The 143,598-nt window shown below is 43.2% G+C and overlaps 3 protein-coding genes and 1 long non-coding RNA gene across 9 annotated transcripts in view; 1 reads left to right on the forward strand and 3 right to left on the reverse strand.

The window, feature by feature from the left end:
• Positions 1–2,519, forward strand: part of LOC102012565 — a 56,315-nt gene extending 53,796 nt beyond the window's left edge. Inside the window, exon 4 of the long non-coding RNA XR_264382.2 lies at positions 971–2,519. This is a non-coding gene — a long non-coding RNA (uncharacterized LOC102012565). The remainder of the gene's footprint in view (positions 1–970) is intronic.
• A 34,211-nt stretch (positions 2,520–36,730) lies between these two features.
• Pyroxd2 (pyridine nucleotide-disulphide oxidoreductase domain 2) lies at positions 36,731–59,708 on the reverse strand. 3 transcript variants are annotated; one of them, XM_005407662.2, is made up of 16 exons: positions 59,393–59,708; positions 55,264–55,283; positions 52,482–52,575; positions 52,340–52,413; positions 48,581–48,736; positions 46,563–46,716; positions 45,940–46,001; positions 45,750–45,847; positions 45,323–45,464; positions 44,808–44,942; positions 43,488–43,560; positions 43,095–43,251; positions 41,444–41,598; positions 40,642–40,748; positions 38,427–38,547; positions 36,731–37,223 (listed from the first exon to the last, which is right to left on the reverse strand). In XM_005407662.2, exons 1-16 carry the CDS (start codon positions 59,517–59,519, stop codon positions 37,192–37,194), a joined length of 1,707 nt encoding a protein of 568 aa, XP_005407719.1. In that variant the 5' UTR covers positions 59,520–59,708; the 3' UTR covers positions 36,731–37,191. The 3 variants fall into 3 exon arrangements, with proteins under 3 accessions (XP_005407719.1, XP_005407718.1, XP_005407720.1); XM_005407661.2 differs by lacking the exon at positions 36,731–37,223 and adding an exon at positions 37,485–37,776 and having other exon boundaries at positions 59,393–59,706; XM_005407663.2 differs by lacking the exon at positions 36,731–37,223 and having other exon boundaries at positions 38,525–38,612.
• An 824-nt stretch (positions 59,709–60,532) lies between these two features.
• Positions 60,533–85,324, reverse strand: Hps1 (Hermansky-Pudlak syndrome 1). 4 transcript variants are annotated; one of them, XM_013506203.1, is made up of 21 exons: positions 85,242–85,286; positions 84,583–84,934; positions 83,569–83,675; positions 81,337–81,453; positions 76,184–76,366; positions 75,821–75,963; positions 74,716–74,824; positions 72,495–72,655; positions 71,988–72,093; positions 71,266–71,367; positions 71,050–71,119; positions 69,042–69,085; positions 67,630–67,797; positions 67,356–67,535; positions 66,211–66,266; positions 65,639–65,773; positions 65,485–65,550; positions 64,701–64,845; positions 62,299–62,412; positions 61,760–61,842; positions 60,533–61,302 (listed from the first exon to the last, which is right to left on the reverse strand). In XM_013506203.1, exons 4-21 carry the CDS (start codon positions 81,451–81,453, stop codon positions 61,140–61,142), a joined length of 2,145 nt encoding a protein of 714 aa, XP_013361657.1. In that variant the 5' UTR covers positions 83,569–83,675; positions 84,583–84,934; positions 85,242–85,286; the 3' UTR covers positions 60,533–61,139. The 4 variants fall into 4 exon arrangements, 3 of the variants coding, with proteins under 3 accessions (XP_013361657.1, XP_013361658.1, XP_013361656.1); XM_013506204.1 differs by lacking the exon at positions 84,583–84,934 and having other exon boundaries at positions 76,184–76,321; positions 85,242–85,324; XM_013506202.1 differs by lacking the exon at positions 84,583–84,934 and having other exon boundaries at positions 85,242–85,324.
• A 9,457-nt stretch (positions 85,325–94,781) lies between these two features.
• The window catches only part of Hpse2 (heparanase 2 (inactive)), a 763,300-nt gene continuing 714,483 nt past the window's right edge, over positions 94,782–143,598 (reverse strand). Inside the window, exons 10-12 of the mRNA XM_005407665.2 lie at positions 120,093–120,238; positions 112,985–113,131; positions 94,782–98,042 (exon numbers count right to left, since the gene is read on the reverse strand). Of these exons, the coding sequence (XP_005407722.1) occupies positions 97,877–98,042; positions 112,985–113,131; positions 120,093–120,238 (459 nt within the window). The 3' untranslated portion in view covers positions 94,782–97,876. The remainder of the gene's footprint in view (positions 98,043–112,984; positions 113,132–120,092; positions 120,239–143,598) is intronic.

Consider the following 143,598-nt stretch of genomic DNA (forward strand, 5'->3'; position numbering starts at 1 on the left):
TCCTGCATCCTGACCTCAAACAAGCCCTCATTCTCCAGGATAACAGAAGGAAAAGCTTCCAAGTCTGCAAGCTGCTGTCAACTAGGAATTCAGGCATCCTTGCTTCATGCTGAGAGGAGACACTTAAACTTATCACTGGCTGGGCTGAGTTTAGTGGAGAGGGAAGTAGGAAATGTGATTAACATGTAACTGTAAAATGTTGCAGCCATAAAACGAAAGAAGAAAAGTTATGAGTAAGTAATGGCTGCATGATGGCCCTATCAAGCCACTTCCAAAAGCCCCATCTCACTGAACAGCAGTCATCTTGCTCCACCACCTCAAAGCATTTCAAAATGAGGGACGTTCTGCTAGGAGGCTGACTGATTGCCTCAGAGATCCTGACCACAGTCAACTTGCCAGAGTCTCAAACTTTATGCAGTTGACTTTAAAAACAGGATAAGTCCTGCAGGGAGAAGGATGGGATTTGCTGAACCCCTCAACAGCAGGGTTGTGATCAGGTGTGATGTGTTACAATTAATTTATATCCAAGGTAAACAAATCATGCTGTGAAGAAAAGAGAGAAAAGGAAAACATATTGGAGATTATTCCTAAAATACACATGGTCATCCTACCTGTATTCTGAACTGATTTTGTGATGGGAAGAAACTGTTAAAGAACAAAGAACATAACCAACCGGAGAGCTGCGGTCACCTGCTTGCCTTGTAGGGAACTCACACCAGGGAAGGGACTCACTGAGTGACAACTCACTAAGGATTTGGTGTTTCAGAAAACAGAGTTTCACTGTGGTTATTCTAACTAAGGATGGATGCTTACAGCCTGGGACTGATGGAATGAAACTCTTTAAATCTGTACCATAAATCCATAAATCTGTCAATGATGAGTTAAAACAAGTTCCATTTTTCACTGTTTAGGAGAATCATTCTTTGGCTCCAGCATGCTGGAATTTCTCACATTCATGGTTCTTTTTCAGGCTGGGCTGACTACATTAGAAGGCATGAAACACAGCATCCAGTTTTGGTATCTTGGAGGTGAATTCTGATGCAAGTGGAAAGTTCTTCTGCAGAATGGAATAGTTGAGTGGAGGAACTGAGAGAGACTTCGCAAGAGGCTGTTCTGACAAGCTTCATTGCTGAAGTGTGGAGAAGAGACCAAGACTTGCAGGAGCAACACGGAGCCATAGCCACTTCCTGCAATGCTTTCCAGGTGCTTCTGTGCCCTCCTCAGAGATTTTGTGACAGTGCCATTCCAAAATTACTGTTGCATGGCTTCCATGCTACTCCTTCTGTGTAGGTCTCTGGCTCTCACATCTCCCTGGACATTCTCTTTTCTATATGGACTGGTCTTGTCTTATCTGGTTCTCTGTCAAATTTATTCTCTTGGTTAGGGTTGATACTCCTGTCTTCTCCTTAAATTATATTGTTCTTCTGTTATCTGCCTCAGAACACTTTCTACACTAAAGGTTTGTTAATAGGAACCAAAAGAGCCTCCAAGTTCATTGGTGAAGTTGGATAAGACATATGTGTAAGAATGATGTTCTCTTGAATATTTTCAGCTTAGCTCAATGTCAACAGATCTAGATAAAGGAGCCTCCTGACCCATATCCTGGATCAGTGCAGACGACTTGACTATGTGCTGGGGACACCAAGACTCCAGCTTGAGTTCTCTGTTATTTACTAATTGTGAGACATGGGTAAAAAATGTGACCATCTTGAGCTTCTTCTGATGTGTGAAATGAAGGTGTTTCTAGACCTTATTTGGTAGGGTATTGTGTTGGCTAGGGTTCTCTAAAAGAACAGAAGCAATAGAAAAAAAAATATAACAGCTTTTCAGTCTAAGGAGCTGCAAGTCATAGGACAAGACAGATCAAGAATGCAGCAGTGGTCTGAACCCTGAGCCTGGGGTGCTTCCTGGAGAGTGGCTGGTGTTAGTCTGCCCTGAAAGGTTGAAAAACTAGAGTCTGATATCCACAGGTGATGACATACTCATTCAACCAGAATGGACCTTTTCAAATGCCAGCTGACTTCCCACCTTATTTCCCTCTCATTTCATCCAGGCTACAAGCCTATTGCTTAGTGCTACCCACAATCACGGGGTTCTTCTTTTTCATGCCAATGATCTCTAGAAACATGACACAGACATACTCAGAAGCATGCTTTACCAGGCTTTTCTTAGTCCAGTCAAGTTGACATATTATAATTAACAGTCACTGGTGATACAGGAAGTAAACAAGATATGCTTAACATACACCCAGAACGCTGTTAGAACCCAATAAAAAGAGCACTACATTCTTGGTAGCAATGAGATAGCTCTGTGTCCCATTTGCTGTGATGGTTACATGGATCTACATCAGCAGAAACGGCATACAAATACACACACACAATGACCCAGTGCCAATTTCCTTGTTCTGACTTTGTACTATAGTTGTACTGAAAACCTTTGGGTGAGAGGTGCAGGGGACATCTTTGTCTTATCTTTGCAACTTCTTATCAAACTTTAATTATTTCAAGATTAAAAAAAAAAACAGACCATAAAAGTAAAGCAAAGCTGAAAAAAGGTTAATATTGGTAGGAGATTTAATTTCCTTCTCTGCTGCTGATTCTAGAGCTCTTTTGCAGACCCTGCTGCCCTGTCACTATGGCCCTTGTCCTCAGGTGCTGTCCTACCTCTCATACTCACAGTGCCAGACTCCATCCTAGCAGGGCTCGAGACCACCATATTCTGCCCTGCATATAGCATCCTAGGTAGCTCTTCTACCACTGCCTTCCTTCCAACACGCACTGTGTGTCCCAACTTCTTAGGCAAGATCCTGGCAAGAGGACAGGCTGTCTGGGAAGAGCCTCAGACCAGGGGTTAGTCATGTGTGAGCAGGGCTCCTCAGGTCCATGAGCCTCACCTTGGAAGATGGCCCAGGAGCCTGGCTACTGCTGGTGGCTACAGGCTAAGGATTGTGGGAATAGCTGAGCTGATGAGTACAAACACCTATGAAAGTCCTGTCTTAAAAGATGTGGAGCTTCCAGCCATGGAATTTTGTTCTAGTAAGAATTCCTGTCCAAACCAAGAAGGAGGGCTTCAATTTTGGAGAGTTTAAAACTGACAAGTTCCGGAGGCTCAGTGCTAAGAATCAGGATGAGACTGTGGGGAGTATAGGAAATCAAGAGAAGTGTCCAAGGTGAGGACAGAGTAGGAGGCTGGAGGGCAGGCAGGGCGAGATGTTCATGGTACAAGCTTAACGACAACTGGTGCGATGGATCTGATACAAAGTCTTTAAACTGCTCAGAAAGGAAAAGGTATCTTCTGTATGTGACAGTTTGCAAAAAGCAGAGTCTCTGCCGCAGGTAGAGAAGACATCTTCAGATTTTGGTAAAGTGAGAAGCGGGAGAAGAGACGTTAAGCCATCAGCCAGAGGAGACCCTGGCTGGCAAAGGGAACCTTGGCTGTGGAAGTGTATGGTTTTGTCTTCTCTTGTTATCTTCCATAATGAAGAGAAGACCTGCAGCCCAGAAACTTGGGCTAATGGAGGGCAGATACCATCCTTCTTTTTCAGGAGTGGCCAAAACTGATGATCAAAACTCTTTCCTTTCAATTTTGCTGAGCTTGTGGAGAAACAGGCCCTCTCACACACAGGGGTGTGGATACATGAGACACTTACTGGAAATTTGGTTTGCCAAATCCATACATGGCTACAATGAGGTCTTCTCATGGGGACAGTATGTCTTACATATATACCGTCTTTTTTTGGTGACAGCTGATGGAATGAAAGAGGTAGTACCTCTATAATGCAGGCATCTGCCTTGTGCTTCCTACAATGCCTCTCACCAGTGGGGAACTTGGGGAGTCTTGGAACTTCAGTTTTCCACCTGAGAAATAGAGGTGATAATAACAACTCCTCCTTGCTGTGGTTGCTGCAATGGAGAAGAGGCTTTGAGAATTGTATTTCCTTCTCAAATCTTTCTTAAGACAGCCATTGGGTAGGTGAAGAGGCAGAGGTTTTGGAGTGTGAGGGCATTTACCTGAGAAAATGAAGGGTTAAATAGGCCAGACATCTACATCCCATAATGCTCAGGATGCCCAGAATTACTGTGTAGAAGTTGAAGACGCAGTGAAGGAAATCACTGTGAAAGTACCCACAGGATGAGCTCTGGACATCATGGGTTCAGGAGACTCAGTGGTTACCATAGAAGTCTGCAAGCGGCAAAGAGGAAAAAACTGGAAATGGTCAAGCAAGGATAAAAAAGATTAAAGATGGAATGAAAGAATGAGTCACAAGAATGAAATTCTGCAAATGAGGAAAGGAAGAGAGGAAACAAATCCAGGTCTTCCTGCAAGTCCATCATTCACCAGGGAAGGAGAGGATGTTATACAGAACTAGGGAGACAAACAGGGAAGTCAAAACCAAATCACTAGGTGGAAAAGAAAAGCCAGGAAGAACACTTTCCTAATCTGTCATCAGACGCAGCTGTGTCTAAGACTACACCGTGATTTGGTGGTCCTCTCTGAAATGCTACAGGTGGAAGGGGAAAGGGGGCATTTTAGAAGCAAAAACATTGTCCAGTTTCACAGAATCCCTGGAGGGAGGGTACCACTTCCAGAAAGATTTTCTGCTAGCTGTTGGTCATGGCCCAGAGAGGAAGAAAGCTGGAAAAAGAGCAAATCCTGGCCAAGCAACAGTGGTAAGTGAGACTCCATACTACGCCTCTGCCTACCAAATATAGTTCCCCCATGTGTAATATATTACATCTGCAGTAATTTTTGTTTTGTGCCAGGTCAGGTGTAGGAGTTGCTAGTAGTGAGACCTGATGGAACAATTGAAGGCACGAGTATATTGCCTGAAGCCAGCTCCAGCCTCGTCTCCATGAGGAAGTGGCACAGGTGAGACACGGCAGTTGTACCAGGCTCTGGGCTTCTCAGCAAGTCAGACAAGGACTACTACTTGCCAACCATATCTTTTTTGGACAAGGGACTTGTCTACTCCAAGTGTACTTAGTGGGTCTCAGTGCTGTCGGTTAGAAGTGGGCACAGCACTGCCTCCTTCAGAGGATGGCAATGAAGGTCACCCGAGAGCAGCAAAGTGCCCAGAGTCAGACTCAGGGTTCCTCCCACACGAGTCTTCCTGTGCGTGAGAGGTGAGGAAGGTGCCTGAATGCGCAACCAAAACTAGTTTGCAGCTGCCCACGCTGTCCCTGCTGTTGTCGCATAGATATCAAAACAAGCCCAAAAAAACTGCTTTATTCCCCTTTTTGCTTCTCTTATCAAGCACCAAGGGTGACTTTTAAAAAATAGGAAAAGCCAAGTCCTATAAAGAGGTGATCAAGTGCCAAGCAAATGCTGAGGTGGGTGAGTATGGCGCTTAGCAGCCCCTTCAGGCCCTGTCATGACCATGCCTGTTCCTGATCCAGCCTGCACTCTCTCCTCTGGGACTTGATGGCTTCTTTCTCATTTGAGCCATTCTGTCTGCCCTTGATTTAATAGTCACCCATCTTTCTTGGCTGGAGCTTTCTCTTTCTGAGCTCTTCTCAGCTGGATTTTGTAGTCTCAAGACCTTGGATCTCAGGCAATCTCCTGGATGCCTAAAGTCTGCTATCTCCTTCTGGCCTTGAAGGGTGGGTTAATTCACTCTGAGGGCTGAGTGAGGTTTCACTTGGAAAATATGTTTGCACAGAAGCTATGAGGCCTGTGGGTGTGTATGTGTGTGTGTGCGTGTGCGCACACACGCACGCACAGTTAAGCTCACACGTTCAGTGTGATTGCCAGTTGCCCAAGAAGACATCCCCACCTGCACCCACAGAAACATTCTCAGGGGCTGCCAGGGAGAAAATGAAATACCAGATGTGGGAGTCAAGGGGCCCCCATTTTGGCAACTTCCAGTTTTTAGCTGAGGTTGGACAAAGTCCCTGTGGGCTAAAGCTGTGCACGCCACTGACCTGGCAGAGACTTCACCTCCGCCCTTGCCGCCCCAGAGTGCGGACTTCCTCTGACAAATGACCTGGCTATGCTGAGCAGAGCGTTTTGCTCCTCTGTGCTGACATTTTGGTAATACTGGTATTTGAGTTGTGGGATCCCATTAGTTCTCCCCTGACCCTGGGGCTTTATATTTTCCATTAAATTCATTTTAACCAACATTTATTGACTGTGTATAAAGTTCTGGGCTCAGCATAGAGAACAGAAAATTCACCTCACAAGCTTGTAGGGTTAGAGGAGCAAACCTGTGAGCAGGGCTTTTCGTGCATGTGGGATGCTCCAGGCTAGAGAGTGAGAGCATACTGGAGGGCATGGCGGGGTGGAGAGGACCTGGTCCTCAGGGTGGAGGCCCGCACTGTGACATGCTGCTGGCTGGGGAGAACTATAGGAAGGAGGTGAGGTTAGATGTGGCCTTAGAAAAGGCCTTCAGACCAAGGGACTCTCATGAGCAGAAGCATGAGGAGCAAGTGTGGAGACGGACAATGGAGAAAGGCTGGGGAGGTAGTTGGCAAAGGGCATTAGCTCATAACTGAACCTGAAAGCCAGAGATCTGAAGGGTGCCATGGGTCTGTCGTCACACCAATTATGTGCAAACAGCTGACTATGCATGAGTTTTTTTCTGAGACATGGTCTCGCCATGATATCCAGGCTGGTCTTCAGCTCATGGGATCAAGCACTCTTCCTGCCTCAGCCTTTTGGGTAGTCAGCACTACAGGAGTGTGCCACTATGCCCATGTTTGGTGCATGAATTTCTAGAGGACAGAATCCATGTATTTCATTTACTGTAACACATGTGACATAGAACCATCACTGGTGATTTAGGCAACAGGTGATCATAAAAACATTTCTTCATTTAAAAAATATTTATTATATTTTTCAACCATACCAAAAATAGAAATTATACATGACTAGTAGCCTCAGTGGCACACCTTTAACAATGATCATCAAGACCTGTCTTTTTGTGCCTCAGCTTGTTTATCCCTTTCTGCTACCTGTGGATTAATTTGATGGTAACCTCAGATGCCATATAATTTCAATTGGAAATATTCTGTAGGCTTTTTAATAAGCAAAGGACTTTTTTAAAAAAAGCAGAATGAAGGGGCTGGGGATTTAGCTCAGCGGCAAAAGTGCCTGCCTGGCAAGCACAAGGTCATGAGTTCTGTTCCCGGTACCGGAGAAAAACCAAAAAAAAAAAAAAAAAAAAAGCAGAATGATACCATTAAGTCATCTAAAATGTTTATCCATGTTTCTTTAGGATCACCAAATATCCAATTAAGTGTTTACATCCTCTAACTTTTTTGCTGAAGAAAACTGGTCATTTGCCCTATAGAGTCTGGATTGTGGGATGCCTATGCAGGGTGTCATTTAATGTGTGCCCGTGTGTGTTTTCTATAAATTGGGAATTTGGGCTATCAGTGTCCTTAGATTCAGGTTTGAGTGCTTTTCTTTCAAGACAATCTTAGGAGGCTCCTAGTGTTTGATAGTCTCCCTTTATTGCCATCAGAGCGGTTGGGAGCTGGGAAGAGGAGTCTATAATGTCTGTCCTAGGGTGTCTGAGTAGAGACAGGGAGACTTGGAGGCAGGAAGGCCAGGAAGCTGTCCTGCTCTGGTCCAAGCCTTCCAGCCTCCTCAGCGAGCTGAGTCAAAGGAACAAAGGGTGGCCGTGTGCTTGCATCTGTAGAAGGCCTACCGGAGCTGCAGGCATCGCCCTGACACTAGAGCTTGTTCTTGTGAACTGGAGGAACTTTACAGCCATGTGAGGACCGTGGAGTGGCTAAGTACCGAGAAATAAAATGGACACTCTAATGAATCTATTTGCTTTTCCTATGTCAGCCCAAAGCTTTTCTAGGTGAATTGGGTTTCCAATATTTTGCCTCTCCCTAGAAAAATAACACCTGGGGGTCAGGAAGGGTGGAAATGATTACAGCACAAAGACAGTCCTGCCCAGTGTGATTTTGTTTGTGTGTTTTAAAGTAGAAAAGCAGTAGTTATTCTTTTTAATGGTAGATGCTTAAACAGGAAAACAGCCCCAGATTGCAAAATTTCACCCTCTTTAAAAGGTACAAGGAACTCAGTATTTGAAAATGGTTTTAACTTTCTTTGAAGACAAAATATATTCCCCTCATTTCTTTGCCCATCAGCTAGCCTCTGAGTCTCCATGAAATTAATGGGTGGGGAATTAGCTCTTACTGGAGTAGGTATGCATAAAAGCATCTAGTAATGTAATTTTTGGATGTGTAAGTAGGTTTATTTTCTGATCGTCTTGAGTCATAAAATTAACCATTATTTTTAGAAAGCATTTTGATCCCAAGATGTAATAAAATCATATTTGATTCTGTGAAACATTTAAAAGTGCTTTTAAAGGAAAATATTATATTTTTGATGACTATGAAGAAGCCTAGCTGTTCAAAATAAACTGTAAGATGCAAATAAAAGTATACTTGCCTTAGGGATGCTGTAGCGGCAAGAGCGTAATGACATGCACAGACCCTGCTGGGCCGTTTTGCCATAATAGCGTCTACAGTGACTCTGGGTACGTGTTTCTGAGTATTGGGAGGAAGCTGATTTTAGGAATAACCAAAGTGGTATGGCATGGACCATATAAAGAAAGGGAGGCCAAGTCCTCATGTGCACGGCCCAGAGATGACTGGACAGAGGCTGGAAAAAGGTAGTCCAGGGGCTGATGAACCAAGGTTTTGAACTTTACTACCACTTCCTGGCTGAGTGACTTTGACTGGGCTGAGGGAGGCTTTGCTTAATGTTATAGTTTATATCTGGCTGTTGCCTAAAACTTTACATGCTCCTAGGTGGGGCTTTTGAAAGGTGACAGAATCATGGGGGCATGATGGCTAAATGTGATGTTAGGAATAGGCCTGGGTAGAGTGGTGGGGCTCTGGGAGATCTACAGCATCTCCTTCTCCACTTCCTTCCTCCACATTCTCTGCTTCTTGCCTATGATGACGTGGGCAGCGTTCCTCCACTGAGGCCCTTTTGCCATGCTGTTTCTCTGTTTAAGCCTGTCAAACATGGACTGAAACCTCTGGATTGTGATCCAAACCTCTCCTTTAAGTCTTGGGTGTTAGGCATTTTGTCTCAGTGATGAGGACACTGACTAAATACAGTACATCCCTAGTTCTTCTGGGATAGCAGACATCAAGGAGAATTGGGAAGCTGTCCCTCAGGTAACATGGTTGTGTGCTTTCCTGAGGGGATTGAAAGTATGGAAAGCATGAGATGAGCATATTCCAAAGCGAGACAATATGTCACCCAGGATGGGCACAAGCACCTAGTTTCTAAAGACTCTAGGCCACAAGTGTGACGATTCATTTAGGGACAAATGTTATGGAGACAATCTAAGGAAAAAGTGGTCCCTTCTCTGACCACTTTGGGTAGCAGAAAACAAAGCTTTTATTGAGAAAGCAGATCCCTGGCTTATTTCGAAGAGAAATAGCAACTTTCATCTGATGATTGCAATACCAGAACTTTGAAGTAAACTCAGACATTGGGAGGCTTGAAGAATGCACAAGAGTCACAAAAGCACATCACTGGAGTCTTGGAGATGGTGGTCATACCCATGTGGGAAGCCACTGATAAAAAATAAATCTATCTAGAACAGTGGTCCTCAACTTTTTTGGCACAAGGGACCAGTTTCATGGGAGACAATTTTTCCACAGACCAAGGTGGGGGGAGGATGATTTGAGTGCATTATATTTACTGTGCACTCCATTTCTATTATTATCACATTACCATAGATAATAAAATAATTATACAATTCACCATAATGCAGAACCAGTGGGAGCCCTGAGCTTGCTTTCCTGGAACTAGACATTCTAGGGGTGATGGGAGACAGTGACGCCTGAAGTTGCTTATGTCCCGTCTACTCTGTTATCTTCACAAAACTAGGATGCTGGAACTGGAAGCAGGCTTTTCAATGCCTTTGTGACAAGCTCAAACTACTCTGGCTTGGCTCGGATCCAGAATGTGTGGCGCTTTCAAGTTGTCCCAAACATACTTTTAAGATCACCGTTATGTATGATCTCAAGTAGTTGAGCCACCTGGCACAGACAGTTGATTCACCTGGATTATTCATAGCCCATTTCACAGTTTGGGGGCCTTTGTGGTTGGGAAGTGATGTTCACACTCTTTTGAAAGCTGAGACAGGTGATCATGCACAAGCTGGAAGAAAGGAGTTCCTGACTCCAACTCCTTCAAGTCTCTGCTAATGTTTGAAATGTGTCAACAATCCAAATTTTCACTTGTCACTCCCATAAATCCAGTTTGCTTTGAATGCATCCACTGTATCTGCCATTCTCCCATAAAGAGACAGTTTGAGTCTGTTGAGCAAGTTGAATATGTCACACATGTAAGTTTTGTGACCCATTAAATGTCACTGAAATGTACTGCCAGTGATGACTCTTTTTCTAAAAGCAAGTTCTAAAGCAGTTCTTGTAACTCAAAATCTCTGGCCAATGGTCTACCTTTAGGAAGCCATCTCACTTCCATGCATAAGAGAAGATAAGATGTGTGTGCCCTGAGTCTGTCTCCTTACAGAACTGCACGAATAGACATAAACTAAAGGCATGTGCTTTAATGCAGTTGATAATTTTAATTATCTCCTGTAAAATGTTAGGTTCAGATGACATGTTTTTTTGGTTAGCCAGCATTTCTCTGCGGATGACCCAGTGCATGGACTCACATCCCGCAGTGACTTTTTTGACTCAAGTAGTGAAGCCAAAGCCATCCAATCACGGTAGCTGTTCAATTCAGCTGATCATGGTAGCTGACCACTTCAGCTTTCCTAATATGTAATCGTTCAAAAACTTAGAGTTCTTCAGCTGTGGTGTAAGTTGGCAAAAAAGAGCACAAAACAAATACTCATGCACATCCTCCAGAAAAATATATTACATGAAAACAAACATTGTTGGCTTCTCTACATCAGTAGACTCACCAACCTGAACTCCATGGTGACTTGTTAATCCTAACAATTGTGCCTAAATAGCTTCTGCTATTTCATCAGTTTATCTAGTTATGGTGTTAGCCAAAAGAGGAGCACATGCCACTTTTTGAACTGCAGCCTTTCCTAAAAGTTATGACAAATGTCCTTAGCAGTAGGCAAGAGCAACTCTTCCCCCAGAGGGCTTCTTAGCTTCCACAGCATGGCTAGCTGCTAAGAACTATGCTGTCAGTTCAGGCACAATGATGAAGTGGTGCCTTCAGTAACTGCTTCTGTTCTCTGTGTTCACGTCTTTGTTTAGAAACACTTCAAAGCCTTGTATTTCAATGCAAGGGGCTTATTCTCCATGTGGCAAAACCATTTTGAAGAGTTCCTGGCTTCTTTGGATAGCTGGAAACCACACATGATACAAAGTGGGCTTGGCGAATATAAATCACTTGTTGCAATGAATCCATGATTTAAGTGGGACCCTTGGAGTTCCTTTTCAATGCAGATTTCTTTTTATTTGCAGTGTTAGAGTCTTCTGCTCTCTTATCACTGGGTCTTTTCCCCTTTTCAAGGAGGCACTCCACTGACATTTTGATTTTTACTCATTTTGGCCAGGGTTAGGTGTGTGCTCACCAAAACTGTGACTGAGACAAATACACAGTACAGGGAAAAGGCACGGATAGAAGCGGTAAATAAAACAATGCACAGACTAAAATAAGCATTCTACCAAATGCAATTACACAGTCAAAGTACATCAATTCCTTTACCATAGGGCCTGCTACCAGGAGCAGCTCAATTGTCACTTGCCACTCACTAATAGGGTTTTGATGCGAGTTTGCAAGCAATTGATTTATTATGGTCTCTGTGCAGTCAAACCCCTTAAGCTAATGTTAATCTGTATTTGCAGCTGCTCCCCAGTGCCTCAGCTCTACTGCCTCAGCTCCATCACAGCCTCAGCTCTACCTCAGATTCCAGGCAGTAGATTCTCATAAGGAGCGTGCAACCTAGATCCTGCACACGGACAAGTCACAGGAGGGTTTGCCTTTATGAGCATGTAATGCCAATGCTTGTCTGACAGGAGGCACAGCTTAGGTGGTAATGTGAGCAATGGGGGGCAGCTGCAAATACAGATGGAGCTTCACTCACCCACTGCTCACCTCCTGCTGTTCAGCCCAGTTCCTAACACGCCACAGACCAGACCTGTGGCCCGGGAAATGAGGACCTTTGATCTAGAACACCGGCCTTCACCATCATCTTTTACCCTCATGCCAACACTTCAATGTAGCCAATTGCTATTCCCTTTTTACAGATGAGAATACAATAACACCAGTATACCTAAAATATGGTATTGCTAATGTGTAGCAGAGTAGGTCTTCCAAGTTTGGGGTTGTTGCCACGACAGGACACTGAAAATAATAGACTCATGTAAGAAACAAGTCCTTCAGATAGTGATTAGATGTCAAAGGCTCCGGAGTAAAATGGTCCCTTTAGATACAGCTGATGCCAGGCATTGTGCTCAACCCATTATTTCTCTTACTTCACCTAATAAATTGTGTGTATATGCATGTCTATATAAAATATATCATACACTAAAGAAGATATAGGAAATCCAAACAAATCATAATAAAATTGATACCTATGTATCCACCAGCCCACTTAAAACAACACAGAATATTCCCCACAACTTAGCCTCTCTTGTAAGCTCTCTATAGAATTCTCCTTTCTCCAGCCAAAGATAGATCTGCATTCTGTGTTAATCATTTCCTTACTTTTCTTTCTATCTATTGTTTTCTAAGTTATCAATTGGTTTGTTTGCATATAGTGGCCAATGTGTTTGTAATTATGAGGATTTAAGACCAGACTAAATAAATTTCTGTATTCTGGGTGAGACCCTGGGTTCATGGCTATTTCTAACATAAATGTCATTAGTCATGGAATATTGAAGATCAAAAAGACTTTATCATTTAGGCTAGAGATGATAAATAGGTGGCAGATGTTAGTCACTAGTCATGATATGCATAAGTACCCATGATATGCATAAGATTCCCTGTTCCTTACCATTGGAAATAAAGAGAGCAAGGAGGGAAGGAGGGAGCCATGTGTTCTATGGGACCAGTGTCCCAGATGCTGATGACTCAGCAATAGGAGCATCCGAAGATGACCTCATTTTCCTTCCTCTTTTCTACTGCTGGGCTTTTCTCTCTGAGAACTCACAGTCCATCATCACTGTTTCCACACTTTCAGATACAAGTTTCTAATAATTCTGCAATACTTCGGTTCATGGTACAACTCTGGATGGGCCACACTAGGGGTCCAGAAAGCTTGTTGACTTCTAGTTCAGTGCTCCTCTAGTTCAGCCCGGTAATCCTTCTCTCCACACTCAGCCCAGGGCAGGAGATGGACACACAGCAGGGCAGGCTCGTTTAGCCCCAAACACACCAGCTGACTTGCACTGATGTAGCCAGAGTGTCCAACTTCACCTCCACTCACCTTCAGCCTGGTCACAAACTCAGTGCCCTCTTTATCCCCAAATGAAAGAGGGCAGTTGTCTTGCCTAGGGCTGGGACCAGCATGTTTACCCTTCTTCGTAAAGCGTGTTTCTGGGCCTGCTCTCTTTTCCTCACAAGGTGCCTGGAACAATACTCCCTCACAGAGCTGGCAGGGCCAGAGATCCTGCCCTACTTCCGTCTTCTTCCCGCAGAATAAACAGCTTTACCCTTGGGTTTATTTATGAATTCCTTCCTCATTCTTACTTATCTTAGAAGATATTTTTAATTGATTTGACATCCCATGATCTATTGATCAAAGTGCCATTAAAAATGTCCTGGGTGCATAGAATTTGCTGCTAACTTGCTGGTAAGTCAAGGCCTAGCCCCAGATATTGCTGGTGTGCTGGTCACTGGTGAGAGGAGGGGGATGAAGTGGAGGAACGGAGAAGCAGGTTGTGGGAGGGGTGGAGGTGGTGCAGGAGAGACACAAAGGGACTGCTTTAGGAGGGAAGGAGGGTAGAAGAAGACTGAAGAGGAGAGAGGAGTTTCAGGACAGGAGGCTAGAGGTCAAAGCAACCTGGAGGGAGATGGCAAGGGAGTAGAAATGAAAAGAAGGAAAATGTCTACTATGTGTTAGGTCCTAGGCCAGAGCCTTTGTACATTTTCTCATGTTAACCTTACAACAAACACAGCATCATTGTCTACAGTTCTTGGAGAGAAGTCTGAGTTTTTAAAAAAGTCAATTGGTTTGTCTCATATTACTCAGCTACAGAATAGCAGAGACCAGATTATAACAGCATTTTGGCTTCAATCCAGGGTTCTCTCCTTTCGACTTTTCTGATTCCTGTTAAAAGGATGCTAGAAAAAAAGAGAACAAAAGAAATAGAAGAAGATGATGATCAACTGTTCTCTGGTTGCAAGCAGCAGGAGGGGATTCTGGCTGGCTTAGAGGGGACAGGGTTTTATTAAAGGGCACCAGGTGGCTTTTGGAATGCAGTGGAACAGGATTTTGAAAGGCTAACAACCAGAAGTATTCTGGAGTCAGGGCAGGAGGAGCCAATTAACAGCTTCTCTGGGGGGCTTGCTGGCATAATGTGCTCCAACATTCCCCCCACTCTGTGTGAGAGTCAAAGTCCTAGGAAAGTAGCTAGCTGGCTGCACTGGGGTCATAGGTGTGCTTTAAGCCAGGGGATATAAAAGCACTGAGACAATGCAGAGGAGAGAGCTCTGATTCTCCAAATGCTGTTATAAATGCAGGGGAACTGAGTGCTAAGTGCCCACCTAAAAAGTGACTACTACACCAGAACTTTTTAGGTACTGTCTCCAAGGGCCTAGGACAAGATTCTGATCACCCCAGACTGCACTGGGGCTGGGACAGGTTGAGGATGCCATTGGGAGTGCCACCATTATTACCACCATCTACATCTGGCCATGATGGGCAAGATCCCCATATACTCCAAGCCAGAACTGGGAAGGAGCATCTCCCCTCTTGGGAATCAGTCTTCATCCAGTACTTATGTGATTAGGTTACATCAGCAGCTTACAGTACCTCCTGTGGACACATTGCCTTAGGAAGACCACTAATCGTGCAGTGGCCTTTACAAACAAATGGCTTGAGTTGAAATCTAGCACCACTACCAGCTATGGGACTCTAAGGAAATACCCATCATCTCCTTTCTGAGCCTCAGTTTGTTCTGCTGTAAAAGTAGGAGAGGGGGATAATGAGGTGTACTTTGGCTCATCTCAGTCTTATGTGTGTACACTGGGACTGAAACAGACACGAGGCATTGCAATTTTCACTGTCATCAAGAAAGGCCAAAAAAAAAAAAAAAAAAAAAAAGGCCCAGCTGCTCAGGGCAAGTGGAAGGAGTAGGGCAGGAAGGCAGGTACAACCTTCAGTAGTAACCAGAGTAGAGGTTGGAAGGGTGGAGGGTGGAAGTGGGGAGTGAAATCATTTGAACTTTGAGGGTTTTTTTATTCCACTTAGAGCCTTGGGGAGAAATGAAACTCCTGAGCACCCTTCCCTGGGCACACACCCCAAAGCCAAGCAACCTCAGGACAGAACTAGAAACTCCAACCAGTAATTTAGTCACTTCTAAGCTGTTCTCTTTACTGAGAACCCAACTTGCTCAGCCCTTCCTGGCAATTAGGCTTCCTGAGGCCAAGTGCTCACAAATCGGGGTGTCTCTGGGCTTCCCTGCTTCCCTTCAGTGGGGCAGTAGCGCACAGAGTAGAAGCTGACAAAGTGCTCCCCATCCATCGTCCCCTTGCAGCTCTTGTCTGTCCCTCCTGCAGCTGTGTGGCAAGGTGAGCGCTTCAGGCATCACCCTCTTATAAATCTCACTCCTAGGCCCTACTTCAGGCCATCTGCACACACTACAAAATATGTGTCGCCCAATATCCTCATGTTCAAATTCACCCAAATCCTCTAGAATTTCACTATTTGCACTATTTCTGTCCTTGGAGTGTAAAACAGAAAAATCCAGCCTCTCATCTCTTTATTCTAAATATTTAATACAGGGCCCCTGGACCTGGGCTGTAATAGTATGGGCTTGGTCTTACATTGGTCCTTTTATGAATTTTACATGGTCCTCATCGTCTTTACCCTTCAGGGATTGCTCCAGACTTTCTTAAGGTCCTGGCCTTACTTGTATCTTCACTGCTTAATTACTTTCTGGAGCCTTCCTGAGGTTCTGAGTTCTGTTTTCTGTTCTGCTACGTCCCTGGCGCTGAGTGCAGGTTCTCAGTAGATGTTGTGCAGAGAATCAGTGGGTGCGTGACAAGCTCTCTGCTGCTGTGACCGCCAGCGCCCTCAGTCCCCAGTAGGCATTGCTAAACATTCTGGAGAGGCTTCTACTGACCCTTCCCCTCACTTTGTGAACAGGTTTCTTGTTTTTTCAAGTTCCTTGGGGGAACTTCCAGTACAGATTTATAATTATAATGATAACCAGAAAGTTTTATTTTTGCCATGGGACTTCTAAGAACAATAACAGACTTGTCTGAGACTCTCTGGACTACCATATAAAGTAAGAGTTACATGTAGTTTACTGTAAACTTAAGCATGATTGTATGTTCTGAACTACAGATACACAGTGGGATTCTGATAATAATTTCTAATCACTCCTCCCAAAGATGAGTGAAAATCCTCAGCCAGTGTGGTTAAGGAAGGGCCTCTGTTGCTACCTGGGTTCTTTTTCATTATCTATGTGTTGCTGGTCCTCACATTCCACTTTCCAGGCTATTCCTGCCCCACCTGGGTCATTTCATGGATGTTCAGTTCCTAATGTCAGGGTTCCTCTGTTAGAAGCAGCAGGGATTTCTCCAGTTCTGTTTGCAATCATACACACTTCAGATTTTAAACTAAAAAGATGAAACTGGAGCCGTTTGGGCCAAGGTTCACTGATAACAGTTAGAAGAGATAGTAAAGATTAAGGAATCTAGGGAGAGCAAATAGTTCTCTATCTCAGGTCCCAGTGCCAATCAGTGCTGTGTCTGAACTTGGCCAAAAAGAATGCTGAGATCACCTGGTGATGTTGTCCACAAGTGAAGAATGGGAAGTTGGTGGCATATTCCACAGATAAGTCCTCCTTACAAAAGGCAGAATGTCCTACCAGGCGAGGGAAGGCAGGATTCAAGCTGCAAATAGTGCTGATATTTTAGGAAAATTGAAAGCTAATAGCAGAATTAGTATTTCTTTTACTCAATACCTACTGATATTCAAATCACTTTCAAACCAATGAGGCTGGTAAAAAATGCAAAAAATAATCAGGCACAGGAAGGAAGGAAAAGCAAGTCAGGTATAAGGGGTGGAAATCATTGGAGTATGTTATAGGCATGTACACATGCATCAAAAAGAAACTCATTATTCTGTATAACAAATACATACCACCCCCTCCACACACACACACACACGGAAAGAAAAATAGGAATAAGAATGCCTGGCCCTGATTGAAGCAAAATAGGTTTAAATCCATACATTGGTGAAATCCAAACAGCCAACTGTGACTCCAGCTGATTTCCATCCTGTGAGGGTCAGCAGCAGTGACGGGAACACAGAGGTGATAAGCCAGCTCCCTCCCCTCCCGTGGACCAGGTGCGTGCATTTTATGGACCAGACGTGTACAGAGAGTCTGGGCTCCAGAGAGTTTTGTGCAAACTCCCTCTCTCTCTCAAATTCCCCAGAAGGGAAGTTGCTGTTCCATGAGGACAAATCAAACTGGATCCCAACACACAAAATGTTGGAGATGTTTAGAAAATCATAATTTAAAGAAAAATTATAACTTAAAGAAAAGGACACAGTGGTAAGACACAAAGGCATTCATGCACTTATACCACAGACAGTTACAAAATAAACCAATTGGATAAAAACGATTGCATGTTGTAACTTGTCTGGCCCCTGAATTTTGATACTAGAAGTACGACATAAATTTCTAGTCTAAAAATTCCAAAACCAAAATGTCCAGTTATAAGGACTGTTTAAGTAAATGAAGGCTAATACACCTGATGGATTGTTGTGTACCTATTAAATATCATGGTTAGTATGAATATAAGGGTTTGGACTATAAGAGATGTTTGTTATGAAGGTATGTGAAACCACAGTATTATAAATACAGGATGATCAAAGCTGGGGGACATCCGTTGCTTGGGGGGTTGAGGCAGGAGGATTGAAAGTTCAAGGTCAACCTGGGCAGTTTAGTGAGATGCTGTCTCAAAATAAAAAAACAATCAAAAGGGCTGGAGATGTAGTTTAGTGTGAAGACCCTGTGTTCAATCTCCAGTAATATAGACAGACAGACACCACATACACACACACATATGGAAAAAAAGGTTTCACTGGAAAAAGCCATCTTCAATTATCTTTGCTATCTTGCTTGCTGGAGTAAGAAAGGGGGGCTATTATGCGTTAAATGCAGTTATGTTGCTCTCTCATGGGGTTTTTATTTATCTATCAGGCATTAAAATATTAACAACATTTGTGCTCAAAAGCTGTAACCCAGGGTGAACATTTTCTGTTGTTAGTTTTTATTACATTAGTCTTCATTTATTGTAGCAATATTAGAAAAGAGATAAAAGTAACATAAAATAATGTTCATAATTCTGCTCTAGATAGAAAATGTTCAGGTGTTTTCTTTCCATACATTTTAATATGCAGGTAGACTTTCAGTGCATTTATTTTCTAAAATTGCAATCATATTCTGTATCTGAAGAATACTCAGAATCATCCCCTTGTACCAGTTGGTGCCTTTTTCTTCGGGGGCAAGTTCACAAGCACCAGATTGGAGATCAGTCTGTAACCCAACCAATTCTCTATGTTATCTGTAAGATGTTAGAGGTAAAGGCAGAGTAGTGAATGTGATGTGATCGAAAAATATGGTGAATATTAAAAACTTTTTTAAAGATTATAATAGTAAAAGGCACGTTGCCATTAATCCCCTTCAAAGTGTTCTCCCCTGCTTTTAATACCTTATCCTATTGTTCTTGCCACTTTCTGAAGCAGTTTGACAAATCCTGCCTGCCTCAATGTTCTGAATCAATTTACCTCTCATTGTCATTTTGACTTTGGAGAAGGGCCAGAGGCCACAGATGCCATACCCAGTGACTACGGATTAGGACCCACTGTCATGATTTTACAAGCCTGCCTTTCCATTGGATGGCACTCAGCAGCAGCATTCACTGTATTTTTCATCACTCCTCCTAAAGACACTCACAAAAGAGGATTTTCAGAACTGCTTCAGAAAGTGGCAAGAATGGTGAGATAAGTGTGTTCAGAGTGAAAGGAAGTATTTTAAGGGGAATTAATGGCAATATGTCTTTTTCTTCAGTGCATGAAGTATTTTTTTAAAACCCCTAAAAATAATAACTCCATTCAGTGTAGTGCTTCCTCTTGTGGGTATCTCCCCCAGAGCATTAAAAGACTCTGTATTTCAGTGGTACACGCCTCTTCCTGTTTACACCAGCAATATTCATCTTTTCTGTTGCGCAGCAGCAGTGAGCCCTGATTTCTCAGCAAACATATACCAAGAGTAAACAGCAGGTACCCTTCAGTGTACTCTATTTAATAAATTATGTGTGATATTTCATATTTTGTTATGAATTGGGCCCTATGTTAGATTTTTTTTCCTAAGAACAGGACAATATGAGCATGATAAGCCTGGTTTTTTTTTTCCCATCAGATTTTATTGGTACATTTTAGGTATACATAATGATCACATTCATTACAGAGAATTTGTACCTGTACATGATATAACTTATTTCCTTATTTCCCATTCCCCTACCAGCCCTTCAACCTCCCCTCCCTATTTGCAAAAGATTTGTTGCCATGTTTTCCATCTTTTCTCACTTTTTACTTTTCCTTTCTTTCCTTCCCTCCTCCACCTCCCCATTTGAACATTTTCTTCCTATTTCACAATACCTCTTTTGCTCCTTATTTATACTTTCAGTGTCTCATGCCAGAGAAAAAAAGTGATATTTACACATGTGTGACTGATTTATTTCACTTAGGTATATGGTCTCAAGGTGCATCCATTTACCCAGAAGTGTCTCAAGCATATCCTTATGACAGAGTAGTACTCCATTGTATAAAAAAGCCACATGTTCTTTGTCCATTCATCAGTTGATGGGTATTTGCCCTTTTTCCATGATTTGGCTATTACCAACTGTGCTGCTGTAAATATGGATGGACATATATCACTGTGGTATGATGCTTTTAATTCTTTCAGGAAGACACCAGGAAGAGGAATAGCTGGGTCAAATGGAACCTCTAGTCCTAGTTTTTTGAGGAATCTCCACGGATTTCCACAGTGATTGTACCAGTCTACACTCCCACCAACAATGAAGAAAGATTCCTCTTTCTCCACAGCCCCACCAGCACTTGTTATTGGTTGATTTCTTGATAATAGCCATTTTTTCTGAAGTGAGATGGAATCTCAGTGTTGTTTTAATTTGCATCTCTCGAATGACCAGTGATGTTGAACATTTTTTCATATATTTATTTGCCATTTCTATTTCTTCATCTGAAGAGAGTGTATTCATCTCAGATGTCCATTTTTTGATTAGGTCTTTAAGTTTGGGGGGGTCTGGTTGTTTTAGTTCCTTATATATTCTAGATATTAGTCCTTTGAGGAACTGTTGGTAAAATTTTTCCCCACATTGTGGGTTGTCTCTTCACTCCATTGGTGGCTTCTCTCACTCTACAAAAGCTTTTTAATAAGATGAAGTCCCAGTTGTTGATTCTTTGTGATAGTTCCTGTGCAATCAGGACTTTGCCTGCACCAGTGTCTTAGAGTTCTACCTATTTTATCTTCCAGAAGATTTAATGTTTCTGTTTTAGTACTTAGATCTTTGATCCATTTTGACTTCAGTTTAGTGCATGGTGAAAGATATGTGTCTAATTTTAATCTTTAGCATGTGAAAAGCCAGTTTTTCCAGCACCATTTATTAATAAGGCTATCTTTCTTCCAGTGAATGTGTTTGGCATCTTTATCAAAGATAAGGTAGTTAAGTGTGTCTGGAGTTGTTTCTGCATCTTCTGATCTGTTCCATGAATCCTTAGGTCTGTTTTTTGTTTTGTTTTGTTTTGTTTTGCCAGTGCCATGGTGTTTTGGTCACAGTAGCTCCGTAGTATAATTTCAAGTCTGGGATTGTGATGCCTCCTGTCTTGCCTTTGGTGCCCAGAATTGCCTTCGCTATTCTACGTCTTTTCTGGTTTCAAATGAATTTTAGGATTGTTTTCTCCAATTCTGTGAGATATGCTGTTGGAATTTTGATTGAAATTGCATTGAATTTGTATAACAATTTTGGAAGTATGGCCATTTTCATTATATTAGTTCTTTGTGCCCAAGAGTAAGGCATATCTTTTCATTTTCTGATATCCTCTTCAATTGCCTTTTCAAAAACTATAGTTTTCAATGTAGAGGTCTTTTACTTCCTTTGTTAGATTAATTTCTAAGTATTTCATTTGTTTGGATGCTATTGTGAAAGGTGTTATTTCCCTGATTTCTATCTCAGTGAGTTTGTCATTGGTGAACAGGAAGGCTATTGATTTTTGAGTGTTGACTTTGTATCCAGCTAAGCTACTGAAATTTGTTATTAAATCTAGAAGTGTTTTTGTGGATTTTGGGGGGTCTTCTATGTACAGTATCATGTCATCTGCAAATAAGGATAATTTAACTTCTTCTTTTCCTGTCTTTATTCCTTGTATTTCTTTCTCTTGTCTACTTGCTCTGGCTAATGTTTATGGAACTATACTGAATAAGAGTGGTGACAAAGTAGGTACATCCTTGTCTTGTTCCTGATTTTAGAGAGAAAGCTTTCAGTTTTTGTTCATTCAGTGGGATGTTGCCGGTTGATTTGTCACAGATGACTTTTATCAGATTGTGATAAAGACCATCTTTTCCAGTTTTCTGTAGATTTTTTTAAAAATCATGAATGGATGTTGGACTTTTCCAAAGCTTTTTTTCTGCACCTATTGAGATGATCATATGATTTTTGTTCTTGGTTCTATTAACATGGCATATTACATTTATTGATTTGCCTATGTTGAACCATCACTACATTCCTGGGATGACTTCTACTTGGTCATGGTGCATAATCTTGATGATTTGTTGCATTCTCTTTGCTAGTATCTTACTGAAGATTTTTGCATCTATGTTCATTAGGGAGATTGGGCTGTAGTTCTCTTTTTCAGTTAGGTCCTTCTCTGCTTTTGGTATCAGGGTAATGCTTTCTTCCAGGAATGAATCTGGGAGTATTGTTTCCTTTCCAATTTCCCTGAAGAATTTGAGAAGTAGTGATATTAGCTGTTTGCTAAATTTTTTTTTTTTGTAAAATTCAGCAATGAATCCACCAGGGCTTGGGCTTTTCTTTGTTGGTAGGTTTTTAATTACATCTTTGATTTCATTGACTGATATTGGTTTATTTGGGATTTTTATATCATCTTCATTCAGCTTTGGTAATTCATATGTATCTACAAATCTGTCCATTTCTTCTGCATTTTCCATCTTATTAGAATACAAGTTCTCAAAGTAGGTATAGATTTCTTCTGAATTTCTGCAGGATCCATTGTTAATTTCACCCTTTTCATTCATAATTGAGTGGATTTGAGTCTCTCCTTTTTTGACTAATTTGGCTAAGGGTTTGTCTATTTTGTTTAGTCTTTCAAAGAACCAATTCTTGTATTCATTGATTCTTAGACTCCATTGCATTCATTTATGCTTTGATCTTTATAACTTTCTTCCTCAGACTAGCTTTGGACTTGACTTGCTCTTCTTTTTCTAGAAGTTTGTGGTTCTACGTTAAGTTGTTTACTTGAGCTCACTCTGTTTTATTGATATGGGTATTCACTGCTATAAATTTCCCTCATGGGACTGCTTTCATTGTGTCCCATAAGTTCTGGTAGCTTGTATTGGTATTATTGTTTAATTGTAGAAACAGTCTAATTTCTTCTTTAATTTCATCTGTGACCCATTGGTTGTTCAGGTTGTTCATGTTATTTAATTTCCATGTGTTTATGAAGTTCCATGATGTCTTTTGCCACTGATTTTCAATTTTATTGCACTGTGGTCTGATAATATGCAGGGGTAATTTCAACTTCTTTGCGTTTACTTAGCTATGTTCTATGAGCTAGTATGTGGTCTATTTTGGAGATCATCCATGTGCAGCTGAGAAGAACGTGTATTCTGATGTGGGGTGGAACATTCTGTAGACATCTATTAAGTCCATTTGCTCAAAAGTTTGGTTCAGTTGTAATAATTCATTGCTGGTTTTTTTCTCTAGTTGATCTATTTGTGACAATGGCTCCCTTTTCCAGCATCCCTAGGCTCCCTTGCACCCTGGTACACAGGTACCAGCACATGACATCTGCTCCAGGCCTGAGCTGGGAGCTCTCTCAGGGGAAAGATGTCCCTCCAAGCTGCCTGATGTTGCTGCAGCAGGGAAAGGGGGGATATGGTAAAGAGAAGCAGTGAGGACCTGTGCCTTCCCAAGCAGCTGCAAAGAAAAGCATGAGAAGGATGTCCAGCTTCAGGGGGATTTGGGTGACTTAGAGCCACAAAGAGGCTCCATAATCATTTTCTGGCCCATGGTAACTGTTGTGATTTGTGTCTGGGTGTCCCCCCAAAGCCTCATGCAGTCATGGGTTGGGCTTCTACAGTTTATGATTGATGCATGGTCCAATGCTGGGATTATGGGTGTGAGTGGTATACCAACCTGGAGGCAGGTAGATTGCATACAATATAAGGGAGGGAAAGAGGCTTGCTCTTCCTGCTGCTGCTCCTCCCTTTTCCTCTTGTTGCTTTTGCTGTTTGCTGCTGCCATAAACTATTGCCCCTGCCACATGCCACTCTGCCTTGGAGCCAGTCGAGTGTGGACTGAAACTTCCACAAACTGTGAGCCCTTCTCATCAGTGGAGATCTCTTCAGTTCCAAGTTTGCAATCCACAGCTTTACCTGGAGCTTTCTTTCTGGCCAAACTCACAATGTTTTAAATCATCCTGCTTTGCTCTTTGCTCTTGATTTGCAACATAAATCTGGCTAAAAGCCCCCAACAATAGTCATGCCACTGCCAACATTCAATTACCTTAAAATTTCTTTTGTCAGATTAATTGGTCTATCAACCTTAATCTCAGTCTCAGGCAAAGTCTCTGGACATAGGCAAAATGCAAACAAACTTTCTGCCAAGCCATAACATATATCCTGTGGAATCCAACACCCAACGCAATCTTTCTTCCCAGTAGAAACCTCTTGAATCTGGCCTTTACTGGCAGGATTTCTATCAGCCTTCTGGTCTTCCGAGCTTTGACCAGAATCTCCCATACAGAACAGTTGAAGGCATTCCAGCTCTACTCTTTCAGGCGACATCTCTGAAGCTTTCCAAACTCTTCCCACAAGCCATTTACAAAGGCTCTTGAACCACATGGTCAAGTATAGTCACAGCAATGACCCTACTCCCGGTACCAAATTCTTCTTGGTTACTTTTCCCTCATTGCTGAGACAAAATACCCAATGCCCAAAATTAAGGAAGGAAAAGTTTATTTAGCTCACAGTTTGTGGAGGTTTCAGTCCATACTCGACTGGCTCCAAGGCAGAGTGGCCTGTGGCAGGGGCAACAGTTCATGGTGGCGGCAAACAGCAAAAGCAACAAGGGCAAAAGAGAGGAGGAGCAGCAGGAAGAGCAAGCCTCTTTCCCTCCCTTATATTGTATGCAATCTACCTACCTCTGGGTTGATATACCATTTATACCCATAATCCCAGCACTGGACCATGGATCAATCATAAACTCTAGAAGCCCACCCCATGACTGCATGAGGCTTTGGAGGGACATCCAGACACAAACCATAACAGTAACTAAGTGCCAAAACTGGTTGACTTAAAACAACAGACATTTACTCTCTCATAGTTCTGAAGGCCAGAAGTCCAAAAATCAAGGTATCAGCATGGCCATGCTCCCTTGAAGCCTGTAGAGAAAGACATTTCTTGCCTCTTTCAACTTTTGGTAACTCTGGGTGTCCTTGGTTGGTGGCAGTGTAGCTTCCATCTTTGCTTCTATAAGGTGGCCCTACCTTGAAATCCTCCTTGTGTTTCCTATAAGTGGTTCACACACACCTCCCATGGACTCTCCTTGTTAGGTACAATTAAGTTCTTCTTGCCAGCAAACCACAAAAATTTGGTATTCACAAACTAAAATTAGTGTTCTCAGAGTTTACTGAGGACTCAAATTTGCTATTGTACACTATATATGGGTTGGGTTTTTTTCTTTTCAGTTGGCTTTTTAGCAGTTGTTTTGAGCTGCTGTGGTTTTTGGTTGCTGTTACTCATATTTTTTATTTATAAATTACTATTGGTTTTATGCCCTCATTTTCTGTTTAGTTTGTGCTCACTTTGGCAGCACATATACTAAAATTTTCTGTTTAGTTTGATGAGAGTTTTTGGTTTCCCCTGGAGTGGAAAATAATATTTACTTCAAGACAGATTTTTGCTATAAAATTGTCCAATATTTAGATATAATATGTAAATGAATAACAGTTCAAAAATTAATCTCACAGGCCCCTGTTGCTAAAGGAGATACATACACAATCCCTTTATGGTTTGTTTGTATGGTAGGGTGACCATTGGTCTCAGCTTTCCCAGGATTGAAGAATTTGTCATGATGCAGAACTTTGGGGCAAACTCTCATATTTTGTCACCTTATTTGCCTGTGGATGTGAACTATTTTAATAACTTTCATTTTACAATGAGAGTTAGCATAATAAAATGAGTGGACTATTTTTGAGATCAGAGGGAATTCATCCATAGTATAAAATTGAGTGTATAATGATAGGGTCTTCCCTTTTAACATAACTAGGAAATGAGTCATGCAAATTGCAGGTTCAACAGGCTTATGGACCATCTCATTCTTTTCCTCTGGAAGTCTCACTTCCTTCTCCTGAGCCCCACCCTCCCAACACCAAATTCAGGAGAGAAGTGGAATGCAGGGATGTTGCTATTCTTTGACCTACTTAACTGGGTATATTAAAAAAATGTTTAGAAGCTCCTGGTTAAAGGATTTGGAGTGCTTCTGAGTGGAAAATTACTGGTAGCTAACACTGTCTAACTGCCTGACAAAGCTCAAGCATTTAGAGGATCCCTGAGTGAATGGGACCTTGGCAGAAAAATAAACTGGTAAGAAAGAAAAATCTAGGCATGATAGCTAAGACTAAGTAGAAACATAGTAACATAGTAATCACCAAGTCACAGGAACATCTGCTTCCCAGGAAGTCGTAGAGTAAATAACAGACAGTATTATGAAGAAATCCAAACTCAAATTGGGAAGGAGGCCAAGGAACTGCCTTATACAGAGAAAAAGACAACTTAGGTGTTTTCTGGAGAAGATTTTAACCTCTGTAGTACTTGGCCAATGAGAAACTGTGAGAAGAGGTCCAGGTGCTCGGGGATAAATTGCTTGCTGTGACCGCTCTGAGTGGGCCTGGTCAGCAAACACCCAGCCTTGCAAGACTGATTTAAAAACTTCACACTTGTGGATCTTTTTGCCTCTGAAGTTTATTCTTTGGATCTGGACAAGTTAATGAGGTTCTCACACTCCCTCCCCACCTCTATGCTGGAAGCCCACAGCTGCAGTTCCACTGCAATGTAGCTCACAAGTCTAGAAAGTACAGATGAAAGGGAATTAAAATTTAAGTAAAGGCCTGCAAAGAATGTCCATGGACAACCAGACATACCTGGCAAGCCTTCTTCCTTTGTGTAACTCCTGTCTTTATTATATTGGTGTAACTGATGGTCTTGCAATATAACTTGAGACTTATGATGGCCTTGCAATGTAATTTGAACTGTTTAAATTCCCTTGGCAATCCATGATGTTACTTGACCCTCCAATCATAGTGCACCAAATCTGCTGCTGCACCTCCCACTTGTGCTCCCCTTAAAAGCCCTGAAACCCCACTGGATGGGGCTCTGACTCTTTGGGAATGGTCCCAGTCAGGCCTACTGGTGTAATAAAATTGCTGTCTCCTAGACCTCCTCAGTGCCATGTCTTCCTGTGTTTGGTCTATTTTGCCATAAGAGAAAGAGTAGGAATCAGCCCTGTGACTGATCCATCAAAGTCCAAGCTGAGAAGTACCTCAAGGACAGGCCCTTCTCTCAGCCCTGGGGAAACCTCAAGTCCATCCTTCTTGGGAGATATCCACTATGGATGCTCTTCTCTGGCCCCACTGTTTTACAGGACAGAAAGAGTAAAGAGAGCTGCTGGTTATTTACTCGTGTGTTGTCAGCATGTCAGAATTCAGAGTAGGGGCTTTACGCTTTCACTTAATGTAACTTAGTCCTCACAAAAATGCTATAGAGCACTGTTGTGGGCCAGGAGCTTGAGTTAAAATTCAAGCCTAGCCATCCTCACCTGGCTCACCTCAACCCCACCTCACTGGGCTTGGGACCTTTGTGGTCCCAAGGAACCTAGAACTCCACTCACTTGAGCACACACTACTTTCAAACTGTGAAAGGGGCACAGCCTTTAAAAGCTCAAACAAATAAGCAAGGGACTGACTGTTTAAAATCATCATGAATTCAGCCTAGAATGGAAGCTCCTGGAAGGTCTGTCCTTAGAATTCATTACCCAAAGTTTGCCCCAAATTCTAGAATCTCAAGCCCACTGTTCAGACCACTCCTAGAGCAGAGCATGCTGGCCACTGTGAGCTGGTGGAGCCATCACAGGAGGCAGCTGCCCCTTCACATGCCTTCTCTTTCTCCTAAATTGCAGCGTCTGCTCTAACATGAAAATGTCTTCTTTCCAGAGGAGTTGTCCTTAGCAGTAGGTAGATGACCTTGCTGCGACCTGATTTCTGCTCAGCTGCAGGTTTTTTTGGTCCCTTGGCAGGGGACAGACACAGCATTGTACACAGGGTTAGCACTGGGACTGCTATTTATTTAACTGCTGATCCCACTTATGTGGGATTAATTTACTCCATGATTACAACTCACCATGTTTCCTGCCTTGACGTGCTTCTATAATTCACACCTGACTGCTCCATTATGCACCCACTTCCTGGGCTCAGGGGCAGCAGTTGGAAGCCGAGTCTCAGGGTGACTCACACTAGGAGCCCACTCTACACAGAAGAGTTTTTCTCATTATAGTCTGAGAAGGGCTATTATAAAATCAGTGCTGGTTTTCCCTTCCAAACAGCCAGTTCCCCTTTACGCCCTCCTTTTCCAAGGAAGTGTGCATACTATTATTAAACTTTCCAACGCCACATCTGGCTCCCAGTTTCTGCAGTATGTACAAGAGTCTTTGGCTTCTGTAGCAGAAACATGGCCCTTGGTTCCCATCTGCCCTCAGCCTTGACAAAACCTGGCCATGCGGTCCTATAGGGGTGTGTGGCAGAGATGTCAGCTGCTCTAGGAGGTATTGCTTACAAGGTAGTCAAACTTTTCTGACAGAACTCAGGGTTGCTGACTACAGATCCCCAGATAAGGGCTCTAGGCCAGCGTCTCTCACCTGTCTTTTGGCAGAGGTGAACGAGAGACCATTTGCATTGTGTCTGCTAGTGTCAGGGCTTGTTTTCAGAGGTGAGGACAAGCCACACTTGGCTTCCTGGTGACGCCTCTACATTGAGCTCCTGGCCTGGAAGAGGGTGGGGTATGACAGACTGAAGGCCTGATGCTGGCCTCCTGGTAATAAGTTCTCATTCTTAACTTGCTCCTGCCTCTGGAGAGCTCATGTTGGTTCTGGGGTTTGCCCCTTGGCCTCTGCCGGGATTGTGAATGGGACCTATTAAACCAGTGGACATCTTCTGTGTGGGCGTAATCCTTAATGTCTGCTTCAGCAAACTCCCCACTGGCTGTGGAAACTTCATTCTTCAGTGAAGCTTCTACAGCCAGGAGGCAAGTTCTTAGGACTGTGACCCTCCTACCTGGATTGGTTCTCATCATCGCTCTTCACAAATCCTTTCCCATCCTTCTTCACCTGACAGTGTGTGCCTGAGCTCTCTGCCCATTCCCACCTCCCTGCCTTCGCCACGCAGTCCTCTCCCTGGCAGAGCTCCCATGCTCTCCTCAGCCTTTGCATTCATCAACCCTCACTCCCTGTGCTCCCTCCACATCCCTCCTCTCTGTTGTAAGAAACACTTCCTGGCCCTGTGGTTCCTGGGCAGCTGTCTCCATCCAGTCCCATGAGTGTGCTGGTACAGATTTCCATAACACTGGGGCTATGCACAGTCCTTACCTGAGAGTTCTTTGTTGTGCCTATGGGACTGAAAAATGCTCTGAAACCCAGGCTACTGCTTCACATTCATGGATAGCACCACACAGAAGGTGATCAACAACCACGGGACTTGATGACCACATAACCAGTTGTCTTCTGGTTGAATCCAGAGTGTAGCTTCTTGGTTAGAACATGACTTTTGATGTCAGACTTTTGGTTATAGTTAAAATCTCAATTATGTTAACAACTAGCTCTGTGACCAAAGGAAAACTATTTAACCTCACTGGGCTTGCTTCCTCATCTGTAAAACACCAACTGACTGTGGAGAGACCACGGATGTAAGTGGAGTAATGCATGAGGCATATTTGGTTGGTGCAGGGCTTGGCGTGGATAGGGACTCAAGAAACACAGCTATTGTTAGTACCTGATTCTTTTTGGGCTGCTACCTCTTCTGCAGTGAGCACCAGTCAATAGCCAATTAACAGAGACACTGGTTTTAGAGGAGGAATCCATGAGAGGCTGTTGAAGTGTTTTGGAAATCCACCATGGAAAGAAGTCAGAGTGAGCCTCAACTCATTTCTCCCAGGTTCTCAGCAGCAGCAGGCAGATTTGTCAGCTGGCTCTCCACACAGTGCAGAGCTCTCCCAAGTGGGAAACCAACACTTGTCTCCTGACCTTGAATGTAACAAACAGCCCCTGAGGAAGGTAGTTCCAATTACAGTCAGAGTTGGAAGAGCTCTTTCAGGGCAGATTGATTTATTGACCAGAATTACAGCACAACAGCCCACACAGACTTCTGCCCTTGGCAGACAGCTCTGCTTACTTACTTCTCTCTCGCTCTGGCGTATTGATCTGTGTGGGTGAGTTGGTGTTGTATATGGTAGAAGTGTGTGTGTGTGTGTGTTGAGGTCCTAGGTCAGAAACTCCAGCTTAGAGACCCTTACGTGGATAGATGTTCAGTGTTGTCAACAAATCTTGCTCTTTTTCTCTTTGTATCAGATAGCTTTAATTTCACTCTCGTGCTTTAGGCAGGCTGAGAATGTTCCAAAATGCCTCTGATTCTATCTCGTCCTTATGTTCCTGATACTTATATTTGCAAGAAAACTAGTCCTTATGGTGTGCTTCATGCCAGGCAAAATATGGCCACCCCCACTGGGCACAAAAAGTAACCAAGGCCTGAAAGAGTGAGGGAACTTGTCCAACATCAAATGGTGGTTAAACTGTGATCCACACCCAGATAGCCCTCAGTGAAGGTTCATGCCAGGCTTTGCCCTCCTGGGAGACAGACGGCCAGAGCAAAGTCCAGACCACAGGGTCACTGGAAACATAAATGCTTTGGAATGCAGGGGCACAATTTCAATTCACAGGATCAGAATAGTGTTTACTCACCATGTCCATCTCGCTGGTATTAGTTATTTACTGCTGTGTAACACATCACTACAAACTTAACACCTTGACACAACATCCATATATTATGCGTGTTATGTCATGGCTCCTCTAGGTCAAGAATCCAGACACAGATTAGTTCAACCCTGCACTTACTCTTGTAAACCTGCAACCAAGGAGTTGGCTACATTCTTGTTCAGAAGCTTGACTGGGGTTGCTTCTACATTTCTGTTCACACGGTGTTGACAGCACCCAGTTTTCCGAGGGTGCAGCACTGCATGCTTTAGTCATTTGAAGGCTGCTGCAGTTACATGTCACTTGGGGTTCCCCAGTGTGGAACAGAGAGCCAGGGAGAGAGTCATACAGGGCGGTGCCATCATCTCATACATAATTGTTTATATCCTGTCATCTTTGTCACTGTTAGAAGCAAGTCAAAGGTCTCACTCCCACTCAAAGGAATTTACTCAAAAGCCAGGACGCTAGCAAGTGGACTCAGGGATGGAAGGCACGAAGGCACTGCTCACCAGGTGCTGTGTCTTTCTCTTCTTTTTTTACTCATCACCTTCATTTCTCCCTCCTAGTCTAGACTCAGACACAAAGCTTCGCTAGTGCATGAGAACTGTACAATAATGATGCTGACAAGTAACATCATTATATTCCAGGCACCAACTTCTTGTTAATTTTCATATAATATCAGTAAAGAGAGCAACATCTAAGGGTAGAGCTCAGTTTTTGAGAAACTGAACATAGGAGTGTAACCATCATACAGATGGAAATGAGAGCACTACCTGGGCACCAAAGCTCTCCTCAGCCTCCCTTCAAGGCTTTGATACTCTCAGAGGTGAACTTCTGCAAGGGTAGACTACTTTAGCAGTCTACTGTTCGGTCCACTTTATAAATAGAGCTGTGCAGCATGAAGCATTTTGTTTGAATGCAGTACTGCTGCCATGGTCCTAGGGTGTCCATCCCCACTGCCCAACAACGAACGCACCGCAGAGTAGTTCATCTATTACACCATTGATGAGCTTTGAGTAATTTTCAGTTTGGAGGTGACACTGCTGATGTGAGCAGACTAGGACAGGTTGAGGAGGCTTCATCAGAAAACCTGAAATCCAAAGTGCTCTGAAATCCAAAACTTCTTGAGCACTTAAAATGTTTCTTATTTCATAGTTTAGATTTTTTAGATTAAGTATGCTCAATCACTAAGGCCTATACTTATATCTCTAAATCCAAAGTACTATGAAATCTGAAACATTCTGTACTGTCATTTCCCAATGCACAACCTGTGTGTGTCCTTTGGTGAGCACAGTAAGCCTTTCTGTTGGCTGGTTCATACAGTCATTGGGTCTACATATTTTGGTAAGTTACATTTAACCTATAACCTCTTTAAGGAAGGTGCCACCATCTCCTTTACACTCAACAGCACTTGCACCATCTACATTCCTCTGTAGGTCCTGACAGATTGAATAGGAGGACAAGCCAAGAGGTTCAGGAACAAAGTAGAGTCCTGGGTCGAATACGTTATTACTATTACGGACTCTTCTATGACCTTTTTAAAAGGAAGCATTGTTTTATAAGATTTCTGCATGCTAAGCAAATGTCCTTTTTTCAGTATCATTTAATTCATCTTCCCATTCTCTTATTAATCAAACATACATCTAACCAGCTGCACACCTGCTGAGCCAACAAATTCTATTATAGAGCTGATAAAACTCCAATAAAGCCAAAGGAAGTCCAGGTGTGGGCTGACCTTAGTAGCCTCCTTCCAAGAATGAGGATTTCTGTTGGGCTGTTGAAACACTGAGACCATGCCAGCCTTCCCCTTTATGATGTTATGAGAACTTTAGGTATTAAGGCCCTCACACCTCCATGGAGGTTTCTAAAACCCGTAACCATAGCTGAAATCCTGATTTATGAGCAACAGATACATGAAGGCACAAGTAATTCCCAAATCATCTGGAACAGGCTGCCTAGGTAGTAATTTTAAAGTTTCAAAGCTATACCTATTTACTTTGCATTTCTTTTTAAGCTGTGTTATATGAGGATAGTAAAGGCTGTTTTCTATACTGCTACCAAGTTGCCTGGAAGACTTCAGGCTACTCCTGACACTGTTTCTGCTCCTTTCTATCTCTGTCTTTTTTTTTTCTCTGACTCTGTCTCTCTTTTTTTTTAGTGTCTCTGTACATGTATTATATATATTATGTATAACATATATATATATATATATATATATAGAGAGAGAGAGAGAGAGAGAGAGATGAGATGTCTATCTCTATTTCTACAATCTATCAATTAACAAAGTGGGGATTCCACTGCATCTCAGGTTTTATTAGCATTTTCCTATATGACTAAAAAAGCACTTTCAAAAGTGTAAATATTAAGTCACTGCTTGGTACTCCATCCATGCAGTTATCATAATTAATTAAGCTAATTTTCCATTTTGGGATATTTAGGCTTTTCCAATATTTTGGCATTACAAATAACATTGCATAAATAGGCCTGTACCTAAATCATTGGCGACAACACTGATACAGTCCTTAGGCAAATTGGTGAGATGTGGAATAAACAAACAAAACACATGGATATTGGCTTTTGACTCCATTATGAAGTACAAATTTATGCCACTGATAACAGAACATACGAGAGTCTTTTTTGTCTGTGCTGGTAATTTTCTATTACACATAAAGTTTTTAAATTGTATAGGTAAAATGTGATCATTTGGTGTTAGTTACATTTAGTTGATTCCTGGTGAGATTCAATATTTTTTGGTTTCTCTCTTTTTCTCTCTTTCTCTTCTCTTCTTCCTTTCTCTCTCTCCCTGCTACATTAGCATTCCTTCCTGTAACTTCAAGTGTTTCCCTCCACCTCCACCAAATGCCCTCCTGTGCTTTGATTGTCTCCACCCCTGCATTCCAGCCTTTACTTGGGGATGACGTCAGTGTCCCACAGAATTCAGTGGTTGACAACTCCTCTGCAAAACTGCAAGGGCCACAACTGAACAGCCACCTCTGTCATTTTTCCAACTAGAGTGGCAGAATCCCTCCCAGAGCTGTAAACCTCAGGTGTCACTGAGCCTCTGGTCTCCGTCTCCTGGGGCCGTCAGCACAGGAGTGCTGGCTGCAGGACCTAATGACTTAGCCAGGTGAGCTTCCTGCCATGTCAGCTTCTCACAGGATCTTGCCTCAGAGGAAGTGTTCCCTCCAGCTTTGGGGAAACTGGCAACTGTAAATCAGGTAAAGATGTGGCTCTGACTTATTTATCCTTGTAAGAGTTTTATGTGCTGGAATCAGCAAGGGACCCATTTGCCTGATTCATGACTAATTTGTGGAGTCATCACTTAAAGTCAAGACTAACCCATCCTGCTCAGTGGGCTGGCATGAACAGAGGTTGTGAGGCTGAGGCACCCCATAGTGGGAGGCCTGGTTTTGCCTCTCCCGCTGGACTGACCGTTACCTTTCGGAGAGTTTAGACACATGATGGGGAATCACAGAACAGTGGGAAACTCTTCCTCCTGGTACTGTAACAGCTCTTTCCCTCCCCCAGTCGCCTCCTGGTTTGTCTTTTGTAGGAAGGAATGTTTGCCTGGACCACAGCTGCACCCTTGTGATCCCAGACATGGAAGGAAGGCATTGAAGGAGGAGTTTTGACTGCTTCTAATTAGCAATCAAGGACAAGGCTGAATTCAATAATGTTCATAATAAATTATGGTTCCTCCTTACAAGAGAATATTAGGTAGCTATTAAAAGTAATGTTTTCAAAGAATTTTTATGACACTGAAAAGTGCTTACGACATGAAGTGAGATGAAAGAAGGGCAGATATAAAACCTACACATAGAACACAGAATATGATCTTTTTTTTTTTTTTTTTTTGGTTTTTCTCCAGTACCAGGAACTGAACTCACAACCTTGCGCTTGCCAGGCAGGCGCTTTTGCCGCTGAGCTAAATCCCCAGCCCCACACAGAATATGATCTTGATGGGGGAAAGATTAGTTGAAAATACTGTCAAATGATTATCTCTGCAGGTGAGATTATGTGTACACTTCATGTTTCTTTTTTATATTTTAAAAATTTCTTATGTTAATTCTTTGGGACTCTTATTTACCACAAAAACAGTCACAATATTTTATTTTATTTTATTTTATTTTTTTTTTTATTTTAAGGATAAAAGGAGGGAAACATTAACAGACATACAACATTTTACAACATATCACAAGCACAATACAGACAATACAGAGTTCCAAACAAAGTGGTAGGGAATTAACAATGGTGGTTGTATTACATATTGATATCTTCAAAGTGGCTTCTCATGAAAACAGATATAGACATGCAATACTGGTCAACCAAAGACTCATTGACAGTTTCTTTCAGCATAGAAACAGCAGATAGAAGAACAACCATGTTATCTATCCTGTATATACATACATACAAAATTTCTCCTTCTTTCCCTTCTCTTTTCCCACATCCCAGAAGCCCTTTACTCTTCGGTGGTTTCCTATCATTTCACAGTGTCTATCATACCTCCGAGTTTAACTTAACTCTTTCAAGTTTTACACTAGTGACACAATGCGGTGCTTGCACATGTATGTTTGATTTATTTCACTTATGAGTATGGTCTCTAGTTGTGACCATTTAAATATAAAGGCCTCGAGTTTATCTTTCTTTACAGCTGAGTAATATTCCATTATATAAAAGTACCATAATTTTCTTATCCAATCCTCGGTGGATGGACATTTGGGTTGCTTCCACATTTTAGCAATTACAAATTGTGCTGCTATGAACATAGGTGCACATATATCACTGTGATATGATGTTTTTAGATCTTCTGGGAAAATACCCAGCAGGGGGATAGCTGGGTTGAATGGGACCTCTAAACCTAGTTTTCGGAGGAATCTCCAAACTGATTTCCACAGTGGTTTCACCAGTCTGCATTCCCACCAGCAGTGGAGAAGGGTTCCTATTTCTCCACAGCCTCGCCAGCATTTGTTATTGGTTGATTTCTTAATGCTAGCCATTCTTACTGGGGTAAGGTGGAATCTTAGTGTTGTTTTAATTTGCATTTCTCGAATGACTAATGATGTTGAACATTTTCTCATATATTTATTTGCCGTTTGTATCTCCTTGTCTGAGAAATGTGTGTTCATCTCAGCTGCCCATTTTTGGATTGGGTCTTTGAATTTGGAGGGGCTGAAATTTTTTAATTCTTTATATGTTCTAGATAGAAGCCCTTTGTCTGAGGGACAATCAGCTAAAATTTTTTCCAAGTTTGTTGGTTTTCTTTTGACTCTGCTGGTGATTTCTTTAGATGTGCAGAAACTTTTCAGTAGGATGAGATCCCAGTTGTTGATTCTTTCAAGTGTTTCACGTGCAATTTGGTTTTTATTCATGAACTCTCTGCCTACCCCTATGTCTTCGAGGTTTTTACCTACTTTCTCTTCCAATAGATTTAGTGTTTCTGGTTTAATATTGAGATCTGTGAACCATTTTGACTTCAGTTTGGTGCATGGTGATAGGCTTGGGTCTATTTTCAGTTTTTGGCAGGTATTGAGCCAATTTTTCCAGCACCATTTATTAAAGAGGCTATCATTCTTCCAGTGAGTTTGATTGGCCCCTTTATCAAAGATTAGGTGGTTGAGTGTGTTTTTGGTTGCAGTCACAATATTTTAAAGACCTAGTCTAATGTGATCCATCCCAGCCCTCTGGGGGTTTTCCCAAGTTCTTCTCCATTACTTCTGTTCTCTCGTGTGTTAGGCAGTGTCAGGGGCAGTGTGAACAAGGCAACTGCCCTGCCACAATATTAAGCCACATCTTACTAAAGATTTAGTCAGCTTTGGACCTCAGGACCCATTTCCTTCCCTACCCTTCCTTTTCTTTTTTCTTTTCCTTCCTCCCACTTTCCCCCTCTTTCTTCCTCCCTCCATTCCTTTCTTCCTTTGTTTCCAAGCAATTTTTTCACTTTGGTTCTGGGAAGTCTTTTGAGAAAAGTAAATCTTAACGAACAAGCAGTCCTGACCAAAACCAAATTCTCAATAAGCTCAAGAGGTCAGCGGCAACCAAGCCAAATAGTAGGGAGGGCCCTAGTTCGGAAAAAGCTCAGTGGACCCAAAGAGCGTGGTACAGTCCTGATCACTGTGCTTCTGGTGGGCTAGTTTCAACTCTGGGTGGGAAAGACTGCCATCTGCACAATGCAAAAATGACAAAACACCCTTCACCAATGACACCATTAGCAGCAGTGCCTCCACTGTGTACTGAATGTTTCCAGATGCTGGAATAAAATATGATCTATTGTTTTATTTGATTTTTAAAACCAGTCTTCCGCCGTGAGAAACCCAGGCTTATCAACATTAAGTAAGAAGGTAGATGTCTCTTCACCTGTGTGAATTTGCTGGGGAAAAGGACGCTTTCCTGGAAAGCTTCCACCTCGGCTACAGATGGGAATGCTCTGGATGGCAGCCTTGGCTGCTGAAGTTGGAAAGGCCAGGAGAGCTGCATTACAAAGGGAACATCCTTTGTGCACTTTTCTGACCAAGAATGGCAACCCGACTCACTTGGGAATGCCATAGGTTTATACCAAAGGATTCAGCAATGCAGCATGTTTACCTCATAGGAAGTAGGAGGTTGAATGCCCTGGAGGCGTCAATGCTGGGTTCCTGCACAGCCTTAGCTGAAGCCAGCGGGTGGCTACCCTCGATCGCTGTTTGGAAGACCAGAGGTTTTGATGGCTTGAGATGTTCAGGTCATGCTCCGTGGATGACTGTGAGTTCCTGGGGATGTGGGTCCATTTTTATGGTGACAGGAATGTGGCAGCAGCTGACTGGGCTTCAGCTAAGATATCCTCCAATCAACTAGTAGTGAGCCCAGCCAATGTGACCAAATGCAATGTTTCAAGCCTGTTCGTTGGAACAGTGAATGTCCCAAACAAGCTCATCCTACCTACTATGACGTAGTCCTACAAATACATCACACAAACACATGCATGCGCGCACATACACACACACGTGTACACATGTGAAGGGTAAACTATATGTCTAAAACACAGTTTTTAATAAAACACATCAAGTTCATTCACAGGGGGACAGGGCACAGGGGACTGCTAAGTGTAACTTGCACATTCTTCTACAACAGCAGCTGACTTGCGTAGACTTGGCTGCCAGGAGCAGCGGCCTTTGGAGCACAGCTTCCTAGACAGCTGAGCCAAGTGCTGGCAGCAGTAGGCTGTTCCTCCTGGCCTGGGGTTGAGTCAGCGTCACATGCGCTTAAGGTCCCTAAAGGCCACATGGGCTGCATTTCGTCCAGCAGCTCCCATGACGCCTCCTCCTGCAACCATAGCTTTGCTCAGAAACCCACCAGGGAGAGGACGGGGGCAGGGGACAGAGAGGCAGCAACAACTGGGACAGCTACCCAGAGACCCTGGGCTCCTTCCAAGGTCCGGCACCACAGCGGGGAGGGTTTGGGCCGTGGCTGAGGCCACGTGTTATGCAGGGAGACAATGGTGAAATGCAAGTGCAAGAATGAGGTCTGGGAAAGACGGGGGTGCACAGTCTACTCTGGGAGGCTCAGCCCCACACAGCTCAGATAAAGTACCAAGAAACAGCAGCAGCCTCTGTAGACTAGGGAGCCTTGGCTTCTGCATAGGAAAGAACTTTAAAAACCTAACTTTACTAATTTTTCTGTTCTCAAATATGGGTGAGGGATTTAGGCATGTGGGTCTCCCACAACCCAAAACTGGAACTGGAGACAACCCCCACACCTGGGGGGTGCGGTCAAGTGAGGGCTGTGGCTGACTGGCCAGCCACTGTGGGGCACTTAGCTGCACCAAGGGCTCTGGACAGCAGGTGGCTTGTTGGGGCAGGAGGCCCGAGCTGCTTCTCCCCCCTCATCGCACGTCCCCCTCTTCTGTCTGCAAGCTTCTCCCTCCCACGAGCCCTCGCAGTCCACACAGGGCAGTGGAGCTGTGGGTCACTTACCGGGATGGGCCCCACTGCCGCACAGGTACAGGCCCCAGAGAGGGGAGCGGTACCCAGAGTGCAGTGGCGCCGGGCGGGCGAAGTAGAGCTGGTCCAGGCACATTGCACAGTGGAATATGTTCTGTGGAGACAGGGCCGTGCTTGTGAACACCGGAGTGCTGCAGTCTTTTACTACCCTGGCTGGGTCTTTTTAAAAAAGAATTTAATTTTATTAGTACAGGTTTACAGTTCCCGCAGTTTAAAATCGTCTTGGGAGTGGTTACATGTACATATGATAGCTTGTTTCCTTTTTTTTTTTTTTAAATCCTTTTCCCCCTTTCCTCTCCCTCCCTCCTCTCTCTTTCAATTTCCCGTCCCATTTTTCATTCTTGTTGATATTATTAATCTTAGCTCATGCTATGGCATATGATATTTATATTAATTGAAGTCATTAGGTTCCTGTATATGGCATATCTTTATTCTACTTATTTCCCCTTCCCCAGTACAAGGGGTCTATCTCCTCTTCCCTATTATACTTCCCTACCACATCACTTCCCTATTGCAAGAGGACTAGTTCTCTGTTACAACAAGTCTATCTCCTTGTTCCCTTCTGTTCATCCTTTATTCTTCTCTTGGTGCTTTGCCTCACTCAAATGAGAGATACCATATGGTTTTTAAGTTTGTGTGTCTGGTTTATTTCACTCAACATACATTTTCCAGATGCATACAAATGTCTCAAATCTCTCACTCTTTATAGCAGAATAGTACTCCATTATAGATAAATACCACATTTTCTTTATCCAATCATCTGTTGATGGGTATACAGGCTCTTTCCAGGATTTAGCACTTACAAGTTGTGCTGCTATAAACATTGGTGTGCATGTATCACTGCAATGTCATGTTTTAAGCTTTTGGGGGAAGACATAAAGCAAGGGGATCACTGGGTCACGTGGAGTTGCTAATTTCAGTTTTCTAAAAATCTCCGTACTGATTGTACTAGTCTCCATAATGGTTGTACTAGTTTACATTCCCACCAACAGTGAAAGAGGGTTCCTTACTCACCAGAGCCTTGCCAGCGTTTGTTATTGTTTGATTTCTTAATAATTACCGTTCTTTCTAGAGTAAGATGAAATCTTAGCATTGCTTTAATTTGCATTTCTCTAATGGCCAGAGGTGTTGAGCATTTCTTCATACATTTGTTACAATTTGTATTTCTTCCTCTGTGAAGTGTTGGTCCATTTCACTTACTCATTTCTTGACTGGATCTTTAACTTTAGGTGTTAATTTTTTTAGTTCTTTGTATATTCTAGGTATTAAGGATCTGTCTGAGGAATAGCTAGCAAAATTTTTTTCCCATTCTGTAGGTTCTGCCTTTACTCTGCTCATTCTTTTGCTGTACGGAAGCCTTTCAGTCTGATATAATCCCATTTGCTATTCTTGCTGTTATTTCTTAAGTAATTAAAGTTCTGTTTAGAAAATCCTTTCGTATACCTATGTCTTCAAGTGTTTTACCTAGTTTATCTTCTAGTGGTTTTAATGTTTAGATCTTTGATCCATTTTTATTTTAATTTAGTATATGATGAGAGATAAGGGTCTAGTTTCAATCTTCCGCTCACAGATAACCAGTTTTCCCAGGACCATTTGTTGAATAGGCCATCCTTCCTCCAACATATGCTTTTGTCAAAGATCAAATATCTGAATGTGTCTGGGGAAATTTCTGTACCCTAATTCTGTTCCACTGATCCACATATCTGTGTTTGTTCTAGTACCATGCCAATTTTTATCACCATTGCTTTGTAATATAGCCTGAAGCCAGGTATACTATAGCTCTCTGCTCTGCTCTTATCGCCCGAAACTGCCTGTGCTATTCTGGGTCTCTTTTGGGTCCATATGAGTTACTTCTGGTCATAACAGCAGCCACAGATTTAATCTTACAACTGAACGGCAGTGCAAGGACCTGGCTGCTCAAGGAGGGCGCCTTTGAGGAAGGCCACGGGGGAGGGGCTGCATGGGTGTTGAGGCCGAGGGGCCGCGGTGCTAGGGGTCATTCATGTGGGCCCTTCATGTCTACGTCCCCACTCCCCCTGTTCCTTAGCTCTGGTCACCACTCTGTCACCTCCACCATGGTCTCTGCCACCATTCTTCCTTCCCAGTGAGGGCCAGGTGGAGCTGAGAGGGCAGAGCCAGGAAGTGGACTGAGAGGGAGAGTGATTCGAGACCTCAGGCTCATACTCACCCCTCCAGGAAGCCCAAAGACTCTCTCCAAATCTGGGGGGGTGAGGATGTCTCTGCCCACCACAGAGCCCTTGAAGCCAGGGGCGTAGGCCTCGATGCAGTCAAATACTGTGGGTCCAACAGCAGGGGACAAGATGGTATTGGGGAAAAAGAGGAGGTGGTGTTACGCTTGTACAATGAGGTAAATTTACTAAAATTCATTAAACTATATGCTTAAAAGAGTTTTTAAAGGCACATTATACCTCAGTAAGTAAAAACAAACAAAAACAATCCACAGGCAAAAACAGGTCATCACAAAGACAAGAGGTCTTAGGCTAGTCCAGGCCCCACTTTTTCCCATCTCCTTACCACAAGCCTAAACACAAAGGTGTTTGTGTTTGGAAAATGCAAAATAGTTTTCATCTCATTCCTTTGCTTTGCTTGAGCTACTTCTTTTTGCTTGGAATGCCCTTCACTTTCTAGCTAACTCCTATTCATCCTTTAAAACCCAGATCAAATATCCCTTCCTTTGAAAGCTTTCCTTCTCTCTCTGGCTCTTTGGCTCCTTCCTTTGGTTCAGTAAAATATGCAGTACTGCACTGACCAGTTTGTTGGTGTCCCTGACCAGACTGTGAGCAACTTGAGAGCAACTTGTTCTTTTGGCTTTCTTAGCCCAGTGCTTGACCCCAGTAGAAATTCATCCTAGTGATAGGAGGTTCCCGCCTGTTCTCCTCTCCCCTTGGGACAGCACATGTAGGTATTCACCCTGAAGGAGGCAACCAGGAGGGGAGGTTCCCCACGGGTCACATGGCAGTTCCCTTTACCGTTGTCTGCGTAAGCGTTTCTCTCCTGCTCGTCCCAGATCTTGCCTCCCGCCAGCGTGTAGGGCGTGTACTGGGTGAAGAGGGAGATTACGTGGCAGCCGGGAGGAGCCAGTGTGGGGTCCAGCGAGGACGGGATACAGAGCTCAATCATAGGCCTGCAGTGGGGAGGGAGAAGGGTTGGCCTGAGGAGAGGGGCTGGGGAGCCACTTGGAGGTGACTCAAGACACAGTAACGTCTCTGGGGCAACACCAGCGCTGGGCAACTTGTCACTGTGAGGCCACGGTGGTTATTTTTCACTCCCCCCTAGTTCCTGTCCGATAGCAAATCTTGTCAGCTTTACTTTCAAACTACACCCAGTATCTGGCTACTTCTCATCGCTTCCACTGCCCGCTCACCCTCTGGTCCAAGCCACTGTCCTCTTTCTGCCTTGGATTTTGCAGCAGTGACCAACTGCAACAGGTGCCCTTCCTTTTCAGCAGCCAGGCTGGTCTTCCTAAAGGATGGGTCCAGCTCTTCAAACCCTTCCTGGAGTAGAAGTCAGGAGCAGGCAACAAGACCTGATGGGATCGAGCAGCTCTGGTTCTTCCTCTCCACTCCGTCTTCATCCCTCTGCCTTCAACATAGCCACCCAATCCCACCCCCGAGCATTTGCACCTGACCTTCCTTCTCTCTGGATGTTCTTCCCCCAACCATCAGGACTGTGTTCTCTCTTCTTTCAGTTCTCTGCCCAAATGTCACATTATCAGAGAGGCCTCTCCTGGCCTCCTAACCAGCAAACCCTCCCCTTCTTGCCTCGTTTTCTCCATCGTGCTTATCACTGATACACACTTGTGGATCATCTCATCTTCTCTCAACGGAAGGTCAGCAACTGAGCCTTTGCCTGTTGCCTTTGCGTGGCACAGAGCAGGGGCCTCCAAACATTTACAGTGTGATGAAACACTCCGCATTGCATCCTTCTCTAGGACCAAATGCTCCTTACCATAGGATACATAATAGCTTTTTTTTTTGTTTTGTTTTATTTTTGGTACCAGGAATTGAATTCAGGACCTTGTGCTTTCCAGGCAGGCACTTGTGCCACTGAGCTACATCCCCAAAATAGCTGTGCCTGGCAGGTCATTCGCTTTTTTCTTTTGTGCCTCTGACCTACACCCAGTACAGAGCTTGGTATGTGTAGGTTTTCTATCTGCTGGCTGATGGACAGGATGGAAAGGTGTGGGGCTCATAGTGTCCCTGTCTGCCTAGAAGGACAGACATAGCTGTGGTAAGATGCAGGTATACTTTTAGAAGCTTTGCACGAAGGCAGCTTATGGCATAATGAAGGGTGCCAACTGGGGCTCAGCGTGTGCCTCATCAGGCCTCTGAATCAGAGAGCCTCATTTTCTCTCCGAGAAAGCATCTTCTTCCCAACACCAGCACTGTCCTCAGTAGGGCTTGCTCTTCTGCTGCTTGTAACAGTCCCTGACATGTCCTGCTCCCTGGTCCACAGATTTTTCACCCGGGATACACTTCCTGTATAATATGAGGCAGATCCTAAGTCACCATAAAGGTTTAATTCCAAGCTGAAGAGTCCCTGCTGGGTCTAGATGGCCACTGCCCACCCTGGCCCATGTCAGAACATCCAGGGGATGTGCTATACATCCAGCACACCTACCTGTGGGAAGGCAGGCCACCCTTGGCATCTTCAAAGGCCTGATGGAGGAGGAGGGTGTTTTCACAGTTCAAGTGGATGGAGCACTGGTGATGAGGAAGTGGCTGGCCTCGGGGAGAATTTGGGGCTGCCAGGAAGTTGGGCAGCTTGTCCACAGCCACTGAAGGACCAAAGAGGTACGTCAGGTCCCTGGCTGTGCAGGGCTTCACTCTACAGTCACCACCCTGCTCACCCACAGGTGCACTGGAAGCCTGAAAGTGTGAAGTGTTTCACCTTCAAACTGGGGGTAGGCTGGAGCTCAGGGGATGGAGATGGCGTGGTTGGGTTTTCCCCTACATGAAGATGTCCCACTCAGAGAGTGCCAAAAGACTCCGTTCTGCCATCAGGTGTTCTTACCATTGATCTTGGTAACAGGAGACTGAGTATCCAGCTGGGCGATTCTCTCTATGAATGCCTCTGGAAGCCACTCCTGCAGGGAGAAGTCTCTGTGAAAGGCCAAGCATGGCCAAGGCGCCAAGGGAACCTACTTTCTTCCTTTGCTCAGGGGAGTCCCTCAAATTCTGTCTCTGGAAATCTTCATCATCCACCAAGCCACCTCCTCTGTGAAGCCATCCCAGGGCCTCCCACTCAGCCGGACCTGTTCATTCTCTGAGCTCTGTCAGTAGCCTTGCTGTAAAGTAGCTCCCACCTTGCTGATTTTCTCTTCTATTCTGTAAGCTCTGGAACTCTTGATATCTAATTGCTTTAACTTCACAAGATGCATTGCACTGATGATTGTTAAGTTGTGTTAGTGGAAGCACTCAGAAAGAGTGGTGCTACCCCAAACAGTCCCCAGAATGACGGGTAATTCTGTGCTCACACACACACACACCATCTTCTGGGGACAGAGAAGGTGTGGACAACTACAATAATCATCCCAAACTCTCAGCCCTCTGTATGTGAATGTCCCTTGCTCATGTAACTTTGTGTGCATTCCTACTCTGACTTTGGGTTTAGCTGTGAAACTTGCTTTGACCAATGTTAGAACATAAGATGCAAACAGAGAAAACAATATGCTTTTTGCAATCCGTGATTGAGCTTGCTGGCTTCTCTGCCAGGCCCTGAGAACACACCTGGACTACTGTGCTAGCAGGCTGAGAGATACACGGAGAAGAGTCAAATCACCTTGGTCCTTCTTAAACTGTCCTGAACTAGCCACAGGCAGCCGATTCGGAGGCATATGAAGTACAGCAGAGCTCGTCGGCAGCCCCACAGCTGACTGCGTGGACATGAGCAAGCCTAAGCCCAGATCACTGTAATTCAGCCAAGATCTACTGAATTCTCCATGTCTGCCAGCTACTATTTCTTCTTCTCTGCCCAGAAGCTTTGCATTTGGTTGTTTTGCAACATCAATATGGTGACAGATCTTTGACACAGATGGTGGAACTAAAGTGGGTGAGAGAATAGAAATCAAGATAGTAGGAAAGTTGTAAAAGTAACTGTAGACAGCAGACCAGACATGGGTTCTAGTGCTGGCTCAGCAAGTCACTGCCAGCTGCACGGCCTGGGTCACCTCCCCTCTCTGGATCTTCCTCCTTACCTATGCGGCTTCTCTCATTTGTTACCTGCCCATTACCTGCTCACTTCCCCAGAGAAGGAGACAACACTCTTTGCTCTCATCCTCATGCAGTCCCCCATCCTCTGCTAGCAGACATCTCACCTCAGTTCTTGGCTCACCTGTGGTGTCAACTTCAGGAAGGTGACCTGAGGCGGCGCACTGGACAACACCACTTTGCTCCTCACCTCCAGGCCGTCCTGCAGTACGACTCCTTGCACGCGGCCTTCGCGGTTCACTTGCACCTTGGCCACTGTCTGAAGCACACCAGCAAGAGGCCTCAGAAGCCCCAGGAAGGAAGACTCAGGCTGAATCTGGTCAGATTCCCACTGTTCTCTGGACACTCATGTTTCCTCCTCCCACTCTAGCCCTCCAAACTTGGTAGCTTCTAGGGGAAGCCATGACACTCCCTACCAGGGAGCCTCAGCCCAAATGTGGCTAAGTGACTGGTGACTTCAGAGGAGCTGCTCAGAAAAACTGGGACCTCCCTGACCATTGCTCTGCTGCTACAGGATGCACTACCCTACAATCCCTGCCTGGACTTTAAGCCACACCATTTCCATCAGGAAACAAGGGCCCTTCCCAACTCAACTGCTCTGTGGCCTTGTCAATAACCAGGGGAGGGAGAGGCACTCACCTTTTCAGTGAAAATACTTGCTCCATGTACAGTGGCTGAACTTGCAATGGCATCAGAGAGGGCACCCATGCCACCCTGGACATAGGCCCAGGCGCCCTGCCTTCCCTCCAGGCCCCCCATCACATGATGCAGCAGCACATATCTAAGCACAGAGCATAAAACCAGGTGCTGGAGATGAGATTCCATCTCCCAAGGTTTAGGTCCAAATATTGCTTTCTGTTGTGTACCTTCAGCCTCTTTCTGCTCCCACCCAGCCCTTTTCATGATCCTTGAAATGAGCTCAAGGCCTTTGCCTTTTCATTCCCCATGCAAATGTGTTCCAGTGCAGTGTCCGGCTCACAGAGTGAGCTCAGTAAATGCCAGTCACTGCTGCTCCTCCCTTGTTCTCTCCGGGGAAATTGCTCCGCTCCTACTGGCCCTCACTCACCCACTCCCCGGAGTGTGGGGACTTGTCATGGCTCCAATCACAGCATCTGTTGCCAGAGTGGCTTTCAGAGGCTCAGACTCGAACCACTGGTCCAGCACCTGGACAGCAAAGTTGCAAGAAGGCCTCAGGGACCTGGCTGGCAGGAGAGGTGCCCAGCCACAGGTCAGGCCTGAGGCTGGGAAGCACTGACCTTGGTAATGGGAGCTGTGAGGACCTGGTAGTACTGGGGAAGCTGGGCCCCAAGGATGCGGCCTAGAACACAAAACAGCAATTGAGACAGGCTGTGAGGAAACACTGTGATCTGGGCCTATAGGATAAGAGAACTGCAGTACGGGAGGCAGGACAGCACGGTGGGTGCAGGCCACACCGTCCATCTTTGCAGATGTATGGCTTTGGACCTCTTAATGTCTCTGAACTTGTTTCTTTACCTGTAAAATGGGAGTTGTATTTCACAAGGACTACTTTGAGGACTAAATGACACATGTAAACATTTGCAAGCTGATTGCATTTATCTGTTAGTATGATTTTGGGAAAAGTTTTCACTTGTACCTTATCCCCTTATTTTAAACTCTGTAAGGTGCATTCCCTGGGCAGAGTCCTTTTCTGTGACATTGATGTAACCTTTGTCCTGGCTTGGTTTCATCCACACCAGCCTGGGAGCTCAATGCAGGCTCCAGGTGGACTCAGTGGCCATAGTCTACTAAGTGCTCATGAGTGGCAGCTGCTTGGAGGTTCAGGTTTATCTCCAGGCATTAAGAAAACAGGCCCCTCCCCCACCCATGAAAGCCACTACTCACATCCCGATGGACTCACCTGCCTTTAGCAGAGGCTTGAGGGTGGACAGTGCCTTCAGTCTCTGCAGCAGGGAGTCATGCTGGAAGGCCGCCATGTCCACAGGGGCTGCGTCCAGCAGAGGGTCAATGGCCAGTACCAAGCGGCTCATGAACTCCTCGTATCTGGGAAAGGCCTGGAACAGAGCTCTAGATCAAGGCTCCACTGTCCAAAATCCCACATGGACATATCTCCGTGTCCTGCCCTCCATGCCACTCCCGTAGGGCCACCGCACCCTACAGCGGAGCCCTGGTGGTTCCTAAGGCTTCATCTTCTGTGTAGCTTGGCCTGGTCCTGCTGAGTCCTCCTACCTCCAAGTCTGTGTGGACATCAGCACCAGGAAGAGGGCACGGGGGAGGCCACAGTGACCTGGGCGATATGAAAGTGACCAGGGAAAAGCATCTGTGTAGGCCAAAGCAGCCACAGAAAACTGGCAAGAGTCTTGGCTCACAGAGTGAGCTCAGTAAAACTGCCACAGCTTTGGGTGCTGTGGTGAGAACATTAGAAGTCCTTCCCTTTGTCCTTCTGTCTTGCCATATGTGACTGCTAGAAGTTGGTCTCTTCCTCAAACCCCAGGGTGCAAATGTTCTTTTCTCATCTATCAGTCTGATGCATCACCTCACACACGGCAACAGAAGTCTGCATCCCCTCATCCTATGAATTCTCACAACAAAACCCATTTCCTTCAGCTGGTTCTCAATGCCCACCCTCCCTCTGCTAGACCAGTGATGGGGCAGAAACAGGTGCCCATGCCTTTGAAGACCCTCCTGACTCTCCCTCCCACTCTCCAGTGGGCTGGGCTATACTCATGAATGCAGCCATGGAATTATAGTAAGTCACATAAAGGAAAGTCTGTGTTGAAGAACACTTCAGAAGTCTTGGAAAGAATGAAATTAAATAGTCGTCTCTAGAGCAAGCCTTTAAAATGACAACTTGCAAAGGCAAAGCCAGAAATGGGGCTCCTTATATTCCGTAATAGGAAATGAGCCCCGGCATCCTACGAATAGGCAGGGCCAGAGCCAGTGCTATGCTGACTCCTGCCTAAGGCATTTGAGATAGGCAGGGTTTGAAAGAGCGTGAAGCCCTGGTCCCCAGGCCAGTGCACAGGACAGTCACATGAAAAGCACTTGGAAAAAGCAAAGTTCCCCGGGTGACTGTCCTCATCAGCTAGGTTTAGAAACCTCTGGATGAAGAGATATGCATCGTATGTCTGTGGATCTCTAGGTTTCACCAAGTATTTGGTTAAGACAACACAAAGCAATGTACACGGATTGTACTAACCTATGGTCTTATAAAAATGTCTCCACTGAGATCTGATTTAATGCTATAGCTTCAGCTTGTATTCAGCCATTCAAAGAACCTTTCCCTACCCCTAGAACCCATCCTACCAGGCCCATTATATTATGTAGTGACTCATCTGGACAAAGTTACCCAACCAATTCCTAGACTGCAACCCAAGAAAACAGCATACACTATTCTTTCTTTCACAGATCTGCACACCATCAATGCACACTTTATTGTCCTGGGTGTCAGGGGATTGATGCCAAATTGAATGAATATTTTCTTAAGTTCCCGATCCAGTTCATTTTATTCTTAACTGTCTCTCATCTGCCCTTCATCTTCCTTTGTGGCTTTCATGTGGAGAAGCATTTGGGATTCTGTCTGAAAGCAGCAGGCATCTAAGGCACACACAGTAAACGTACATACCAGTGGATTCCCTTTCGAAATTCAGCATGCGGAGGCCATCTGGACAGTGGCCTCGCACGGAACACGCACAGGTTTTAGGGCCTTAACCACTGTCCTCCATCTCTTCTCTTCACAGGGCCTGAGATCTAAAGTTAGTTCAGACTGGAGCCTTCCAGGGAAGAAAGGATGCCCTGTCCAAGCCCGCATGGCCTTTGGACACTGTTCTAGGACAAGTCCAATCAGTTCCTCCCTTTCAAGAGCCTCATCCAGGCTGGTGAGGGAGGAGGAGCTTAGTCTCTGGTTACTTTTCCTACCTGGGCATCTTTCTGTGAGAACTGGGCGATCTGTTTCTGGTTTTCTGCCATGTCTTTGCCCAGCAGAAGGGATCTGGGCACTTTGCTCCCAGTACCCTCTTCCAGCATGGGGGTGAAGGAATGGGGATTTCGAAGATGAAGCCTCAGCCCATGTTTCTGCAGAACACAAAAAGTACAGGCAACATTTTATGGACTTATAGTGTCTGCTGTTGACCTTCCTCCAGCTGTGTTTGAGTGACCACTTGTGTAGCTGTATGCAGGTTCCTAAGGTGTGGGGTCCTGGATCTTCTTTTTTTTTAACGTAAGTTTATAAAAAGTCCTCTTGCCAAGACACTCGATGATAGACCATACTGTACCACACTTTACCACACAATGCCATACTATGCTTTTCCTGTGCCAGAGACAGTACCAGGGTTTACAATTACTACCTCACATCTCTGTAAGTACTATTATCCTCTTTGTGCAAATACTATGATGGAAATTCAGAGAAGTTAAATAATTTGTCCCAGATCACTTTAGGAGGTGGATCTAAGTTTCAAAACTACACTGCTGTGACTCCCAGCTCCTGGATCTCAGAAATAATCTATAACTGTCCCACTTCAGAAATAAATAATGAAAATTTAGAGGCACACATAAAACAATGGTTATGTGAAAATCCATACGTATAATGTAGATATATTATTTACATCAAAAATTTTATTTACTTTGTAGACTCACTTATTCCAGGGTCACTTTAAATAGAAGTTCCCTTGAAGTATTTAAAATATGATTTGATATGTTTGACCTGTGTATGGAACTTTCCCAGAGCACCTTTACTTCTCTATGGAGGCATAGACACAACAAAAAGGACCCGGACTACTAACCTAAAAGAACCTTATTCTGGCTGCTGTCTAGAGACTTCCTTCCCCCTATCTATGATCTGGACCCTCTCTTCTTTAAGGTTTCTGCTCAAATGTCCTTTATTAGCAATGCCTCCCCTCACCACACTAGCACTTCCTGTCCCCTCAACCTGCATTATTTTTTCCAAAGCCCTTGTCATCACATGGCTAATTGTATACATGCTTCCTCATCTTCCTGAGTAGAAGAGAAGGTCTGCGAGGTCAGGGGCACTGTCTATTTTGCTCACTGTTGCACCTGCTACATGGAGATTTAGGGCATCAATAAGCATTCTGCTGACTAGAGAGGTGAAGACTATGCTGCAGGCAGATGTGGCCCCAAGGGACAGAAATGAAACCTGTAAGTGTTAGGACGACACATGGACACCACAATAACCCCTTTCCAACAAGTACAGCTGGGACTGTTCAAACCAGAGATGTTCCAGATGGGCAAGATGGACAGGCATGGAGCATTTTGTAGAGGACGTTCTGAACACAGGATGCGGCTAGGGTGGGAGAACTCCATGTACTTTCTAACAGTAAGACTGAGAAATCTGACTCCAAGTTGGAGGATCTTCCAGCTTGGTTTCCTTAATATAATGTACTTGTTAAACCCCAGGTGCATCCTCAGAGTTCCTCTCTCCCCCTCACTCTTTGGCACCCCAACCAGAGCCAAGCCTTGTCAGCCCCTGCTGCACAAACCGTCCACTTCCTTCTACATCCACTGCACTGGGTCAAGCTGCCATCTTGTGAGGCCCTGTGGCAGCTGTCTCACGGATCTACCTGCGAGCCCCTCCTGCCTTCTCTACGATCCAGGTGGACTGGCCTTTTATAAAGTCACAAATCTCATATTCCACTTCCTGATTAAACACCTCGGCTGGCTTCCTACTATATGTGGATAAGATGCAGGCCCCTCATCATAGCCTGCAAGGTCCAGCCTGCCCCCTGCCCCTCCTGATGTCTGCTGCCCCTCCTCCTGTCACCAGTCTTCTCTGGCACACTGACCTCCCTTCTGCTCATGCCTGCCTCAGCCTGGCAGGCTCCACTTGCCTCTGGCTGGAACTCTGCTCAGATGCTGTACTACACTGGCCAGTGACTTTAGTTCACACGTCACTCCCTGAAGGATTTCCAGGTCACCAATGTAGGCTGGGCCCTCCAGACTTTCCCTATCATATTGCTTACTTTCTTTTCTTTCTGCTACCTACCTCTACCTGAAGTTCTGTTACTACCTCCAAGTTTAACACTATATCCCAAGGGTCTCTCCCAGGGCCTGGCAGAGCAGGTGCTTGGAACATTGACTAGACAAATCAATAAACCCTCCCCACATGGGACCCTGAAATTATTTCAAGTGTAACTAACTGAACATGAGTCATTTTTGACTGATTCTAGGACTTTCTCTTATATGGTGACTTTGTCATTCTTAATGGTTTTAATCACATGGAGTCAGAAAAAGGGGCATTTAAAATAGCCATTGACGACCTCCATGGGATTTGCTTAGAGCATGATGCTCTCTTAAAGTGAAAACAGAACCCATTCTCTGATTACCTATGTAAGTTTCAGCAGGCCTCGTCACTCCAGGTGGATCTTCTTGGGAAAGGTAGATCAGAGACCAGTGATATGGGATTTAAAAGGTGGAGTTCTCACTTGTGTCTGGGGGTGTCCTGTTTTAGAATGACCTGAGGATGTTGTAAAGTGCTGGTTCCTGCACCCCACTGCTTCTACAGAATAAGACTTCTGGGCAAGAACATTTGGAAATGTCCAATTCCCTACCAGTCTCCCACTCATTCTTATGAATCTGTAGGTCTGACAGCCTCGTTTTAGAGAGAGTTCCTACAGTGAAACATGAATAGAAGCACTATGGCTGAAACCTGGAAGATCAGTAGGGGAAGGAAGGGACAGAGGTTGCCTTGGCCCCCAACATCTGACAACACAAATAACTGGCACATTTACAAACTGCCCTTAGCTATAGTGTAGTATGGGTTGAAGACTCCAGGCCAACCCCTGGGTCCTAAATTGTGTTCAGTTCTGGTACCAGGGTACTTTCCCTTTCTCTCTCAGTAATTTCTTACCCCTGGCTTCTGCAGTTACCTAATTCACAGAACTCATCTACAGGAACCAGTTAGAGCAGCCAAAGAGCTACAAACAATGGCTGAGTATTATGTTAATTTCAAACTTTAAATTCAGGGCAAAATTAGTGTCAAGTGCAGAGCAGCTGGCAGCTGCTTGTACAGGAAACACCAAGGTCCCCCCCTTTGTAGGGTGGTGGCAAAGTTGATGGGAGGGCTAGGGGTAGGGGAGGAGGTTTGTGAGGGGCAGGGAGGGGCAAGTTGATGGGCAAAGTTTAGCAGACTAAGAAAGTGAGCAAGGGGCAGGTGGAGGGGAGTTAGAAAAGGTGAAAGTTCAGGTCCCACTTCTGGTCATGCTGCCGAGAATGGCAGCAGCTCCAAAGATTAATGAGGGCAGAAATAGGCCTGTGTCTAAGGTACCCCAGCAAAATCTGGTACTCAAAGCTCTAGGCAGCTGTCCTACTAGAGTCAGGTAAGATACCAAGAAATGACAGGGACAGGGCCAAGCCAAGGGGGCCCTGCCTGCGTAAGGCACTGCCAAGTGCCTTCATGTAAAACAAGCACCTTATGTTGACAAAAAAATTCTTCAAAAGATTTTTATGTGAAGTTTTCCCATTTGTAAAGACATTGGTGGGCTAGAGAACATGGATCTGTGCAATGCACTATGAGATTATGTGGGACAGGCAAGCCCTGGGCTGGAAGACAGAGCCCTGAGGTGGGGGGAGCACCTCAGGTACAGGACAGGCACCCCTCATCCCAGGTAGAGAGGATGGAACTGCTGCCTGCTAGCCAACTGTCAGTCACAGGGGCTGCTCTACCTTTAGCTCCAGCTCCGTGTAAATCTGCGGCCTCAGCAGGCTGAGGAGGTAGGATGCTCGGGAGAACTTAAACCCTAGAAGCAAACAGGAGAATGAATCACTACTGGTTACCCTCCCCGCCCCTCAACCTCTTAGGGCTTACCTGGGATGATTTCTTCAGTGACAGCAGCACCCCCGATCACATGACGCCTCTCAAAGACCACCGTGTTCACCCCCAGCCTCTGCAGGTACGCCGCCTGGGGGGTACACAGGGTTCTGCCCTTATCCCTCTGTAACTGGGATCTTTCGGCCTGACCAGTGGCTTCAGGGTCCTCAACGCAGGGCTAGCCAGTTTGCCCTCCTTGGTTCCTGCTGTTAAGGTGTTTTCTAATTTCCGACTCGCCTGCTTCTGCTCCCCTCCGTGTCCCAGCTAAAGGTAACTCCTTAGAGGCTTGGGTGCCCTGGGAGCTTACACTGCACCCCGCCCACCCTGCCGATGTCCCTCTCTTCCAGTGGGAGCAAGCCTCTTTCCCTCCTAGGAGCACAGCAAGAGGCAGCACGGTGAGGCTGAACTTCAGCACTCAGAGCCACACTCCAGGGGTTCAACTCCTCCTTCTCTTTCTGCTGAGCAGCTCCAGTACTTGATCTGACCGGCCTCAGTTTCCTCGTGTAAAAATGGGGCCAACAGAAATAGTGCTGAATTAACCTACTTCCAGGGCTGCCGTGAAGAGTACCTGAGCTAGTTCCTAGCAGGGACTTGAAATGGTCCCTGGCGCATGAGCTGTGCAATGAATGAAGCTAAGGCCATCGCAGAGCTTTACTCTGAGGGAAGAAATGATGCAGGTGCTTCTGTTGTTTCTCCAGCCCTTGGTGGAAAATCAATAAACTGGGCTAATCCTAGGCATAGTCTCACTATCTAGTACCAGTCTTCACATGAGCACTAAAACCAATGGGACAACAAGGAGAGTGGAGTGTAGGATTCAGACTTTTTAAAAAGTTCACTTGGCAACCACTATATTCCACACACTGTTGATACATCTCATTTAATCCACTCTTCTACCTAGAAGTAGGCACTGTGGATCTCCCCATTTGACTGATGAGAAAAGTGAGGCCCAGTGAGGCTAACGACTTGCCTCAGGCTCCCAGGGCTGATGAACGGAGGTGTTGGGAAGTGAGCCCAGAGTCTGAACCCAGGATCTAGAACCTTAACACATCCTACTGCGAACAAACAAGAACAGTCTCTGACGTTTGGAAACTGGGCTGGCATGCAGACGTAAGCACTCTCTGCTCCTAGTAGACATAAACTGTTTCACAGAATGACAACCCCGAACAGGTGTATTCTGAGACCGTGATAAAATGAGACACAAGTCCACTGCAGTTTTGACTAAACACAGAAATCAAGGTGTCTGTGCCATCCACCAAATGTCACACCCGCCCTCTCTCTGCCACAATGAATGCCTGCTACCACTTCACCGATTACTGATGTCCTCATCTAGTGAGGTCTGGACAAGATTTACAGATTCCCAGTCAAAGGGTTGTCCTCACTTTCTGACAGTGTGTAATCTGGAGAAAACCCCTACCTTCTCCGGCCTCCTTCAAATTATCCAACCAAAGCTCAAATCCTGTCCTAGGTTCTTTCTGAAAACTTCTTACTGAGACACCCCCGGTGTCCTGGCTTGGGTCTCCTTTGCTGCAGTGAGTAAGAAACTCAGCTTGGATAACCAGCTGTGGTCCTGTGCCCTTTGGAGGAAGGGCATTGACATTAGACTTCCCTGAGCTGGACACGTCCAATAAGAGCGACCACTGTGTCAAGTTTAACATGCCAGCCAGGTCTGAGCTGCACACTGTTACCTGCACAGCATCTCTGCGAGGTGGGAGCCATAATTCCCATTTTACTGTGGCTCACAAAGACTATGAGAAAACTGTTGGCCCGTTTTTACACAAGGAAACTGAGGCCAGTCAGATCAAGTACTAGAGCTGCCTCAGCAGAAAGAGAAGGAGGAGTTGAACCCCTGGAGTGTGGCTCTGTGTGCTGAAGTTCTACCTTTACAGATAGAAAGTAGTAGAGCTGGGACACAAACCCACATTTACATTGATTTAATAAGAAAATCAGTGGTAAATTTACTGTAGACTGTTCAACTAAAACTGGTACATCAGGCAAGGTGTTAAGGGTTAGCAAATGTCCCTTGACATCTCACATTGTTTCTCCAAGTTCCCCTATCTTTTTTTATTTTTTTGCAGTACTGGGGATCAAACTCAGGACCTTGCGCTTGCCAGGCAGGCGCTTGTGCCACTGAGCTATATCCATGGCCCCTAAGTTCCCCTATCTTGATAGTCCAGAGCTGCTACTGCTTCCAGGTGATGGCCCACATTTGTTCTGTGGCCGTAAGATCCTCAGTGGCCTCTAGAGGCCTATGGATTCATGGAGGAGCACAGCTTGGGGGTGACTCTGGCCCAGCTAGCGTGGCATCTAGAAGCCAGCTGTGCTGTGCATAGGGTCCTTGGCCACTCCGTGAGGTGGGGCTCCTCACCTTGCCAGGGCATACTTTGGACACACAGCAGCTGTGTGATCTGGGTGACACATCACTTAACTCTCACCGGGGAGCACAGTCCCACCCAACCCCAGGTTCCTGAGGCTCCAATCTGCTTCCTCTGGGCCAGCTATGCGCATGTGCTTTCCCACTTTTCATCAGCACGCTTCTCAGTGCTCTGCCCTCCCACAGGGCAGAGGGGGACCACGTGCCTCAGGACAGGACAAGAGAGGGGACTGTGACATCCCCCCTAACGGGCTCTAGATGCACACTGGACCAGCGCCTGCTGGGCACTGGGAGCACTGACAGCTGTCCTGGGCCTTAACCCTGCCCGCTTCCTCATGCTGTGCCTCGCAGTGCTGAGAGTCACAGGCTTCAGGCCCCGTGACATGGGCCCAAGAGGGAAGTACTCACAGCCACCAGCCCGTTGTGTCCTGCAATGAGAAGCGGGAGAGGAGGAAAATGTCACTGATCAGTGGACAGATACACACATTCCTTGGGGGACTGAGCTCACTCATCCCTGCCCCAGGCCAAGAAAAGCATTGGTGATCTTTTCCACCCTGCACTGGGATGTGGAAACAGCCAATTTAGGAGGAGTCAGAAAACTCCAGTTCTGTGCTGGCTTGAAAAGAATGCTGCCCTCTGGCTTGGTCAGCAGCTCCATCCTGGACTGAGGGGTAAGGAGAGATCCATGGTCGCCTGGGTTTCCATCACTCGGGGAGGAACAAGTGCCTGTCCGAAGGGGCAGCACAGGTCACATGGGGGGAAGGGCTGGTGCACAGGGGCCGTCCAGTGCTGCTTAGGTGGGGAGCTGCGGCCCTGGGTTCTTTATTTGGTCCACGTGTGGCTCATGAAGGGCCCAAAAGGGCCTAAGAGGGCTTTACGCATATAGAAGTGTCTCCATCAATCTAGTTTTCCAAAATGACATGAAGAATAATTCAACACATACAGCTTCAAGGTGTGCTTAAGGGTGCTAGCTGATTGGGCAAAGCTTTCTGTCATATAGTTTTCTTTTTAAAATATGAGGAGGGCTGTCCCTGGTTTTAGGGGTCCTGTGTTCCACAGCACGCCATGGATAGTGAGCGCCTCTCCAGCGCTGACAAGTTAAAAACCATCTGGGGAGTTCGGTAAATGTCAGTTCCCAGACTCCTTTCCAGGAGGATCCCCAACAAGTTGGTGTGTATGTGCTCCCTGCTCATTCCTGCTCTCTGATGCAGCTCTGAGCTGAGCTGGTCTCTTCCTTCCACTACTCAGGAGAAAAAGCAGCTGGTACTGGAGAATCACTTAGGCCCCAGTGGTTGTCAGCCAGCCCCTGGGTTGGTTCTTTTTGTCCTTGGTGATAGAGGGCCTCTCTGAGTCTTTAAATGTCAGTAGATGGTCATGACTTCTAAGGGTGGACCAAGGTTGACTCAAATGAAATGCCTGACTGTTAATATGACAAGTATTCATAAGCAGGGGAGGGCTGACGACCCACGTGATGGAAATTTTTTACGGCTGGGTCAGTGTTAAGTTTGTCATGTAGAGACTCCCAGAATTTTGGAGGTCACTCAGCCACCTTCTCACTCATTAATGGAATCTCTGAGTTTTTCAAACCCCTTTGACTATGAAAAGCACTTTATACCACGATCTGGCACAGGTTCCATAAATATATTTCATAGAAATAAGAGGTTCATGAACTAGTATTAATTTTCATCACATGATAAGCATATGACAATCTATTTGGCTATATTTCATTTTAAAAAGTGCAGAAAATGTTTTCTAAGAAAGATGAAAAAAATATGCTGGTTGGGACTCGTGAATGACATGAACTTGCAGCTTGAGAAGTCCTTGCTTCCATACATCCCCTGGGTTCAAGGCAGACAGCCGTGGCTCATGCTGGCTCTACTGCTTACCTTGATGGCCCTCAGAGAAGCATTTAACAGTGAGGAGCCTCATGCTCCCCACCATATTTGAAACAGAGAGGATGCCAAGGACCTTGCAGTATTGCAAGGAGGATTAACCAATAATATCCATAAAGCACATGGCCTTCGCAGGCCTGCAATAAAAATGGTAGCTATTTGTCTTTTAATTAGTAGTGATTATCAGTCTTGGAAAACTAACAACATCTTCCAGGGAACTGGGTCTAGTTCAGTCATGGTGTGTTAGCCCACAGATGCACAAACAGACCTCACATGGCAAAGGTCCAAGGGTCGAGGATCCAATAGCTCAGAATCCTCCCAAATTCCAGCAGAGCTCTCCTGTGGCCTTGGAGGGTCCTAGGTTGCCTCCCAGGCTCCCCGGGCAGCAGGACCTTGAGAGGGGCTGCCCTGACACAGGTTCTGCAGCTGTCTGCAACAGACATACTCACAGCACTGGTGGGGTACATGTATTAATACACACAATCTCGATCACCTGTTAGGAGGCCTGGGAACCTGCACTTTAACATGCTTCTCAGTCATTCTTGGGTATATCTGGTCAAATGGTGAGATCAGGGTCTCTTTGTAAAGGCTGCCAGGGACTGATGACTTCAGGGACTCAGATATAACCCTTATCTCATAAGATGCCCCTCTGTCCTCACTCAGACCTGCATGCCTTTAAATCAGGCTTCAAGGTATATTCGCAGTTAATGAAGCCACGTGAAGGAAAAACTTGCCCTGAGGTTCACTCACAAGCGTGGGCAACTCACCAAGGCAGCTGGTGACCCAGCTTCCACATTGCCCATTAGGAACTAGCAGCTGGGCTGTGGACAGGAGGAAGGAGTAGGGGGCTTCTCTGAGGCTCAGAGGCCCCGGTGCTGCCCTTCCCGAGCCCACTGAGTGTGTGCTGGAGCTGTTCCCACCGCCCAGGGGTCTATCAATCAGTTGTCAATTATAGCCACTGTTAAAAAATAAATTATAGAAGCTTCCCATCAAATAAATGATATTAAAAACAAAGGTAATAACTACCCCAAACTCATTGCTTTGTAATGATTTTACTACATTTGCCCATGGCCCATGCTCTTGTGGTCAGACACCTGCCTCTGTGTACCTGAGTGGTGCACACAGACGGATGTGCCACTGCGTATCTCTCCCAGATCACACGCAGCCACCTCCGTGGTAGAGAAAGGCCAAGGCCACGTGGAAGTGCTTACCATAGATGTCAGCTCATAGCACACATCAGGGCTGGATCCACTGCTCTGGGGATTGTTAGGCTTAAGAAAATGACGGCAGGTTAAATTTAACCAAGCCTCTTGAATCTGTAGCTGTTACACTGGGGATAAACAACACCAAAAATGGCGAAAATATTCTCCAGTACTAGGAAAATATCATCTGACTGAGCAAAGTCATGGTAGTCATTGAAGAAGGAACAGAGTTGGGATATAAATCTTCACTGTTTCACTTTTGCGGTATTCCTTCAAGTAAATGCAAACATCAAGCGTTCCTTTCACAACTGTATCTACTGGTGAATGGCAATGGTAGGCTGGCTACTCGCATTTGGCAAAAATGAAGGGTAACATTCTGTTAAGAATCACCTGGCAACCCCTTGCAATGGTGCCCACCTGTAATCCCAGCCACTCAAGAGGCTGAGATGGGAGGACCACACACTTGAGGCCAACCTGGGCTACTTAACAAGATCCTGCTTCAAAACAAAAAAAGCGCTGGGATGTAGTGCAGCGGTAACATACACAAGACTTTGGGTTCAGTTTCTAGCACAGGGGAAAAAAAAGATTTAATTGGCTCCCTGGAATTTAAGAATATTACATATCTGATTCGTACAACTGTGCTACAGAGCGGTAGAGAGTCCCTAAGTTGAATCCCCAGTGTTGAAGACAAAACCAAAAAAAAACCCCAAAACAAAGAAAACCCTTGTGTGCTACACATCTTCATTTCAATGAGGACCCGCCAGCTCACTGCTTTTAGTACACATGAGAATGGAGATGCCAAAACAGCGTCAACTCTGAAGCTGTGATAACTTCAACAGCATCTTCTTCCAGGCCTGTCACTGGCTCTGTAGAACCGTGCCTTCCTGGCCCTCTCCAAGTGTGGGTGGGAGGCCTGGCGGAGGGTAGTCCGGCCCAGGCCACCTCATCCAGCCACCCAGCAAACCTGGATATTTTAAGCAAAGGGACAGCAAAATGTTGCAGGACCACTACAGCACGACTGAGGGAACGGCAGTGGGGCCGTCAGCCTCTGTGGAGATACGGTAGGGTCTCTGGGACTCAGTTCTATTTTTTCTTGTCTTTATGATTCTGGTCAATCTTTATGATTTTGCTCATTTTGCAGGACACACTGGGAAGCCCCTGAGCTCCTTCCTTGTCATTCTAAATGGCAAGACTTAAGACCAGAGCGGGCAGGTTTTTCCCCGCCTGCACACATCAAGCCCAGGGCAAAGCCGGCACCAGAACTGCAGGATCCTGACTCCCAGACCAGAGGGCTTCCGTCCTTGCGCCAGACTTATCCAAACTTCCGGGCAAGCGCAAGCGGTGCCCTAAGCAGAGCAGGCGGTGGGGCGCGGTAAACACCCCTCCCCCAGGCCTCGGCGCGGGGCTGCCTGACCTCCCTCGGCCGTGGCTCCTCTGCTTTACCTGCTCCTATCACCACCGCATCGTACTCAGCCTTCACGTGTCCCCCAGCTTCCGAGTGAGCTCGTCTCCCAGCAGGGCCGGGAGAGACCCCCACAACCCTACTGAGCGCTCGGCAGCTAGCAGCCATTTCTGCCTCTAGGAAAGTGCTGGCAGTCAGCTCTGTGCACCAGCCAGGCAGCGGGAGGGGCAGGGAGGGGAAGTGGGAGGGGCTGCAGGCCTGCGTGAGGGCTCGGCCTTGGGCTACACAGGATGCAGGGGTCGAGGGAGGAGGGTGCCTCCGGAGGCAGAACAAGGTCCACTCAGAGGACCCACTGGAGCGCCCGTGCTCCAGGCCTCCGTGCACCTACTTGGCAGGGAAGGCCGGTGGCGGAGCCAGGGCCAGTCCCCCTCCCCTTTTCTTATTAAAGGGACACGCAGCATGGGAACCCTGCAGAATGGGAGGATGGCCAAGTCACACTCCACTCTGGCGCCCTGTCCTCCTGCAGGTGGTGCAGCTCCATACTCACAGGCAGCCACCGGGAAGGAACTACCACAGCAGGGCTGGGACCCGAATCCTCGCAGGTATCAGGGATAACTACAGAAGTCAAGGTGCTCGGTTAAACTAGATACCTGATATCATACAGCTGCTAAAATGTAAGAGAACACATCAAGTTTTTAAAAATTAGGTGTCCTAAACAGTGGGGGGCTTACAGGCTCAAATGTTCTTCCTTTATGTTCTTCTGTGAGACCAGTCCTTGGCAGTTTCAGTGCAAGACAGACACAAGAGGCTGGGCTCCCCACGCGCACACCGGCAGCCACTCCTCTCTTCAGCGACTGTGTATTTCAGCTGCACCTCTTCTCGCCATCCAGCACCACCTCTTTGCCCAAGAGAGGTGGACACTCCTGTGTCCCAGCACTCTGACAGACTCTGTCCTTGTGTCCGTCCCAGGGTAGGAACCCTTTGGTTAGAAGAGAGGGGCTGGACCCCTCTGAAGTGGTCTTAATCCAGGGCACACACTAACCAAGGGAAGCTGAATTGCTGGGCCAGGGCCTGGAGCTCAGAACCACAGCCCCAGAAGAAGTAAACCAGCTTGGAGGGACCAGCACCTAGCAGGGGCTTCTCAGCAACAACCAAAGGTCCAGACACACGGCACTTTAGGCTTGGATGAGAATAATAACCAACATTTATTGAGTACATACCAGTGTTCAGTAATCCTCCCAACCACCCCAAGAGGTAGGTGTTAACATTTTGAACATGGGGAAATGGGCCTAGCATTTCCAGAAAGTCCAGAACTGTAGAAGTAGCAGGAGGGTGGGGCAGGAGTGCTGGGATTGAAGCCAGCCAATGGAGCACCTTTCATCTGGGGTAGGAAAAAGAGCCCCTCCTTGCGGAAGAGCAGCAGGGGGTGGGTCTTCAGGCAGCCTGAGTTCTGGGCACTTCCTCTCTCTCCTGGGAACAGAAGTAGCTCTGAAAGAGGAGCCCCTGCCATCTCACAGCCATGAGGACCTCACAGCCATGGCTGTTGTAAAGAGGAAGCCGGTGTCCTCTCTTTCCCTCCGAGGGGAGGATTCGGGGCTTGCTTGTCATCCTACTTGGAGGTGGTCCAGGTAGGATTCAAGAAATCCTGGGCCTGCTCTGAGACCTGTGTGTATCCTCAGGAGGCAGCAGTGGGCTGGCGCGAGGAAGCTCTTGCATAGGGAACATCTGTAAGTGGGCCGGCTGGAGAACAGGCACACACGCCTACTGCACTGGGCAGTGCAGCCTAGCTTAGGGCAGGGGCACGCGGGAGGCCTCACCCAGGTTCCGGGCCAGCTGGCTGGCTTGCTGCACCAGCAGCTCAGTGGGGATGACCGACAGGTGCAAAGCCAGCAGCTCGTAGCACCTGACGGCCTCAGCTGGGTGGCTCTTGCTATAGTAGCGCAGGAGCTTCCTGGGGGAAATGGGAGGATGGAACTCAGGAGCAAGGACATGGCAAGGGCCCAAGCCAGGGACCAGCCTGGCCAGCCAGTCAAATGCTCATCTCTCGGTCCTCTCACTGGGCCCTAGCTCCTGGGCTTGTTTCTGATGACCCAACGGGGGCTCAACCCTGGCGGAAGTTCCTCTCTTGGAGGAACATGGCTGAGCATCCTAGCTAAGGGGAGTCAAGAGGGGAAGTTCTGGGCCCGCACAGACATCTCCCCATGGTGCCAAAGCAGAGCCAAGTGCAGCACAGGACACAGATGTCCTCCCCAGGAGATTCCTGCCCCATGGGATGTTGGGCCAGCCTGTGAGGGCCCCCACCCGGGGCTTCCAGCTTTTGGGTGGGGCATTCCTGGAGGAGCTGTCCCCCCACTGGGGGGCTGCCGTCATCACCCATGTAGGGCCCCCATATCCTGAGTCAGAATCACCTGTAGTAGTCACCTCCCAGCACACCAATGGGGACCGAGTCATCAGAGAGGACAGGCACCTCGATCATCTGGAGTTTGTAGCCCTGCGGAAGGAAAAGGTCTTGGGAACAGGGAGGCGGTATGTGTGAGTAAGGAACATGGGCCTAGGGAGATGAACTGGGTTGAGCCCTGCCATGGCCCTATGGTGTGCTCAGTGCTGGGAAAGTACCTTCATACAGGAAGGTGATGACAGTGAAGCACTACTGACCGAGTCACTGCCTGAGGCGTGATCTCAGTGTAGGCATGCATCTATCATTCGGGTTTACTTGGATACCGCCTGAACAGTGGCATAGGTCTGCTAGGTAGCGGGTGGAGGGACTGCAAAGTTAGATGCGGGAGTGACAATGAATGTGACCTAGGTTCTGGGTCCCAGCCACTGTGCTTACCTATTGTTACACAAGGGCCAAGAAGAGAAGAGAGACACAGACTGAACGCTATGCAGAAAAAAGGCCTCCAAGGGTGCCTAAGGACCATCCTGCCCTGGGAACTGGCAAACCCACCATGTCGTTCTCGAACCACAGGAAGTAGGAGCAGCAGAAGTCTCCATCATGGGTCAGCAGGGTGGTACAGCCCTTTTGCAGGTACCTGCGTGCCAGCTGGATCAGAGCCCAGACCTGGGGAAGGAGACAGTGTTTAGCTGTCTTGCATGGCCCACCAGGCAGCTCCTCTTCCCTCAAAAGGAAGAAAGGAATCGGTTCCTGGTACCGGAGAAAAACCAAAAAAAAAAGGAAGAAAGGAAGCAAAGCACTGTGCTGAAACACTTCCAGAAGGGGTAAAGGGATGGATGGGGTGCCCCTCTAGCTGTTGCAGGGATAAAATATATAACTGTACAATGTATACAAGTCACAAATTAGTAAACTGATCTTTCAGGCTACACAGCATCCCAAGACACTCTAAATGAACATGGTGGTAGGAGATCAAGGTGTGGCCACTGAGAAAGGCCCCCTGCATAGCTCCCAACTCACCCCTCCGCTGAGGGTTGGGCTGTAACACACGGGTCCACACCTGCAGCTTGGATGCGTGTCAGAATGTACAGACATCCAGAGCTAGGCATGTACTCTGCTGTGAGGGTCAAGTACAAACCCCAGATGAAAAGAGTGGACCCGAGGAACCATCTGCCTTGGTTCCCCTCTCCTGGGGTTGCTGTCCTACCTAAGCGGTGCCTATAACCGAGGCTGTGTGAGAGATGCGCAAGGGAAGACAGCCTGACTGCTCAGCTACCCTCTTACAGTCGGGCCGGGAAAAGATCTTGTGGGCACTCTCACTAAAAGCCCTACTGGAAGGGAAGTGAGATTCATTCCATACCCGGTCACAATATACTAATTAAATCTAGACACAGATATATGGATTGGCTATATTTGAGAGGAAAGCAACTTGACAACATACATTAATAACCTAAAAAACACTCCTCCCATTGACTTAGTAATTCCATTTCTTGGAATCTCTAGTGAAGAAAGAATGAGAGATGAGAACTCTGGTGTATGCACAAAAGGTGTGTACTGAAGAATTATTTATAACAAAAGCACAGAGATAATTTAAAGGTTCAAATACTAGGGGAATAGTTACATGAATTATGTTACAGTCCCATGATAGACTATTACAGAGTTGCTAAAAATCATGTAATGGAAGATTTACCAGCATGAGGAGTGTGTGGTGAAAATGTGACAAACACAGCTGTACACAGAGTGAGCTCAAGTGCAACAAACTTCACAGACAATAACAAAAGCAATGTGTCAGAGAGCCTGACCATCTCCACAGGGAAGGATGAGGCTGAGGTCAGCAGCGACAGGGGCGCAAGTGCTCTATGAACTGTATCTGTGTCATACAATTATGCTAAATATTTTACATGCCTTATCTCATCATCTTTACAATAATACGATGTCTGTACAATAATACAGTATCGTCGTTTCCTTTGATGAGGAACCTGAAACACACAGCTAGTGAGAAGCAGATATGTAGCCTTCTGCTACCCAGCTTATCTGAATCATTATGATAGACTTTATTTGGACAAAAATCATAGTTTGGCAGAAGAATCCCAGCATTCTATGAGGCTGAGGCAGGAAGGTTGCAAGTTCAGGGCCAGCCTGGGTAACTTAGTGACCGAGAGAGACCCTGTCTCAAAAATAAATAAAAAATTAAATAAAATGAGGGAGGATGTAGCTCAGTGCAAAGGCCCTGGACTTAATAACCAGTGCTGCAAAAAAAAGAAAGAAGGAAGGAAGAAAGGGAAGGAAGAGGGAGCAAGGGAAGAAGGATGGGAGGAGAATTTCCTTTTTCCATACAAAAAAATAGAAGTTATCCATGAAAAAGATTCAGTTAAATTAGGAGAAGAAAAGAACTCCCAGAGTATGTGTCCTCAGTGGGAAACACCTAGTTCTAAATTCTGATGGTTCTCAGGGTATAGCTCAGTGGTAGAGTATTGCCTAGCAGATTGGAGGTCCTGGATTCCATTCTTGGTACCACAAAACAAACAAAAAAACAGACAGACAGAGGAAATTCTGATGCCCAAATTGACTGACCTTGTAGCTCTTTCCATTTTAGCTAGTTCCCACATAATTGTCGAGCATCTACTTATGCTAAGCACTGGCCATCTCCTCCCCTGACCTGGATGCCCAGGACACTGTGCTAATGCACATCTGATCACGGCAGGTGTTGTTGCCCCATACGGACCAAAGGCCCACCTACCTCTGGGTACTGGCCCCTCAGGTCCAGAACACAGCAGGCCTAACAGGGCACGCTGACATTGACGGACGAGTGCAGTAAGGGTTAGGCTTGGGGCACTCAGAGTTCCACAGGACGGTGTACAGGGGGTAATGGGCCTGTCCTTCCTGAGTAGGGGTCAGGCATCAGCATATCCCACCCCATGGGCAATGAAGAGAGCTAGGGCCAGAGGAACAGTTACCTTGGCTTTGACAAAGGCAGCCAGGGGCCCCTTGCCCAACTCCGATGAAGTCTTTTCACTGTTGCCGAGGGAAGGAGCCACCATCTGCCCTGTTGTTCGATCCACATAGATGAAGTGCACCAAGCCCGGGAAGTCCTCCAGGTAGGTAATGGCCTGAGTTAAGGAGCCTAGAGAGCCAGGGACCATGGAAAGCAGTGCTCTGGGGGGCAGTGGCTGGTGGAGAAGAGCTCCCTGGAATGCTTTCACCTGTCTCCTGAAGACCAAAGACGCTGGAGACTAAGGCCTGATACTCCGGAGCTTTTAGAATAGGGACAGTGGCTTGAAATTCCCTGGCAAATAAGTACTCAATAAAACTAGTGTTCCATGATATTAGGGTCAAATAAGTCTTAGAAATGATTCTTTAAACAGGGATACATGTTTACTGCAGGCCATGTCAGGACCTTTACATGCTATAGGGTATTGTCACAATCCAAGGAGAATGGCATGGACCTCCTGAACCAATCAGATCTCTGAAACCCCTATCCTTCCTCCTAATACCTATTACCACTTTGCTGGCTAGACAGCACTGACATGAAGGATCTTTAGAGCTTTTATGAGTTAACTTTGGGACAGGAGGATTTTTAGAACTTTGGCCTTAGAGTATCCTAATAGATGAGGGATGTGGGACACTATCTTTCATTATTTTTCTTCAAAGAAAGGAACTGGTGGAAAGCATTTCCTTCCCCAGAGGTTGGAGCCCTGGACACAGGCTCTCCTGGGTGGGCTGAGCCAGGCATCAGGATATGACACCATGGTGATGTTCCTCCTGCTCTTCACCAACAGGAAGTCCTTCCAGTCCAGCAGCCTTTCTCTGCCAAGAGGAGCAGGAAAGTACGGCAGCTGTGAGGGCCCCAAGCTCCTCTTACTCCTGCTCCATCGAGGAACAACTCCACACTTACCGCATGAGCCTCTGGGCTTGGTCCTGCAGGATCTGCGGCAGGTGCGGGCCTCCTCTGCTGGGCGCTGTGCTCAGGAAGCTGAGCCGGTAGATGGCGCAGAGCTGCCGCTTCAGCTTCCCACACATTTGGAGCAGCCTGGACGCCAGAAGGTGACCGCATCACAGCAGGAAAGGTACAGCGCCTGGCCCATGTGGCCATGCCCATCAAGCACAACACACCCCTTCTGAGGGCTAGGAGGCAGCTTCCCAGCTCTCCCCAACATGGCACCTGGCTCTAGGGCATCTCTGCCAACACAGCATCTTGCTAATTATTGTAGGCAGCGACCTGCTAGAGGTAGCACCCAGGCAGCACTGCAACTGCAGCTGGGCTATTTGGACACCAAGTGCCCTTACACTCCACCCACTCCCAGCTCTGTCCCTGCAGCCTGTGGGCTGACTCTCTGCTTTCCCTAGGACCTTGCTATGCATCGGCTCCTTCCTGAACTTCTCCCTTGGAGCCTGCAGGGACTTGTGGTCGGGAGAATACCTGTCCTATCCCACGGACTCCCCTTGTCCTCAAGGGCTTCTACTTACTCTGATCCCGGTTCAGTTCTGGAGAAAGCCTTGGTCTTAAACTCCAGCCAGGTGCTCTGGAAGGAGGATGGGTAGTTACTTTCCAGACTATTCACATAGTGAGCTCCCAGGGAGCCTTACCCAAGTTGGGCTCGGGGGAGCACCAGGCTGCAGAGGAACGTGCCCTCCTATGGCCAAGGCGGGCTTTGCCAGTGGCCCTCTGCCAGCGCTCTGTGCGCTTTGGGTCACCATATTCTGTTCCCTCAGTAGATATTTAAGCAGCAATTTCTGGGCCAAAGGCAGTGTTTCCAGCCTTGATGGGCACAGCTACGTACACTTAACGCCATCAGAGCAACAAGGAGAGCCCCTCACGGGGTGGACACACAGGCTGGGGGTTGGTGAGAAGAACTGGCACCTGCAGGTAGGTTGGGGATGGCATGGAGAGGCCCTGCAGGAGACCCCCAGTGGCGGTTCATGAAGCACAAGATCTTAGCATTGTACCAGGCCACCCGCTGCATTGCTGCTGACTTCTCCCAGAGGAGATGTATGTGGGATGCCAGCCACTTCTGTGTCTCCTCTGATCCTTCTACTCCTTTCCTGCCAATAAATCCCAGCTCCTTGGACAGACCCAGGCACGGACAGCTGCACGTGTGGCCACAACTGCCAAACTCATTGACCGCTCTTCCTCCTCAGCCTGCTCCTAGGCCCAATCTGTCAGGGTCCTCAACTGTTTATAGACTGTCCTGGGCTCTTGGTCTCAGCTCTTACCCCAGCTCTATGTGTCCTGCACTCTGCGTGCTGCCCCTGGTGCCCAGGCGGCAGGTCACAGTGCAGGGAGGATGCCCCAGGAAGTGCAGTTCACTGGTCTTTAATGTATCACTGCATCTAGGCTTTGGCTCTGCTGCTCACGAACAAGCCAGCCAATTCTGGCTAAATTACAACTTATCCAAGCCACAGTTTCTTCCTCTAAAAAACAGTAATTACAATTTGTGTTCTAGTAAACTCACATAAAATGTTCTGAAAACTTGGAGAGAACCTGTTCAGTTTTTGTTCTTTTCATAATGGGGAAAACAAGAATCACAGATCTGTGGGAAGCGGGGACAGGAACCAGAACTGTTGCCCTCTCATCCGCTAGATATAAACTGGCCCTACAGCCTGGGCCCCACCTGAATCTCCTGGCCCCCTCGATTCTTGACGAACTTGTCCATCCTCTGGCGCAGGTCTCCCACAAGGGGCTGGGACCGCAGGGCATTCCCAGCCCCCTGGCCCTCCTTCAGCTTCTTCTCCAGAAGGGAAAAGCCATCCAGCAGCTGGTACAGAACCAGGGCCAGCGGGGTGCTAGAGCTCTGCAGGGAAGAGCAGAGGGCAGATGGAATGGACAGCCAGTGAGACACTGTCTAGGCCCTGAGCACCACTAGAGCAGGGAGAGGGGCTCTGTACCTTGGTCAGGAGCACCATGTTGATGCCTGGCCACAGTGGCAGGCAGTACATTGTGTGGGGCACCAAAGGGCAGTAGTTGTCTTTTACACTGGCATCCAGGAAGATCCTTCGGGGACTAGAAGGCACTGGGGAATGAGGGGCCAGCATCTGGGGGGTGTCCTCAGCTACCTGTGGAGGAGAAAGAACTATCAGTGCGGTGGGCAAGGACGAAAGAGCCATCTGGCCCCCACCCCAAGTTGGATCTACCCACGACTGTCTATTTCCCTGCCCCATCCATGAACCATGGGGAATATAAGTGTTTAGCTCAGAGAAATCCCAGTTCTTAGATCCCTGCCTTCAGTTGAAACTCTGCTTGCAGCTGTAGTCCCCGCTCTGTCTGGTCCTGCAGCTTCCCCTGGGCCTTTCTGCCCAGCGTCATGATTGGGTCTCATGATCAATCATGCAGTGCAGTGGGCAAGTGGTGTAGGAGGTGGGGGGTAGCCCAGAAGGCACAGAGAAGGTAGGACAGACAGACACGGGGACTGTCTCCCTGCCCTGCCTTCAGTGAGAGGAAGGTATTCCAAATTCAACATGCTTGTCATTTCAGAATGTCCCGACAGACCCCTAAAGTAGAGATACTAAGGTAAAAAACAACTAAATGAACAAGACTTCAGCCTAAGAGGGAGCTCTGAGAAACAAAGCATTTAATAGAAGAAAAAAAAAGAGAGAATTAAGGAAATAATTAGAGATGCCACAAAAATTTCTCTATAAGAATGTGACTTTGGTTATATATAACATACATACAAAACTGGAAACAATGTGTCACTTGTTCTGAGGATTTGCTCAATAAATAGTAACATATGCATAGATGGTCTCTTGAGCAATCCTTAGAGCCCATACTGTTGAAGAGAACTTTGTAAATGGAAAAATGTTAAAGTAAAACAATAAATGAAGTACATTAAGATCCGAATGTGATAAAAGAAAAAAATACAGTATGTGTGTATACATACCCAGTATGTGCACATGGGGCGCAGATAAAATCACAGAAAAGAAAAAACAGAAGGAAACACCCCAAAATGCTAATTTTACTTTGTGGATGGGACTAAGAGTGATTTTATTCTCCTTTCTATCCTTTGTATTTCTTACTTTTTAAATAGTGAGAATATGTTGTGTATGTTGACCGGGACTGCCCAGAACACGGAGAGGGAAGGAGTTGGTGAGGTGTGGAGGGCCACTCTCACTCCGCATCCTGTACCCTCCCTGGGGTGGGAGGTGTACCACCTCCCAGCTCATAGGTGACTCCATACTGACCAGCCCTCAGAGGGGCAGGTGGAGGGCAGCACTGGTAGACAGCAATCTGGGAGGGGCAGGTGCTCCCAGTAGCTCCCCAACTTCTACAATCCCAGGTGCCCAATCAGACCCAGGAGACTCACCTGCGGAATGTCAGATGGTGCCACCTCCAGCCAGATGGTGCTACCTGTGGGCACAGGTGGAAATATCCTAATGTAAACACTGTGAGAATGTAAATAACGGCCCAACAGTATGTCAGAGAACGCAAGAGCGGCCATCAATAGCTCAGCTAGAGCACCAGGTGGGGGTAAAGGTGCCTCACTGGGACTTCTGCCCTAGTAAGCCATCTCATCCCCACCTGGCAAGCTCCAGGTAAGCACTGCAGTACCAGGGTAAAGTGGCCCGGGTCTAGAGGAGAGAAGCTACCCACAGCCAGCGGCTAGGTGGGAACGGAGTTCTAAGCATATACCTGGCAATGGGGGCGTTTTCCTCCGATGCCCCCTTTAACTCCTTTCATCCAGTCCTTGTTTCTGCCCTCTACCCCTTCAGGTCCTCCCTCGGAGCCAGCACAAGTTCCTTGCTCAGTTATTCAATCACCACTCTCACTGAGGACCTATTCTGTACTAAGAATTGAGCTTGATTTCCTTCCTAGTTCACAGAAAACTACTGAAACCACTAATGACTTGAGATATTAGATGTTTGGAACAATAATATTCTCTCTTAAATTTCATTGCAAATAACCTTCACTTGTAATCAGATTTCTCCAGGGAAAGCAAGTTCCTAAGTTTTACAAACCTGATTTAGACATGGATTCGTGCTTTACTGAGACCCTGTCTCAAAATAAAAAGTAAGAAGGGTCAGGAACGGAGTGCAGTGCAAACCCCCAGTGCCAAAAAAAAAAAAAAAAAAAAAAGGAAGAAGCGCAACTCAGGAAGTCATTTCTAGGCTGCGAGTTCTGTGCACAGTGGGGCATTATTTAAAGCTCTGCAGAATAAAGAGCTAAACACCAAGAGCAAAGGCAAGGAGGAGGCTTTCGATGAATGAGGGAAGGAAGTGGCAAGAGGGAACTGCAGAAGTTATCCACAAGCTCTGCCACTCCTTGTGCCTGGAGCTCAGACAGAGCTCAGAGAACCTGCAGCTGGCCGCGGGCCTCCCCGCAGGAAAGGCACGAAGACATGCGCTGGCACACAACCGAGGCTCCCAGCTCCCTGAAGCTGGCCCAGGGACCTAAAATTAAGGAAATTTAACCCCATGGCTTTTAACCTTGGCTTACCATGCACACCATTTAGGGAGCTTTTTAAAAAAAATCTTGCAGCCCCAGCCACAATTTGATCAATTAAATTAGAACCTCGGGCACAGGCTCAGTTCTAAGTTTTTAAAGATCTCCAGGTTGGGGCCAAATGCACCTGGGGCGAGGACTCGTCACACAGCAGGGGGTTCCACTCTAGATCAGGGCCCCGGGAGTCCAGCCAGGGCTAAGGCCACTTTTTAAGGAAGCCACTTGATAAAACTACTTTCAAAACCGTCCCCAACAAATTTCTCCTTCTGCAACTTTTCATCCTTTCTTCTCTCAGCTGGTGTGAGCTAAAAGCATCCTTTCTTTTATTCTAAGAACTTCAGAGACATGTATGTAATGCTCATGGAGAGGACGGCAATCTGGATTTTGGGCTATCTTCTTCTCTAAGAAATTCTGTATATTTTTCAGTTAACAACTTTTTGAATATTAATAGTTCATTTTTATTGCTTATCAACATACACTGGAAAAATAGATTAAGGGATAAACTGGAGTTTGAATAGTTATATTTCAAAATGTACCCAAACTCAAACGATTATTATTTAATTTTACTTAATGGTTTAATTATCTACAAAAAAGGATGAGATTGAGACTATACATAAAGATGAATTTAAAAACAATCAACTTGTCATAGGAAGTTTTATGAATCACCTGAGTGGTCTTAGGAGTTCTCTGATTCATGCCAAGGGCTGGCAGAGAAGAGGGCCACAGGGAACAGCTTGTGCTACAGGAGTTTGGGCTCCCTGTCTGGCCCCTGTGAGACACCCAGGGATCCACTGAACTGGAAGACAATTTCCTTGGCTACACGTGGACATCTGCCCTCATGCCGGCACCACTGCTTTGGTCCCAGGCCTCACCTGAGCTCTGCTCCCCAGGGGAAGGAGCTGGTGTGAAGTACTCCTCGGGGAGGGAGAAGCTGTCTGTGTCCTGGTGGGAGAAGTAGCAGCTTAGACCAAGGGCCAAGGGCCAGGTGAGGCTCTCTCAGGGGGCTCAGGGCCCTGCTCTTCTGGGAGGAGGCTGGTTATATGGTGAGGCAGATCCTCCCTGTCTTTCACACAGGGTGTGGCACACACCGTCCCTGAAGAACTGTCTTTGGTTGGGCCTGACGTGTGTGGGCTCCGGGACTGCTGCACAGGAATGTTCTGGCTGCTCCGGGCTTTTCTCTGTGGGGAAGGCTTTGAGGACAGCAGAGACATTGGTTAGGGCACATCTGACCTGGCTTCTCTCTACCCATCCTCTGCCTCCCAGCACTTCAGAGAAGCACTTTGCACCTCCAACCTATTCCATGTTCTGACCTAGGTATACAGTCCTCAGACTTGCCGGGGAGGTTTCAATTCTAGGTGGTCTATTCTTTTCCCAGAACCGCTGAAATTCCAGAGACCCAACACATTTCAAAGCCAGCACCTCCCTGCCACTGGTGACAACAGTGTCCACATGTCGGCTAACACTGAGCCTTCATTGCCCAGGCACTGCTGGGCATTGCGTGGCTTGTCTCCTTTATCCCTCATCATACCCCTGTGAGGCAATGCCACCGTTATTCCCACTGTAAAGTGAGGGAATCTCAGCTCACAAGGTTAAGGAAAGAAGCTGGGTTTCAAACTAGGGCCAATTCCACAAGTCTGCACTTTCAACCAGCAGACGCCGGCGTTTCAGCATTCTCCTTCCACTGGAAAACACCACATCCACCCACTGGCCCAGATGGTCCCATGGCGAGCACAGTCCCCAGGGCCCGCCCACCACTCTCCGGACAGGGTTTCGGAGCCATCTCCCCGACAGCCCCCTCCTGCTCTGACACCTGGGCCTCGTCATCCTCCTCCACTGTGTGCTCGCTGGGGTGGAGCTCCTGAACCAGGAGGATGAGAGCAAGGAGGTCGGCTGGGCGCAGGGAGCTCGCGGTGTGGCTGTGGAGACAGGAGCAGGGCAACCGTCAGCACAACATGGAGTCCAGCGCTGCCCTCAAGGAGTGTGTGGGGACTGGCTAACCTAATCCTTCCTGGAGATAGGTATAAATAAAATGAACTCACCAATTTTTAAAATACAATTTGGTTGTGGGAAAAAAAAAACAAACTGCCAACTGGGAATTCCCAGAGACCAATAAGGGCATAAAGATGGGTCTCTTAATGTGGACTCTGCGAAGTGCTCCAGGAGGAAGTGCCTCAGAGATGGGAGTGTCTGGGAGGGTGGAAAAAGTCAAGTCTGGGAATGCTGCATGGAAGTAGAGGGGGTTCCCGGGCCAGGCGGCCACGATTTCCAGGCAGAAGGAGTAAGAATGGCGCGGGTGGGAGGCTGCGGCTCAGCTCACCTGGAGTAGAAGGCCAGCAGCTTGGAGTGCACAAGCAGGAAGGCATGCATGACCTCTTCACCGCCCCGTGAGGGACTGCAGTTGATGGCCTGGACCACGTGCCGCTCCAGTGTCTCTATACACAGCTCACAGAGCTGGGGGTGGATTAGCCGTTCCACAGCCTGGTTAGGGGAGGAAGCCGTGTTACCCAGCACCGTCTCCTGCTGCTGCCTGGGGCTGGTGGGCACATTCACTCAGTCTATCCTGAGCTCACACTGGGTGTTAGGTGTTAGGAGTACAGAGACCATGATTGGCATGGTCTCAGCCTGCCTGGGCTCACAGCTTGGTCAGCAGACTCTAGTAGATGAAGCGGACAACATTCAAGCCAACCACAATATGTGTTCAGTGTGAAATACACAGTACTAAACTAGAGAAAAACAGCAGACCTACTTGGGTAGGGTGTTCAAAGAATATCCCCGAGGAGGTGAGCTTTAAACTGGAATCTAAGGAACTGGAAAGTCTGCCAAAGAAAGAGGAGAGGAAGAACATAGCAAGCATAGGAAAGAGCAAGTGCAAAGGCCCTGAGTTGTGCAGTTTACAGCATTGCTGTTTAAAATGTAGAGGGTGAGTCCTATGCATAATTTAATAATTTCTAGTAAAAAGAAACAGGTGAAATTAATTTTAATATTTTATTTTGTCTAATATACCTAAAGTATTATCAACATATAATGTAAAAGCATTATCAATCTGATATTTTACATTTTTTTTTGTTCTAAGTCATCAAAATTTGGTGCATATTACATGTACAGCATAACTTAATTTGGACTAGCTACATTTTAAGTATTCAAAAGCCACATGTAGCTAATGACTAACATATTGGACAGAGCTGAACATACAGCTTTTCTGAAACTAAAAGAAATCCCACGCGAGCAATGTATGAGAGTGAGAACAAGAGAGGCTTGAGATGAGGCAGAACAGGTTACACAGGGCCTGATGGGCTTCGGAGGAGTCTGGGTTTTGTCCGAAGTGCATCAGGTCACTTCCTACAAGAAGTCTTTCCCCAAAGAAGCCGACCACTCCATGCTTTGTGCTACCATGGATTTTGGATGTGAAACCTAGTGTCGCACCTAGAACACTTTATAGCATTTTTAGTATTCACATATGGCTGAGCTCACTCAAGGGCAGGGTTTGTGTCTTTACTCATTAGGGCCTGGGGCACCTCTTATTATATAGTGGATACCCCATGTTTACTGGACTGGTCAGTGATTTCCTGACTTCTGGCTTTCACCCATGGTGGCTTATTTTCTTGTGTATCTGACTTTTTCTTTCTTCTCATTCTCCCTCTTCCTGTTCTCCTCTTTTTTCTCTTCTTTTTCTACCCTCTCTACTTTTCCTCCTCCTCCTGTTTCTTCAAAAGGCATATGCAGATTTATGAAGCAGAGTCAAAGAAGTTCATTCTCAGAAAGGAGGGTGGGTGTGCAAGGGTGAGACTGACTTTTTAAACTGTGAGCTCATTTCTTTTTCAGGTTAGTCTGTTCTCTAAAGCAGTGGTTTTTAAAGTGTGACTCTCAGACTGGCACACGCAGCAGCATCTGGGAATCCATTAGAAATGTAAACCCTAGAGCCAGCCCTGACTTAGACCCGCTGAATGAGAAACTCCGAGGGTGGGGCCCAACAGTGTGTACCTCACAAGCTCTCCAGATGACTCTGATAGGTACTGGCAAGTGAGACCCACTGCTCTACAGAGAGAATTTAAGTCTGTCCCACAAAGGCCCTGGTGGCGCTACTGCCAGCCACGCCAGCTCGTCATCCCAGTTTAACCTGGGAAGGGCAGGTGCAGATCCTGATGGTGCTTCTGGCTGAGGACTGTTTTCTGGCTGTAGTGGGGGTGTCACTGCACTCAGGGCAGTGTTGCCTTCAGCGCTGCTTTTGTTCACTGCTTTCTACCCTAGTTTCAGTTCACTACATCTTTTTTGGGGATGGGAGGCAAGTTTAAAGGTGCTATCTTCAGAGATTTCTGTAATCTATAGTGAGTCCTAAAACTGCACTGAAAAGTCAGTTTTACCCAGAATCTAGCTATTTACTATAGGAAGGGCCACTGTACGGCCAGAAGGAACAACTCTGGATCTCAGTGTCTTCCTGGGCACTTACTCATGAAGGTCAAAACATGGTCTTCAAGCTGGCTGCTGCCCATTCTAACCCGACACTTCCCAGGCCTGAGGCCTCAACGTCCCATAGTCACCTCCACAGCAAAGCTTTGCTCTTCCTCCCGTAGGCGGCTGTAGGTCCACAGTAGGCTCTGGAAGTGAGCCCACACCTGGGCCCTCTGGTCCAGGTCTGGGGGCCTCAGCCTGAAGCAGAAACACAGACAGTGGCCCGTGAGAAAGCCGGTCACTTCCGACAACCCCGGGATCTTATCCCAGGCCAGCATCAGAGCCAGAGAGCTCAGAAAACGTGACTGTGTATCTGTCGGGGAGCCCAGGGCAGGGAGGGGCTGTGTTTCACGTGTGCCCTGGCACAGCAGTACTGGCAGGAACCAGGCGTCAGGCCACTGAGCAAATGACTCCACCCCTCAGTCTCTTTCACACAGACATATATGAAAGCTAGACACGGAGCCAGGAAGGTTCCTGCATTTTCTGTGCCTCATGTCCTTCACAGATCTCTACAAACAGACAATGCTGGCCTATTATCAGGGCCAAGCACAGGGCACAGCCCTCTCAAACACTGACTGCCCTGGCTAGACAAATACGGTTTGTATAAAGTGCACTCACTGCCCATAGCATGTGCCAGCAACACTGCGACAGCTAAAACAACTCATGACGTGATGCCTGCAGATACAGTGAGCGCCTCAATGTGGCTGCTTACTCACGTTGCTTTGCTCAGGCTTTCCTTATAGGGCCAGAGATGGCTTCTGCGGCCCTGCCCTTCAGAAAGTGTCACCAGAGTATGTACGCATGGAAATGCATTTTTCCAAAGGGAGAGTCTAGGGCAGCTCTGAGGAGCCAGAGAGGACTGGCTCAGACCTGGCTGGTCATGACAGACCTCTAGGGTTGGCAGTGGACAGAATGCATAAGGGGGATGCTTAGCTCAGACTGCTAGGCTGGATGCTGTCACTGACCAGTTGGATACCTCTGGGTGGTTATTTAACTTCTCTCCCTTCAGCTTCCCCATGTGTAAAATGAGAGGCTCAGAAAAGATAGTTTTCACTGCTCCTTTGAGCCGTTTCTTAGATCCAGGGACATAGTTGGGGCAGAGTATAGAAATGCAGCTTCACTGAGGCCGGGCACAGGCTGACTGGCTCTACAAGGGCTCAGCAAGACCCAGGGGGACCAGGCTGGAGGACTCACTCCTTTCGGATGAGCTGGCCGTCCATAGTAACTAGTCCGAAGTGCACCTCAAACAGGTACTTGAGCACACACAACTTGCGCCGGAGATCCCCTTCGCTCTCAGTGCGGTCTCCATTGATGGCGATGAACAGGCATTCTCCAAACTGTAGGTGCAGACAGACCACATCAGCCAGGCTGGTGGAGCTCCCTCCACCTGCCTCGATCTCCACGGACAATTAGAGGTAGGACTGGGTGCCAGGAGGTTTTGATACTGTGAAGCTCCTGCCTTCCACAGGAGTCTGTAGTCCACGATTGGGGAGAGGCATGCGGACTCCTCATGGAGCAGGAGGAAGAGGAACATGGACCACAGGGCCACATACTCACCAAATGAAGCACATACAGATAGTTGCTATTTTCTGTACAGAAGCAGGTGTATGTATCAGAGAGCTTCTCCAGCATCGTCATGGAGGAGATGATGACTGGGGCCAGGAGAGTGCTGAGCTGGTCCTCCAGTGCAGGGCGCTGCAAGGGGATAAGTAAGGAACAGTGCTTCGGGTGTGTCAGATGCTGTGGACAAAGGAATAAGCAAAACTTGGACCTTGCCATCAAAGAGCTCCCTGTCCTGAAAGGGAGGGGACAAAAAGAGGCTGCACCTACACTTTGAGTGGCAGCTTGGAAGGCAGGGGTCAGCCTGCTCACTGTGATTCAGGATCTGAATCTCGAAGAAAATATTAAACATTTGCCACATTCCACACTGGCATGTTTGGAGCACTTAATGGAGAACTCACCAGCTCTAAGGAAGACTGCTATATGAACCAAAGCCTGGGTCATTTTTTTGGCATAAACTACTTTGGAGAAGTTATCCTAAGGAAAATGACCAGAGATAGAAACAAGTAAGTTCACTACAACATAATTCACAGTTGTAAACAATTGGAAAAAATGTAAATGTACAGTGTCAAGGAAATACTTTAAATGATGAGAGATTCTATATAGCTACTTAAAATATTAGCGGTTCAATGACATGGAAAATTCCTTTGACACAGCGTTATTTTTTAAAGGATGCACTGTATTTAAAAACGTATACATAAAAAAGTATTGAAAAGATATTAAGAAAGCCAAAATGGCTGGAGCTATCACTTCTAGGTATGGGGAATATAAGTGATATTTTTCTCTATTTTTCAAATGTTTCTTTATTTTTCCTATTTTCCACAAAGATGCATTCACTTTGATAAGCTCTTCCCCATCCATTCTCATTGCCCCCCAAAGAAAGGAATAAAATAACTACACAAAAGTAAAAAAGAACGGGGCAAATTTGCTGTGAATCTGTGAGTACACACGGGGGAAAGTCAGTAGAATGGCTACCTCTCCAATTCTCAGTCCTGGAGAGAAAAGAACGGAAGAAACATCTGATCTTGCTCAGGATGACTGGAGGAGCCCTGAATGGAGTATGGAGCTGTGAGTGAGGCTTTGATTGAAATGAAAACCGGGCAGCTGGCCAGCAGTAGGGTACAGCACTGAGGATACAAGTGAGACACAGCACTGGGGCATGTCTCCTCGCCAACATTCAGGAACCCAGGTGTGCGTCTGAGAGTATGGCAGTCACACTCGCACATCCTCCGCATCATTCCAGTCCCAGCCTACACAGCTCCTTTACTGAACTCCTGGGGTCACCCCACCTCCATGACTCCCTATTCAAACCCTGTCCTGTCTTCTATCCATACAGCATCACCTGAATTTGTGACGTTTACTTGCCATGGCTCACTGCACAGCCTTCTTAGGCCCTACATTCTCTTACAGCAGAGATTAACATCACTATTAACATACATCACTATGTTCACTGGTTTACCCCTACAAGCCAGCAAATGGGGGTTTCTCAGTGAATATCTGTCCCACACAGGTAAGAACAGATGCTTGAATTATTCACATTGTGCAGTTTTTTTGAATTGTCACGAATTATATGCATAGAAAAGTTACTTAAAAGTCTAGATTGTGCACAGCAACTCATTTTAAAAGTAGTGGCTTTCCATAAAGGTACAGGAAGAATCTTTTTTGGTGGGGGAGCTAAAAATTTTTTGGTATATTGTACCAAAAATTTTTTGGTAGAATGTAAAGGGGCACTTTCATATACTACTTAGTGGAATTATAAAGTGCCACAATATCTGTAAAAGGCTTTTGGTTCATTTTATTTTGTTTTATGTTTTTTGCTGTTTTTTTTCCGGTACCGGGAATTGAACTCACGACCTTGCACTTGCCAGGCAGGCGCTGTGCCGCTAAGCTAAATCGCCAGCTCCCAATTTTATTTTTAGGAATAATAATAATATAAAATAATGGAACACAGAATTCAAGCACAAGTGTACCTTACAGTAACAGTGATAGCTAACTAGAAGTAACATATACGTCCAGTATTGGGGAAATGGTTAAATAAGTGATGATATATTTATTCATATACTGATATAATGATGCCATTATGAATTATGCTTTTGAGAATGGCAAATAAAAAAAAGGGAAATAAAACTGTAAATGTGGTATGATCTCTAGTACATAAATGATAAAGGCCCTAAGAATGTATATTAAAGAGCTAAAAACTGTTGGTAGTGGAATTATGGGTCATTTAAAAATTATTTTGCTGCATTTGTAAATTTCACACAATTAATTTATTTATGTGACTAGGAAAATAATGTGTGGCATACATAAAAAATAAAATTTTAAACACTTTTTTTCTTTACACTAGTCATTTAGGAGCTGAGAAAAATAAAGATTTGTTCCTGTATCAGGTTTTTAACAAACTGCAAGGGCAACACTGCCAAATAGTTTGCTTCTTCAATGGACATAGTTGAAAGAATAGTTCTGGAACGAATGGACTATTATTTAAATTTTAGATGTACTGACTTCTAAAAAATAAAATGGCCTGAGATAGATCTGATTTTTTGCTTAAATAAAATCACTTCATCATCCGTCCATGACCACTGATATCAGAATATCAGTGATGCTGACGGTAGAATAGCCTGCTGAAATGAAGTGGGCCCAGCTGTGATTAGGCCCATTACAGCAGGCAGGGCACTGAGAGGCAGTCAGTTCCTTGGTGCTGCTGCAGAAATACAGGAACTCCCCCTACTGCATCCCTAATAAAAATTTTTCTAGCCCAAAATTAATCCAGGAAAAAAATTCAAACTACATTACTGCTTTAAAATGCAGAGTGGAGATTATATAAGTGAAATGACAACTTTTTTTTCTGAGTAATAAACTGGATATCCATATGTAAAATAAAACAAAGCCCTTCAACCCATACCTCACACCATATTCAAAAGTTCAAAATGGATCATTAGGCCTAAAATAAAACCCCAAAACTATACAACTTCCAGATAAAATATAGAGAAAGCTCTTTGTGACCTAGGGCTAGGCAAAGCTTTCTTAGATATGATACCAAAAGCATGATCCATAAAACCAAAAATAGAGAATTGGAATATCAAAATAAAAATTGCTGTTCTTTGCAAGATGTTCTTAAGATAATGCAAAGACAAGTCACAGCCTGAAGAAAATATTTGCAAAGGATATAGTTAATAAAAGACTTCCATTCAGAATATATAAGAAACTCTCAAAATGCAGAAGAAACAATCTGTTAAAAAATGGGCAAAAGATATAGCAAGGCAGCTACTCTTCTGACAGAGGATTAACATCTAGAATATAAAAGAACTAAAAAAATTACAGCTCCCAAAATAAAAGACCCACTCAAAAAATGAGGAACTGAAATGAATAGACACTTCTCGAAGTACAAATGGCCAACACATGAAAAAAGGTTCAACATTTCTAACAGAAAAATGTAAATTAAAACAACACTGAGATTCTATTTACTCAAGAAAGAATAGCTATCATCAAGAAATCAAATAATAACAAATGCTGGAGAGGCTGTGGAGAAAAAGGAACCCTTTTTTATTGTTGGAAATAAGTATGACGATTCCTGAAAAAATAAAATTAGAAATTCCATTTGATCCAGCTATTCCCCTTCTAGGTATCTTCCTGAAAGAGTTAAAAACATAACACAGTCATACATACATACCCATGTTTATAGTAACACAACTCGTAATAGTTAAATCTTGGAAGCTGCCTATATATCCATCAATAGATGAATGGGTAAAGAAAACGTAGTTCAAACACAATGGAGTGCTACTCTGGCAGAAGAAAGGATATATTTGAGTCCTCTGTAGGGAAATGGATATACCTTGAGATCATAATGTTAAATACAACAAATAAAACAAGCTGAGATATCATATAGGCTCTTCTATGAGAGATGGATAGTATGAATAATTTAAAGAGCAAAATAAAAGACAGTAATAGGAAACAGGGAGATAGACCTTTTGCAAATGAAAAGGGGATCCAGAGATGAAGGGAAGGTGGAGGGAAGGCAGGATAAGGGAAATAAAAAGAATTCATAGCATATAGCATATACATGTACATATTCGTAGCATATACATGTACCAACATCCTACGATGAATGTAATCATTATAAACTGCAAACAAGTACAAACACTGATGTGACAAATTAACACATATGTAGAGATGCTCAAAATCACTCGTCACTGAATGAAAAAACACAAGGAGATCTAGTAAACATCTGCTGGATGTTCAAAAATTAAATTAAAAAGACTGACCATACCAAGTACTGGTGAGAGGAACTAGTACTCACATGCTGCTGATGGAACATAAAATGATACAACCACTTTGGGGAAATTTCACAGTTTCTTTAAAAGTTAAACATATACCTTCATGATCCAGCCATTCTATCCTGGATAAAACTGAAAGCATATGCCCATACAGAGATTTACAGTTCACAGCTGCTTTATTTGTAAAAGTCAAAAACTGGAAATAACTCAAATGTCCACCAGCAGGTAAATGAATAAACAAACTGTGGCACATTGAGACAGTAAACTACTACTCAGCAATAAAGAGGAATGAATGATTGATACACATTACAACACCGAGGAACTGAAGTATTATACAGAGTATAAGAGGCCGGACCAAAAAACAAAAACAATACAAAATGAAACCCAAATGTATACCATATGATTCTTTTATATAAGTCTACAAATACACACCAGTCATGATAGGAAATAGTTCAGTAGTTGCTACAGGTTGGGGGTGGTAAAGGAGGGATCACAACTTTTGGGGTGATAGACAAGTTCATGGTAATCACATGCATACACATATTGAAGCACATCAAATACGTATAATGTCAGTTATACCTTAATGTGGCTATTAAAAATGGATGCATTAACTCTATGTTAAAAGTTTGCAGAGAAACTGGTGACACCAAGCTTCTCAGTTGTGTGGTTATAATTCTTCCTCCTCTTGCCTCTATGGCCCAGTGAGCCCTAGTGGGGTGGAAGAGCCCTGGTGGTGTAGAACTGCTCAGAGCATCAAGAGGCTGACTCACAGGTCCTGCTAATTCCTCAGGCTGGCCCAGGATGGGGGAACACAGCTCCTCCTGCCTCCCTGCATTCTGGTAGCTTTGTTCTGTTCCCTCGTACCCATCCTCTCACCTCTTCTGCTTCATTCTCTGACTGCCCATACTTCAGCCGGAGACTCTCTTCAAACTGCTCATCTGTCCAGTAGAAGAGGATTTCTGCACCCTCGGTGGCCACTAAGACGCATTTCATCTGCCAGAGAGAAAAAAGGTCAAGGTCACCCTGGCTCCCACAGCTGTGAGCTAGCCTGAATAATGACGAGGATCCTAACTCGAGCAAACATTCGCTGAGCCCCTTCCACACACCAGGTACTACCATGAGAGGCTTCCTACACTCTAACGGAAGTACGGCTCTTCAGTTACTCATGTTACAGCACAGGGCACAGGGACAGGCCTGTCTGATGCTACGTCTGAGGCTCTTTCCTCTGTGTTACCCAGGAGGTTCTCACCCCACAGCATCAGGCCTCTCACAAACAAATGTATGGACAGAACTTGACTTTGGTCTGGACAGAGGGGACTGCCCAAGGGAGCCACGCTCACTCACTGCAGATGGCTGGTGTCCGGTCTAGAGTGGAAGCAGCTACTGCACCTCTAGGTAGTCCAGAGGAGTTTTTACCTCTCAACAGAAAACAACCCCAAAGATGGGCCCCAGAGCCCAGGAGGAGTTTATTTCAGCACACCACACACAACATGACAGCCATGTTATTCAAAAGCTTCCTGCTCTTGGAAACAGGTTGCCTGAAGACCTCATCCCTGGCTCCTTCTTAATCAAACCTAACTTCAATTTTTCAGCCATAAATGTCTTTAGCCCTCTGTACCCTCTTCCCCACCACTCACACTTTTATTTTTTAAGAGGGGTGCCCACTTTGGATCTGTTTTCTATTTAGAAGGAAAACTATACCTAGATTGTTTAGAGGCCAAGATACACTAGCTGCTTCCACTTCAGATCAGGCACCAGCTGACTGCTGGAGTGCGCATGGCTCTCTTGGGCAGGGTTTTGCACATATCAGGCAAGTGCTCTGTCACTGGGTTATATTGCCTTTTTCCCATTTCTTTTCTCTTCCTTCCTTCCTTTTTTGGCTTTTTAAGATGGGGTCTCATTATATAGTACCGACTGGCCTTGAGCTCACTATGTAGCCTAGGCTGGTCCTGAACTTACAGCAATTCTCCTACTTTAGCCTCCCAGGTGCTGGGATTACAGGTGTGCAATCACACCCAGCCTATATTACATTTTAAAATAGAGTTTAAATTGTCCAGACTGGCCTTGAACTTGTGATCCTCCTACCTCAGCTACCAGAGTACCTGGGATTACAGGAACATGTCGGTGCAGCTGGCTTGTGCCACACATACTAATGGTTCAGTATATGAAATGGGTTTTATTCACCAGCTGATGTACCTGTAACACAGTTTCCCACACTGTGCCCTGACCCTGGGCTGCAGTAGGATATTGATGTTATCAACCCTTAGGGCAGCCTGACTAAGAATGGCAAGAGCTCCAGGTCTGCTGCTTGCAGCTAGAGGCCTCAGGCCTGGGTTCCAAATCCCCTTGTGAACATCAGTGTGCTACACAGAGGTGATCATGCTGTCCGTGTGCTAAGCTATGACAATGATTTGGAAGCTGTGCTCTAATTCTTACACAAGAGGGTGCCCAATTTCCCAGGAGGTTCCTAGCATCTCGAGGTCCTAGGCTCAGTCATACTCTGCAGGATCCCCTCACTGCATTTTTCTCAACTTTCCAGTTGGGTTATCAACTCTAATCCAGAGCGCTGAATCCAAGGCATCTGCAAGCTAATGCGCCGAGAAAGACTCAAGAGGTCAGACTCTTCCTATGGGATTGCTAAACACTATGGCAGGGACAGGAAGAGCAACCGGGTGAGAAGTGGCTGGAGAGGGCGAGACTGCACGAGGCTGCTCTGGGACCAGAGGTGGGTGTGACCAAGGTGGTGCGGCCATCATCTCCAGGAGACGTTGGCTATGGGATGTGGAGACTGTGGCTGATGGGAGGGGGCTGATGATGGGCCATGCTAATGTCATGAAGCCCAGTTAGCTTGGTGTGGCCCCATTCCTTGATGCAGAGGAAGGAAATTATTTAAGAGGCATAGCTTAGACCCTCAGCAGGCCTTGATGTTCACCTGGATGCAGGGGATGACAGGGATGCTAGACAGAGGTGACATCAGGATGCACAGCTGGAGCAGGGGTGGGGGAAGGAGGAGTGCAGGGTCCAGGACAGCTCAACCTGCCTCACTCTGCTTTCCATGGTCCAAGCTGCCTGCCTCCCCCTCTGTCCCAGGAGGGGATGAGGATCTACCTTGGGAAGTAGCACATCACAACTTCAGGCAGCCAGAGGTTCACACGGGGCTGTAGGAGCCGAACTGAGTGACCAGCGCATGGAACAACAGCACAGCATCCTTGGTCCTGCAAATGATTGAGACACAGAGGGAGAGAGTGCATGAGGACAAGCATAGGCTCTGGTCCCCACTGTTGTCCATTCCTGGGACTGGACAAGCCAGGGAAGGGCCATGATGTCATGGGCCCTCTTCCCCCAAGATGGAAAACACAAATCCAGGTAGCAGAATCCTTTGCACTGAGCAGGTACCCACAAACATTAGCTCCTATTTCCTGTTTCCTCTTAGGAGCTCTCATTTCACTATGGGTCGCTCAGACAAGGTACAGCCAGCAAGGGGGCCCTAAGCAGCCCCAGGAACTCGCTGAGTGATGGGAGAAGCCCATCCCAAGCTGCAGGGAGTGAGAAGAGAAAAGAGAGTAGATATCCTGGGAGGACACTGAATGGAGTAAACAGGAAAACAACTGGAGTCTTGGTTTTAGCATTGGCTTTCCCAGGTCACTTCAACTTCTTTGGGCCTTGATCTCCAACTGGGAAATGAGTGAACAAATCCCTGTTCTACCTCCCTACAGGCTTACAGGGAGTCATGGGGGCAACTAACCAGGCTGTTTCCTAAGCTTAGCAAACTAAGCTTTCTTAAACGATGCGGAGTGGGAACCATCTGCTGTTCGTATTTCCCAGCTTCCCTTCTGCTAATAACAGAATAAACTAATCTAGCTCTAGTTCCATAATTATACATAGTTTGATAAAAGGCAGGAATATAAAGCTTAGTAGGAAACCACTGTAAGCAAGAGTGACCACCAGGTAAGGACTCTTTCGGGTTCGGCATCTTCTGCAGAACTCTGGGACCCACCGGCTACATCACCAGCAACAGCCCCAACCCCACCTTCTGGGGAGCAGGGGATGCTTTGCAGCGGTCCTTATGTTCCATTTTTCTTCAGCAGGGGCTGAGGCTGCTGGAAAGAGAACTTCACTCACCTCATTTTGTGATTTGCTTGTTATGGTTATCCTGCTCTACAGGGTAGACTCGGGGAGCGGACTTCTGAAGAAGGGGGCTCTGGGTGGCGTAGGTCAACCTGGGAAAACCCCCAGCGCCCACTTTCACCATCTACGTCTCCTTTCCTTAGGAAACTGCCCCAAGGGCCTTTGTCTTATCTTGCTTGCTATTCTCTTCTTTCTTTGAGACAGGGTCTTGCTGTGTAGTTTACGGTGGCTTTGAACTCACTATGCAGCGAGGGCTGGCCTTGAGCTTTCAGTGACTTCCTGCCTCAGCCTCCAAGTGCTGAGATTACAGGCCACCACACCCGCAGGCCTCGGTCCTTATCCCTGCCTGGACGGAAGCGCCGGAGTCTCAGGAGAGCGAGGGTCACCCTCCACCGCCCAAATCCTCCAGGCGCGCCCCGCACTGCAGTTTTCACAGCAGTTTCACTCCCACATCACCAGGTTTCCCAGAACTCGAGGCGACCCTGGGCTGCAGGTCGGCTGGGAGCACTGCCAGCGGGTGGGTAAGGGTGGGGGGTGTGGCCTCTCCGGGGGATTCCCCCCCCCCCCAGCCTCCCCGTCATCGGAAGGGCTGCCCGCGGCTGGAGGACGACCCGGGGCGGGACGGCGCACCGGCGCTCCCCAGGCCCACGTACCAGATCTCGGCCCACTCAGCCAGGCTGCAGCTTCGCCACCGGCGCACTTCCGGGGGAGACCACGTGGCCCTGGGCGGGGCGGGGCGAGGCGGGCCTGAGCTCGGTCCTCCTCCGCGGGTTCGAGCCCCGCCCCCGCCCAGCCCGCTCGGAGGCCGACCCGCGGCTGGCAGACACGCCCCCAGCCCTTCGGGGCGTGCTGTGCTGCGGCGCTACGCTTGGGCTTCCCACTGGAGGTTCCCGTCCAGATCCTGAAAACGTCCCCATTTTGGCCCCATTATACAGAAGAAAACTTGCTAAGAAGCCAAACTAGAACCCGGTTTTCTGGCTCTTCGCGGAGCCTTTTTCCACCTGTTTTACTTGCTGAACCCGCTTCAGGAGCGCTGCCCTTTTGTCACCCAACCCCCACGGAAGAGACACAAGCTTCGGAAGACCCCAGATGCCCCGAGTGCCAACCCTGGACTGTCTTCATAAGGGTTCTCAGTCTATTTGGGGGGGGGGGCAGGGTGCTTCGTAAGGGTTTTATATGGAACCTGTGTTTCCAAGACTCTTCTAAATTGTACTGGTGCAGTTTTTAAAGTGGTGGAAAGGATAGGGAGGTGAGGCCGATGTAAGCCGTGGAAGGGGTTAAATACCAAGTCATCCTTGCTTTCCGTGGTGCCACCTGGTAGCTTTGAGCTCAGCCCGTCAGTGGAGCTGGTGCAGAGACCGGCCTAGGGTACAGCAGACTGAGTGAGCATCTCTCGGGGAAAGGCAGAGGCCAAGAATCTATACCTCCACAATCTCCTGATTGGGTACTATCAAAGCATCACCCACAGCCGACTTTCTCAGGAAAACCTTCAGCTCTCCACATGCAGCATGCAGCTCTATCGGAGGGGATCTGCTTTGCAGTCATGTCTTTTTAAATTAGTGCTTGATTGCTGAACATAATGATTACATTCATCACGGGTGGTTGGTACAAGAACATAACACATCTTAATTCTTTTTTTAAAAAAGTCCTTTCTCCCTCCTCTCCCACCTCCATGTTTTCATGGTCCTTTTCTCTTTTGCAAAAGATTTAACTCTTCGTTTGCTACTGTCTATCTTTTATTATGCTCTTTAATTTATTTATAGTTTTGGTTTCTCATAAGGGAAATCATACAATATTTAAGCTTGTTTGACTGATTTATTTCACTTAAAATTATAGTCTCAAGATGCATCTATTTTTCCTACAAATGACTCAAGTTTATCCTTTATGGCAGAGTAGTACTCCAATGTGCATAAATACCACATTTTCTTTACCCATTCATCTGTTAATGGACATATAAGCTGCTCCCAAGATTAAGCTATTATGAGTTTTGCTGCTACAAACATGGATGTGCACAAATGATTGTAATATGTGTCTTTAACTCTTTTGGGAAGAGACCTACAAGAGAATAGTTGGGTTGAATGAAATTTCTAGTTTTAGTTTTTTGAGGAATTTCCATACTGATTCTCATAATGTTCACATTCCCACCAGCAACGTAGGAGGGTTCCTTTTTCGCTGCAGCCTCACCAGCATTTGTTACTATTTGATTTCTTAGTGACAGCCATTCTTTCTGGAGTAAGATGAAATCTTAGTTTTAATTTGCATCCAGAGATGTTGAATATTTTTTCATGCGTTCATTGTCTATTTTTATTTCTTCTGAGAAGTGCCTATTCATTTCAGTTGCCTATTTTTTGATTGAATCTTTTTTGAATTCTTTATATATTGTAGAAATTAATTTTCTGTCTGAGGAACAACTAGCAAAATTGTTTTCCTGTTTTGTATATTGTCTTTTTACTCTGTTGGTTATTTCCTTTGCTGTGAAGAAGCTTTTAATTTGGCATTTGTCGATTAAGGATGTTATTGCTTGTGCAGTTGGGGTTTGTTCAGAAAGTCCTTGGCTCCCCCTGTGTCTTCAAGAGTTTTACCTATTTCATCTTCTAGCAGATTAAGTGTTTCTGATTTAACATTTATGTTTTTGATCTATTTTGATTTTAGTTTAGTACAGACTGAGAGATATGAGTCCAGGTTCAATCTCCATATACGTAGCCAGTTTTCCCAGCTCCATTTGCTAAAGATACTATCTTCCAGTGTATGTTTTTGGTTCCTTTGTCGAATAGCTTTGCGAGGAATGCTACTGGTATTTGGGTCAAGATTGCATTAAACTGTATCAGTTTTGGAAGTATGGCCATTTTGACAATATTAATTCTGCCTATCTAGGAACAGGGAATATCCACTTTCTGATATTCTCTTTGATTTCCTTTACTAGAGTATGTGGTTTTCATCATAGAGGTCTTTCACTTTTTGAGCTAGGTTAATTCCAAGGTAATTAAGTTTTCTTGATGCTATTATAAATGGTATTGTTCTCTTAATTTCTTTCTCTATGAGTTCATTATTGCTGTACAGGGATGCTATTGATTTTTGTGTGTTGATTTTGTATCCTGCCACATTAGTGAATTTGTTTATTAATTCTTGGAGCTTTTTGGTGGGATTTTTTTTATGTCTTTATGTAAAGGATCATGTCATCTGCAAATAATGATGATTTTACTTCTTCCTTTCCTATACATATCCCTTTTATTTTGTTCTCTTGTCTGATTGCTCTGGCTGAATGTTACAAGTACTATATTAAACAGGAGCAGTGAGAGAGGACATTCTTGTGTTATTCCTGGTTTTAGAAGGAAAGGTTTCAGCTTTTCCTCATTTAATGTGATGATTGTAGTAGGTTTGTGATAAGTAGCTTTTATTAGATTGAGATAAGGTTCTTCTATACGTTCTGTTTGCTGCAGGGTTTTTATCATGAATGGATGTTGGATTTTGTCAAAAGATTTTCTTGTGTCCTTTGAGACAATCTTGTGATTTTTTGTCCTTTTTTCTGCTTATGTAATGTATTACACTTATTGATTTGTGTATGTTGAACCATTCTTGTATCCCTGGGATAAAGTCTACTTGGTCATGATGTGTGACCCTGTTTGACAGTATTCTGTTTGACAGTATTTTGTTGAGGATTTTTGTGTCTATGTTCATTAAAGAGATTGGTCTATAGTTGTATTTTTCAGTTGGGTTCTTGCTTGTCTTTGGAATCAGGGTAATGCTAGCTTCCAGGAATGACTGGGAGTATTTCTTCCCTTTCAATTTCATTGCAGAGTTTTAAGAATATTGAGGATTTTTATATTTTTATATCTTCAGTTTTAGCAATTCATATGTGTCTAGGAATCTATCCATTTCTTCTGAATTCTCCAATTCATTAGAGTACAGATTATCAAAATAGTTACTAATAACCTTTTGGATTGTGATGGTATTCATTGTGATCTTGCCTTTTTCATTTCTAATTGAGTTAATTTGGATCTTTTCTGTCCTTTTGGGGAGTAAGATTGGGTAAATCTTTGTCTATTTTACTTATTCTTTCATAGAACCAGCTCTTTGATTCATTGGTTCTTTGTATTGTTTTTTAGTCCCAGTTTCCTGTTATTTTTTAGTCTCAATTTCTGTTCTGTCTTTATAATTTCCTGCCTTGTACTAGCTTTAAATGTGGAGAATGTGTAGCTCACTGATAAGTTTATAGCTAAATGTGGTCTGGGGAGTGATTCTGGTTTGAGGAGGTGGGTCACGGGACGCAAGGCCTGGGTCTGTCTCCTTCCCTCCTCTTTTGATTCCTCTATCTCCTTCCTGCCTGCAATGACATAAGCCATCCTCTTTTGTTATGCCCCTCTACCGCGCTGCCCTGCCTTGGTGCCAGCCAACTATGGATTGAAACTTCTACAAACTGAGCCAAAATAAACTTTTCCTTCTTTAACTTGTGGATGTCAGGCATTTTGTCCCAGCAATGAGAAAGTAACTAAGAGTGTAGGTTGAAAGTTATTTGCTTTTAGGTCTTGATATACTTTATTCCAAAATCTCCTGGCCTTTAAGGTTTGTGTTGAGAAGTCTCTTGTTATTTTAATGGGTTTACTTTTATATGTGATTTATTGCTTTTTTTTTATTTTTATTTTTATTTTTTATTTTTTAATTTTTATTTTAAAGATAAAAGGAGGGAAACATTAACAGACATACAACATTTTACAACATATCACAAGCACAATACAGACAACACAGAGTTACAAACAAAGTGGTAGGGAATTAACAATGGTGGTTGTATCACATATTGATATCTTCAGAGTGGCTTCTCGTGAAAACAGATATAAACATGCAATACTGGTCAACCAAAGACTCATTGTGCTTTTTTCTAACAAAATTTTAAATTTGGTCCTTATTGAACCAAATGGGATTTTCACTATGGATTAATGGGATTTTCACTATGGGATTTCCACTATGATGTGTCATGGAGTGTTCTTTTCTGATCATGGCTATTTAGGGTCCCATATGCCTCAGTTATCTGTATGTTAAATTCTTGCTCCACATTGGGAAAGGTTGCTGTTATTATTTGTGTAAACAAGGTTTTTATGTCGTTTGTGCAATCTTTTGATTTTTCTGTAATTCCAGTTAATGTTAAATTCTTCTTCTCTGTGTTATCTAGCTGCTATTGAATCCATTTCTAATTCTCTTGTTTTTAAGATATCTTTGAGTATATGGTCACCAGCATCAACTCTGTCTTTCAGTTTTGACGCTGTCCTTATTTGGTCCCTTTTGTTGCCCATACTTTCAATAGTATTTTTAATCTCCTGGATTTCTGTTTGGTATCTTATCATGGACTCCAATTCTTTGCTAAACTGGTCATTTATGTTTTGTATCATTTTGTTTAGCTCAGCAAGCTTTATTAACATTTTTTCTAAACTCACTGATCATTTTCTTTATTAAGTCTAATATTTGTTTAGTTATATCTTCTGTGAGCTTGCTAAGCACCTTATTCATCTGTTTTCTTATCTCCTCTTTTATCATTTTGAATAAGTCAGCTGTGTGGTTTTTTATTTCCTCCTCTTCAATGCCCCATGGGTCAGCTTTGGGGAGTTTGGAGATTTGGGGGACATTTTGTTACCTTCTCATCTCATGTTTCTATTGTTTTCTTGTGCTGAGGTTTGTGGGTTGATTATATTGGAAAGACTTTGTAGCTAGTCTCTTTAGTTAGTATCTGCTTGTCAGTAATATCCTCCGGGGATGGCTGACTATGAACCATTGCCTTTGTCCCAAGGTCTAACCGCTTCTGTGAATGGCTTCTAATTCTACCCTCTCAAATATGGCAATGCTGCATGGGATCTCCTCCCCAACTCCAGTGTGCCTTGTGGAAGGACTCATTTTCAGAGTAAAGTGCCACACTATTTTCGCAGTTTATTACAGCCACGGGGTTGTACTATATCATTTTGAGAACTTACCTTCAATTCTTTTGGGTATGTGCCCAGAATTTGCTGGATCATATGGTAATTTTTTGTTTTATTTTTTTGTGTGGAATCATCATGCTTTTTCGCACAGTAGCTGTATCATGTTACATTCCCACCCACAGTGTACAAGTGTGCAGATATTTCCATATGTGGGACATTTGTTCTCATTCTCGCTCTGTCTCTCTCTCTCATCATCCTAATAGGTATGATGTAGCTCAATATAAGTTTTGATTTCACAGGTAAAAATATCCAGAGGTGAGATTATTGGGCTGTATGGTAAGGCTATATTTAAATTTATATTGAACTGTTGAACCATTTTCCAAAGCAGATTTACCGTTTTGCATCTCCCCACCAATCTCACAGTTTTGGTTCCCCTGTGGCCTTGTTATCACTAGAAATTGTCTTTTTTAAACTTTAGCCATTCTTGGTATGCAATGGTATTGCATATCATTTTAATCAGCCATTTTCCGCATTACTGACAATGTTGGATTTCTTTCCATGTGCTTATATGCTGGCTTTGTGGCTCCTCTTCAAAGAGTTCATATCTTTTGACCACTTTAAAAATTGGATTGTTTTTTCTTATTTATTTGGCTTTTTTACAAGTTCCTTTATCAGATATGTTTTCTTTTTCTTTTTTGCCAGTCTGTGACTTAACTTTTTAATCTAAGTGTTCACAAGAAGGGAATAGAAAAATAGCAGCAGCTCAAGTGGGACTGCCTGACATAAAATTAGACAATGGCAAAATTCAGGTGACCTTGGGGTTGACTTAATTCAAAGTTCACATTTTACAGATGATAACACTGAGGTCCAGAAAAGCTGAGTGACTTTTCTTTTGAGGTGAACAGAATCAGTGGAATAGCACAATTCTTGTCTCTGAGTATGGGTGTTTATTTGCTCTGGATTTGTGGACTCAGATTCTCCAATGACCTTTTAATCCACTTTGTTATGAGATTTCAAATTATATTTTCGAGGTGTCCAGTAGAGGGCGCAGCATCCAGCGCTGTGTGTATTCTAACAGGGTTGAGGGTGGAACAACACATTGTTTTCTGATACAGATCAGCCAAGTAGGATGAGAGGCTGGACTTAAAGAGTCGGGGGAGATGGAAAAGAAAGCTCCTTTAGGTCATTATGGGACTGGCAAAATAATCCTGCGGATTTAGATATTACCACACACAAACTGTGTCAGTCACTTGATGGTCCTTCAAATCACTGGACCTGAGGTCTTTTGAATCACTGCAGGGACCTAACATCAGTGACTTAATCTCCAGCCTGCCAGCATCCATCAAAAATTTGGGCTTCTTTTTCATGAAGTATAGTTGTTGGAAAGTAGGTGCCAGGCTAAGGACTTCATTGCCAGGCCCTTGGTATCTAGGTGGGCCCAGGTGATTGGTTTCTGGTCAATGGCATAGAGTGGAAGAGATTTCTTTTAGTTCCAGGTTTAGGTCCCTAACTACTCCTGCATGTTCTCTCTCCTTGCTGGCCAGCTGCATACTGATGTTTATAGCAGCCTTGCGGAGAACTGCCAAAGATGGCAGAGGGCCTCCCTCAGTCCAGATCCCTAAGTGATGACATGGATCCAAGCCACCACCCCTTCTCCCGTTACCGCTAACTGAACTTTATGAGAATTATAGGCAGGAATAAACTTTAGTCGTGTTAAGCCGTTGAAATTCTGAGGTTTATCTGTTTTTATAGTTAACAGTTACCTTAACTAATACAGTCAATGATGTCTAACTTAAATTACAAAATTTCTACTTAGAGTAGTTGAAGCAAAGCTTGTGTTGGAGGGGAGAAGGGCAGTATATCAGGAAATCAAAGCTCCCCAGTACGTTAGTTCATCAAGCAGTCGGTCTTAGGTCAAGATGTAGTGTGGACAATTGTTGGTTCCCTCTCCCATAGAACATCCCAAGAACAGAAAGCTTGAGTAGTCAAATTTTATTACTTATTAAACATTGCCTCAAAATATAAACTGCCTCATGGACTTAAATTTCTTATCATCACCAGACTCATGTAAATCATAATATAATCTGTTTTCTGGAGGGAAATATTAACACCTATTAAAATCTGCAGCACACAGACAAAACTTCCTGGGAGGTGTTCCTGCATTCATTTTCCCATCTTCCAGATGGATAAAACTCAGATTTTGCTTCTTCTAGAATTATAACTTATTACATAACATTTACAACTTAAAAGAATCCTAAAATATTTTCATGGCTAAAATTAGAAGAGTACTCTCTGATGTGGGCTGTCAGAAGACTCCCCCCCCCCCATTTCCTTTGCTGGCCATAGGACCATGGGATTGATTCATGAGTCCGAGGAAAGTTTCTCAGCCTCTCTCACATGTTCCTAGGGCTCACAGGGGCTGCTCTGGTGTTTGAAAGTGGTACCAAAGCAGTTGGTTTGCTGTCTTTTGCTTTCTTGTTTTAGAGCAGTTTTTGCAAAGGCCTCTCCTAGGACAATGGTTCCTAGATACAGTATATTACTTAGTCTGGAAAAATAGAGATTTACAAACCTTTGAGTGGTGGGGGTTGGGGGGACAGTATGTGGGTTGGGGCTGACTGGCTCTGCCACTTACCTCCCAGGACCTAGAAATACCAAGGATCATAACCTATGGTCAGTGGTGGTGGTAGGAGGGAATTAGAATGTTCTACAAAAACCCACAAAGGAGCAAACTAGGAGGGCCACTGCTGGTCTAAGGTGAGTCTGGATGCACAAAGGCTGATGTCCATCCTACTTATGTCTCATCAGAGCCAATGGTTGCCTTCCCTAAACCAACTTCCCCAAATCAACTGTTCTAGGGGAAGATATGATAGGGCTGTTTTGTGGGACACGCATGGGACATTAAGAGAGCTAGGTGTGGGCAACACTGAGATGAGGAAAGACCGGCTATTATAAGTCAGGGGAGGGATGACAGTGTAAAGACAACAGGCTTTGAACTTTTAGTTCCAAATCCTAGTTCTGCCACTCTTTATCTGGATTGTTGTGGATAGTTTCCTTCTGTAGTCACCCCAGTTATAATAGGGTCTACTCACCACAGCATCCCGAACAAGCTTGAGGATTAAATAAAATGTCTGATGAAAATGCAATAAAGTAAAAGCAATTACTGAAGCATTTGTGTCATTGCTAGTGGAACTCGGAGGGATTTTAAATGCTCTAGTTGTTTGGACCTTCTAATAAGGATAAAATTCTTCATCAATTTAGCACTGTCTTTGTTTGGAGTACTTGTTACTGTCTTCTCTTCAAATGTGGTATATCCTAAGAGTATAAACAATTCTAAACTTGAAACTTGACCCAATCTCAGTGTAGGAGATTTCTCTTGCCTCCTGGTTGGGGGTGCAGTGACTGGCAGAAGGGAAGCTGTGGAACTGGAGAGGAACTGGGGAGCCTGTAAGCCTGGTAAGTTAGGGGGCAGAGCAATTGGCAGTGCCCCAACTAGGGACTGGTGCTATGTTAGATTAGGCATTTTTGCCCTTCCTTCCTTGGCTTCTTAGAGCCAACTCTATTATTTTTGGTTGTCTGTTGTTAATTCAAAATATTAGTCCTTCCCTGTCCCAGTGCTTTTATCATCAGAGGGATACATCGGGACTCCTTTTTCCTGCAGGTTAAACACTGGCCTTTTGTTTTCAGAAATAAAGCCATGCTCACTGGATTTTGGAGGTGATTCTTGCAGTTGCATCCATTCCCAGCATGAGGCCTTGAGTGCATGCACAGCCTACCTAGGACGGTGGTTCCTAGATACAGCATATTATTTAGTCTGGAAAAATAGAGATTTACAAACCTTTGAGTGGTGGGGGTGGGGGGACAGTGTCTATGTTGGGGCTGACTGGCTCTGCCACTTACCTCTCAGGACCTAGAAATACCATGAATCATAATCTATGGTCAGTGGTTGTGGTAGGATGGGATTAGAAGGCCTGACCCCAGCCATGCTGTGTGCTGGTGGTTAACAGTTTGGCTGAGTGTTGGGGATGGGTGGGGGACTTCCAGGCAGAGTCCGTACGGCACCCCTGTCCTGCTTGAGTGTGTAGGGTTCTGGGTTCATCAGCACTGCCCAAAATGCCTGCGAGGAAGGGCCTAGGCCAGAGGAGTTGTGCTGGGAGTCCCAGGACTCACTCTCACCATAGCACAGTTCTGGTATTTGCATGTTTTTCTCCAGCCAGAGCTAATGCTAGTATCTTATAGTAGCAGCTTTTCTCAGGTCACTAGAAGAATGGGAGACTTTTTTTTCAAATAAAAATGAGAAATTTATTCTGAGCCTTTGTGACAAGAAATGAGCAAGAAAATTATTTCTTAGGGCAGAGTAACAGAAAACCATCTCAACAAAAGGCACAGTATTATTATTCTTTCAAAAGGCATTTCCGTAAGCTCTACTCTTAAGTCTCATATGGTCTTGGCCTGCCATGTCTTGCTTGAGGAAAGAAAGCTCTGACCTGGAGATGCTCTAGCGAAGGAGCTCTAGTGAAGGAGCTCTTTACTCTTTTCTCTCAGGCTGTCCCAGCACGCTGCTCCCTTCATACATGCTGTGAGGCTGTGTCTGTCACGGGCTGTCTTTGGGGTGAGTGTGACAGGGGAATCCCTGTAAAGAACAACCCCCACTGGTTTAGTAACTACTCCTCTGATTCTATCCTTCTTTCCTCCCATGAAGGATGACAGAACAGATGCCCTGTTCTAAAATCTCTATGGAATGTGATGTCATATTGAGTTTTTTGGTATCCTTTGAACAATGCAAATACTTCTTCCATGAGAGAGTTGTTAAGTTTGAATGGCAAGACTCCAAAGATAAATTTCAGTTCTTCTTCTTCCCCCTTTATTAACTAAAAAATAAGCAAAACTTAAATCTCTTGAGTGCATGAGTTAATATACAAAACAAGACAAAAGAGGCAGGAATTACCTATATTCTGCAAGGCTGAGTAAAAAGTCAATACTTATTTACAGAAAGTGTGTTTGGGTGGAGTTCTGGATGTCCTGGAAGTACTGAAAGAACAGAATCTATCAGGAGGTGGAGGGGGTGAGTCTGAGACTTGGGTGGCTACTGCGTTTGGTGACTAAGCATGCCTCAGGTTCCAGATTATTCCCCAATCTGCCACCCACTCCCTTGGATGACTGTGGGCCAACTAAAGTTCCTATCCAGGCTTCATGGGAAAAATGAGGATGACGATGGTAATTCCAGCATGGGCTTCTGTGTCTGCAAAGCAAACTAGTCTAGGACCTGGATGTTAAGGAGCCTGCACTGGAAAACAGAACAGATTTTGGTATCTGCAGTGTGGGAAAATAATCTTTTATGTTCATTTCTCTTTTCCTTATTGTGGCCTGATCATCCATTCCTTCTTCCCTCCTTTCTACCCCGGTTTCGGCACTTCTTTCTCTCACCCTCTCAGAATGGAAACTTTGACACAGGTGCCTGCTTCCTGAGAAGGAGGCTCCCCTGGGGAGCCTCGCAGGGTCAGGGGCAGTCTCAGGGTCTGCTCCTTTCTTTCCAGATGCTTCCAAGCTGAGCACAACCACTGACCAGGTCCAGTCTAATCTCAATCTGTCTTTTGCTCACTCTAGTGTACTTCCTGTGTGCTCTTCCTTTTGTACCTAATAATAAAAATGTCAAAAAGTGAGTCCACTACCTTAAAGATAAAATTATCTGGTTGGCTTCTCTCTCCTGAATTCCCAGTTCTCCATGCTGAGAATCTTACACTGCCTTGTTGGTCTGATCTTCCTCCTATTTCTTACCTGGCAGACCTGGCCTGGATCTTTATTCCTCAGGCATTTTAGGCAGTCTCCCTGGTGCAGCCCTTAGCAACTCAATCCGCACCCCATTTCTGTCATTTCACAGCAGCAGAGGTTGAACCACGTGTTAACTGGAACCTTCAGTTGTATCAAGTATTTCCTCCTTTAAAAAAGCATCATTCATATCATTTATTCTGAGGACAGTCATACCCACGGACAAGAAAGCTATTGCAGTTGCAGCTTGTTTGCAAGGACCTAAGTACCTCTGGAATCATAAAGGTTCTCATCATGAACTCTAAATCCCACTTTCCCCCTGCTCAACTCAGAAGCTTCTCACATGCTCTTCCAGCTCTGCCATCAGACCCCTGTCTCCAGATTCCCCGTTCTTCTTCATTGTGTCTACCGAAAAGCTTGTTCTATGCTGAAATGAGTAGAATTGGGAGAGGATGTACCTGGTCATCTTTAATGACCAGACTGGAGTTTTGTCTAGTAAATGCCACCAAGGAGCACAGCTTCACAGAGGCAGAAAGGTTAGATTCAGTTGTATTTTACAGGAATGACTTTTGAGTTACACTTTGTTCTTCTAAATGGGTTTTGGTCAGCCAAACATAAGGGTTTACCTTCTCCAGCCCTTAATATTCTCTGATTTTGGGGGCAGGTTAAATTTGCTTTATTTAGTTTACACTCTCCCCTCTGTGTCTCTCTCTCCTCTCGCTCTCTCTCCCTCCTTTTTCTCTCTCTGTATTTGGAGCTTCCATATACTTTTTCTTTGTACTACAACTCTCTTTTCCTCCTGGCAACATGAAGGATGGTGATTGCTTTTTATGGTGTCCAGTACATTGCTCTCTACACAGTGAATATTGTTACCTGACTCCCATTCCAAGCCTGGGGGAATCTGGATTCACAGAGGAATAGAATCTTCTTACCAAAACTAGAGTATGATTGTAATTGTACTTTTGAAGCACTGGCTTCCCAGGGGAATAGCCAGTGATGGATGCTACTGTCAGAAACCCAGATGCACACACACATACATCAACCAGGAAATTACATAAACAGCTCACCCAGCAGGCCAGAGCTGACTCACCCATTTGCTCCCCTGTGGGAAGAGAGGTGTCAGGAAACTCTGGACAGCAGCAGGAAACAGACAAAGGAGGAGTTAGAAAGGGGTTGGGTTCTTGCAGGTCCTCCCAGACTTTTCCTTCCTCATCTTCTGCTGAGAGTAGCAGCAACAGGCTAAAGTTTTAGGGTTTGTAATCAGCACTGTGGAACCAGGGTCATGGGGAGTTGCTTGAAAATGTTTGTTCTGGGAGTGTGCTGTCAGCCTTTTTTCATGGTGCATGTAAATGAAACATACAGCTCTAGACACATACATTTATCCTTATATAGGTACAGATGACGTCTACATTTTCCTTAAGGATGGATGTGACCTACCTAGGCTAAGCTCATACTATGACAGTTAGTCTTTCTGGACAGTAATTCTATGTTGATTTCAGCAGGATGGGGTAACAGAGGTTGGCTGCTAAGATGTCTGAAAAATAAGGATACTATTAGGGTGGAAGAGTAGAAAGCTGTCCAGCAGGCCCACTGGTAGCTTGTGAGTGGAGGGTGGCTTATCGGTAGCGGCAGGCAAAAGCATTGACATTCTTGACCACATAAAAGCCCATGGTGACTGGAGGGATGACCAATGTCCTGCCGGCCCGCAGTGGGCGGGGCTTCAATTCTGGAAGGGTGCCGTCGTCCACCATCACTAAGGGCTGGCCATTCAGCTGCACTGACCTATAGTGGGGAAAACAGCAGGGGACACATTATTGCATTGTCAGGGAGCCATCTTGACAAAGCCCCTGGCTAGCTTCCATTTTCCTGTCTACCTGAAATACTTTCAGCCAGCGCTCATTTTGTGGGCCATGCCCAGGTACTGACCTAGGTGTTTTACATAACAACTTACCAAGCTTTCTGATAATGTTCTGAGGTAAGGAACCACCATAATCCTCATTTTACCTTGACTAGCTCAGTGACTTCCCCAAGGTCATACAGCTTGTACGTGCCAGAACTGGAATTGAACCCAGGAATGTAACTCCAGAGTGCATCATTGAGACGGGTGAAAAGTTTCTGATACAGAAGCTATATCATGCCTTTTTTTTAAATCACAAATTTGCAGGTCAGCCTGATTTTTCTATCTAAAGAGTTTTGGCCTGCTGAGTGATGCACAGGCTTTGGATGATTTCAGAAACCTACAACTTATTTACATCTTTCATTAATTTATCCTACAGATTAGAGAACTGGCATGTTATTTATATAGGGTTATTCTAAAGGAGAACAGAGACATGTCTAACAACTCTACTTTTTCTAATTTAAAAATATTTCATATTTAATATTTAACAGATGTTTCCATTTTAGCAACACAACAAAGTAGGTGATAAAGTAGGTATTTGTAATCATAATTCATCTAACCTCCTTGCTTTTATTCTTTTTCTGTAATCATATATTTTTGATCCTAAGAAGAGAGACCATAATCATAACAAACTTAGAAAAGAGAAACAGGTCATTTTAGGCTTGCTGAGAGGGAAATACCACCCACCCTTGGCCTATGGTACAAAATCCAGACAACTTCCTAACTATTCCTGACAGCCATGTACCCAGATGGAAGCTTACAGATCAGTAGAAGAGGCCAGAATCAAGCTACCAGCTGAAAACAAGTTTGTGGGTCACCCTCAGAAAATCAGCATTACATAGTGATGACTCTTTTTGGGTCTTGCTTAACCCTTAAGGTGGAAGCATTGCAGTGATATCATTCAAGCTGCAAAGAGAATAAAATGTTATAGATTGATAGAGAGGCCTTTGTTTAGTGTTCTTCTGTGGTATGAATTATAGACAGGTTTAGAGAGAGATAATAAGACCCATAACCAACAGAACAGTGAGTTCCCTGAGATAACTCCACTGTAAATTGCTCCCAGTGGACGGCAAGGCAGAGAAGAGCTCCGAGTCTGGTCCCACATGGGTAAGTTTGGACTGCGTCCAGATCTGACAGGCCAGAGGAAGCAGCTCCCCTTCTCTGTTGGAATTACTGGAGGATGAATGAAGAGCCACACCCACCTCTGGACAGTGCGGGAGTGGGAAAATTGAGACATGAGAGTACATACAGAGAACTTTTGCTTCCAAATGTAAGGAAGCTTTTGTTTCACTGCTGGCGAAGAAAGTCTACTCACTGGAGTGCCAGGCAGGTTAAAGTAGTGTTCAGCTGCAAAAGAATCCTAGAAAGGTTTCATCTTTATAGTGTATTTTCACTATTTTGCTTCAGGTGACATGAATGTTCAACATCCAGACATAAACACAGTTAAATACAAGTCGAATAAGAGTGATTAACTTTTCAGAAACACACTCAAAATTATATTACTTCTTTGCTTGCAAACCTTCAATGGCATTTCAAATATAGAATTAGGTGCAAGGAATTAGGTAATAACATTTTAGATTCAAATGGTCCCAGGGCACTGTATCTTTGGGTTCTGGGAATTGCAAAACAAAGTGTGAGAAGAACACCTTTCAAAAATCTGTACTAATAGCAAGTAGTTGTTCTGGAGCAGACCCCATTCTCATCTTCCCACTGGGTGGAGAGGTGGGTGGAATGGGAGCATGGTCAGTACTCTAGATCAAAATCTCTAATTGCAGACCAGGTCACTAAACTGCTGGAGGACTTGGGTAAATCTCTTAACCTAACTGCCCTGCAGCTTTTGCATCTGTAATAATGCTGTATAAGTTATAGTGAAAATGAATTTAAGTATAAAATATGAAAGTGCTTTGCAAGCATAAAGAGCCAGGTAAGTAAGAAGTAGTGTTTTTGTTGTTAGTCTTTTCATTGTTGTGTACAGATACACATTTTGGGTTTTATCGTTCTGTTGCTCTGTGGAACTGATTCTTTCAAGGCACCCTTCCGAAAACCTTCTCTCCCCCTGGCTCCTATGGTATCTCACTTTCTAGGTCTTCCTCCTTCATTTCTGGATGTTACTTCCTTTGAAGAGGAGCTGGTCCAAACAAACTGGGGGGATGGTGTGGTTTCCTGCTGTTCTGTCCTTTAACCCTCTTCTCAATCTAAATATTCCTCTTTGGGTGTTTTTCCCCACGCTGCAACTTGGATTACTATCTACATGTTAATGCTCCCTGAAGCTATCTTTCTAGCCTAAATCTTTCTTTTGGACTTTCCACATGGTGATCCCACAGCAACTTCAAAGTCACATGGTCCAAATTGAAAATCTTCTCCTTAAGTTCTGTCTTTATCTACAATTTAAAAACAAAACTTTGTGATATCACCATTTAGCCAGTCACATAAACCAGAAAGCTATGAGTCTTCTGAGACTTCTACCCCCATTCTCAAATCTGGGGTTACTAAGTCAAATCACTTCTATCTTTTAATATTTTTTAAGCCTGCATCATTTTCTCCATTCACTGCTATCACTGCAGTTCAGTTTGCCTCTCAGCTATCTCCTGCTGCCAGAGCAATCTGTTGTTGCCACAGCACTGCTCCAAACTCAATAACCCCCTTGCCTTCTATTTCACTATGGATAAAGAGCCCACTCTCTCTACACTCAAAATCTGCTGGGTCCCTGCACACCGTCCTAACAATGGGCAGTAGACCACAGGAGTGGCTGCGGGATGAATTGCCAGCCATTGTAAAGGATTTGATCAATACACACACATACAAAGAATTTTCAGGATGGAAAAAATCTTTCACATAGATGAGCTAAATATTTTTCAAATGAAGATAACTAGGCATGTACTATGGTGATTAAAATGCATAAATTCTTTCAAAAGTATAGTAAATATTTTTCTAACATAAATGTCCATCAATACTGTTGGGATTTAAAAGACACAAGTTCATTTAAATACATTGTTTCAGGAGAAGGGGGTACCATATACTTCTTTGTGAGACAGAGATATTAAAAGGACAATTAGTCAGCTGTGGGAAGGCTATGAGATTTGTTGTCATTCCAAAGGTTCCCTCATCCTGGAGAAGGCTGGGATCTCTTACTTAAGCCTGACCAAATTCAGTGACTTGCAGTTTAGCTTGTGGGTCACTGTGGATGGTCCTCCCTCCACCCAGAAGGAAGCTAGTCCTTCTGGATTAGCCTAGCTATAAGGGAACCTTGCAGAATCTGCTCAGGTGTTGTCTCCTTTAGGTAAACTTCTCTGATGCCTCTGTTGTTTAGGATTCCCAGCTTTGGGTGTCCTTAGCATCCCAAACTTACCTATACCTATGGCCTTTCTCTTACTGCAAGGTAGTGACTTACCTGCTTTATATCCCTCACTTGGTTGTGACTCTTCAGTGTCCAAAGCTACAGAATAGGACTAAATATTTTCTGAGTAGGTGAGTGAACTTTTGAGACTGCATTATTTGTGGTCTTTCTAGGTTAGTTCCTCCAGCTTTAAAGAGGATCATTGAATGTTCCCTGAGTATCTTTACAGATTGCAGTAACATACCAGTTACTCATGCTCTTGGTGGAGATGTTACAGAAGATCTCAATTATTGCTGGTTTCATAGTTACTCAGTAGGTACCTCATCCCAACCTAACATGAAGCCATTGATCATGGCTAATGGTTTTCATCCTTAGAAAAGATGTGTATGACCATTTCTTAGCTAAGCCAACATGAGTTAATTTTGTGAGAAAGGTTTTGCATTCTCATACGTCCTGATTTACAAATCTCTTCATTTTAAATGTGGGCAATGTACTTTATCATCTCTTCTACCCTTCCTGCCTACATTTTTTTCAGTGTTTTTATTTTGTGACTCAGTAAAATAGCATGCTAAATATAACAGTGATGTTTTATTTATATACTCTGAACAGTTTGTAAGTTTACAATCACAAAAGTGGTAGAAAAATATCACTGATTATGGAGCACTATTTATACCAAAGACACTTCTTGACCAGGTGTTAGTATCCTTATCCATGTATTACAGCTGAGTAAATCAAAATGTAGAGGGTCTAAAACTTGCCTGAGTCACACAGTCAGTATGCGGTGGGCTGAGATTTGCACTGGTGCCCTTAACTGTAGTTCTAGCTGGCCTCCATTGTGCATGAATTATTAAAGAACTCTGTGAGATATAAAGGGCAGTGTTATTATTTTTGTAACTTCACTACTGAGATGGGGTCAGAGAGGTTAAGTGGCCTAGGCAAGGTTGTATAGCTAATTAAGAGGCTAAGCGAGGTCTCAAATTCAGGTCTCCTGACCAGCTCTTTCTAGTATTTCATGTTGTTTGTCCAAGTCCAGGTGGCACTCACTAGGATCACATTTCTTTCTTTGAAAACCTTTCTTATCACATTTTCATCATACGCTCAGACTGCCTTAACTGGCTTATGACTTTTCAAACCAAATGCTAAGTGATCCAGCCTAGGTTGAACTATTTCTTGTAATTCCTTAGCTTGCCTGAACTGTAGAGGGTATTTAAATTATCTAAATATTAGGACAACTGTGTTTTATCACCATCTGTTTTTACAAAATTTGAGTTACTTTCCAATTTCTAAACTTGTTTTCTTAATTTTCCTCGTTATTTGAAATGGGATTCCATGTGTCAATTTGGAGTCAAGGATTCTGCTCTCCAGGTCTCCGTGGGAGCCTCTTGGCCTGGTCACTCTCCCTCCTTCCATTGCCTGTTTGCAATCTCTGGTTTTTAGGTATTATCAGTGTTTTTTGATAGCCGTGGGTACTTAAACAAGGATTCACTGTTCTGAAGCCCCAGGGATGCAAGTCTAATGAGAATGTCCTTCTTGGTCTTGAAGATAATTTGCTGCACTCTGGTCTAGCCCCAGTGGAGGGACTTTTTAGAAAAGTATGTATTTTATCAGCAGCAGCCTTAGGAGCTGGTGTCTGGTTCAGGGTGGGATATTTGGGGGTCTTGAATAGAAGGTGAAGAAACCTAGCTCATCTACCGGGAGAAGGTTATTTGTCTTCTTGGGATCTTAGGTTTCTCTGTGTGTAAGAGCAAAGGTGATAGACCATATGAACCCTAAGATCCTTTCTAGCGCAATGATTTTTCAGCCAGGTTGCCCATAATGAACAGGCACCTAAGACAAAGTTCAAAGCTAAATTTAGAATGATTCCACCTCTCTAAATGTTCAGTGGCTCTGGGTGCTCTTAGACCATTGTCTAAAGGCCCTGTGAGCAGGCGCTTTTATTTACTTCTTCAGCCTCCACCCATCCCTGTCCCCCCCGCCCCCACCGCTCTCCTTTCATCCTGCTCTGCAGTTCCTCCAGTCTCCCTAGCCTCAGCTTTTCCTCGGTGCAGTTCCCTCTGCTTGGGGCCTTCTTCGCACTCCAACCCCTGCACCCCACCTTCTTTTTTGTGGCTATCCAATTTTTTCTTGTCCTGCAGGGCAGGAGTAAGTGTTCCGTGTTACAGTACTTTCTGTGCCTTAGCAACCATAGCTAAATTGTGACTGCTTGTCAATCTCTCCCTTGGGAAGGACACTCTCATGTCCACCAATTCACAGACCACGCGATCAATAAAGAACACAACTGATATGAATATGTGGGTAGAAGAACAACAACCTATAAGGAAAGGGCACTAGACTGAAAGTCAGAAACTGAATTTCAGTCCAGATGCTAGACATTAAACGTGCAGGTCGGGATACCTTACCAGCCCCTTCTGGTCCGCTTCTGGACGGTTAAACGATGAGAGTGAGGGAGGGAGGGTGAGGGCAGAGAATGAATAAGAACCTGTGCGTGTATGGGTGCTCCTCAAACACCCGCACGCCTTCGTCGTTCCAGTGCACTTTCCCGGGCGCCACCAGAGGTCACTCTTATCCTACCCAACGGCGCCAGCGGAGGTAGATTTTTGCAGCGGCTCCCAGGAAGCCAGAAAGCTTCCTCCTGTCCCCTCTGCCCTACTCCGGTCTGGGAAAGGCCAAGAGGTGTGCCCTGCGTTTGGCCTCTCGGAGGAGCAAACCACAGTGTCAATTAAACCCCAACCAAAACCTCATGAGGTGGACTTGGCAGGGCCATGCCGGGAATGGGACCTAACCCTAAAGAACCGTGCGGGGCCGGTCGCTAGTCCTGTGGGAGTGCTGGCTTTCAGGAAGGGCGCGAGGGGAGTCCCTGCGTAGGTGTGGGGTTGGTGGCCTCCGTGCGGCGTCGCGCCCGGCTCTCCCGGGTTGCCACTGACCGCACCTGATAGTGCTTTGCAGGCCCCAAGCTGCCTCCTTGAGGCCTCTCGCTGAGTTAGGAAGCTGGTACGAGCCGCTACCCTACCCTTCTCCAGGTCACGGGAAGGTTAGAGCCCGGAGGGGGCCAAGACAGCAGGGCTTCACTCCCCTCTCCTGCTCAGGAAGGGGCTGTGCATCTGCGGCAGCTTAGAGAGGAACTTCCTTTGAAACTGAGGCAAGTTATCGCCAGCACTCTGAGGGCTGCTCAGGACTGCTGCGTGGTCACACATGTCCGGGTGAGGCAAAGTCATGAGACCCTGTCACTCCCTGGGGCACACCCGCTCCCAAGGAGCATGGGAAGTGTTACTTCCTTTCAAGTGGGTCCTGCAGCTTTTCTTCCGCATGCTTTGCGCTCTACCTGAAATCTTGTAGGATTTATCAAAACGCCTGACTTCCTCCTCGCCTTGTACTTTTCCACGGGGCCTGATAGCCCTGCTGGAAGACAGAGGGCGCGTTATCTACACCTCCTTTTAGTTTTATTCTCTCTCAGCTTTATTGTATCCGTGTGCTGGAATCATTTTGTCTGGCAGACTAACTTGTTTTCACGTCTTAATGTGGCTTAGTGCTTTCTTGCCTACGCAGTAGTTCAATTAATATTTGGGCTCTACTCAGTTCACCTCTTTAGAAGGCCCAACATGGTGGGTTGGACTTTCCAGTTTTCCTCTAACCTTGTTAAAGAGAAGAGATTTTAAGACAGAGAGAAAAGAAACTTTCTGATCTCCTTACCCTACTTGAAGTTCTTTGCTACTGAGACATTTTGAAGTTCATGAAATCGTTTGCCTTTCCATCTGCCATCTGAAGGGTGCACTGCAGTGGTGAAGAGTTTTGATCTAGCTTCTGAACCGCTGACCAGAGCAAACGTGAGTTAGGGGATTTTATACACAAGTTATTAGGGATACAGGCTTTTCTGTGTGTCATTAGATTTGGGGGGTCACGATTTGATCTGTCTTCTATCCAAGGCTGTGAAATAGTGGTCCAAGCCACAGTGGGCGTCTACCATGTGCTTCTAATGGCTTAAAATAACTTAGCACACTTGGCAGAGAAGATGAGAGCCCAGCTAACGAACCTGGATTTATGCTGATACCGTTAACTCCCGACAGATGAGGGAATCATCTGGGGAACGTTTGGGAAGAAAATTTGATTCTGCAACCATCTTAAAGCTCCATGTCATAGGCATATCGCATTCAAACCACAGAACACAATCGGAACCAGCTATAAAAACCATGGAGACTTTAGTGTGTGGTTAACAATGTCCCCTTCTCATTGTAAAGAATTGGCCCCTTGATCACTAACATTCACAGTGGTGTTTAAGGGGTATTACTCATATCCTCATTGTTCTTTGTGTGGTACAAATTCAATTATATCACTTAGTCCTTGCCCTCTAAGACAGCAAATACTGAAACATACAAAAGTATGGCTAAACACATCATAATAAACACATTACATTACACACACACACACACACACACACACAGAGAGAGAGAGAGAGAGAGAGAGAGAGAGAGAGAGAGAGAGAGACAGAGAGACAGAGAAATAGGAGGAAAATCAAATTTAGCCTGGATTCCAAAGCCCCATGCAGTCTGGCCCCAGTATATAGTATCTTTGTGACTTTTTCCCCTTATCCCATAAAGCATTCTGTATTCCAGTCATATGAAATCTGCCACTTCAAGACAAAATGAGCCTTGACCTTTTGTATCTCCAAACCTTTTCTAAGCTTATCCTGTTGCCTCAAATGGCCTCCCCTACAGCATTTCCTAAAAGTATGGTTCTTCCAGCCCCTGCTCAATGGCCCTCAGCACTGAGAACTTCAATATTCCCAAGTCAGAAACTCCCCCGTCCCTCACGTTCCCAGTCTCCTGAATATACCTTCATGTAGTCTATTTTTTCATAAGTTCAGTGTCTTCTCTGTGGGGAGCGACCTGCTTTCCCTAGCCGTACTTCTGTGGAGCAGAAAGAGGCTCTGTGGGATGAATCACATCATTCTTATAAGCAGTCTATGGGTGAGGTGAAGAGTCAGGTAGAAGGGAAGATTGTGTGTGCGTATGTGTGTGTGTGTGTGTGTGTGTGTATTACACAGATACATTTTTCATATGTAAGCCTATGAAGTAATTTATAAGCCACCCCAAACTAGTTCCATTACTCTATGATCATGGCTCCCTGGATACCTATTCCAATCAGTTAAAGCAAGTAGATAAATAGCTCAGTTTAACTGACTTTTGACAGAGTACTCCCTATAACATCAGGTGCTCTGGTATATCCTACAAAGTGAAAAATAAGATGTCCCATATGGCACAGGCTCTGTTCCAGGGTCCACAGATGTCAAAGCACAAAGGGTGAGGTGGATTTGAGTCATTCTTGCAAAGATAAGCAGGGAAGGGGTAGTTTGCAAAGTCACTGCTGATGTTTGACATTCCGGGACCCTTGTGTGGAGTGAGGCATATCTTCCTCTTCTGATGCCTGGCAGCCAAGGAAACACTGATTCAGGCCCCGGGCCACATTACAGGGATGAACAGAATGAGGACTTTTTAGTTCCTTGAGGCTTATGTTTGTTAATCACCAAACCTCAGCTTCTGGAAGGTATGGAGAAAGAAAACAAGGGCTGCTTCTCTTCCACAAGAACTGCTTATATATTATTCTGCTTCTCTGCCCCCAGTTTAAAATCAACTGTTCAGAAACCTTTTAGTTATATTCTAAGGAGCTCATTTACCAGTGTTTCCTCTGAGTCACTTAACAAAATGGAAATCCCTGTCTGCAAAGAGGGTCCCCAAGTGAGTAGGAGAGAGGATGGAAGACTATAGGCCGGATGGACAGCTATACAGAGTTTCCAGCTGCTAGGAGTGAGCTGGAAAGAAAATATATTCTGGAGCCGAGGACAAATGAAAAACTCTTAGAAAATAACAGAAAAAACCCTAGATTCCTAAACATGTTGGTTTAAGATGTCCAGCTAATATAAAATATAAAAGCATTTTCTAATCCTCATTTTCATAGTGATCTGCACATTACCAACCTGGGAGTTAAGACAAAACAAACAATAAAACATTCGGAAGCCAGCACTCAGCCTTTCCTTTTGCCTGGGAGGAAACTCCCAGGGCTCATGGCCTGTTCACACTTTGGCAAAATGGCTTGGTCCCTGAATGCAGAATACAATCTGGGAGAAATGCAAGATGCAAATCATCTGGGATCTTGTTCCAGTGGTTTATAGAGGGATCGATCTCCACCTTGCCCATATTGGAATTACCTGGTAGCTTTAAGAGCTAACTATTGGTGCCTGGGTCCCAGCCCAGAGATCCTGGTTTAATTGGTCCTGGGTGCTATCTTGGTATTGGGATTTTAAAGCCCCCAGGTAATTCAGAGCGCAGCCAAGGTTAAGCAACACTGTTGGAAGCAGGGGTGGAGATGTGTGCAGCTGCTGGTAGAAAGGAATCAAATAACTTTCTAACCGCTACATTCTGAATTTATTTTGAATAAAAAGTGTTTTTCATACTCTTTGAGTACCATTTCAGGAGGCCACATTTTTAACCCAAAAGAAGTTTTCAAAGGCCACTTTTTGTTGAATAGACTGAAGTGAGCATTTGTGCAATTTTAATAGAAGTGCTTCATTTAATGTGCTTCTCATCCCACTGGCACACCGGTGAGATGAACACAGTCCCGACTAAGTAGCAGGTAGGATGTGGCTGCACTTCACGGGAGGAATAAGAGCCTGCTCTGGTGAAGCACTGCCACTGATAACACGCTCTGAGTGTTTTTGGTACCAAGAAGGAGAATTTATTTTTGATAGTCATATTCTACAAAGTCTTTTAGATTTTTCTTAAGTCATGGGCTGTGTTACAGAGCTCGTTATGGACACAAAGTGTTCAACTATTTTTTAGGTAGAAGAAGGATATAAGGGAGGTGAAGAATATACCCTTCAGTAAACTTACTGTATTTTTCAGATATATACATATTATTTATTTAGACGACATCATATACGCTCTCACCTCTTTGTGAGCCACAAACATGCCCAAATTAGCACAAAGGGTTAAAGGGTCTGAACTCTACCTTCCAGTGAGCAAGTTTGCATCATCACTTCTCACATATTTACTGTTCTTTCTTTCTACAGGCTGCCTTCAGAACCTTTAACATTTTATAAATATGTACACTCACATATATATTCCTGCTTTTTTACAGTGTCTGTTTCAGACTTTCTTTACTGCAACACGGACTTGAAAGTCAATGTTTAGAGGAAGGACTACTTTCCTGTTCCCTCAGTCAGCTCATAAATCTCCCCAGTTCCAGGCACCTTTCTTGCCACTTGGCGCTCCCAGCTTCGGCAGCCTTTTCTCCTGAGGAGGTTCTGAATAGCCTTTCAAAGTGTAGCAGCTGACGTGGCTGCATCTGCCAGCCGGACCCTTTTCCCAAGATAAAAGAGGTCTTCATTCTAAGCTTGTGTTAGAAAAATAATACTTTCCCCTGCTCATATTTAAAAACCAACACCTGAAGGCCTTCATGGGTTAATAGCTCTCCTCACACACTCAGTGTAAGCATCACAACTGTTGAGGTTCCTTACTTCCTATCACACATCAAACAAATTCCAAATGGAATAAGCAAATGAACACAAAAAATGAAACAAGAAGGAACAGAGACGCATATTTATCTGACTGGAGGAATAGAAATGCATATGCATCTAAGTGGAATGGAAGAAACAACAAACCAAAAGATAAATAGATGTATCTATATAAAATGGAAACACTTGCCAGGTCTCTTCACGTCCAAATGCACTGCGGTGTTCCCATTTATGACTGAGAGATTTTGATAGGCCAGGAAGTGGCCAGCTTGGTACTCAGGACCTTTCACACTAGCCAACAGGTATGGGAAGAAGTTTTTAAAGTATTAGCACCTAGATATTACTTGACTACATTCAGAACCATTCTGTTTGGTTAATGTCAAATGACACCTCCGTAACCTCATGAAGTTAGATACTAATGTTCTTTGATGCAGGATTTAATGAGGGCAAAAGCAAAGCAAAAGTTATATCTTAGAGAGATGAATAAAGTGAGAAATATGTAGAAAAATAAGAAAGACTATGTTTTTTCACAGACTAGGCAGTAAGATTATGTTTACAGGGACCTTGAGAATCTTTCAGGTAAAAAATATAGTGGCTAAAGAAGAGCTTCATGTGCTTATGCAGTTTAAACATTAATATGGAACTAATTAACTCCAAAGCAGAAACATTCTGCACCTCTCTTATGGCATCCCTGACAGACTGCTTTCTGTTAGGTACTAAAAATACAGATGATCTCCTCAAGGGCAACGACCTCAGAGTCCCCTCCCCCTACTCATACCCCTACATGCTCCACATTATACCTTGAAGGCCACATGATGATGTAGCCTAGGATTAGGAAGATCCAGGGACATTCTAATCCGAGGCATTCACATTGAACTTTAAATTCAGATTTCTCCTATTCTGAATTTATTTCAGATAAATCAAATACTTATAATTCCTGACCTCTTAAAATGAAGTGAACAGACAATATTATGGCAGAGTTCAGCTATTCATCCCATATATTAGCCCTCTGTAATCCTGAGCATGTATCACTGGATTATTGGAGCAGGACGGTGTAGGACTAGGAGTCAGGAGAACTGAATGCTGAGCGGTTTGTAGATTCTCCACTTACTAGTTGTGTGACTCTTGAATGTCAGTTCATTGTGACTCAGTTTCTTTAAAGTGGTAAGAAGCAAGGTTCTATATTTTCATAATATTGTTCACAAGGTTAAATGAGAATGGTTATTAAAGCTATGATCCATAAAATCACAATAACAGGTAAAACAAAGTGTTTGGACAGATTGAAATTGTGACCAGAGGTCACAAACCTGGGGGATATCCTCTGGTCTAGATGGCTTAGTCACAGAATGTCTGAGGTCAGGTGAAGATACCATATCACTTCAAAATGTTATTCTATCTCAAGAGTCTTAGCAACTGCAGGCTCACTCAGGTCAGTGTGTTAAAGCCAACAAGGTGAAGAAAATTGTTTCCTTCATTCCTAATTTTTGGATTGTATTCCCTTGAAACGGAATTAAATAAGATATATATAGAAGAACCTAGGATCTGACCTAATACCTGTTTTAAGTTTGACTTTTCCCTTGAAAAGTGAGGCTTATTATTTTTGGATTTAAGTTGGGACTTTGGGTCCAGCTTCATATTGCTTCTGTTTGTTGAAAGACACTGGAGATTTTTATAACTTGGGCTCAGTTGATTCCTCTCCTGTCCTCTCCTGTCCTCTCCTCTCTTCTCTTCTCCTCTCTTTTCTTCCCCTCCCCTCCTCCTCCTCTCCCCCTCCCCTCCCCCTCCCCTTCCCTCCCACTCCTTTCCTCTCCTCTCCTTTCCTTTCGCTTCCTTTCCTTTCTTTCATTTTTTGGAGACAGTATCTCACTATGTAGTTCAGCCTGACCTTGAACTTACCACGTAGCCCAGGCTGGCCTCAAACTTGTAGCAATCATTTTGCCTCAATTTCCCAAGTGCTGGGATTACAGGTGTGCACCACTGTGCTTGGCTTCCTTTCATCCTTTTCTGCATAGTCTGCTTCACTGTAGCCACACCCTTCCTGAGAGAACCCCCAGAAGAGGAATATTCTTGGAGGCTAACACATAGGGATGGGGTAAATAAATTGGAAATTTGTGTCCTTGCTTGGTGGAAAATGAATTTATTGAAAGATGCTGCTCTCTGACTACCATCTCCTCCCGTTATTCTATTTGGTTCTATATAACATTCAGAATGCTTTTTAATATATGTTAATCTTAAAATATTTTAAAAATATATTATCTTTCAATTCGAGGTGACTCTTCTTTTGAACAACAATTTTAGGGAGAGCAACTGTTTCCTCTTTTCCCTAAGAAGCTAGAGTCCCGAGTCAAGGAAAAGGAGGACACTGGACATTTATTGAGCATTTACTGTGTGTCAGGATCTTTACATAAATTAGTGTTTACTTTGCTCCATGTGAGAGGAAACTGAGGCTCACAGTGATTACATAACTTCCAGAGCAGGGATTGCCGTTTTGACCTGTTAGATTACACCCTCAGGAAGTCTTTTCCTGATACTCCCCACCTAAGCTCTTTGGTTTCAGGAGACTTTGTTTTGTTACAATCACTGCTAAGGAGTCAGCTCTTCTGCCAGAAATGGCTTTGCAGGTTATTATTGAATGGTAGCAGGAGGCTTAAACGCATTTATGGCCCTCAGAAAATCAGAATTGGGATGAGAATTTTAGGGCTATAATGGACTTTGCCAAATATATAACAAACCTTGAATTCTTAAGCTGTGGAAACTGAGGCCAGGAAATAAGGGTAAATGACTCTTCCCAGGTCATACAGTTAATTAGCGGTGAAGCTGGGACTTGAAGGCTGTGAACTGAGCATGCCCATTGTGAACTACAGGGAAGTGGAAAAAGAGAGGAATAAAATATTTTTCTTTCCTCCTAAGAAAGAAGAGGAGAAGCCACGTACATGTAGCCAGAAAAAAGAGCCAGTCTGTGAAACTACAGATCTAGGGTGGGCTAAAGAACTTAGTAAGTGACTTCCCAGACTGTGTTTTGTTCCCATTGTACATACAGTTGGGAGCCAAATGCAAGCCACCAAAGTTGCAGTGAAACAGCGAACAATTATAGCACAAATATTTGTGGGCAGCTGTGGGAGTGCAAGCCACCTGCTCCAAGTTTACAGCTTTGTTATAGTTGGTAAACATTAAAAATGGAATGGGAACGCCCCCAGACTGCAGAGCATCCCATGCCCTTCCTGAGAGGCCTTGTTGGGGGAGCTGGGTTGGCCTTTCCTCGATGAGGCACCATCTCGCTGTATCTGAGAGCTGCATTCTGTTGGTAGATCATTGTTGCCAATAGCCTCCTGGTACAGATTCATATATTTATAGTTTGCAGGGGCCACAGAAGCCCCAGAATATAATCTGCCTCCTATTGTTCAGATGAGGAAACTGAGATTAAGCAGTGACATATCCAAGGAATACAGTTAGAGGGAGAAGAACTCTCTGAACTTTTGACCCTTTTCTCATCTTCTTCTAAGCCCCATGAAATGTGCGGATAAAAAGGGAGCCATAGTGTTACAGAACATTATTGCTGGAAGGGACATGGTTCTCAACCAGGATTTTGGGTTGTCACATGACCAAGGGCACAGTTAGTGTTGAATGGGCAGTTTCCAAGAATGCCAAATGGCTTGCAATGTACTAATCTTGCATAGTGAAAAAGTGTTTTGCTCAAATACCAAGAATAACTTTGTTGGGAAATGTTCTGCCCAAAATTTGACTTTAAAGTTGAGGACTCTAAGCCTAGAGACAGAGAAGAACTTGACCAAGATCCGAAAGGAAATCAGCAGTTCCCTGACTCTAGACCATCCTTTGTCTTACTCCATCCCACTGGGCCTCTGAGTGAATTAGTAGCAACCTTGGCCCCTTTAGCAAAAGGGTGACTTCAGCTGCCTCCCTGTTCAACTTTTAAACTATTCTTCACTTGCTCCTAAACAATATATTTCCAGGCCTGTACTTACTTGGACTTCAGGCCCTCCTGCCCATAAGGCTGCAGCAGATACTGGTGCACGAGCTTGTCCCTGAGAGTCCCAGCCAGTTTGATTTTCTTTCTTGATCGATGCAAGTTGATGATGAAAAGTGTAATGGAGCCTCGAACATAGTTGTGACTGAGAGAGAGAGAGAGAGAGAGAGAGAGAGAGAGAGAGAGAGAGAGAAAGTGGCCAGTTAGATGCACCACCTAAATAATATATAGCCTGCACAAAATAGGACCACCCCAGAAGATGGCTCTTGTTTTATGGATCTTGGCCACAACAGACCTTCAAACATGAAGGTCTTGTTTTTGTGGTTTCCTGAAAAGAAGATACCCGCTTCTTACCACATTCCTTCTATTCTTGTTTAAATTTATTGCAGTGATTTTAGAAGAAAAATCATATTTTTCTGAATACGAATGTAAAACATGATTAAAAAACAAAGGAGAAAATAAAATTCCCCATAATTACAGAATTTTGAGATATAACATTTTGGTAAACACTCCTCCAAGTATTTTTTGTTACTAATTTGACAAATATTTATTAAGTACTTCGACACATACACAAATATTACTGTCTTTATATAACTTGTACCACAGTATTTACATGGCTCTTTTTCAATTAATGAACATTTTAAACATGTTCTCAAGTTATTATGTATTCTACTTGCAGAAGAATAGAATTTTTAATAATAGCAATGAAATATAATTTATTTAGTTAGTCCCCTACTTTTGACTTTGTGTTGTTTTCAATTTATGCCATAATAAATTCTGTCATGAAAGACTTCACTCTACATAAACTTTTTGCACATCAGGGTTACTTTGGGTTTTTAAAACTCTAGAAGTTGTAGTCACTAGGTCAAGGGGGAATGTGCATTGTGTGCTTTCTCACTCATTTTTCTAGTTCATTCCCTGTGGTGGTTCTATCTGTGGGAAGATTTTATGTCCCTGCTCTACTGAAACAGAAAGGGACCACATGATTTGCTTTGCTAGTAAAATGTGAAAAGATATGTTAAAACTTTTGTGCAGAAGCTTTAGGAGCCCCTATGTTTTGCTATGTTTCACTGTGTTTCTTTTCCCTCTGCCAGAAGGCTGACAATTGTTTTGAGAGAAACTGAGCTATTGATCTAGGTGCCAGAATGAAGATGAGGCAGAGGAGAGCTATAGTTGAACCATGATGAACAAGTAGTGTGAATGAGAAATAAATTTCCTTATTGAAAGTCACGGATATGTGAGGGTTCTTTGTTATCACAGCATAACCTCGCTTGTGCTAATGGATACACACATTTTGAAAATAATAACTGTCCAGAAAGTTTTTTTTTAGGAATTTGCTTCTACTGGGTCTGTATGATGGCACCAATGTCCTCATATCCTTAAGAATATAAAAATTAATCTTTTAAAATATCCTCACTGATGTGAGAGGTCAAAATGGGGTCTCAATGTGTGGTAGTATGTATTTTTTTCCAGTTCATACTGAAGTGCCACATTTTTTCACTTGCCCATCTGCTACTTTATTTCTTCTTTTATATACTGCCTGTTCATGTCTTTTGGCCATTTTCTTTTGATTTATAAACACGATTTATTTGTTAAAGATAGAAATCTTTTGTATATATGCATGGTGCAAAACTATCCCACAGTTGTCTTTGTCCATTTCAGTTTACATTGTATTCTGATATATATAGGTTAAAAAGAACTCTATGTAGTCAAATTTATCTTTTCGATTCCTGCTTTTTCTGTTTTACCTACCCCAAGATTATAAAACTATTCACCATTTGGGATTCTTTTAAACCAGTACAGGATGTCCAGAAGCCTGGGAGAACTATATGCCTACATGTAAGAGTTTTTCAGCATGTATCAACAGAACTATAATGATTTCCTTCTCTCTGTAGGAAAAAAGACCTTGTTTTTAAGGGGTCCCTTAAGGCCCCATCTGGATGGGTTAATGAGAGGAAACAGAAAGAACGACCCAGCCCTGCCTTCAAAGGAGAAGCTTGGAGAAACTCTAAGTCAACTTTGTCCAAAGGGAAACACCGTTCTGTGCAGACGCATCACCCCTTGATCTTTGGATCACTGATCTCTGCTTTTAAAGGTGCTAATTAAGAGTTTAGCAACCAAGGGCAGGTCAATATATAACTTGGGATTTTTCAGGGAGGTATGGTTTCCAGAGCTCTTCCCTGAAAATTCTGATTCAATCCATTTAAGCTCCAGGCCTGGGAATCTGTATTTTAAAATCTTTCTGAGCTATTTGGCCAATAAGCTGGGTTTGGAAACACTTACTTAGAACAACCCATTAAGGTTATGAGAAGAACTCCTAGAATACCAGCAGGCTGTGCATCAGAGTATTTTCTTGTACCTTGCACATTATTGTGTTTAAAGCTTTTTAGATGCCTAAATTTACAAATTCTTAAAATGTCTCTCCTGTGTAGTCTCTCCTGCAGCCCCTTCTAATCCCATGTTAACTAGCTACTGTAGCAAAATGAATCAGAAGAAAATGCCAATAGATTTGAGAAGACATGTGTCACCGCAGCTCTGGAGAAAGATGTTGACAGTCTGTGCTGTCACTGACCATCACTAGAACAACTAGATTCCATTGATGGGCTTTCAGTTTAGCTAAAAATATGTCCAAACTTGAGGAAGAGATCATTACTGTACTCTGGGCCTCAGGGTGTGAGCAAAATAGGCATGGATGGGTACTAGTTTTGCCAGATTGAAGTAAACCCTTTTGCAAGCAACTATCAAATAATACTCCCAAGGCCAGAATCAGAGAGGAGAGAGCCACATGCTTGCATTTACGAGTTTCTCTTCAACAGATTTGGGGCAGAATGAGCCCTTAGAGCTTTAGAGAGAAGGGTAGGCTGTGGGGAAGTGGTGGGTGGGAGGGACATTTGAAATCATAGCACCGCTGCGGGGAAGGCTGTCTTTTCAAGCTGCTTGGCAATGGTCTGATCTCCATTTACACAGTTCTCCTGGGGGAGACAAACCAGTACAGGCCAGGACAAACGTGGAAGGTTCTCACAGACCTTTTGGGCCCTCCTCAGGCAGACTGGCACTGAAGACAAGACTGCCTGAGCTATCCCTCATCCTGCTTGTGATAGGCAAGGACATGAAACAGAAACTTTTTGGCTGGAAGGTAAATTCTTGGCTGCTGGTTACAGTATCAACCTAAGAGTACTGTGTTGAGACTCCAGATTCTTGAAGAATGTGTATTTTCTGCCCACAGAAAACTAATCCTGTAGGAGTGTCTGTTCCTTAAGAAAATGGTGTCCTAAGGCTTGGTCAGTGGGCCATTTTTGACACCTGATGTCAAGTCCAGGTGGTTTTCAGTCACCGTTGTGAATGGCCTTGTCTGGAGAGAAGCTGTCTGGATAGAACGTCCATCTTGCTCTTTTTCACCAGCAGCCAATCCATGTATCTGGAGTTCATCTCTGCTGGCTGTTCTTTTCCTGCTTGATGTCTTCTCTGTGTTGCCATGGGAGGAGGAGGAAGTGAGTCAGGGAAGGGAAACTTGAACTGGAATATCCTTGCTATAAGAGGTGGGAGATGTCATGTGGGTGGTGCATCTTGAGTACCAGATAGAAAACAGTCCTGCTGTAGAAATATCTCCAGTGAGGCTGGGGGTCTGGGAACAGAAAGGAGGATGATGCTTTGCAGCCCATGGTCATTTCCAGTGAAAGTCAATGTGCTTGAGCACTGGGTTGGTCCATTATATCCAAATCTAATTCAAAGGTTTGGGTTCCGTAAAAGTCAGGCCATGTTTTGCCAAACATTTTTTCCCCTTAATTTCAAAGCCCCTGTGTATTTTAAGGGAAATTTAATCCACATGTTTCTGATTCATTTACACTTAAGTCATCAAAATATTTTTTTTGCAAGAGTCATTTGATGTCCAAGAAGCCTCAGGAACCTTTTTTATGAGCTTTTGAAAAAACTTCTTCTGAAAAACAGGAAGTTGTGTTTTGCCAATAGTAAACTAACTTGAACCCCAAAAGGCCCAGTTTTGCTTCAACATCCACCAGGTTCCAATTGGTTCTGAACTTGGCTACAGACCTCAGCTCCATCCCACAAACATACATTGTCTCAGTAGAATGGTTCATAAGAAAAGGTTTCTCTGTTAAAACTTGATTGTTCTCTGAGCAAGATCTGGGGTGAGAACTGCTAATTTGTTAACTCTAGCATCTTAATTTGTGAACTCTAGAGTGGAAAGCAGAAAAGCACCTGCTGGTGTTGATATGAGCACCTAACTTTGTCTTCTAAATCAACTACAAGCAACAAGGGTCTGGTAGGTCAGAAGTGACCCAGAGTGCAAGAGGCTGCCAGGAGAGGCAGTAAGGTCTCTAAGTAGATGTTCTATGACTGTCAGAAAGAAGGAAAAGGACGTCTTGTGTGCAATAGGGTGCTGGGCCAAATGACTCTAAAGGTAGAACCTTTAGAATTCAGGAAGATAACATAAATGCAAATACCTGGCAAGGTGCTTGTTACATAGCAAATGTTCAATACACATTGGAGTGCAGTTGTTCTTTTGAAAGACACTTCCTTTGCATTGTTCTGTTACTAAGTTTCTCCTTTCTTATCCAATTCCTGTTTTGACTCAGAATTTTTTTTTTTTTTTTGACCGGGAATCGAACTCACGAATTTGCACTTGCCAGGCGCGCTTGTGCCACTGAGCTATATCCCCTGCCCTTGACTCAGAATATTTATTTTTAGAGCAATGGTCAAAGCTGATTAGCATGAAGCCAACATGCCCACTCTTGGTCAATTCTGACTTTAACCTCTTTGGCCACAAATAAATTAATGAATCAGTAGTGATTTCTTAGGACCATTATACAGAATGTAGGGCACAGATAAGGCACATGGCTTCCCAGAGAAGAGTGCAGACACACCTCTATTCTTGTGAATACCTACCTAGGCACCTGACACCTGCTATGTGGAGGAGATGTGTAACCTTAGCTGGCTCCATTGTAGGTATGCTTTATGGGTTTAGGATCTTTGCCTCAATTTTTATCTTTATGGGTCATATATGACATAATTCATGATCCATGGATTATGAAAGCCTTTGCTCATTTCTTTTTAATGGGGAAGTGAAGAGATTGTACTAAAAGGAACCTCGTGGTATCCCATCTGGAGTTTCCAAATCCAGATGATTTTACTAATTTGTCGAGGGCGCATGATAGTGAATGGTATAACTAGCAACTCTACCACACCATCTCCTCTTGGTGATATCACAGAGGAAAACAGCAAAATTATAAGTCAGTAGTAACATATTGATGCCCTATTTCTGCATTCATTCATTCATCCATCTATCAAATATTTATGAGACCTTCATGCTACTTATAATATGAGATACTAAGAATATAAAAATGAATAAAATGCTGGCCTGAGTACATGGTGTACTTAGAACATTAGCAACAACTTCCCATGAGAATGTCAAAGAACACTTGGATGAACATCAGGCTAAGTATATGTAGGGAAGACATACAAATCCTGCTAAACCCATATGGTGCCAGACACTTTTTTCTTAGGTCCCTAGAACAGTAGTATAAAGGCCAAAGATTGGTATATTTTCCAATAGGGGCAGAAGGTGCCAAGAGCAATTTTTCTCTCTTGAGGCTGGGTGTCTACCATTTGGGTGGTTACCTCAGGGGTAGGCAGAGACAAGGAATACAATGTTCCCTTGTGTGATGATCAGATAACTCCAGGCCAAGGCCATACAGCAGTCACCCTGTCAGGTATGGGATTGAGCTTCCTGCTGAGCAAAAGGGATGTTGAAAGCCTCTGGCCTCTGCCCAAACCAGCCTTCCCTCACCTACAATAGGCACTTGTATCTACAGGCAAGACAATTGGCTGTTTGCCCCCCTTTGCTCGGAGTTATTCTTTGAAAAAGCTTATCATGAGGAATTAGCTGGCTTGGCTCCTGTCTCATCAAGGACTGAGAAGAAGCATCTGGTGTAATCTGACCACACAGCTCTTTGTGCTTCCCCTCCCCTTGATCAGTCCCTGATAGGCTTGACAGGCCCAGGGATAGAGGTCTGGCAGGAGGAATCTGCCACAATTCTGCTCCCAGGTTTTCTGCACAGTAAGAGAAAGTTGTCTTATCCAGGGCAGCCTGCTCTCCTTAAACAGGAAGTGATGTCAGAAAGACATATTTGACCAGATGGGTTTTACTTTAAGAACAATTTTAAAATTTTCTCTCATAGTCTTCATATTTTAAAACTTTTTTTATCTGTTTATTTACTGATCGCTAATTTTCCCGTTTGTTTTAAAGACAACTCTAAATGACCACGAGTGCTTTAGCTCAAAAAAAAAAAAGGATAACCACACATTACCACACTGGAATGTTATACCTCTGGGGATCTTTTTCCTCATTACCCATCCCCCATCTCTAAAAGAAAGCCTACATTTGATTTATCTTCTTAACACAAAATAGCTGAGAAGATTTTCTTTCTTTCTTTCTTTTTTTTGTAGTAATGAAAGCAGCTCTAAAGCTATCCTCAGGCACTCTTCTAGTTCTGGGGTACCCAGTTTGAGACACATTGGTCTGGAGTTAGGTTCCTCTTAGTGCAGCTCTCAGCATGCGTTTTATAATTGGACACCTTTTTCTTAAGCTCTGTGGGTGGATTGTAGGACAAGACATGGCCTTTGCCTTGGCTTAGGCTTAGGCACACAAAAAACTTCATGGACTTTATGTCAACTGGCACAGAGAAAATACCCAGCAAAAATTTGTTAGATGAACAAATAGCATGTATCTTATAAATTTCTTTCTTTCTTTTTTTCTTGTTTTTTTTTTTTTTTTTTTTTTGGTGCTGGGAATTGAACTCATGACCTTGCACTTGCCAGGCAGGCACTGTGCTGTAGAGCTATATCCCGGCCCCACTATAAATTTCTTTATGAATAGATCCTGTAAGTATGAAAAGAGAGGTATAACTGGAAAAAAGTGTGTTTGTCAGAACCATGTGAAACTTGCAGTGTATGGTGACTCCAGAGGCAGTTTTCAATTAATATCAGTGAATACAGATAATTCTTGAAGAGGTTCCAAATGGCATAGAATTCTCAGGGGCTGAAACCCATTGGGATGGCCTTTCTGTTCCATTTTTATGAGGACTTACTTGTGGTGGTTTGTGCAGTGAGCATAAATCCTTAGTTTGTCCCGGATCACTCGGCCAGGCCGTGGCTTCCTCTGGAGCCCAGCCACATGCACTGCCAAGACTTTGGGGCCAATCAGGCGCTTGTAAAGTAGTGAGAGCCAGTAGTCCTGAGAACACAGAGGCAGAGTATCAGGAAGAGAGCTCAGTTCAGGTATTGTGAGTAACTATGACATCCACACCGGCCAAATTTTTTTTTACCAAGAATCATCCCAGTAAAATACTTACTCTGGATTGACAATGAAGTGGGTACCATCTAAAGTGGCCTTTTCTATGGGATAAATGTGGAATGGTTATGGAGAAGAGCATATGAACAAATGCATCAAAGTTTTTCACACATATAATAACCAATTGAGGTCTTACATTTTTAAGTATTTTTTCCCCTATGACTTTACTTTTGTGCTGGCTTATGGCTTCTGTTTAATTGTAAGATGAGAGGTTTCTAATCCTTAGAATTGTTACCAATATGAGAACCCAAAATATCATCCTCCAAATATTGTCACTGGGAACTACTATCAAAGGAGTAGGGACATGGAGCTTTTCTAGACAGGCACTTAGAGTTCTCAGTTCCAGGGCCACAAAGACAAACAGAAAAATATTTGTATATCATAGTGCTAACACCTGGTTGTTCTCAGTAATCTACAATAAAAACAATTCTAAATTAAATAAGAGCATGACACTTTAACCATTCTAGGTTTCACTTGTAACTGATAATATTTAATTGGTAATCCATGTGTTATAGTTTGTATCTAGATGTCTCCCCAAAGCTTCATGCATCATAAGTGGGGCAGTTAGGAGATAGCTGGACCTAGTGTGTGTGAGTAATATGGATTAAGGGTGTGTGATAACTACTTTAGTCCACTAGTTGGTTTAGCATAGTTCTGAGTGTGGATAAAGGGAAGGCCCACCCTGCAAGTGAGTGAAACTAACCAATAGCCTTGTAGCCTGAATGGAATAAAAGGGAAAGGGAGGCTTACTGCTACTGCTTCCTCCCTATTGCCTGCCCTGCCATGAACTGTTTCTCCTCTACCATGTCCTTCTGCCCTGCTGCCCTGCCTTAGAGTCAACTCTGGACTGAAACCTCTACAAACTGTGAATTAAAGTAAACCTTTCCTCCTTTAACTGGTGTTGGGTATTCTGTCCCAGTAGCAAGAAAGTAATTAAGGCACCATGTATGTGTCTGATCTTACAAAAGCCTTCTATTAAGCCACCTTAATTTCTGTTTGTTTGCTACTTTTCACATTACGTTCTTCTTTTTGATACCAATATATGCATTTGAATTGTATTTGATACCAGTTGTATTTTTTTGTATTTATTTGACACCAATAAATCCCATTTGTATTTATTTGATACCAATATGCATTTGTATTGTATAATATCCTCATATCTATGTAGGATAATAACTTCAGTGTTTAAAAAGTCATGTAAAACGGCTAGTTAATTTGTTACTCCCCACTTCACTCCAAATTGTGGAATTCAGTGAACATATTATTATTCAGTGTGTAACCTTCAGTGTTAAAGACATAAGTCATGCCGTTTACCTTCGTCTTTTCATGCAGAAACCTCTTGATGATACTTGTCTTTTTGTGTGATCATCTATAGCATTAGCTGCCTAAAAGCTTCTGGTGAATTGCACAAAATAAAAAAAATTCTCAAAGTCCCTCTGCCACCAGGTTAGCTCCAAACCCACCAGTATTTGTCTCTAAGTGTTATCAGTCTGTTTACTTTAATTAATTTTAAGTGGCCCTAAGATGACAGTTAACTGTAGTTTCCTAATATTAAAAATGGCACATATTCAATTGCTATCAATCATATAGATGGAAAAATGTCATTGGTTTAATTTATTCTTATTTGGTTACAATTTCTGTGGTTTTTATCATCACTCTGTGAAGTGTCTCTCATATTCCAATGAGATTTACACTTTTTTTTTACTAATTTATAACATGCCATTTTAAAAATAAATGTTTAATACAACTTAATATTTTAGTTGATTACTGTTATCCTGGTACATCTTCAGTAGTTCCCATGGTTAGAGATTATTATTCCTTTTTTGTACATACGAAGAAGGGTTCAAGATATTTAAAGGTACATTTCAAGTCACAAAACTAGTCAAAGGAGCCTTCAAAAAAGAATAAGGATTCATTTATCTCTAGTTGTTGTGCAAGACTTTCATTCTCTCTAAGAAATACAAAGTCATACACCATAAAGACATAAGACAACTAACAAACAAGAATTCTATAGATACAGAATCTGAAAGGGATCCTGCGTTTTAGTTTTTTCTTTTTTCTTTTTTTTTTTCTGGTACCGGAAATCGAACTCACGATCTTGCGCTTGCCAGGCAGGCGCTGCGCCGCTGAGCTAAATCCCCAGCCCGGATCCTTCCTTTTAGTACAGGGAGTTGCTATAATTGAATTTCTGACTCCTATATTCTCAGGTCATTTACAAGAAAGGTGAGAGCACAAAATACTTCTATTTCTCCAATTCCAACTCACAATTTTCTTATCCATCATTTCAACGTCTGACATCAAACAAGTGTTTATTATGTAGGAAATGTGAAAAAGTTTAATAGGCTTGCTCTCACACTTTCGTTTAGTGATGGCAGTTTTCACTTAAGGTAAAAAAACATTTGTAGCAACCCATTCATGTTTAGGAAGAAAATATATTCTCAATAATTATGCAAAAATAAATATATATTTCAGAGAAATTGATACAGTTTCATCATGATTAAGTCATAAAGTTGAATTTATATACAGATTTATTATTTGAAAACACACTTCTTTCCCCTATGGGATAGTTAAATGCCAAAATGTTCTCTCAGAAAGGTGTGGATACTTGGGTAATGCTCTAAAGAAGTTTTGAAGTAGATCCATAAAATAAGTTGATGAAGTTAATTCTTAATGACTAGTACCCTCCCCAGACAGCTTTTCTTTCGTGGTAAAATGCACAGAAAACTTATAACATCAACCATTTTAATAGTTCAGTGATGTTAAATACAGTCATAATGCTATGTAACCATTCTCACCATCTATTTCCATAACTCATCTCATGCTGTAAAACTGAAACTCTATAACTGTTAAACTTTAATCTCCTATTTTCTTCTCCCTTGGAAGCCACTTTATGTGTACCTCGTATTCTATTTTATGTGTATCTCATGTAAGTGAAGTCATAAAGTATTTTACTTTTTTGTGACTGGCATATTTCACCAAGCATAATATTTTTAAAGTTTATCCATGTTGTACCGTATGTTAGAATTGTCATTCTTTTTTATTTTAAAGAGAAAAAAACAATAACAAAATAACAACAGCAAAGACAAAAGCAAAACAACAAAAACAATAAAAATGATGCAGAATTTCAAAACAAGATAGGAATTAACCATGGCTGTTATATTACATATTGTTATCTTCAACAAAGTTGCTCAGATTACCAGATGTAAGAATGCAAGATTGATCAAACCATTAAAGAGAATAAAAAATAATTTTAAAGCATTAGAAATGATACAGAGCTTCACTAAACAAGATGGTAGGAATTCTACCATGGTTATATTGTTGTCTTCAAATTAGTTGTTCAGATTGCCAGATATAAGCATGCAAAATTGGTGAAGAAGAAAGTTAAGCATTAACTGTTCAATAAACCAATAGACATCAACAGTACAATTATCACAGCTAACCTTCTATATACATATGTATTTTTTTCCTTTCCTTTTTTCTTTCTTTTCTCCTTTCCCTCATCCCTGTTGTTCCTTCACTTTGAGCAATTTTGTTCTCTTTGACAATATCTATTGTACATTTCAGGTTTTATTTACTCTTTCAGGTTCTTTTCTTATTTTAAAGATTAAAAAAACTAACAAAACAACAAGGAAGACAAAATCAAAACAACAGCAAAAACGATGCATGACCTCAAAATAAAATGATAGGAATTAACAATGGTTGCTACATTACATACTGTTATCTTCAACAAAGTTACTCAGTCCACCAGACATAAGAATGTAAGATTGATCAAATAATCCAAGACAGTAACACGTAAAAAAAAAAAATTGGAAATGATGCAGAGCTTCACCATACAAGATGGTGGGAGTTCAACAATTGTTCTTATACTGCATACTGTTGTTTTTCAGATCAGTCATTCTGATTACCAGATTCAAGCATGCAAAATTGGTCAAGAAAAAAAAATTAAGCATTGACTGTTCCTTTCAATAAACCACAAACATCAGCAATACGCCTATCCCAGCTATCCTTGTATATACATATAATTTAGGTTTTCATTTTAAAGAAAAAAGAAAAAGCCAAAATAAAAAAAAAACAAATACATAAACAAAACATCATAGAGATACAGAATTTCAAAACATGGTGATAGGATATTAACAATGGTTCTTATATTACATAATGTTATCTTCAAAATGGGTGCACATAGAACCAGATATAGTCATGTAAGATTGACCAGTTACACATTAGCATTTTCTTTCAATAAACCAAAAGATATTAATAGTACAATTATCCTAGCTATCCTGTATATACATATACATTTTTTTCTCTTCCATCTTTCTTTTTCCTCTCCCCATCTTCAACTGTATTTGAGCTCCTTCCTATTTGAGCAGTTTCTTTCCCCTTGCACAAAATCTATTGTACCTTTCAGATTTTATTTACTCTTTCATATTCTCACACCAGGGAGAAAATATGATGTTTACATATGTGGGTCTGATTTATTTCACTTGTAAGTATGGTCTCTAGTTGCATCCACTTTCCTATAAAAGACTCAAGTTTATCTTTTTTAATACCACATTGTTTTTATCCATTCCTCAGTTGATTGGCATTTGGGTTGGTTCCAAGATTTAGCTATGACAAATTGTGCTGCTATAAACATGGGTGCACATATATTGCTGTGGTATGATGTTTTCAGTTTTTCTGGAGAAATATCCAGAAGAGGAATAGCTGGGTTAACTGTGACCTCTAATCCTACTTTTGTGAAGAGCCTCCACACTGATTTCCACAGTGGTTTCACCAGTCTACACTCCTACTAGCAGTGGAAAAGGATTCCTTGTTCCTCACAGCCCCACAAGCATTTATTATTGGCTGATTTTTTGATGATAGCCATTCTTTCTCAGATGAGATGGAAACTTAGTGTTGTTTTAATTTCCATTTCTCGAATGACTGATGATGTTGAACATTTTTCCATATATTTATTTGCCATTAGTATCTCTTTAGTAGAGAAGTGTGTATTCATCTCAGATACCCATTATTGGATTGGGTCTTTGAATTCGGGGGGCCTGATATTTAAAAATTCTTTATGTATTCCAGATAGAAGTCCTTTGTCTGAGGGACAGTGGGCTAAAATATTTTCCCAATTTGTGGGCTTTCTTTTTACCCTGTTAGGGACTTCTTTTGATGTGCAAAACTTTTCCATAAGATGCGATCCCAGTCGTTGATTCTTTGAGTATTCCCTGTGCAGTTTGATTTTTGTTCATGAACTCTGTGCCTAAACCTGTGTCTTCAAGATTTCTACCTACTTTATCTTGCAGTAGATATAATGTTTCTGTTTTAATATCTAGATTTTTAAAAATCTATTTTGACTTTATTTTGGTGCATGATGATAGACATGGGTTTAATTTCAGTCTTCAGTATGTGGAAAGCCAGTTTTTCCAGCACCATTTATGAAAGAGGCTATCTTTCTTCCAGTGAACATGTTGGCCCCATTGTCAAAGATAAAGCAGCTGAATATGTTTGTAGTTGTGTCTGTATCTTCTAATCTGTTCCACTGATCTTCTGGTCTGTTTTTTTTTGCCAGTACCATGCTGATTTTATCACAGTAGCTTTGTAGTATAATTTCAGATAGGGATTGTGATTGATGCCTCTTGCCTTTCCTTTGCTTCTCTGGCTTCCTTTTGCTAAATTCTAGGCCTCCTCCAGTTCCAGACAAATTTTAGGAATGTTTCCTCTAGTTCTGTGCAGTATACTAATGGTACTTTAATTGGGTTTGTTTTGAACTGTACACCAATTTTGGGACTGTCACCATTTTCACAATGTTGTTTCTTCCTATTCACAAGCAAGGAATATCTTTCCATTTTCCGAAATCCTCTTCAATCTCTATTTTCAGAGTACTGTAATTTTTGCTGTATAGATCTCTTACTTCCTTTGTTAGATTGATTCCTAAATATTTCATTGTTTTGCATGTCATTGTTGAAGGAGTGGTTTCCCTAATTGCTCTATTAGTGAGCTTTTTTCTGGTGTACACGAATGCTATTGATTTTTGAGTGTTGACTTGGTATCCAGCTATGCTACTGAATGTGGGTATTAAATCTACAAGTGTTTTGGTGGAGTTTTGGGAGTCTTCTATGTAGAGTATCATGTAATCTGCAAATACTGATAATTACATTTCTTCCTTTCCTGTCTTTATTCCTTTTATTTTTCTTTCTTGTCTAATTGCTCTGGCTAATGGTTCCAGAATTATATTGAATAGGAGTGGAGATGGTGGACATCCTTTTCTTAGTCTTGATTTTAAAGTGAAAGCTTTTAGTTTTTGTCCATTTAGTATGATGTTGGCTGTTGGTTTGGCATAGATGGTTTTTGTCAAAGTGAGGTAAAGACCATGTAGTCCAATTTCCTGTAGGATTTTTATCACAAATGAGTACTGGACTTCATAAAAAGCTTTTTCTGCATCTGTTGAGATGGTATATGATTTTTGCCTTTGGCTGTATTGATATGATCTATTAAATTAATTGATTTGTGTATATTGAGCCATCCCTGGATTCCTGGGATGAATTTCAATTGGTTGTGATATTTAATCTTCTTGATGATTTGCTACATTCTGTTTGCTAATATCTTATCAAGACTTTTTGCATCTACATGCATCAGGGAAATTGGCCTGTAGTTCTCTTTTTTAGTTAGGGTTTTCTCTGGTTTTTGTATTAGTGTAATATTTGCCTCCAGGAATGAGTTAGGGAGAATTTTTCTGTTTCCATTTCCTGAAAGATTTTTAGAAGAATTGGCATTAAATGTTTCCAAATTTCTTGTAGAATTCAGCTATGAATTCATCAGGACCTGGAGTTTTCTTTTTTGGTAAGTTTTTTTTACTACATATTCAATTTCATTGGCTGATATTTAGTCATTGAGGATTTTTATATCTTCTTGATTGAGCTTTGGTAATTCATATGTATCTAGGAATCTGTCCATTTCCTCTGTGTTTTCCATCCCATAAGAGTAAAGATTTTCAAAGTATTTATTGATGATTTCTGAATTTCTATAGAATCTGAGAATTCTATAGAATTCCTCATTGCATGAATTTCAGTTTTTTCTTTCTTTTTTTGATAATATTGACTAGGGGTTTATGAATTTTATTTATTCTTTTAAAGAACCAACTCTTTGATTCATTAATTCTTATGTTGTTTTCTTAGCCTCTATTGTGTTAATTTCTGCTCTGATCTTTATAATTTCCTCCCTTCTTTGAACTTGACTTGCTCTTTTTTTTCTAGAAGCTGAGGTGCAGCATAAGGTTGTTTATTTGTGCTCATTTTGTTTTCCTGATGTGGGAATTCACTGCTATAAATTTTCCTGTTAGGACTACTCTCCTTGCATCCTACAGGTTCCTATAAGTTGTATCTGCATTTTTGTTTGATTGTACATATTGTTAAATTTGTTCCTTAATTGCATCTGTGACCCATTGGTTGTTCAGGAAGGTGTTATCTGATTTCTATGTATTTATGGAGTTTTTGTGATTTCTTTTGTCAATAATTTCAAATTACATTGCACTATGGTCTGATACTATGCATGGGATAATTTCAATTTCTTTGCATTTACTTAAGCATGTTGTATGGGCTAGTAGGTGGTCTATTTTAGAGAACATCCTGTGTGTAGCTGCAAAGAATGTGTACTCTGATATTGTTTGGTGGAACACTCTGTGAAGTTCTACTAATGCATTTGTTCACAAGTTTGGCTTAGTTCTGTTATTTCTTTGCTGATTTTTTGTCTAGTTGGTCTATCTCTTTGTGATAATGGGTATTAAAGTCCCCTGTTATGATTATGTTACTGCTTATTTGATTTTTCATGTCTGTTAAAATTTGTCTTATATAGTTGTGTGTTCCATATCTGGTGCATAGATATTTACAATTTTTATCTCTTCCTCTTATGGTTTTCCCCTAAAAAGTATGTAGCAACCTTCTTTGTCTCCTTTGATTATTCTTGGTTTGAAGTTCACGTTGTCTGCAAATAGAATAGCTACCCTGCTTTTTTCGGGGTTCCTGTTGCATAGAGTATTGTTTTCCATCCTTTGACTTTTAGTCAAAGATGGAATGCCCTTTGAGTTAATGCGTTTCTTTTATTTATTTATTTTTTTTTGACAGACAACGTTTACAAAATAGCAAAAGAACAGTACAGACAATACAGAGTTACAAAGTGGTAGGAAATTAACAATGCTTCTTGTATTACATATTGATATCTTCAAAGTGGCTTCTCATGAAAACAGAGACATGCAATATTGATCAATCAAGGACTCATTAACAATTTTATTCAGCAAAGAAATAGAAGACAGTAAACCAACTATGTTAACTATCCTGTATATACATACATACAAAATTTCTCCTTCTGTCCCTTCTCTTTTCCCACATCCCAGTTGCCCTTTACCCTTGAGCATTTTCCTATCATTTCACAATGTCTATCATACCTCCGAGTTTTTATTAGCTCTTTCAGGTTTTACACTAGTAAGACAATGCAGTGCTTGCACATGCAGGTCTGATTTATTTCACTTATGAGTATGGTCTTTAGTTGTGACCATTTATCTATAAAAGCCTCGAGTTTATCTTTCTTTATAGCTGAGTAAAATTCCATTATATAAAAGTACCACAATTTTCTTATCCAATCCTCGGTGGATGGACATTTGGGTTGCTACCACAATTTAGCAATTACAAATTGTGCTGCTATGAACATAGCTGCATATATATTGCTGTGGTATGATGTTTTCAGATCTGGGAAAATACCCAGAAGGGGAATAGCTGTGTTAAATGGGACCTCTAGTCCTAGTTTGTTGAGGAATCTCCAAACTGATTTCCACAGTGGTTTCACCAGTCTGCATTCCCACCAGCAGTGGAGAAGGGTTCCTATTTCTCCACAGCCTTGCCAGCATTAGTTATTGGTAGATTTCTTAATGCTAGCCATTCTTACTGGGGTAAGGTGGAATCTCAATGTTTTAATTTGCATTTTTTGAATGACTAATGATGTTGAATATTTTCTCATGTATTTATTTGCAATTTGTATTTCATGATCTGAGAAGTGTGTATTCATCTCCGCTGCCCATTTTTGGATTGGGTCTTTGAATTTGGGAGGGCTGATATTTTTTAATTCTTTATATGTTCAAGATAGAAGCCCTTTGTCTGTGGGACAGTCAGCTAAAATTTTTTCCAGGTATGTGAGTTTTCTTTTTACTCTGCTGGTGATTTCTTTAGATGTGCAGAAACTTTTCAGTAGGATGTGATCCCAGTTGTTGATTCTTTCAAGTGTTTCCTGTGCGGTTTAGTTTTTGTTCATGAACACTCTGCCTAACCTTATGTCTTCTAGGTTTTTAACCTACTTTCTCTTCCAACAGATTTAGTGTTTCTGTTTTAATATTGAGATCTGTGACCCATTTTGACTTGAGTTTGGTGCATGGTGATAGACGTGAGTCTATTTTCAGTCTTTGGTAGGTGGCTAGCCAATTTTTCCAGCACCATTTATTAAAGAGGCTATCATTCTTCCAGTGAGTTTGTTTGGCCCCTTTATCAAAGATTAGGTGGCTGAGTGTGTTTTTGGTTGTGGCTGTTTCTTCCAGTCTGTTCCATTGATCCTCAGGTCTGTTTCTTAGCCAGTACCAGGTTGATTTTACGACAGTAGCTTTATAATATAATTTCAGGTCAGGGATTGTGATTCCACCTGACTTGTCCTTGTTGCCTAGGATTTCTTTTGCTATTCTGGGTCTCTTCTGGTTCCAGCTGAATTTAAGGCATGTTTTCTCAAGTTCTGTGAGTTATGCTAATGGTAGTTTAATGGGAATTGCTTTGAATCTGTACAGCAGTTTTGGGGGTATGGTTATTTACACAATGTTGGTTCTTCCTATCCATGAACAAGGAATATTTTTCCATTTACTGAAATCTTCTTCAATCTCTTTTTTCAGAGTACTGTAGTTTTCATTGAATAGATTTTTTACTCCTTTTGTGAGATTGATTCCTCAATATTTCAATTTCTTGGATGTTATTGTGAAAGGTATGGTTTCCTTAATTTCTCTCTCAGTCTGTTTGTTGCTTGTGTATAGGAATGCTTCCAATTTTTGGTTGTTGACTTTGTATCCAGCTACACTGCTGAATTTGTTGATTAATTCAAGGAGTCTTCTTGTGGAGTTTTAGGGGTCTTCCATGTAAACTATCATGTGAGCTGCTAATAGTGATAGTTTTATTTCTTTCTTTCCTATCCTTATTCCTTTTATTTCTCTCTATTATCTAATTGCTCTGGCTATTTGTTATAGAACTATATTGAGCAGGAGTGGTGACAGTGGATATCCTTGTCTTGTCCCCAGTTTTAAAGTAAAAACTTTCTGTTTTTGTCCATTTAGAATGCTGTTGTCTGTTGGATTGTTGAAGATGGATTTGATCAGGTTGAGGTAAAGACCATCTATTCCTATTTTCTGTAGAGTTTTAATCATGAATGCATGTTGGACCTTGTCAAAAGCTTTTTCTGCATCTATTGAGATGATCATGTGGTTTTTGTCTTTGACTCCATTGAAATGGGGTATAACATAGATTCATGAATATTGAACCAACCCTGCATTCCTGGAATGAATCTGAGTTGGTCGTGATGTATGATTTTCTTGATGATTTGCTGCATTGTATTTGCTAGTATTTTATTGAGTATCATTGCATCTATATTCACTAGGGAGATTGGTCTCTAGTTCTTTTTGCTGGAGATCTGGGAAGTTGATTATTATATGTCTGGGTGTAGTTTTATTTTGGTTTTGGTTGCTTGGCATTCTATATGCTTCATTTACTTGCATATCAGGTTCTATTTCCATACTTGGGAAGTTTTCTGCTATTATTTCTGCAAATATTCTTTTTATGCCTGTTGTGTTGCCTCCTGGTGTTTCATTGACTCCTATAAGTCATTCATTATTCCTTTTTGCCTCATCTTGCAGCTGTTGACTTGATTTTTCCTAGATCCTTGTTGATTTTATGAGTTCCTTTCTTTCATGGTCACTAGCTACCATGCTGTCTTCGAAGTCTGAGATACTATCTTCAGCTTCATTCAAGTGTTTTGACAGCTTTCAATGGAAGGTTTGTTTTGCTGGAAGTCTCTTTGGATCTGGTTCATGCGTTCTAAGTCCTTTCTATATTTTTCATTGAATGCTTCTGTCCACTGCCTTTGTCCTTCTATTTTCTTATATGTTTCTTCTTCAGATGTTTTGAGCAGTTCTTTCATTATTATTGTCATTTCATTTTTTGCCTGAGAGATTATTTCTGATCTCATCTCTTCTACGGCCTTATAGAGTTGTTTCTTTACTTCCATTGCAATCATTTCAGCTACTTCAGGCATGTGTTTACCAAGTTCTCCTCTGTTGATGTCTCCTGGACTTGTTCTGAGTGGGGTGGAGTTCCGAGATTGTGTTTTAGTCCTTCATTTTGTCATGCTTGATACTGGATCCAGAAAGCTCAGTTTCCCTCTTCAGTTTCCCTCTTCTGCTGCACAGCAAAGGCCGCTGGTGTCCCTAGTTTTCCTGTTGGTCAGTTTGCCCCTCAGTGTCCGCTGAGAAGCTCCACTTAGTCTAGGGTTTTCCCTCAGTTGTTGATTTGTATCTAGTTATCCCAGATCTCAGATGTGGGCATTGGTGTCAACGAATGGCAGACCCTCTGATCCAGCATCCCCTTGCAGTTCAGGGCACCTGCATGGCCCAGACTCAGGTTGCACTGGTGTGACAATCCCGGTCCAGTGGACCTATGTCCCCAGGTAGTTTAGGGTACAGGCAAAATCCAGAAATGAACTGCAGGGTCGACAGATTGTGACCCACCTGATTCTGTGTCTCCAGTCAGTTCAGGACATATACAGGAACCAGATGCGGGCCAGACCAACAGCAATCACATACTCCCAGTGCCTGCAATCCCCCAGGGAGTCCAGGCTCAAGTAAAGCACAGCCTTGAACCACAGGACCAGCAGCTCTTGGAGCACTCGCTCACTCATTACAGGGGCCGTGCAGGGAGGGCCCACACAAGAACCCTGGTGAGAGCAGTCCCCAGGGCTTCTGAGTGAGGAATTCTTGTCTGCTGTGGGTGCAGGGAGGGGAGAGATTCAGAGTGTAATGGTGGTGGGGTCCTGGGTTGCCTGCTCTGCCCCCAGGAAGTAGATGGGAAATACCTGGCTCTCTCCGCAAGTTTCAGCTGGGAACCGTGGCAGTGGGAGTAAAGCACAGACTCGATCCATGGGACCAGCAGCTCTTGGAGCACTCCCTCACTCTGTGCAGTGCCTGCACAGGGAGGGCCCACACCGAGTTAATGTGTTTCTTGTATGGAGTATGTTGTTGGATTTTGTTTCTTGAACTGTTCTTCCAGTCTGCTTCTTTTGATTGATGAATTGAGGCTGTTTACATTAATGGTTGTAACTGATATGTAGTGGCTTACCTTTGCATGCTATTTTCCTGCTGCTGGTTTCCTTTCTTTTCCCCTCTGTTTAATTGCTTGCTCTGCTTGGTGGTTCCTTTCTACTGTTTTTCTTGGAATTATAGTCATTTTTATCTCTTTCTAGAATGTCTTTCAGTACTCTTTGTAGGGTTGTTTTGGTGGTCACAAATTTCTTCAGGTATTATTTGCTGTGGAAGTACTTTATTTCTCCATTAATTTTGAAAGATAGTTTTGCTGGGTACAGGAATCTGAGGTGGAAGTTGTTTTCTTTCACGACCTGAAATACTTTACTCCAAGCTCTTCTTGACTTGATGGTTTGTGCTGAGAAATCTGCTGTGATTCTGACAGACTTTCCTTTATAGGTGATCTGTTTCTTTTCTCTATTTTTTTTTTTTTATATTCTGTTCTTTTGCTGGATTTCTGGGACCTTGATTATTGTATATGTGGGTGTAGTTTTATTTTGGTTATGGCTAGTTGGAGTTCTATATGTCTCACTTACTGTTTGTCAGATCATTTTTCCATGCTTGGGAAATTTTCTGCTATTACTTCTGCAAATAGTCTTTTTGTCATTTGTGTTGATGCCTGATGTTTCTTTAACACCTATCAGCCTTATATTGTTTTCCTTTGCATCATCTTTCAGCTATTAAATTGTTATTTCTTTGCTCTTTTTTATTTTTAAGAGATCTTTCCTTTCACAATCATTTGCTGCAATGCTGTCTTCAAGGTCTTCCATTCTATCTTCAGTTTCATTCAAGTAGTTTTACTAGCTTTTGATGGAATTTATACTTCCTGGGTATATCTTTGAATCTGTTTCATGCATTCTAATTCTTTCCTATATTGTTAATTTAAGGTTTCCCTCAGTTTTCTATGCTCCTCCATTTTTTTTAATCTATGTCTTCTTTAGATATGCTGAGTAACACTTTTATTATTCCTGTCATTTCTTTTTTTACCTGAGAGATTATTTCTGATCTGATTTCTTATATAGCCTCATGGCATTGTTTCTTTACTTCAGTTGCTATCATTTTAGAAATTTCAGTTGTGACTTCTGAGCTCTTCTGTCTTGATGTCTCCTGGACTTGTTCTGTGTTGAGTGGAGGTCTGAGATTGCATTTTGCTCCTTTGTTTTGTCATTTTAAAAGATCCCAATGTTCTCCAGGGCTCAGTGTGGTTCCCACGATGGTGGAGGGGAGGGGTTGGGCACAGCGTTGCTCCCCTCCTGGGCAGCTCACTAAAGCCCCAAGTTTCCCAGGGACTCAGCATCCCTCCCACAATGGTGGGGGAAGTGCACAGTACAATGTCTCTCCCCTCCTGAGCAGCTCACCAAAGCTCTGGAGTTTCCCTGAGATTCAGTGTCACTCCCATTATGGTGAGGGTGGAGCTGAGTGAAGTCTCTCAACCTTCTGGGTGGCTCACCAAAGGTCTTGAGTGTCCCAGAGAGTCAGCATTACTCCCATGATGGTGGCAGTGGGTGCAGTGCAGTTTCTCCCCTCCCAGCTAGCTCACCAAAGGTCCCAAGTTTCCCATGGACTCAGCATAGCTCCCACTATGGTGTGGGGGATGGTGCACAGCTCCTAAAGACTCACAAAGATTCCTGGGGCTCAGTGTGTCTCCCATGACTGTCATTCCTTTTAAAGCTGAACAATATTCTACTGTATGTACATATTATATTTGACCTAATATTTGGCCTCACCTGTGGTATATCCTGAAAAATTCCACAGGCAAGGAATTCCTATGGTGGATAGATTGTTCTGTTTGGTCCAGTTCAGTGGTGGCAAACCTAAGGCACATGTGTTATTTATTTTTAAGACAAAAAATGTTAATATATGTGTTGTTTTTTTTCTAAACTAAAATCTCAGTATTCATGTTTAATTGCAGTGTTAGCACTTTGTGATAAATAAATGGGTTTTGGGTTGCAGTTTGGGCACTTGTCTTTAAAAGGTTCACCATCATTCTAGTTGGTTTAGTAGGTTGTCTGTGTTCTCTATTTCCTTATTTATTTTCTCCCTGTTTTTCTATCTACCACTAAGAGTGGAGTATTGAATTTTCAAGTACTATTACTATAGGACTGTCTACTTCTTTCACTTCTGTCTTTTTGGCCTCATATTTTTATGATCTGTCACTGTATAAATGTTTGTAATCATTATATCTTCTTGTTGTATTGAAACTTTTGTTACTATACAATATCTTTTAGTTTCTAAAAAAATTTTAAATTTAAAGTCAATTTTGTCTGATACTTGTGTAGCAAGCACTGCTCTCTTTTGCTTATCCTTTGCATGAAGTATCTTTTTCCATCCTTTCAATCTGTTTGTGCCTTTGGATCTAAAGTGAGTCTCTTGGGGATAACACACAATTGGACTGAATTTTTTTTGTAAAAGTCTTTTTGTCAATTTGCTTTGTGACTAGGGAGTTTAATCCATTTATGTATAGAGTAATTATTGATAAGGTGAGTGTTACCTCCATCATTTTACTAATGTTTCCTACGTCTTATAGCTTTTGGTCCCTTATTTCCTATAATACTGTCTTCTTTTTGTTTTTGGTTGACTTTTGGACTTTAAATATTTAAAAATATTTAGATTCCTTTCTCATTGCTTTTACTGTATATTCTATAACTATTTTTGTGTGGTTACTGCTGAGATTCCATCAATTATACTAATTATAACACTATTTTGAATTTATACAGCTTCACTTCAACAACATACAAAAACTGTTCCTTCACTGCTCTACCCTCATCCTTCATGACTGATGTCACAAAATTACTTTTTTATACACTGTGTGCCAAAAAAATGTTTCTTTTAAATACACTGGTCCTTTAAGTTTATAGAAACACAATGTCAGTAACAGACCAAAATTATATTAAAGCAAAAATTTCAACTAATATTAATTTTAAAAACATATTACTCCCTTTATGTATAAAGCAACCAGTAGCATTACAGACTTGTTACCATAATGCCAATTTTTATAAGTGCCCATGTATTTACCTTTATTGAAATATTTATTTCTCCATATGACTTCTATTTATTGTCTAGTATACTTTCATTTCACCCTGTAAGACCCCTTTGACCATTTCTTGCTGGCCAGTGTTAGTATAATCAAACTCCTTCAACTTTTTTGTCTTTTGTGTATTTGGAGATGTCTAAAGTTTTTCCTCATTTTTGAAAGAAACTTTTGATGTGTATAGGATTCTTTATTGACAGTTTTTATTTCTTTTGACAGAAGTGTTTAAAATTAGTACATGTTTATAGTACATGATGTTTACATCCCTTATGGGAGTTAGTATATGTGCACAGTAGAACTTAATTCCTTTCTTCATGCCCTATCTCTCCTCCTCTCCCACCTCTTGACCACCAGAGATGGGACCTCCCATCTCTCCCCTTTCTGAAAGATTTATTCCCCTACTTCCCATTATCTATTATTTTGTTCTTTATTTTACACTTTGAGTTTCTAACTCAAGAGAAATCACACAATATTTAAGCATGTGTGTTTTATTTATTCTACTTAATGTTATTTTCAAGGTACATCCATTTTCCTATAAATTACTTGTTTATCATTCGTTAAGACATAATAGTATTCCAGTGTGTATAAATCCCATATTTTCTCCATTCATTGTTGATACTCCTTCCAAGATTCAGCTATTATGAATCATGCTACTATAAATATGGGTATGCATATATCACTATAACATGATGCCTAAATTCTTTGGGGAAGAGATCTTGAAAGGGAATAGCTGGGTCAAATGAAATTTCTAGTTTCAGTTTTCTGAGGGGATTTCTATACTGATTTCAATGTGGTTATATTAGGTTACATTTCCACCAACAGTGTAGAAGAATACCTTTTTCACTGCAGCATTTCTATCATTAATTATTATTTGATTTCTTGGTGATAGTTGTTCTTTCTGGGGTCAGATGGAATATCTGTGTAGTTTTGCTTTGCATTTCTCTAATGTCCAATGATGTTGAGCATTTCTTTATGTATCAACATTACATCATACATTAACATCTTTTGTCTGAAAAGAAAAATAACATGTGTGTCATAGGGTCACTGCTATTCTTCTAGTTATTAGTCCTCTGTCTAAGGTGTAACTGGCAAAATTTTTTTCCCACTCTGTAGGTTTTTTTCTTCCTTCTGTTGGTTGTTTCTTGTGAAGAAGCTTTTTATTTTGATATAATTCCATTTGTTGACTCTTGCTATTATTTCTTGTGCAACTGGAGGTCTGTTTACAAAATCCTTGCCTATGCCTATGATTAAAAGAGTTTTACTGACTTTACCATTCAGTTGGTTAAGTGTTTCTGTTTTAATATTTATACCTTTAATCCATTTTGATTTTACTTAGTACATGGTTGAGAGATATGGCTCTACCTTCATTCTACTGGCACATGTATAGTCAATTTTCCCAGCACCATGTGGTATAAGGCCTTCTTTCCCCTCTCCCCACATTTTTGGTCAATGTGTCAAAGATCAAATAGCTGAATGTGTCTGGGGTTGTTTCTGTTTCACTCATCCACATAACCATTTTTGTGCAAATAGCATAGTGTTTTAGTCATTGTAGCTTTGTAGTATAACTTGAAGTCAGAATTGTGATGCCTGCTGTTTTGTTCTGGTTGCACAGTATTGTTTTTACTATTCTGGATCTCTTCTGGTTCCAGATGAGTTTTAGGATTGTTTTCTCTAGTTCTCTGAGGAGATCAATATACTCTATAGGTATATTGATTGGGATTGCATTCAACCTATATATCAGATATGGAAATATGGCCATGTTGACCATATTAGTCCTACCAATCCAGAAACAGGGTATCTGTCCATTTTCTGATGTCTTTTTCAATTTCCTTTTTCAGAGTATTGTAGTTTTCATTGTAGAGGCCTTTAACTTTCTTGGTTAGGTTGATACCTAGTATTTAATTTTTTTATGTTATTGTGAATGCTATTGTTTTCTTAATTGCTGTCTCAGTGAGTCTACTATTAGTGTACAGGAAAGCTGTTGATTTTTGTGTTGATTTTGTATCGTGCTACACTGCTGAACTTGGTTTTAATCTTAGGTGTCTTTTGGTAGATTTTTTTGGGGGGGTCTTCTAAGCAGAAGATCATGTAATCTGTGAATAATGATAATTTGACTTCAAATATTTCTGGACATATCCTTTTTATATCCTTCTCTTGACTGACTTCTCTGGCTCATGTTTTGAGAACTATGCTGAACAGCAGTGATTACAGTGGACATTTTTGTTTTGTTCCTGATATCAGAGGGAAAGCTTTTAGTTTTCCCCCACTGCATCTGATGATGGTGGTATGTTTGTCATAAATGGCTTTTTGCAGATTGAGGTAAGTCCTTCTATGTCTATTTTTTTTCAATTTTTAAAAAATCATGAATTCGTGTTGTTTTGTCAGAAGCTTTTTCTGCATCTAGTGATCTGATTATGTGGTTTTTGTCTGTGTTTCTGCTTATGTGGTATGTTACATATGCATGTGTAGTACATATGTGTATGTTGAATCATTCTTACATCCATGGGATGAAATGCACTTGGTCATGATGATTGATATTTTTGATAATTTGTTGCATTCTATCTGCCAACATCTTACTGAGAATTTTTGCATCTATGTTCATGAAAGAAATTGGCCTGTACTTTTCTTTTTCAGTTGGGTCTTTGTCTGATTTTGGGATCAGAGGAACTCTGGTTTCCAGACTGAGTTTGGAAGTACTCACTTCTTTTTAAACTCCTTAAAGGATTGGTTTTATAAATTCTTCAAAACTTTGTAGAATTCAGCAATGAATCTATCAGGTCCTGGGCTTTTCTTGGTAGGTTTTTAAAAATTATTTCTGCCTCAATTTCATTGCTCAGTATTGGATTGTTCATAGTTTTATGTCTTCTTGGTTTAGTTTTTGTAATTTGTATGTGTCCTAGGCACTGTTCCATTCCTTTACTATTCTCCAGTATGTTGGAGTACATTTTTCATAGTGGTTTCTATCTTCTGGATTTCATGATGTTGTGATTTTACCTATTTTATTTCCAAATGCATTGATGTGAGTCTTTTCTCTCTTTCTTTTGGTAAGTTTGCCTAAGAGTTTATCTGTTTTGTTTCTTCTTTCAGTGAACCAGTTCTTAAATTTGTTGCTTCTTTATAATTTTAATCTTTTACTCTCAAATTTATTAATTTGTATGCTGATCTTTATGATTTTTCTTCTTGAACTAGGTTTGGATTTGGATTGCTGTTATTGTTTTGAGTATTTTGAGTATTTTGAGGTTCATCACTGGGTTATGTATTTCAGCTAAGTCTGTTTTTCTAATGTGAGCATTTATTGCAATAAAGTTCCCTCGTAGGACTTCTTTCATTGTATACCATAGGTACTGATGTGTTGTACTGGCACTATCATTTGACTCTAGAAATTGTTTAATTTCTTCCATGACTCCAGAAGTGTGTTATTAAGTTTCAGGTGTTTATATTTTTTTTTTTTGAGATTTCTTTTGTGATTGATTTCTATTTTCAATGCACAATGTTGTGATAGCATTGATAGGGTGATTTCAATGCTTCTGTTTTTATTTAATCACATTTTGTGAACTACCATGTGATGCCTTTTGAAGAAAGTTATATGTGCTGCTGAGAAGAAAGTGCATTTTCTCATAGTATTGTAGAACATTTTTTAGGTATATATAAGTTCATTTGTTTAAAAGTATGGGTTAGCTCTGATATTTCTTTGTCGATTTTTTGCTTAGTTGATCTGTCTCTGTGAAAGTGGGGTATTAACTTCACCCACTATAATTGTGTTGATATATGTTTGGTCCTTTATTTTCAGCAGCATTTGTTTTATGAAGTTAGATGCTCTAAAATTTGATGCATATATGTTTGCAAGTGTTATTTGTTCCTGTTTCATTGTTTCCTTAACTAGTATGTAGTGCCCTTCTTTCCTTCTTCTGATCAGTTTTAGCTTGAAGTTTACTTTGTCTGAAAGTAAAATTGCTACCCCTGTTTGCTTTTGAGGTCCTGGTGTATGAAATATTGTTTTCCATACTTTGATTTTTTTTAGTCTATGAATTTCTTTCTGGATTATGAATTTCTTGAATGCAAGAGATTGTTTGATTCTGTTTTTTTGATCCAGTGTGCCAATCTATGTCTTTTAATTGGAGAACTGAGGCTGTTTACATTGAGAGTTATTACAGACAGATATTGATTTATTCATGTCCTTGCATTATTTTTCTTTTTGTTGCTTAGCTATTTGTCTTGCTCAATACATTCATTCTATCTAGATTTTTGGCTTTGTTGGCTTTCTTGTCTCTGATATTCTTATTTTTGGAGTGCAATATATCTTTAAAAATCTAGTACAAGTTCTCTAGTTATATATGATTCAAATATTCTTTTTTCTTTTTTGTCTTTTTGGGACAGGGTCTCACTATGCAGTTCAGGTTGGCTTTGAACTCACTTTATAACCCAGGCTGGCTTTGAACTCACAGCGATCCTCCTGTCTCAGCCTCCCAAGTGCTGCAATTATAGGCTTGCACCACGACGTGAGGCTGATTCAAATATTCTAGTCAAAATATGTGGGTTGCTTCTTTGACTTTAATTTTTTGACAGGGAAATATTTTTCAAACCTTCATGGGAAAAGTATCAGTAGTTTTCTTATTACTGTTCTTGGAAAGTTTTTCATAAGAAAATTAAACAAATGGAATAATTCCTATTTCTTAAGGGAATGACATGAAAACGTAGAAAGTATTATCTTTATGCAAAGAACATATAGGAGAAAAAATGCACATACATATCTAATAATATCAACAAGAAAAAAGACATTGCATGAAAGATGAAACATAATGAGAAGTTTTCAAACATAAGTCATTAAAGGGAAGGCAAATACAATGGCTTTTTATGTCAATAATAAAATACTGCCAAAGGAAAGGATATGGTACACTTTTCAAGGGACAAGAACATTGAAAGTAAGATATTATTTAAATATATCAGACGTGACAATAAATTGAAGAAAAATAGTACCCATTTATTAGTTGGAAAGGAAAAACTAATGACAGATGACATGAAAAAGACAGTGTTTTAAATCTTTTTCCTTCAGCATTTATCAAAAAGTCAACTGCTGTCTGAGAGCTGGATAAAATACTATATAGAGTAAATTGAACCAAAATATATAGGAAAAAAGAAAATGACAGAAAGAGCAATTTACTAGATTAATTGCTGACCTGCAAGTTACTCCAGATCTCAAAATAACATACCAACTCCTGTAGTCGAGGGTCTATGGGAAAAACTAGAATTCAATTCTAGATTGCCTTTTATATTTAAGACTCTCGGTTAGGCACTCAAGATATACTGTTGAATAATAAATACATAATTATTGCCATTATAAAATTTATAACCTAGCAATTAAGAAGTCTCATTTCTTAAGTCAACAGCTAGACAATTAACACTTTAAAAAAATTTTAAGATAGGATCTTGCTATGTTGCAAAGGTTGGCCTTGAACTCTTGGGCCCAAGTGATCCTATCTCAGCTTCTCAAGTAGTTGGGGCTATAGGCCATCTTCATTAATGTCAGTAGGGCTAAGGGTAATGGAGGGACAGGGCAAGATTCTATGAGACCTTATCACAGAAGAGCCGAGTCAGTCTAGGAGGCCAGAGATGGATTCTCTCCCAGAGTGACACGTATGATTTAAAGAACAGAGAGGGAAGGGACAAAAAATGTTTTGGACAAGCAAAAGAACCTCTGCAAAGGCTCTGGGATGGGAAGAAGTTTGGTATGTCTGGGAATCTCAACAAAACCACTTCAGCTGCAGTTGAGCAAGAGAAGGCCAGACTAGGAGAAAAAGGGGACAGAAGGGCCAGTTCACAAGGACCTGCTGATTTTAGAGTTCATTTTAAAGTAAATGGAAAATGATTAGGGAATTGTAAGAGAGAAAATGAGATTCATTTCACCTCTAGCAAGTGGACTTTCACAGATATGCAGAAAATGAATTAGAATTAACTTTGAAGTTTAATTTAGGAGAGAGATGATGATTGTTTTGATTGAGGAAGTTAAATTAGAGAGAAGAGGGAGTTGAGAGATAACTGGGGGATAACATTGATACATCTGGGTAATTGATTTGATATAGAAAATGAGCATGAAACAGGATTCAGAGCTTTCAAATGTTCAGATCCCTGATTCTGGAGGGTAGGATGGCAATGGTTGCCCAGCAACAGCAGGTTGCCTTTCTATGCTCAATCCCACCTCCATCTTGTAACCCAGCCCAGCCTACCAACACTTAGCATTGTCAAGTTCTACCAGAAAATACCTGAGAACATAGCTAGTAGAAAAAGGGTCAAACAGAATAATAGAGCTGACTGTGCAATGTGTAAGATATCTGCATAAAATTTAGTTCTGATTTTATTATATCATTTTTAATGTGCATGAATCCGCTACACAGTTTTGAAATGTATTGTTTTATCCACATACCCCTATAGTAGAGATTTAATCCAGAGCTTCATGTGTGATAGGCAGTTGCTCTACAGGTGAGGTACATCTCCAGCCCTTGACTATTTTTCACATTTAGTCTTTCCAATAATCTAGAGCTAGAAAAAAGGACTTGCTTCAGAGAGTCAAGCTTTGGCCCTCTTTCACTTGCACTCTACTCTCTAGGATGAGAGGTCCATGGAGCCAAGGGCACATGGTCCCTTGAGCTAGTGCCTCTTTTCAAACATTCTCCTCTCAGTAGTCTCAAGCTTGTTTCCAGGACCTGCATGGGCCATACCCTGGAGTCTGGCTTCTGAATCTGGAATCTGGAGTCTGGAGGGTGTGCAAATAGGTTGGAAATGTGGCAAGAGGAATCTGCTTGTGGGGACGTGCTCAGGACTTCTTGTTGTCCTTGTGGACCGGGTTGCCTATTCTGAGCAGCTCCCTGCCTTGGAGCCAGCCAACTATGGAATGAAACCTCTACAAACAGTGAGCTAAGTATAGCTTTCTTTCTTTAGCTTTGGGTGTTGGGTATTTTGTTGCAACAATGAGAAAAAGTAACTAAGACCTGAGTTGTAGGCAAGGTATTTTGTTTAGCCTTTGGAATGCAAAGATAAATAAGACAACTTTCTGTCCACAAGAAACTTAGAAGCAAAGACATATGTAAACAGCTCCTGGTCAAATGAGGCTGACTGAAATAAACATCACTTGGAGCACTCTGGGAATTGAGAAGAGGAAACAAGTTTTTATGACTAAGGGAGTTCAGGGAAGGCTTCACAGAGGAGAAAGAGAAGCTGCAGTTTTCTTAGAATTGAAAGATATATACTCAAATCATGAAAAGTTATTTATTGCCTCTAAACCTCAGTGTTCTTTTAGGGATTTAATAAGATAATATATCTGGAAATATCTATCATAGTGCCTGATATATTAAAATGTTTAATAAATGTTGCTTATTCTTCTCTTTATTCCTTTAAAGAATTTTTTAACTTCATGAAAATAATCTACCGTGTATACAGTTATGCATATGTTCAGGTTGCCCTGAAAACATACCAAGGATGTATGTGTGTGTGTGTGTATGTGTGTGTGTGTGTGTGTGTGTGTGCTGGGAAGGTTAAAGATACCTGGAAAAAAATCTCCTTGAGATGACACTTTTTCTTGCATCCCAGCACTCTACATATTCAATAATTGTTCAATGTTGTGGACTAATGTATTCAATAAATGTTCTTTGAGTAGATTATCAAATTAAGATTCACAGGAAGCTCATGGAGGCTTCTAAGGTTGGATGAGGGTAACCTGGTAAACTTGTAACATTCAGAGATTGTAGTTTCCTGAGCACTGACAGGTCCTGCTGCAGCCACCTCAGAAGTATTTTTCCTTTGTGGAACCTCTTGTGTGACTTCTAAAGTCACACTACTTTGCATGGGCACAGATACTAC

Source organism: Chinchilla lanigera, unplaced genomic scaffold, assembly GCF_000276665.1.
Source record: "Chinchilla lanigera isolate Chin_1 unplaced genomic scaffold, ChiLan1.0 scaffold00106, whole genome shotgun sequence".
In the NCBI taxonomy this organism is placed as follows: domain Eukaryota; kingdom Metazoa; phylum Chordata; class Mammalia; order Rodentia; family Chinchillidae; genus Chinchilla; species Chinchilla lanigera.

Coding starts and splice junctions, on each gene's coding strand:
- Pyroxd2 (XM_005407661.2), bottom strand. CDS start 59,519: ATGGCTGCTAGCTGCCGAGCGCTCAGTAGGGTTGTGGGGGTCTCTCCC. Junction 45,465..45,749: donor CCCCACACTCCGGGGAGTGG/GTGAGTGAGGGC, acceptor CTCTGTGCTTAG/ATATGTGCTGCTGCATCATG. Junction 43,252..43,487: donor TCCTGTTACCAAGATCAATG/GTAAGAACACCT, acceptor TTGGTCCTTCAG/TGGCTGTGGACAAGCTGCCC.
- Hps1 (XM_013506202.1), bottom strand. CDS start 81,453: ATGAAATGCGTCTTAGTGGCCACCGAGGGTGCAGAAATCCTCTTCTAC. Junction 75,964..76,183: donor ATCTGTATGTGCTTCATTTG/GTGAGTATGTGG, acceptor CTGCACCTACAG/TTTGGAGAATGCCTGTTCAT. Junction 74,825..75,820: donor GGCCAGCTCATCCGAAAGGA/GTGAGTCCTCCA, acceptor TTTCTGCTTCAG/GCTGAGGCCCCCAGACCTGG.